Source organism: Dufourea novaeangliae, unplaced genomic scaffold (genome assembly GCF_001272555.1).
Source record: "Dufourea novaeangliae isolate 0120121106 unplaced genomic scaffold, ASM127255v1 scaffold19, whole genome shotgun sequence".
NCBI lineage: Eukaryota > Metazoa > Arthropoda > Insecta > Hymenoptera > Halictidae > Dufourea > Dufourea novaeangliae.
This window is the reverse complement of record NW_015373889.1, coordinates 183,328-327,506: the sequence shown is the minus strand read 5'-3', so window position 1 is coordinate 327,506 and position 144,179 is coordinate 183,328. Positions and strand designations below refer to the sequence as shown.

Genomic DNA, 144,179 nt, shown 5'->3' with positions numbered 1-144,179 from the left:
TCGCACTTCCAGCCACGGTTCTCCACCTCTCTTATCGATCGGCTTGGAACGTACGAATTCCAACCACCTTCCTTCCGCCATAACGTTCGCATGCCACTTGCGCTAACTCGGCTAATAAATTAATGCGAATCGATCCACAGATCCTTGCCCCCACCCCACCCTCTGTTGGTGAACCACCACGAGGAAACGACATCATGAAATCGTAACTGATATTGAGGACAGAAGCATGAAAGGGGAACACAGTGGCTTGGTCTTGTAGGACTGCGATTCCACCCTCCTCCCCTTTTGGTAATGGAGGTGTAAGTAGGAATAATTGAGGTGGTTATCGATTATTTGGAAATTGTATGTCAAGAAGTGTGTTAATTATTTTTTCATTTTTAACTTTTAGTTATATTGGGGATAATACTTAGGCATTAATAATTGCATATATGCACACCCCTTGGTTTAAGGATGGTGTAGGTAAGAATAACTGAAGGGGTTATCGATTATTTGGGAATTGTATGTCATGCAGTGTTTTTAATTATTTTTTAGTTTTTAACTTTTAGTTGTATTGGGGTTAATACTTGGGCATTAATAATTGCATATATGTACATCCCTTAGTTTAAGCGTGGTGTAAATAGGAATAATTGAGGGGTTATCAATTATTCACGAAGTGTGTTGAATTATTTTTTAGTTTTTAACTTTTAGTTATATTGGGGTTATTACTTGGGTGTTAATTCTACATATACACACCCCCTGGTAATGGGGGTGCAAGTGGGAGTAATTGAGAGGATTATTAATTATTGGGAAGTACATATATGCATGTGAGACAATGTAATGAATTTTTTTGTATTAGTTGAGATTCTTGGTTAACAATTACAGATAACTTTTATAAAAAAAGAAAAAATAATTTCTTGAACATTCTATCGATTCGATTTATGGAATTTTGCGTATGAATTTGTCGTACGATTTATTTGTTAAGTTGAATAAACGGTACCTATTGTTGTTACCGACGCGACGGGGCGCGTAGAGCTCGCCCCGCGGGCGAATATTTCACGCGGTTACGGATTAACGGATGATATAGAGGCGTCGAAGAGAGAAACGATCTCGCCGTGCGTTTCCCTCGCAGCATAAATGGGATGAAAATACTCGGTGAAGACGCAAACGAAGGGAATGACGTCATTGGTAACACCAATAAACAGGACCCAGATTTCCCTCGAATAATCTTGGTTTGAACGCCGACCAGAAAACCAGAAGGATTCTTTATCCCACCCCCCTCCAACCCCCTCGATTCAATCGGCGCGTGCCCAACCGATTTCGGGATTTTTTTAACTAAAAACTAGATCGTTGACGTTCTAACAAAATTCCAACAAAATCATGCAATTACTTCAATTTTTATTATTGCAATTTTATTCCACAATTTTTCATTTTTTTTTGTGAAATTTTACTATTAAGATATACTTCTTAAAATGATAATTTTATAATATAGAATATTAATTTCATGGTCTTTTTTTATACCACAAACTACTAATGGATCCAATTTTATAACGCAAAGTTATTATATTAATTACTAATAAAGACCTTACTAACCCACATTGTAATAAATAAAAAAATCATTTATTGAAAGTAATAATAATGTGGAACAAGAGACAGACATTGGAAGAATTATTAAAATAGACTTGAAAATATCAATTTGAATATTGTAAAATAATGGGAGCTTATTACAATTGCTGTTCTTTCACACGGAGATAATGTAATTGAAATTTTCCAGTGGCATGTCTACGATGATAACTATAACATAATTAAGATCCACTTCGTTAATTTCGAGTCACGATCGCAGTGTCGCTCACTCGCGAGTCATTAAAAACAAACAGTAACCTGAGCGAATGCTGTATTTGCAGCGAGAGTGGAACAATTATTGAACCTACTTCAATTCTAGCACCCTCGACGGCAATTCTTTACGCCTCCTGAACATTTTTAAAGCTCTATCTAATTTTGCATGTATTACATCCGAGTCTTCTTTCAAGCTTCGAAATTGCCAAGGTTCGATTAAATGGTTTTTAAACAATTTAATAGCTTCCATAATCATCGCGTTGAATTTTAATAATTTCTTTCTCAATCTCCAATGTGTGTTTGTTTTATCGTAAATCAGTTGGAAATATTTATGCTCGTGTAGAATGCAACACGTGCCACGAGAAAATAAGCATTTGTCTGTGGCGAAAGAAAACCAAGAGTCTCTGGTATATGAAACGAATTCGGGGAACAGAGTACATTCCTTCTATTTGATATTTCTAGCGCGTTATTTCAAACAATGTCCGTCTGATTATTTTCAATGATAAATTAATAAAACATATTACGTGTTAACAATAATTTACAAAAGTAGTTTATTTTATTTATATTACTTAGTATTTGTACAATTTTACCCGCGTGTTTTTTGATAAACAATTTAATCCGGGCACATGAAAAATAATCCGGCTTTATCGATGCTTTAAATAAACATTTTATTAATCAGAAATTCATTTTTTTTTAATCGTATCCTCTATTAGTTGATATTATTATGTCAAATTCTTAGCCTATTCAATTCTTATTTAATTAACTTCATAGGTTATTTCATTGTTCATTTAATCTAGTAAATAAATAAACGATAATTATTATTTGCAACGTGATATAGATTATTAGATTAGTTACATAAAGAAAGTATTATTATATTATTGTTTTATGCAACGATAAATTCATCAACACGACTTTTATGTGCCCAATTTTATAATAAACTAAAGAGGTACTGGAGCATGTACGTACAGGGGGAAAATTATACTTGAACACGAAAAAGTATCTGTTATGTAAGTAGGACGCAGAGGCTTAATAGGTTAGATTGATCAGAATATAAACAACGAATATAAAACCATTAAAGAGGCAAGTGTTTATTATGTAATGATCAACTGACCATTTGCACTTACTGAGAGAGCACGCGGTCGTGTTTCGAACAGATATTACACTAACAGTCTAATTGTTTAAGGAGAAAGTTAATTTTTTTTAAATAAATGATATTTCGAGGCGTTAAGAGAATAGTTATTCTGATAGAATAAATAATGAAACAAGAAACAATACTAAATAATAATAATAATTTAACTATATTAATTCAATAACAATACATACTTCCCGTCATTATTCCTTCGAATAATCATTACGATAACATGAAATTTCATGCAAATTCCAAATTTCATATAATAATTCATAAATACGGAAATTAAACATTTATTACCTCCGTTAAACATTTACTTGAGTTACAAACGAAAGAGAAATTTGTATTGAACTTAACTGACGATACTAATAACGTTTATAAGCACATAATTACAGAACAATATTGTTTCAGTTATTAACACCATCATTATTATTCTCCTAGTTATAGTTATTAATTTCCCATTATTTCCTTAACCACATGCAGGTTCGCTGTCAAAGAAAAATAAGATTAAGTATTCATTTCTACATATCACTCACCAAGCAACAACAGCTTGATGTCCTTGGCGGCCTGCATGCCATCCTCCTTCAGGTTCTTCTCGATCTGCTTGCTCTTCCGCCGACATGGCACAGCCCATCTTGCCACAGGTTGCCTTCACAAACGCCACCACCAAACTCTAAAACCTCCCCTCCGTTCACGTAGAACCGCCCGATTTATCTATATCCCCCTTTCTTTTTTTAATTCTACCACCCCCTTCCTAGGCCACGGCTACACCGCCGGAGCCGCGTCGCAGGAGTCGTCCTCGGGAGACTTTCACCACCCCACCACTACCACACCAACCCGCCACAACCTTCGAAACCGCCCCACCGCCTCCGCCGCCTCCCCCGTGCACCACCGCCACCACCTCCTCGGCGTCGTCGTCTTCGTCTTTGTCTGTCACCGGAACCGACCCCGCCTCGAGCGACTCAATCACCGCTGCCTCACTAGCTGCTCCGCCACGCTCCCCACTTCTCCAGGCTACTGACGGAGCCCGCCACCCTGGGACGTGTGTGCGTGTGTCGACCGCTCGGTAGCACTAGCTCTGCAACAAAAAAAATCCATCCACTCCATGTGATTCACTGTCCGATTCGTATTACAGACTCCTCTCGATTATTGTCCCGAACTTGGGTCCGCGTCGGGACAATAATCTTATAGAGGGAAATGCTTCAGACCCTCGCAAATTCGTTCTTTTTTTTGCCTGAAACCCGAGCCTCGGCAACAAAAACGGAGGGGCAACAATGTATGCGCTTGACAGTAATCGAGAGGATAACGACTGGACAATAATCGAGAGGAGTCTGTATTGCGTATAGGTTGGGAGGGATCGAATTATATGCATGATCCCCTGTCATGATATATAGTGGACTCTAACTATATTGACATGGTCGGGCCTGTAGGGGACTAAAATGGCAATGATTGTAGAGCCCCCTCTATGCTAAGTTTAGTCGTCGTAGCCTCGGCCTCAGCGCCTGTGCAAAAACTGGATCGTGCTGATGCGCCGGCGTACGCAACGTGGTGGGAGAACGAATTTGTGTCTGCGAAAGTACGTGTGAAGGGGAAGTGCCTCGCATGGCAATATGTTCAGTGGCAATATAGTTAGAGTCCACTGTAGTTATGCTACTATAAGGTCGCACTTTGTTGCCCTATCCATGTTTGGGCATTTGTACCCCTATCATTTTGTTGATTTGGCTGGTAGTAAGTAGACATTCTGGTTGGAAGAGATCATCTAAGTTCAACTGTCCTACTACTAGATCACACTTTATGACCTTTATCACCTCCCACTGTATGACAACATTGTTGATCCTATGACCCACCTAGTGGTAGCTACTAATAGGTAGACATACTGGTTGAAAGAAGTCGAGGTATATGTGTGACACAGTCAAACGTCCAAGTATAATGGTCCCAGTACAAGATCGTGCTATGAACCCTCCTACTATATGACACCATTGCTACCCCTATCATCTACCTAGTGGTAGAGCTATCAGTAGGCAGGTATATTGGTTGAAGGAGATCGAAGCAACTGTATAACTCAGTCAGTCACCTAGGTAGAGTCATCTCACTATAAGATCGTGCTTTCTCGCCAACCCCCTCCCCCAACTTGTGTCTCCAATGCTACCCTTATGACCTACCTAGTGTTAGCTACTGATAGATAGACTAATTCATAGAAAGCGATCGAACTAGACGTTTGCCCCAGTCATGACTGGGTCACATATCTAACTGCAGTTCTACTATAACGTTTTGTCACCCCCACTATACGACACCTATGCCTACCAATTCATGGCATAGCTACCAATCGGCAGGTTTTCAAGAGGGAGGAATAGCGTCAAGTGAGTGAACATTCCATAGTATCACTGTGTGCGTAGCAATTTGTACATTTTAACAAAGTTAATGTACAAAAATGTGTGACATTTTTTTTATAAACATTCATAGTCAATTGATCAATAAATGGGAAAATGGATGGACGATTAAATCGACAGAGATTGTGGAAGTCAAAAGTTGAGGCTTGAGACGGTCGGAGGTCAATTAACGAGCAACGAAATGGAGACGCGTGACCGCGGAGGCGCGTGAGGAATATTAATAAAGCTGTTTCACGATTATTTCCGACCGGTGGTGGAACGTGTTTCACGAGGCGCCGATAAGGAACGCCCTATCTCGCGGTGGGCTGTCGATGCTAAGTGTGCACTTATACTCTCGAATAAGAGGTCGTTCTGTAGCAAGACCAGGATACAGGGTCAATTCTGACCCGAAATAAGAATTTTACAATTACTTAACCACGTTTATCGCAGTCTATTCGGTTCATATTAATTGTGTTTTTTGACATTTGAATTTGTATTCAGTGACGGTCACCGGTGACCGACGTAGCGCGAAGTAATGTTCGACGACGCTCACCAGTGACCGACATGGTATGAACAGAAGATTCTGTGACGGTCACCGGTGAGATTACTACAAATTAGAAGAGAGTAAAATCATGTAAATGTTTATAATACGATTCAAGAAATTGTGAAATTAATTTAGAAAAATTTGTGTATGCAAATATTTAATTTTTATATCCAATATATACAGGGTGTTTCATTTATCTTGCCCTCCCATGACAATCTATAATCTATTTTCAGGATTTATTAGCTCACGTATTAAAATATGGAATTACAATTTACTAATTAATTATTTTCTCATTTATAAACCTTAATGAACATCTAACAAGATTTTTATTCCGTTAGTGGAGGAAATCGATTTCTGTTTAATTCCTATTATTATCAAAATAATAATTAGACACTATTAGGACACTACAGAAATAATAGTAACAAAAGGAAGGAACAATCGATTTTTCTAATCAAATCCTAATCCACAATCAATTTCAATTCGAAATGATCCAGAAAAATTTGAATTTCGAATTGATCTAAGAAAATTTATCAACTAAATCCACTCGCGAATCGCCAAGTTTCTCTTAATTGCTCGAACGGTCACGGTATATACGCCACGATGAAAATGTTCGGTTCACCGAGGCACTAAGTTTTTTTTTTAGAAGCACGGCTTGGGAAAAGAATTTTCTGCTCCGAAAAAAGACCGCCGCAGATACTACGGGGACGCTGTGGTGGTGGGAGTGAAGCGTTCAACAGAGTCACGAAATAATATTCGTCGGCGTAGGAAAGGTTCTCGGAGCCGCGAGACCAAACGAATTACTCATCCCGACGCTGAAAACTTATCGAGCGTGTAAACGAACTCTAAATTGATAAATGCCGTGGGGCAATTAACGGGGTCGTGTTGTTCGAGCGCCACGATGTTTTCAATGACTTCTTTCAATGATCCTTTCTTATTTCAGGAAATCGACCATTATGTTCTAATGGTTTATCCACTATACTGTTTACATGGCGACAAAGTGAATTATTGTCCCTTTTTTACCTGAAGGGGTCACCTATTGGGTTCTTACGGCTGGGTCTGTGGCGACCCATCGAATTATTTATGTATAAATCTATGTTTGTGAGATCTTCGTTTACTGCTCACAAAAAAAGGAAGAATTAATTGAAGAATAGAATAAAGAATTGATAACGAAGAATTAAATCTTAGTGGAGAAGAAGCAACAGTAATCAGTAGATTAAAAATTGGTCATACTAAGTTTACCTACTCCAATTTTGTAATTAGACATAATCCACCTTGCTGTGATGCTTGCGATAATAGTACTATCGCTAAGCATGACGTTCTTGACTGTCCTGAACATACAACTGACAAAACATTCCTCGAAGAAACGATGTCGATTAATAAAATAATGTCACTTACAGTAGTTTTGATCTAAAACTTTGTTCTATAGCAAGAAAATAATTTCTATAATCTCCACAAGTCTCTGATCCCTTAATTTCTGAACACCCTCAAATTCTTACTTTTTCGACACCCAGTACATGAACTAACCAACCAAAAAATTCTTAGGTCCAGTTGCTCCAGAGAGAAAATATTGTGTATAAACTCCACGAGTTTCTGATCCCTTAATTTCTGAACACCCTCGAATTCTTACTTTCTCGACACCTAGTACATGAACTTAACTACCAAAAAATTCTCAGGTCCAGTTTCTCCAGGAAGAAAATAATTTGTATAAACTCCACAAGTCTCTGATCCTTTAATTTCTGAACACCCTCGAATTCTTACTTTCTCAACACCCAGTATATGAAACGATCCGCCACGAACTTCTCACCTTCATTTTCCCCGGCGTGAAAATAATTTTCCTCCGCGGAAACGGAATCCTTGAATATAATCTAAAAAGCGTTCGCGGAATGGGATGAGATACGACGTTACCGGAGTTACAACTTTAAAGGCTGCCCTCGAGCCGAGGCCTCGTTCCCCTTTTTTTTTCGGACGTCCGTCGAAAGGACACGCTTTTGCTGGGGAAAAAATTGTCAGCCGGGATACGTGTTCCCCTCCCGTTGAAAGAAAATATCGCCTGGAGCGGTACGGCCCGGGAAGACACCGGTGATTTATTATTGATATCCAGGCTAAACACGTCGATCGTGGGTACCACTTCCAAGGGACCGACGGATATGTCCAAACTAAACTCCTCTGCCCACTCTCAGCTACTTATATACATTACTTGGTATACACTTTGTTCCAATAGGTACAGTAGTACGTGTGTCGGCCAAATAGCATACGACCGCGGAGAAGGGGACAGAAGCGTGTGAGTTGACGCCTCAAGGGTAGGGGAAGGGACGTCCAAGTCGACGCTCCTACGAGCTGGCTCTCCACGTGCTCTTGGTCGAAGAGCGACTCAGCCAGAAGAGTTACGACTCGAAAAGCAACAGTCATGTGGTAGGATCACCTGTGATTGTGCATACACCAGACAGGTCAAAACTACTGATCAGATAGGTCTAGCTTATGGACCAGAAAAGTTTAGTCTATGGATCAGACAAGTCCAATCAATGGACCAGACAAACTTAATCTATGGATCAGACAAGTCCAATCAATGAACCAGACAAGCTTAGTCTATGGATCAGAGAGGTCCAATCAATGGACCAGACAAGCTTAGTCTATGGATCAGACAAGTCCAATCAATAGACCAGACAAGCTTAGTCTATGGATCAGACAAGTCCAATCAATAGACCAGACAAGCTTAGTCGATGGATCAGACAAGTCCAATCAATAGACCAGACAAGCTTGGTCTATCGATCAGAGAGGTCCAATCAATGGACCAGACAAGCTTAGTCTATGGATCAGAGAGGTCCAATCAATGGACCAGACAAGCTTAATCTATGGATCAGACAAGTCCAATCAATGAACCAGACAAGCTTAGTCTATGGATCAGACAAGTCCAATCAATGAACTAGATCCAATCCACAAATATTACTGACTCCAGTGTAAGTCAAGGGACACCCAAGTCCATCAGTCCCACAGATTCTTGACCGAAGCATGACCAAGCTAGAACAATGAAGCCTGGAAGAGGAACAGTCATTTGGTAGGACTGCCTGTGATCATAAAAGCCGCCTATGGACCAGACTGGTTTGGCCTATGGATCAGACTAGTTTGGTCTATGGATCAAACAGGTCTAGTTCATGGACCAGACCCACTTCACAAGTCTTACTGACTTCTGTCTAGGTCAAGGAACGTCCAAGTTGTTGCTCGAACGTGCTCTTAGCGTGCTCTTGGCCGAAGAGCGCCCGAGCCGTGGCGAGTTGCCGCACAATGAGCAACAGTCTTGTGTTGAGGTTATGTTTGCATGTAGGGGTCGACTGTGGACCAGACCCGCTTCAACGAACCTTACTCACGCTAGACCACTATCAGCGGGGTCTCAAGTCAATTCCTCTGTCCCAGTGCCCGAGACATGAGTATGTACTATAGTTTCCGGTCTCATTTTATGAACATAGTACTCCTAACCTACAAATTATTATTTTTTTTTTTTAATTTTTTTTTAATTTATTTCTGAAACAATGGTGTAGTAAACAATTTAACGAAGAGGATTACGTAGCTTTTGGGCTAATTGCAGTTTAGGTGAACGAAAGTTGGATCTGATGGACACCTGTTTGTACAAGCTGTTTGGGGTTAATTTCTATTCAATAAAAAATGTCCATTTCTGTTTGTATGTTATAAAAATTGAAATTGATATAAACAATTATAGTAATCATTTGGCCATTACCATTATCATATTTCTTGCCCTAGTTTCATTTAGAGTGATAAAATTGAAGGATAGATTTAAACAAAAATAATTTTTAAAATTGAATAAAAAAGAACATCTTAAATAAAAAGAAAAATTAACTCATCGACCCTGTGTTAATAAGTGAGTTCAGTACGTTTCTAGTAAAATCAATAAATTCAAAATACAAAACTGACAAAATTTGGAAAATAATCCTGGCCACGAAAGTGGTTCGTTGTTACGGGTCAAGGGGGTTAATCGATAGTCAATAGTTCTGGAAGTATAGTGAAGACACCGGGACTCAAACTGTCACGGAAAGCATTTGTACCAACTTCTGTACACCCCGATAGGGTCGAACTATTTTCAAACTTCCGGCGTGTCTTCCGAAGTACATACGGCGAAAATAATTCTTGCCGGTCGGATCGTGTGTCGATCAAGCTGAACGGGGCAAGAATCATTTGGGCAGTAGAACCGCTTGACTCACGTTTACTAACACAATTCCTTAAAAAATTCAAATTAAATGCAAACTAGTTAACTAATTATCCGACGTAATTATTTATTGAAAGTAGCCTTATTAGGTTAATAAAGAGGGTTAAATGCCGATCATGTTTCACCCCCCAAGTAAACATAAATGTACAAAAATAAAGCAATGACAATTGAAAAATTCGAAAAATGAGCAAGGACGAGAACTTTTAAATAGAAAAGGATGTAAAAGAACAAAAATGAGTAACTGACCCATTACCCCCCCCCCCTCTCCTTAACGGGTTAACCCCCAGGATTCTTTGCGACTGCGTGCACTAGTGATTTTTCGAGTATTTGCAATTAATACGACAGAGTGACGTGTATAAGGGATAATATAAAAAATTATTAAACTTAAATAGCATTACCAATCACAAAGGTGACTATTTAAGGCTTAAGGCTATTTAAGATTATTTAGGGGATAACAACAATGAGCCCCATAAATCAGAAACTCCAAAAAATTACTGAATAGAATTTAAAGTGTTAAAAACTATTCCAATGTATGTACATATATACTGTCAACAGGGAGAAACTATTTCCAATAATACAACTTTTTATTATAAGTCTTAGAGAGGTAACTACAACCCCTGTGAATACCAATTCTTACATTAATAAATTATTAATTGAGCTAAAAATGCAACTTAATAAAATTTAAATAAAACCCATTCAGAATTAAGAATTTTTCAGTAAAAATACAGAAGAATAAAAATAGATACTTAATCGTACACTTTTATCTACTTCAAAAGATCGGTCTAAAAACGACAAAAATTATTAATCAAATCCAACCCTATATCATAGGTAGTAACAAAACTTAACCCCTTACAGTCTCAAGTATTCTTAAACTACCCCAACATTTGCCTAAATGTCACACAATTTACTAACACATGAATAATTCATTTTCCAACAAATTTCTAAAATATAAATAATGTTAGGTAGTACGAACGTAATTATAGGATAACAATTAAACACACCACACTGAAACAATTGCTATGAAAAAAGACAATCGACCGTCAAATCCACTTCGACGTAGACCAGGAACACGGTATAAAATCACGACGACGACCCACTAAACAATAACAATTAAATACAGCCGAACAAAAAGGGCAAGTTAACTCATCATCCCCCTGTTAACAGGTTAACCCCTTTGCCCACGGCCTCCTTCGCGTCTGCGTGTCACAGTCACTCTACCCATTCCGACAAACCTACGTATCTCTCGACCCCACACAGATTACAGATAAATACCGACATAGCATATTTAACGCAATCCATTGTCTTTTTAATTACCAGCGGCACAATCGTCACCAAAAAACTCGCCAGGGCAAAGGGATTAGCTCCCCAGGTTCATACATACGATCTCCATATACAACGTCACTGGTCGAAAATCACTAGGTAAAAATAAGATGATTGATGGCCAAGCAATCAAATAAAAAAAAAAATCGTGCGTAGAAACTCACTGTCGAAGAAGCCACCCCGCGTCGTCCGCTAGGTGCCAGGGTAGCTCTCCTCCCCGTGTCTCCGACCGCGCACATAGACGCCTCTCCACCCCCTTGGATTTGGACACGGCCGAAATACCCCTTTTTCCTACGTGCACACACGCACACAAACACACGCACGCACTCTAGTCCCAGAAATCCTCGTTTAGTGTATCCTCACTAAAGAGTCCTCACCACTTTGGTATACGTCGCGCGTGGTATCCTACGCGGGGGCCCACGTAAACGCCCGTGTGTATCACCACGTCGTCCCTCGAATCGATACGACCCGGCGTACGGTGGCCAGCACGGAACTGAGGACACGGAGCGGTCCGGTCCGATAAAGAGCTTGGAGCCCGGAGGAGCAGGCGGAGTTAACCGCGGCACAGTATACGTATATGTGTGTGTTTATATGAGTGTATGTCACTGTAGGATCGCCGGGTGTGCTCGAACCGAACCGACTGAAACTAGCCTACTATAATATGAAAATATCTGAGGGTAACAAAGTAGAAGGAAATCAATGATTTCGAGTGGAGGGGGATTTAAAGCACTTTGGTCACGTTTTCTTTCTATCCCCGATTTCTTCTTTTTTTTTTCTTTCTTTTATTTTGTACCCGTCTGTATACGGTGCGCCTTTCTTTCTCTCTCTCTCTTTCTCTCGATTTGTCGGCACGATAAAACTTTCCCCCGTTTCTTTCTGTTCCCACCTCGGTGCGGTGGTCGACGAAACAGAATCACGACTGTTCTGTGACGTTAAAAAAAAGATATCGCGCGGGGTCGTGAGAAAAGAGAGGAGGATCCGTCGAGCGAACGAGCAACCCGAACCGCGTTTCCGAGGAGCTGGACGCGTCCCTGCTGGGCTCCGGTGCACGACTGAAGCGCCCTCTCGCCCCGCCCCGGAGGCGCAGCGGCGCTCACGGCCGGCGATGCTACGACACGGGACGTCGATCGATCCGCCACACCGACTGGCCCCCCACCGGACCCTGGAGGGGGCGGGGAGGGGCGGGAGGGCGTAGAGCGCATGCGCGGGGATTCTGACCCGCTGCTCGAGAGGGATTCGAGGGATCGAGAGATTCTCGAGAATTTGAATTTTTCAGAAACCCGGCTCGGTGGCCACCGACGACGAGGTCCGAGGGATGCGATGATCGGTGGTGTCGATCCGGACCCGAACTAGGGTAAACGCACCAATGAATGAAGCGTTGAGAGATTTTGTAACTAATCAAGTTGAATTTTAAGTGGTCGTAATATTAACGAATATTTAGCATATGAAAATTAGATCGTTTAATATTTGTATCCTTTTCTATCGTATAGACTGCAATTTTAAAAACTGGACAAATGTATTTAATTGAATTAAAAAGAGAGATAAATGGGGAATGACAGTTTCCAGTATTTCTGGAGGTTAAGCCGAGGCGTACAATGAAAGTAAAACTGGGCCCAAAGTAGACTAGGTCTGAGTTAGTGGGTTCGAATATTCAAGGAAAACTAACTACCGAAATATTCGAGTAGCTTGAGAGGGCAGCTGGAGAGACTTAAAACATGATTTAGTTTGAGAATTTTCATTGGAGAAATTATAAACAATGAAAATTTCAAGTTAAAATATCGAATATTTAAATTGTCGATTTTTGGTGTAACAGGTTTTATGTCAAGTTTCCTGCTAAAGTCAAGTATCCAGGATTAAACTATTGTTCATCAGAGTACTAATGTCCCTGTAAAGTGCTACTCAGGATTATGTCGATATTCATAGCGGATCGACGCCATTAATGGCATTTACGTCCAACCAGAACTGATGGTCTCATATTAAGAACTTATGCCAGTATCTGATTGAAAGGGACAATAAGATAGAAGGTCTCATTCCTCCAACATCCAAGAAGATTAAGGGTCATATACGTTTTAAGTTAAAAGCTTGTAAGTGCATAAAAATAATTATGGTGGATTACGTTTAGGATTTTAGAAAAATTAAATTATAGTTAGTGGTCCAATCGAATATCTTTTCCAGCATTCATTTAACTTTTCATGAAATAGGTAAATAATTAATTTCATTCGTAAAACTTTTATTTTACTATATTCGGCACATTGTCATATGCGATAAGCGCATAAGCTTCAGAGCCTAGCCACCATTCATCCGTGAGCTTTAGTTGCAACGGTTTCCTTCCTCCTTTTTCTATTCTTGAAACCACCACCGGCTTATGGAGTTTCAAAGGCAGATTCAAGCCTTTTCCTTTTTAGTTGTCTCTTACGACAAGCAGGGATTACTGTAGGGTTATTCTTATCCACCCCTATATGAGATTATTATTACTACATGAGATGACATAACGCAACCTTATATTTTCTTAAGAAACTGAAAAACAATGAAATCACTTATTTTTTTTATCCACCATCAGTTATACAGTCCCTTGTAAAACAAAAGTACCGGAAGTAGATAATGTAACTACCTCTTATACACAACAGATGATAAAGCAGATTCAGAAAACAATTGTCGATAATATAAATATCTGTACAAGCATCCGAAGGTAATCACTAATTTGAAAAATCACGATGTAAATTTCAAAAGTGCAGACTGTATAACAATCTATAAGATAATTACTTTAAAAAATGGTGTACTTACAAGCACAAAATCAAAGTATAAAATATGTTAACATTTCTGAAAAACCAAAAGTTCCATACAATAGCTGGTTTTAATTGAGACATCTGTAAATAATAAAAAAACAGAGTACTACCTCGTTTCGAACTTCCCGAGAAACGGACAAAACTCGCAGGATCATTATCGAAATGAGTGACAGAAACGGTATTCAACCAACAATATCTCCAAATCATACTGTATTATTCGCAAGATACTCGTGGCTTTCTACTTATAGTACAGAAAAACGTTTTTTAACACTACGTCATCAAATTTCTCCATTGAATTCCATTCAGAATCAACGAATTCCATACTCTCACTCGTGCACACTTTACTCTTCGTCGATCATTCATTCACAGATTCGACATTATGTCTTGCATATAAGGATGACTCGCACAAAGTGTCACGTGCTATTGTCTCCCAAACTATTCACAATAGCACCAAACGTTTCTTTTTTTGTATTTTACAATTTTCTAGTAACTTCGTTTTCCATCAATGATACTGCAGTGATAAAATACCATATTCTACTGTACGATACCATACTACATGATATGGTACCAATGATACCACAGTGACACGGTACCATTCTAATATACAAGGTACTATTCTAACACATACATCCCAAGGGTACCACAGTGGTACCATTTCAGTACATGTATGTCAACGATACCATACAGTTGTTAAATACCATTAGGCTACGTAGAATATCACTGTTGTCACACACTATTACAATAACACTTTAACATACGGGGTACCAATTGTTCTATGTGGTACCACTGGTGAACAACGGGAACTGTACCAGAAAACTTTTAAATTTATAAAAAAAAAAAGAAAAAGAATTTGGTGCTACATCAAACAACTTCTGATCGATAGCACTTAACACTTGTTCGGACTCATCCTATATTGTGTATGAAAACGTACAACACACATACAGGCCTTACCGATATGTGTGCCCATATAGATGATTTTACATGCGTAAAATAATGAAACTTTGCTTATATCTCACGCGTACGCTAATCATATGATTACTTTTTTCGTTTTTTCATTTATACACATATACATGTTTAGGATTTTATATATATATACCTTTAGAGGTATATATATATATACCTCTACATAGATGCGTACGTATACACGCATACATATACACACATATAATATGTATATGTATACGCATGACGTATTATAATAATAATACACTATGTCGCATATAAAAAACAATTACTTATCATAGAATACAAGATTGTTACGTACATATACGTACGCATATGCATACACACATATATGTAAATACACATATACATATGAAACGTACATGCATTTATGTATATATGTGTATATATTCTTTTTATCATTAATTTGTTCACTTTAATTAAATTGAGTGTCAATTTTTTCATCGTCGTCGTATTGTTATTAGTACTGTTAGTTATTATTATAATTATCGTTAGTATTATTATACATATATCGCTGCTTCCTATGGTTTTGTTTCGTCCGATATTGTTCTCATCGTTCTCTCGTTCCGCAATCAAAATTTTTGCTTCTTTGATAAACAAAAAAATTTCAATAAAACAACCTTAAAGAAGTTTATAATCTACGACCACTGTTAATTTAAAAATTCTTTAAAGAGTCGATTAAAGTGTTTCTTTTTGTTAAAAAAATAAGGTTTTGGGTGTCACTTTTGCTATAAAAATTCGTATTCGTTTATACGTTTCTAATTTTGCACGCAGTCGAGAGAACGTGTTCTTTGATTATGGATTTTCGTACCACGTCAAGTATAAAAATTATTCAACTTTATTTAAACAAGAACATTTTGCACGAACTTATTCTAAATACGAAATTCAATTTTCCGAAAAATCTCGTTTCGTTTCAAAAACACGCTAGAAATTAATTAAAAAGACCTCGAAGACGAACAGGTGTAATCTTTAACGAAACAGAAGAAAACAGACAGAAATATAAAACACCGCTTATTTTACAACGTTCTTTTTAATTATGCAACTTTTATTATCATTGTATAACTGTCATAATATTCGATTTTTTTTTTACAATTATTCAGAATCATCAAGTTTGCATCGATATTTCATCACTCAATGTTTCTTTTTTTCTCTCTCGAAGTTCCTCGTAATCACACGATATTATCACTAACGCACGATATATATATATTTTTCTTCTTATTACGCAAAAATAAAAAATCGAACGGAAGAACATAACAATTGCTTGATGACGATCACGGTCGATTGGGTGGATCCAAAAGAGAAAAAAAATATAGAAAAAAAAAATGTCCAATCGATGAGAACTCGAAAGTGTTCTCGTAACAATAGAAAATAGTAAAAATTTACAATTAAAAAAAAAAAAGCAAGAAATACCAAAAATATATATAGTCGTTTAAAAATGGTCGTTATTGCTTCGTCGTTTATTTGTCGGTTATACGCGATCGAAGTTAGAACGAAATTCGTACGGTGTTTGCCTACCGAAACCGTTATTTAATTTCATTTTTTTTCCTTTTGTTATCTCTCCTAGCTTAATCACAATGACAAGTAATCGAAGAATAATTCTTTTATCTTTTATTTCACCGTGTTTTCGTTTTTGTTTTCTTCTCTTCACCTTTTACGCTTTAAGAGCTAACAATTGATACAAAAATCGACTCGTTGACGACACGATTAGAAAGGCTATCCAAGAATACTCGACGGGGATTAATAATACAATCGTTTTTAAGAATTTGTCAGACGAGACTTTTCTCGTTGGATCGTTACTTTTCTCTTTCGATAAAAAAGTGTCTCTTCTGATGACCTGGGGGACGATGTGACGCGACTTTAAATCCGCTTCTTAAAAGACGAATGAAAAAAAAAAATAAAAATAAAATCAAGCTACGACGAGGAAAGGTGGCAATGAGAAGGGGGGGGGGGGTTACGATTAAATAAAAACTAAAATTTCTTGTTATCAAGTAAATCAAACTTAACGAGATGACACGTACAATTAACATAAAAACTAAAATTTCACGAGCAAATATTAATGCCAAATGGGAGTTTGAGAAACAGAGACTGGCAATGATGCTGAACTTATTGTCATTGAAAAATTTCGAAAAGATTTGTGTACTGAAAATTATCAATTCAAACGGAATCAAATTTATCGGCATCGTTGTTGGAGTAGCGAAAAGGCAACAATGTCAGGAAACAAGAGAATAAGGTTATCGAATGATGTGTTTTAAGTATGCGATAAAACAGGTGAAAAACCTACCTGAAAGGTTATGATAATGACGATAGGTGTGTGATGAAGGGAGTGAGGAAACTAGCTCGAGACCGATGATGTAACGGTTGACAAGAGAAAACGAGAAAAGATTCGTCTCGATTGGCAGATGTTTGAAACATTATCTTCCATTTTTGTTTTATTTCGTATCTTCTTCCTCCATCGTCATCTTCGTCCTTGTTTTCCGTCTCTGAACGTCTCAGCCACAACTTCATTTTACATCTTCAAAAATGGGAGTCTTCTGCGGTGCTTTATCCATCTACAACTTCAATGAAAAATATCCCTTCTTTCAGACCTTGCCTTCTCTGCTACCATTCATCATTATGTTTCATTCTGTCAAGTGTTATCTATAGCTTCTCAACCTCCATCCGCTACATTTTGATCTTAACCTCTTTAGTCCGCTTTTAATCTGTGTTCTTCTTACATGGTTTCCTAAGTATGCTTTCACTGATCGTTATTAAAAACATGTCGATCTTCGCGTTTAGCCCAGACCTCTGCTGTGATCAATCGGGCTTGATATCTATATATATAAATATATATATATATATATATATAGGTTAAACGCCGGCAGTTTTGCCATCCTCGTCTCCTGTGTCCCCGTTGCCGTAAACGCTGTGTTTATAACATTTTTTGGTGGGTTTCGCGAGCGTGTGTAATATGTATTCGTTTTGTTTTTATGTGTTTAGGTATACGTGTGAGATCGAACCAGAGATCCAACTGCCGATCGGAGTGGACTCTAGCTGAAGAGGCACGCGATGTCGCGACGTTGTTGCTGCAAGAGTATTATCTGCTCCACGTTCCGTCTCCACATCCTGGAACAAACTTTGTTCGGTTATTCCAAATCGCTCGTAGTTCAGGCAGAATCAACCGGTCCACTTAACACTTTTCCACCTAGACCCCTGCTAGTAGGCTTTTTAATATACATAGCTGCAGGAGCCTATTGATTTTTCTTTACATAAGAACTAAAAAAGAAATTGTTATCGGTTCACTGTAGTTGTCCAATGTATAATGATAGGACATAGGATGGACATTTTTTTTTTTTTGTAAAATGTAAATACTGGTTTAAGTAAAAGGTCTCTGCGGAGTCCAGGGCTAATTGATACCTCAAGAGATATTAACATCTAATGATTAAAAAATTGTTATTCTTGAATCACTCACATTTACTTTGAAACAGCATTAAACAGTAGATAATAGCCTTGATATATTCTATTTTGTTGATAGTGTGAACTATAAAACAGTTACACGAGATAACCTTAAAAATTCACACGAAAAGTAAAGGGACCGTATGACCAACATGCAAAGAAATTGTTGAAATCAGACTCAAGACGACAGACGGATAACTAAACAAAAATTCCAATGCTTTATTCTTTTTACAAGAATGGATATACTTTATTCTTAGCGATGAACAAAATTAATAAATGTATTTCATTTAAATTACGTACGATATCTTTCTCTTTTTATCACAAAATATAGCTTAATTTAAAGGTACCGAGATGGTGTTCTCGTTAACAATCTTTCATTCATTTAACTTAATAACGAACCGCGCACACCATTAACTGTGCTCGCATCAACCTTCTTTCGTTTTGTCAATTGTACAATCGGGTATCAATTATCCCTAGTCAGTTGCGATCGGCGCGTAATGAACGCATTTAAGGGCAATTACTAACCAAACTCGAGCCGGCAGAAGAAGCAGACGTGGCAGCAGGTGTAGGCACCGTCAATATTGGATGATATTGTCTACATCCGCGAAGCCGCATGCCCCAAGACCAGCACGGGACATTAGCCGTACGAGTTCCCTTGCGTGTGACGCAGCGACTTCCAACGGTGGTCGTCGTGGCAAGTTACTCGATTCTGAAATCACATTTAAACGGTCAAGATTAAGTATCAGAATTCTTTCATTTCTTGCAAAACATTATATATAAGAGAAGCACCAGCACAATAATCTGTTTCTAACAAATATGAACCTGGCAAAAGTCATGACAAAGATATGATGGAATTACATTTTGACTGAAAACTTTTGGCAGTCATTGTATGTGTATGGGGCTACCAAAATCTTTTAAGTGTTTATGGCCTCTGAAGGTCTTAATTCGGCTTTCGACATACTAGCTTCTACCCAAATCCACAGTCATAGACGTTTATGTATAAAAACAAAAATCCGACAGAAACTTATTTCCTTCGTAAAGGGTATTGTTGGATTTTAGTTACTGGGTCTTATAAATGCATGAACACCAGCAGCTTAATTATCATGTATGTCACATCAGAGCAGAGAACATGTGCTTGCATGAATATATGTACATGTTGCTTGACTGATCTCTTCTTTATGCCTTCGACGCGACTCAAATTCTAATTTATACCCAGCGAATAGGACAAAAAATATCTTACCGAGTATGGCGGAATTAAGTCTTGCGCAAACTGTTTCTCTCTGTTGTGGATCTAGCTGCCATCCAACCGGCGAGGTCCACGGATTCGCGTAAGCGAGAAGACTGAACGCGTCTTGGAGCATTTTTTTATTGCTTTCATTTTTCCCGTGTTGTTGCCGCAGGTGTATCGACTGAGAGTATAGCTGTCTGCCGAATTCGAGCATTTTCTCGATCGCTTGCTTGTCACCGCCACACAGCTGTTTCTTGGTACCCTTATTCGATGTGTTTTCTGGATTGCAACTACCGTTTTGTTGCTGTTGAGTTTGATTAGTATTGTCGATCTCTGGAAGCAAGTGGAATTTCCGTTATGGAGTATCGTACGTTCATCGTGTTATCCAAAACTTGTAGAAAAAATAGGACAGTGTTAACAGTAGAGGTTATGTGTCTCAGGACAAGATAGTCTACATAGTGCTTTTAACAGATTTAGAAAGAAAAGAAGAACAGCTCACCCATGTCAACGTCCTCTCCATTCTGACACTTGTATCCGTTAGTGTTCAGATCGCCATTCTGGTAGCCGTTATTGTTTCTCATACCGTTTACAATATTCTCCTCCATATCTACATCGTCCTCGATCTGCCCGTTGACAAACTGTTGCTCGGTGGAACCGTTCAACGCGTTGGTAATGTTCATCTCCTCGACGTTGCCGTTCGTTGAGGACTTGGTGTAAGCCTTTGTAGACTGTATGACACTAGTTTGATTAACACTGGAATTTTGGCAGACCTCAGAGTCACTTCCGTTCACCATTTCGACGAACTGTCGGCACTTCAAGGCAAAAAGAAGATTGGAGTCTCTCTCGAGAAGGCCGGGGTACAGTCGACTGGTCAACTCGATGGCTTCACCCATTCTGCCTGCCAGTACTAACTTTAAAATTCCTGAAACAACGAAAGAAAATTAACCTACCTCTGTTTTTCAATCGTATCACGAGCAATGCTTACTTTGTCTATTTTTTATGGAGTTAAAATCTTCCACGAACACCTGACCGGTACTATTGGCGAATGCCTCGGCAGTGGCGCAGTAACCATGATGGACCAAATATGTTGATACCATTCTGTAAAAAATAAAAAAAAATAAAATTGTTTTATAACAGGGCAGAGACTGTTGTCAATATATGTATGTATATATTTTTGAATCTGAATAAAAAGTTACTTTCATAACATAAAACTTTCGCAATAAGAAACACGATACTCTGTTTTCAGATTGTATATTAACTACTGGACATGGGAATGGAAAAACTTGATGCATTTTTTAATCTTAAATCGTTCTAAAGGAACCATATTGTATGTTGATACTTAAATATATATATATATAAAAAAAAAGAAAAAAATATTTCAACTATTTTTAGTGATCTTACTAGTTCAGAAACATTCTGCTACTCCTGTATTTCGTACTTAAATCGCCTGACTGCTAAAAATGATGACAATTATAAAAATATAAAGTAATTCGTAAAGTTGCTTACGTTTCCTAATATTGGTATATCATCAAACAGACATTAAATAACGTCTACTTAAACAGAATATTAACGCACAGAGTACGAGACAGTGGGGCTTACTTGTGAAGAACTGCTTGCCACTGACCCTGTCCGTGATCTGGCGTTGGATAGTTTATAATCTGTAATCTTGTTTTGACACGGAGTTCGTTAAGCATGTCGTCGATATCAAAGACAAATGGTTCTTGCCCGAAATTTGCATCTACCACTTCTCCTGGCGTTTGAAGACCCACTGTTGGATACAAATTTGGCTGTAAAAAAAGAAGCAATAAGACCTATGAATGACTAATACTAATATATTTTGTAAAACAATGAAGAATTGGTCACGCACTGGAAGATCTGTGAATGCGATACCAAGATGGTGTCCATTTTTTGTGTAAAAGGCAGTGTTATTGACAAGATTTACACCACAGCCAATTACATCTCCAGTAGTGAAAGTTGGACCATAAGGTTGTCCTGTTCCCGAAGAACAAAAGCTGTGCCCATCATCACCATGATATCCGTATGAGTGCTTATCCCAGCCTGGCAGCCTGTTTACATTGACTCCATGTGCAGAGAGACCAATACCCATATACCCGTCTCTACCTTTACTGACAATCTTCACCTCAAAGTAATAAAGACCGCATGCTGCTGGTATTGAATGTGTTGTACGTACACTCGCTGCATCCTTGTGAGTCTTTCCATAGCCTGAAACAAAAGCATTATCACCTATCAGATTGATAATAGAAAAATCAATGAAGTTATCAGTGATACATACAGAGATCCATAGTAGAATAAATAACTATTATCTCTTTAAGTTATTAGTGTAACATTAACAAGCAGATGCTGCTTTTAAACGCTTGATGATTTAAATAAAACCCCTATTCGGAAAATTTGGTATATATTTTTTTATTATAAAATAATTATAGTTACTTTCTTACATATAAATATTAACATTCACTTGGTTTAGAAGAAATAGAAATTCGTTAATTTTATTTAACTATTTTATATAAAGATTCGTATGTAGAATGTTTAGAATGTAAATTTTAAGTAGTAAGAACAGAACCTGATGAATATTACCTTGTTATATTGTATCCAGACGTTTATTTTCACAAATTGCTCTGGTGAATTATTTATTCCTTTAGTGCCTCCAATAAAAGAATTGAAATTTTTACAATTAACGAAAAATACATATGACTTTACTGATAATAATTATTATAACTAATACAGCATCTAATACTTTATGTTGTTTGGATTGTTGATTCCACATATTAATCAAGAAAAAATAAAATAATTTGATTAACATGAAATATTAATATTTATTTTATCGACAATTAAATACCTTACGTGTTTTATAAAAATTTATTGAGTTTTTCGTGTATTTATTCCAATCATAACAGTATTTTTCGAATAATTATGTAAGTATTAATTGCATCAAGTATTACATATATCAATTGGACATCACTCACAGAGGGAATTAATTTATTACATACATTTTTTGATACTTTTAAAAAAATATAACAGTGGTAATATAAGTGGGAGAGGGAAGGAATATCAATTGTTATTAGATTTATTAATTGTCCTTGATGTTGTTTCTAAAAATTTTTCGATTTGTATTTTAAAAATAAGCATAAGAATGCAAAATACAAATAGTGTAAAAGATTAAACACAGAACAAAATTGTTGGATCAACTTTCCATATTTTTTTATTCATCATAGAAATTGTTAAACAATATAAATAGTCAAGCTGCAGCATTAATTATACTGTAGCCATGATAAATTTACTCTTATTTAAATCCTGAAAAAAAAATTAAAATGCACATATTAATTCATTATTTTAATATAAAACATTAAGTAATAAAGTATACCAATAGTTACAGTAAACATATCAACAATTTTTATCATAAATCTTTAACATTTTATCACCAATTTACACGAAGTTTAGTAGAAACAAATAATTAGATTGTGGATATTTGTACAGACACAGGTTCTTGTAGATTAGTTTATAGGAACTGAATTTAGAAATTACAAGATTTTGCACACAGTTCAAATAAAATCAGTTTTTCATTGGATTTGAGTAAATTGTTTACTGAACTATATTTTAGACAATTATGAGTATATGTATGTATACATGCACGAAATCTGTAGGACTAACAATGATAAACAGTGTATTTTAATGTTGTGTATCCTTTTAAAAAAATCTCAATTGTTTTTAATTTCATTAATAACAGTGCTGAGAATTGATTTATAAATTGTTCTCACCTACAGAACATAAAATGGATTTCTCTCGATAAATTCTGTTAAATAACAATAATAAAGAACATATACCGGACGAAAAGTTAATTGTAAACAATGTTAAAAACAATAAATCAACAAAATCAGAATTTGAGTTCTTTATATCAGACTGCAGATTTTATACATTTATGATACACACGAATGTGTACAGTGCTATGAAATAAAATAATAAACAAGCCATTCGTATTAATCCATGCGACATCTGTAATTCATTTTTCATCCAACGAATTACCATTTACCACCTCCCACATTCATGAATTAATCTACACGCACATCATTATGCGTAAACATCCGCAGTCTATTTACGCCTCGGCCCTAACGCATTATCAACCGTAAAACAATAGAAAAATAAAACACGTCTTCTATTAAATCTACGAAATCTCGTTTAAAAAAAAGGGGGGGAAAACAAACAATGTAAATCGACACGTTGCAATGCGGCAATACCAAAGGCCACCACGCGTGGGGGAACAACAATTTCGATTGTTTTAAAACACAAAATATGTAAACTTGGAAATTAATCTACGACGAAGATGGGACGCAAGGGAGGGAGGTCAACGGAGGGACCGAGAGGAAGGGAGAATCAAAGATAGAGGGAGCAAGAGACAGAGACAGAGAGAGAGAAAAGTAACTGTTCAAACATCGCAGCTGTCACTGTCATTGCGTCTTCCCTACGCAGATTCAATGTTTTTTCTCCCCATGAATTTCAAGTAAAAACGATCAGTTTCCAGGGTCGTAATCCTACGGTGATGATCCGCGAATAGGTGGATATATACTGACAGTATATCTAGAAACATAATGGTGAACACAAGACGATTCGGGGAGAAAGTTTGATCAGAGACCATGACCGATCAGCTGATTCCTTTGTTTAGGTCGCTGACACACGCGAAACGGAGCCCTGCCATTTTCAATCGATATCCCACGGACCCGTCAACGATTCGTCCGTGTCGGGGCTGACGATCGAATCCGATTGGCCGGGGTTCCGTTACATCTCGATCCTTTGCACGCGAGGAAATATCCCAGACGGGATCGAAACACAACACGAGAAACTGAACCCGTGAACACAGAAATGCAAACACAAACGATCGTAGAAGGGAAGTTGATCGAAACCCTCTTACCTTTGTAGTGAACACGAAGATTGTTTTGGGAGAGGCCGATGAAGGTGTACTTGTCCTTGGGGCTCCAGGATCTTGGCAACGGTGTCTCCTCCTCGTTAACCATCGGATAAAGTATCTTTAAGGGATCGACGGGCTGATTTTGCCCGGGATTCGACTGCGAAACCTCCATAACACTCCGTTCCTCGCTGGTGGCGGCCATCTTTCCTCTGAGCAGCCCCACTACTCTCGGCCCGTGGACTGTACTTCCTCTAACTGCGCAACACTCCTGCGCAACACAGCCTTACCCTTCCACTGCAGGGCTCGGCGGAAAATATCAAAGCGTAGATAACAGCACGTGTCGGTGATAATTTCAGATTGGTCTGTACCGCCGTCTGGCGATTGGATACGGTACTTTTCAGTGATTTTCCTTTAGTGACAATTATAATTGTTTTTGGAGCACTGTTACTAGACTTTGAAATATTACGAATGATCGATGTCAGAGCCATGTATAATAGACTGCGCGGTCTTATGGTAGGGACGAAGTTGACATAGGAGAGAGAGGACAATAACTAAAGTAGCTTCCCTCTCAGCTAAACTTCTGAAAACCGCCATGCTCCGAATTGGATGAAATTTTCAAAATAGGTTGTTTCTTGACAGAAATGATGATTGCGAGAAGGATTTTTGGCGACTCGAAAAGTTTTTATGTCGTTTGAGTATCATTCCCTACCTTACCGACATAATTTATTATAGTGAACGAACCTTTTCAAATAAATAATCACCGTGATTAGGCATACTTCGGACAGAGTAGAAAGTCGTCTGTTGTTTTGGGGGAGGGGCGGCAGTTCTATGGTAATCACTGATAAATGGCATATGGTGTTGAATATGGTCAAGAGACGTTACTGGAATCTAGAAGGCGCTCGTTGTATATTCTCGCGGGTAATTTGAAATATTCAACTTTCTATCAAATATTCTTGTTTAGAACATTCCCTTAGTTACTGTCAAAGAGTCTGTAGAAATTGTGTAAACTATAAATTGTAAATTATAAGAAGTAATGATTAAATAATAATTGTTATTCTGAAAGTTTAGTAATTTCTGGAAGATTTATAGAAATAAATTAAAAAATAAAATTACATTTCCGCTAAAATGGAGGATGTGGTAGCGTCATCTATAACAAAATGCTCAAACTTCTAACGAACTAATACTCACTTTTTTTCGTAAGGTGATGCAACGTTACTATTCTAGTATCCAGAATTAAAAAAGATGGATAGCGCTATCTAGTGAAAGGAATTAATATTAGTTGGCTAGTAGCTTGAGCATTTTGCCGTAGATCGCGCTGATAAGTCACTTTGGCCAATTTTCGGTTGTGTAAAAACAAATTAATTGATAATTAAAAACGTCATGAACGTTAATGTTTTATATACAATACCTATGTAACGGAAATAGCGGACAATGTGATACCATTGGATGCTAATTGATCATATCACACTAAAAAGTGAATTACAGGAACATTATTTAGGATTAAATAATCAAAAGCCTTAGTTAACCTAGAAAGATTACTGTTCAAAAAATCTACAAGTAATCATTAAAATATATAGACTAGCAGTAATTAGTAATAAAGTAATTCTCAAACTAATTCCAGTAATAATTTCCAAAACTATTGATTCCAAAGTTTCTAATAACTTAAAGGTTCCCTAAATCGCCAATTTTCATCAAATTTTACGGCCAGATTCCTCGACATCCTCGTAACATCGTACAAATGATGAGGAGGCCCGGTAATAATAGAATACCTTGAATACCACCTGCGCCAGCGAACGCATATTATGAAAATAATTAATCACGACGGGCGCAAAGATTTAATTTTGGACAATTCGTGTATGAATCGTGGGTGCAGGACGTGGTCGTGAGACTCGGAAAATCTTTGGAACTCGAAGAGCTGCGATCACGAGGAGTAGCGGAGGCAGCGAATTGGAGATACACAGGACGCAACGAATTATATTTAAACCTGACTCAGTAGTCCAACGATTCCGCCAATGAAATGATCTTTCTTATTCATTCCGTGCTTAATAGATCCGTTGATCGTTCGATCGTCCGTTATCACGACCATAGGCGAAATCTGGGGGCGACAGGGGGAGCCACGTGACACATGGCCGCCCTCTAAGTGGTGACTTTAGCCATAGGCCTTGGCCCTGTGTGTCTCGGATCCCGTGCTGTCCTCGGCTCCGCGTGAATTCAAAAAGTGGATCGTGTAATAATAACCTGGCCTATATAGCGGGGCCACTATTTACAGAAAAAACATGCGGCACTTTACGCAACCGAATTGCCTTTCCCATTCCATTTCTTTCTCTTAGGCCTCCAAACTGGCTGGAGCAAAACCAGGAAGGGTTTGATAAGTATCGTGGACTTTGGTACTCAATTCGGAGAGTTGGATGGTTATAGTGTGGTCTTGGTTGAATTTTCATCTTGGCATCTGGAAGACACTCCAATGGACTTGGAGAATCTTGGGAATATTCGAGGATTTTAATTGCAGACATTCTCACATAGTAGCTAACGTTATTCTCTAGAAAATAGATTGGAGAATTCGTCTGGTGTACACCTGGATTCCGTAATGTCTGTGGAATGATCGTAACCTCGATTTGAGTATTTAAAGATTAACAATAATAGAGAAATATTCATGTCTCACTGTAATTTCATGGAAACGTTTTTCATGGAAAATTCAGAACCAGAAAAAGCGATGGCAAATGGATGGTACCGAACGTGTTTACATCAAGTAGAAATAGTCAACAAGAGCCAGACTGGTACTACTGATCGGAACCAGCTGCTATACGTTCAAGGAACATTCCAATTCGATTCTTTCGAAAGCAAACAAAATTTATTCTACATTTCTCACTTATTTTTCTACGTACACTCACATTCTATACAGGGTGGGAATTTAATACACCGCGAAATGGGGTGATAGTTTACAGAATGGCGTTCTGAAAGTATGGATAATTATCGGAATAAAGTGTTTCTAAAATTGAAAATGGTAAAATTATTAACCACAACTACCCCATCATACTTTCGTTTTTATGGGGTGATAGTTTACAGAATGGCGTTCTGAAAGTATGGATAATTATCGGAATAAAGTGTTTCCAAAATTGAAAATGGTGAAATTATTAACCACAACTACCCCATCATACTTTCGTTCGACGAGCTTGGCAGCCGTGATTTTGGAAATCCTACGTGACGCCCCCCTGTCCAACTGAATAAGTCGCTAATATTAGATTCCCTGAAAACCGTGGAAATAACGTACACACAGACACGGTCGACCCACACGCCGCCGTGGTCGTCTTTTTTTGACGTATGCCACCAGGGTGGTGAAACACACACGAACACCACCCGTGTTGGACAGTCTACTTCGAAGCGTGGGCCGTATTCCCGCCATCCGTCGCCGGTATAAGAGGGGCCGGGGCTCGGCCCATGCACTTCAGTCCACTCAAAGAAACACTACAACGTGCAACGATGGCCCTCGAACGTCAAGTGCGCGCCAAGGTACGGCCCTAATCGCGACCATTTTGTGCATCGATCGTGTATAACTGTCACAGGATCGTGAGAGTGCTGAATTGCTGGAAGAGTTCATCTTTTTGGGAACATTCTCAGTGACTTGTGATCTTATTCGCCTGGACCCAAAGCTGGGCCTAACTGAGACCAGACCTGAACGGAACGTAGACCTAACTGTGACCAAATTTGGAACTGGAAATTTTCACTTGGAATTAACTGAGATGAGACTTGGATACGACGCAGACATGACAGAGACCAAACTTAAGTAGCATCTAGACTTAACGAAGACCAAACTTAGGAACTTTCTAGACCTAACCGAGATCAAACTTAAGCTTTTTCTAGACTTAACGAAGACCAATGTTAGGCAACATTTAGACCTAAGAAAGACCAAATTGAGGCAGGACCTAGACTTAACGAAGACCAATGTTAGAAAACGTCTCCTAACGAAGACCATACTTAGGCAATACAGAGACCTAATCAATGCCACGACTGGACACAGTTCAGACTGACTTTGAACCTAGACATAATCTAGGCCTAACAAAGGATATTGCTACATACTATTCAGACCTAATGACGATGAGACCTAGGTACAACCCAGACCTAATCAGGAGAAAATCAAGACAGAATCTAGATCAAATTAAGATGGAACTCAGACACAATCCAGATCTAACTATGATTTAATAGTTCCTACAGATTTTCTTTTCATCATTGCTATAGATCGCGGCGAAGCGTAATCCGGAACAGGAGAAGGAAGCCCAGGAATGGATCGAATCCATTCTGGGAAAGAAATTCCCTGCTGGTGAGACGTTCGAGGATGTGCTCAAGGACGGACAGGTGTTGTGCCACCTGATGAACAAGATCGCCCCTGGATCGGTCACGAAGATCAACTCCTCCGGCGGTCAGTTCAAAATGATGGAGAACATCAACACGTGAGTAAATTTTTCATGTGAATTATTGTTGAATCTTTGGAATTACACTGATGAATGCTATTTTGCGCTAGGTTCCAGAAAGCTTTGAAGGATTATGGCGTGGACGACGTCGACGTGTTCCAAACAGTTGACTTGTGGGAGAAGAAGGACATCGCCCAAGTGATCACCACTCTGTTCGCTCTTGGTCGCACGGTAAGCTCAATTAACAACAAAATTCATGTTCACTGCCATTTTCGATCCAATTTTTGTTTATAATTCATCTGTTCAGCTTCCATCTTTCCTTCATTACAATTTGTAATTAATCTTTAATGTTACATTAATTTTCCTTAAGTTCCTTTTTTCGTCCATGTACGAATTGAAATTTGTTTATTCCTATTTTGGTAAAATGTTTTTCCTTTTATTTTTATGATTTTGTGCAATTTTTTTTCTACAAAAATTGATTTCCTCCATATTCTCGAGTTTACTTTTCCCTTTTATATGGAATATTTATTGTCAAAAGTAATTGGTAATCGTCGAAATTGGCTTTAAACTTGACTCTGATGTCATCGCATCACGAACTGTCTGACTATAAGCGACCAAAATCACTAGATCGTGGGGAATTCATTTATGCAGACGCGTGACAGTGGAACATCTCAATATTAAATCAGACAAAAATTTCATATCCTTGTGTTATAGTCTGTCGACCTAAAAAAAGGGGTAATGATTTGAATTCTGAATCATCTATGCAAATAATAGATAATGATAAATCCACATTTAATTCTCGGAGCATGAACTGTCAAAGCCCATGGTTGGGTCAATCGTGACCCATAACAAGATCACACAGACACGTAAATATTTATAAATAGTACGATGACTGTTTTCACTGATGAGTCTCAGGTGACCCGGTCATAGGAATACGAGGGTTAATATGCTCAAACTATGAAACCTAAACCTATAATAGTATCTCCACTTTCTCGATATTCCCAGACATACGAACACTCATATACTCAAAGTACAGTATTGCCCCTTAATAAGATCGCTGAATAAAGAAACATCCCCTCTAATAAAATTCCTAAATGATGATCATGGTTTGTCGCCACCTTCCACGTCATGTGATCGCAAAAACGTGTGAATTGCCCTGTATACCTAACATCAGTGGGTTCATCCTCCTTTCCTATTTTTCCAGACATATAAAGATCCATACAAAGTATCGAACCTAACCTTAATATTTCAAAATTCTCCACTTTCTCCAGACGTATAACCACAGGGTTAAACGTAAACCTGGTATTTCCACAGTATCCATGCTTCTAGTCATAAAAGTACCCATATGGTCAAAGTATTAAACACAATCTTAATACCTCCATTTTCTCCATAATCTCATATACATAATCACCCATGTAGTCAAAGCGCAACGAACCTAACCCTACTATTTCCACATTCTCTACTTTCCCAGATATACAAACACCTACATAACAAAACTATTAAACGTAGTCTCGTGTCTCCACTTATTTGATATTTTTAGATATACCATATTGTCTAAGTGTTAAATACATTCCTAATGCCACCATTTCCTCCATGATCCCATACAGCCAAAGAGTATCTCACCTAACCCTACGATCTCCACATTGTCCATTATTCCAGACATGCAAACTTTCATATAACCAAACTACTAAACGTAGTTTTAACGTCGCCATTTTTTTCATACTTCTAGACATAAAAGTATCCATAAATGGCCGAAGTGTTAAATACAATCCTAATACCTCCATTTCCTCTATAATTTATTAAATATGGTCAAAGTATCGAACCTAACCTTACCATCTCGACATTCTCCATTCTTCCAGACGTACAAGCACCCAGAATGGAAGGGACCTTACCTAGGACCGAAACCATCAGAGGAATGCAAACGTGAGTTCACGGAGGAACAGCTCCGATCCGGCGAGTCGGTGATCGGTCTCCAGGCTGGATCGAACAAGGGTGCCACCCAAGCCGGCCAAAGTCTCGGCGCGACCCGCAAGATCCTCCTTGGAAAGTAGAGACTCCGAACAGCGAACCTCCTCCCCATCTCCCCCCTTTTAGATTTCCCCTCGAAAATTTGTATTTTTTATGTACATGTATATATATAATATCAATATACACACACACAGAGACGTTATGTATTTATTTTGTATTTTATAACTGAATAATAATGATTATATTTATTATTTACGCCGTGGACATATGTTTTTTGCCTGATCTGGCGCGATGGCGGCGATGATTCACCCGTGAAAATTCGAGATATTCCCGACGTGTATCGCTAAAAATATAATATTACTTCGACGCACACACGGCCCAGACAACTGCAACCACACTGAGTACATATTTACAATAGCTGGCAGTGTTAAATGGAAACACGATCGCTGAAATTCTTGTCTTTTTGATACGCGGCCACACTAGATGATTTATCAGATGGATCGCGGGCGTTAAATGACGTTAAACGAGACCGAAATTGCGAATTTGTGGAAAGATCGGTTCCTGTGGACTGTCGACGTCACTTGGTGATTCATTTTTGCATTGTGGCGTGGGATTTACAGTATTTATTATGGATATTTATACGAATATTCACTTGTATAAGTGGTTTCACGAAAATTAGGATCATTTAAAGGTTAATTATTGTATGAGTGCATTGATTCTACAGTCAATAAATAAATTTTAATGATCCTCTTATATTATTTGGAGTTTCATTGAATCCTTTAATAGAGTAAATCAATTTGTCTTAATGTAGAGTAGGTTGTAAACAAGAGTAATCGACTATGATTTTACCAAAGTGAAATCTAATTTGTTTACCATTATTAGCCAAATTTTGTTCACAATGGGTTTCAATAGATTTATTTTTATTTTTAATTTGAACAAAATAATAATGATTATAATTATTAACATTATTATTATTTTACCTTTCCTTACTTCCCACTTAATAAAATGCTTAATAATACTTTAATAATTAATTCTATTTTAAAGTCTATAAATAAGCGTTTAATTTATTGTTTTCCATCTACTATTCAGATTAAATCGTACTCATCTCCACTTTAAGACAAACATCTTACTAACAGATACATTTAGGGGCATCAAGAAGGTACAATGAAAGAAAATCAAATTGAAATCCAACTCCGGCATGATGCAATGCCAGAAGATTTCATAAATTGAATCATAAGTTTATTGTATCTCTTAATTTATTCTCGCGATCCTCTGCCAAAGTGTCTTCATTTATCGAATATTCCGCAAGTTCCTCTATCATCGACTATTTCTGTACGAACAAGTGATAAAATAAATCCTGAGAGCGCCATCTGTGTACCAAAATGGCGGTGAACCACCGATTGTTAAGTGAGACGTAAAGAAATCTATTGCAGTATTCTCACGAATAAATATATTTATCGGCAAATCAATTACCAACAGTGATTAACGACTTATTTTATTTAAATAAAGTTCATTTAGTAAAATTTGTATTCCTAAGAAACCCAATAATAATGAAGTCTGTAGGATCACTTGCTAATTCCTGCAGACCCTCATTTCCTTTGCCATCGATCCTACGAAGATTTTTAAACAATTTCTACAGTTCAGAATTCACTAACAATTATTACATTTTATTTAGTAATACTGAACGATAAATTAATCTTGTCTTTTGTAGGATCGTTTGGTAATTCCTCCAGATCCTTATTTTCTATTGCTATTGTTCCTACGAAGATTTTTAAACAATCTCTACGGTTCAATATTCAGTAACAATTTATTACATTTTATTTAGTAATACTGAACGATAAATTAATTTTGACTATTGTAGGATCGTTCTGTAATTCCTCCAGATCCTTATTTTCTATTGCTATTGTTCCTACGAAGATTTTTAAACAATCTCTACGGTTCAGAATTCAGTAACAATTATTTACATTTTATTTAGTAATACTGAACGATAAATTAATCTTGTCTTTTGTAGGATCATTTGGTAATTCCACCAGATCCTTATTTTCTATTGCTATTGCTCCTACGAAGATTTTTAAACAATTCTCACGGTTTAGAATTCAGTGATACCTTGTTAAATTTTATTTCATAATATTCAACGATAAATGTCGTTTAAACAACGCTGAAACGGAGGAACAAGGAAAGGATGGAATGGACCACAGGACTTTGGCTGTGTGCGTGAGGAGTCTGAGTATCGCGAACACGTCGAGCAAGACGGATTTAGACGTGAAGAAATGCGAATACACATAAAATGTTACGCGAAGGTTACTAAGAATCGTCGAGAATCGAAAGCATTCGTGGCGGAGACTGATGTTCCGTTGAAAATTGAATTGCTCGCACGGAACGCGTTCAGCTGATCCGTGTCCAAGAATATCCGAATAATCGTGATATTATGGTGAACAATGGGTCGTAAATTAACGAACATTCAGAACATTAATTACATTATTCACATACATCAATGTGCAAATAAATCCTTCTGCTATAATTTGTTGGATTATAATTGACTGTATTAACGCTCTTAACCCCTTGCCTTACAATTTGGCTAAAAAAAAAAATGGCTGACAGTCTGAAACAACTGTTGTTTATGGGATATTAAAGATCGATGGACTGGATAGAAGTGGTCTAAAATATACAGGGTGAAACAAAGCAAGGGTTCATAACGTTCAAAGTAGATGCCTGTGCAGATCCATATTTTTCATATAAATTTGAATCTTTTCATGTTCTGAATATTTTTAGTAGATCTAGTGAACGCAGAATTGAAGAACAAATCTTTTTAACCAAAATATTATCTAAACAGTCTACTGTGTTAAAATGTGTAATCGAATATTTTTTTTACTCTTAAAAGAAAATTCAGGTCTGAAAGGGTTATGAAGGAAACACATCAAGTTTTGTACTCGTTCAAAACGCTTTATGTATTCGAAGAGTTTTTTATTTGATACTCGACGTGATTGTGTATCGTGTTGTTAGACGGCGAGCGGAATAACAGGTGGAGGTAACAAGTGTTGCACGAAAATAGTGATATGTATTGTAATTAGGATTATGTAGCGTGTACGCATACGATTCACTTTGGCACGGCCTTCGTCGTAACAGATCGGTCTAAATTTATTTCTGGTCCTTCCAGACCCGTTGCGAATCTACGCGTCTGCCTAATGCGCGATTTTGGACAACGTTTCCACGGAAGACAATCCGTCGATCTCATCGATCATTTCCCCCTTTTTAATGAAAATTGAAATAAAAATTTCATTTTAATTGACTTAATTGAAATGACGGTAAAATAGAACGAGTAAACTATGGATGTTTATGCATTGTGGTAGAAAAATTACTTCGATCGGTATAATGCTTCAGAGTTGGTTAGACACAGTACGAAAAAGAAAAGTCATACAGAGTTGGTTGGAGACAATTCAAGAATAAAACCTAATTCAGAGGTGGTTAGAGACAATTCAAGAAAAAAAGAACCATTCAGAGTTGATTAGAGACAGTTCAAGGAAAAGGTATCATTGCTCTCTTAATAATTCTTAGTTAGATTAATAATTCTAAGTTTTATGTAATAAACATTTGATAACTGAAACTTTCTGACGGTCACTCAGAAGGGTGACCTTGACAACATATACCAAGGTCAAGGCCATCGGTCATTTTAAATTCCATCTAATATTGACTTTTAGACACTCTGTATTTGAAACTGTGAATTTTGCACGAACATAATCAGTCTAAGAATAAGTAAATGACCATTTGAATTGTTTATATGTGGTTTCAGGAAACATGTTTCCTTTCGTCTGTATTTAGGTCTTTAAATATTTATGAATTTATAAAAGAATGAAATTTTGAATGTTTCTATAAGAAACGCGATAGGAATGATTTCTTAAAATTATTGGTCGCGTGTGCAGGTTCAATCCATTTTCTCGCCAGTCGGCCATTTTGTAGTCGGCACGCTAAGGACTCGAGTTTGGACGCGAACATTCGACGTCTCGCGTTATTTGTAGAACGAAATATTATTGTTTACTGCCAACAGCAAAACATGCAACGGTTACAATTCAGCTTCACGGTCAGTTTGTTCTGGAATATATCAAATTCATCGTTTTTTCTGAAGGATCTTCGTGGCTCATGGCGAATTATAAAATTATTGAAGAACTTTGTGGGGAAAAATGCTAATAATATTTTTAGAAAAATGTTGAGAAAGTGTATTAGGATGAATGATTCATTATTTGAGATCCTTTGAATTTTGAAAAAGATTCTCGATGTGAATGTACGTCTGCAATTTCGATCTAAGATTAGTCTGATCGGTACCAGGTGGTGATGCGGACTGAATTGAAATTTGAAAATGAAAATAAAGTAATGTTTGGATAGTCTGACAGATTGAACGATAAAAATAGAAATTATTCGATGGTATTTGAAACTAGAATATAATTCCTACATTCGAAGAAAGTTTCCATGTTATCAAAATTATACTACGTAAATATACTCAGATATTTAAACAATGTCATGCAAATAAGCTACACATAAAATTGTTAAGAATAGTTAATCAAATCCTTGCTTGTATACATTTTATTTTTACTTCTATTATACTCGTATGCAGATTATTTATAATTATACGCCACGTGAGTATCTTTCCGCGAGTAAACGAGTGTGTCTCTGCAATTTTTTTATGGAGTAAAAAGATTAAAAGCGTTAATAAGATTTTGCAGTATTACGAGGAACGTATTTAGATGAATTTATTAACAGAATTTTTTAGTATATATGTCACGTAGAAGAATTGTAAATTATAAATTAAAAAAATGATTAAAAAATATAAATAAAAAACGAGAAAATACTTTCAAGTATGGAATTTATGTTGAAGTATTTAATCATCCTCTATTCTAGGTATCAAATAAAGATACATAAATGTTCCAATTTATTTGTTGTTGATTTCCAGCCTAAATAAAATTGTCACAAACATTATTACCGACTTACGATCATTGAGAATGTTCTTTGCACTTGGACCTACAAGATGGCGCCATTTACTTGAAAATTCGCTTAAAAAAATTACTCCAATGCAGTTGTCATCCATTATACTAGATAGCAGCACATGCACCTCATTTGTTTCAAGATTCCAGCGTACATAAACATTTTCAATTTTTCCGAATGCAAATTTCGAGTTTTCATTCAACATTCAATATTTATTTTCAGTGAATTGGGAAATTAATATTCTAGAGCCTCCTTTTCTCTTCTCATTTTTTTGATTCTACACTTTCTTTACTGTACTCTGTATTATAATTTTCACCATTATTATTACTAACCTCATCACTTCAATTATTAATAATACACTATGTTACAAATGGATAAATTTCAAGATCCTATTATTTTCCCCAAAAAATAAACCCAACCCTTTATTTTCACTCGCTTCAAAATACAAAGCATGGAGAGTTGTTTAATGATTTTAACCCTTTAACTCCCAATGTTGCACCGGTGTAATACACATTTTAAGTGCATTAAATCCAGTCAGCGGTTAATATCTAACTTTTGTCAGCAAGCATTCGTAGTTTCACTGATGTGAACTTCATATTCACGTTTTCAATTGAGAAATTCAAATATTCCACCAAAAAGAAATGAAAAAAAAAATAGGTTTGTTTAATATCGATATTTTCAATCTGAAAATAGCAAGGTATGTATATGCATATCAGTTTCAAAGTCTGGGCGTTAAAGGGTTCAAAATGGCGTCCCTCACCCATCGTTCCGCCATTGGTCTTATGCGGAGAGTTTCGTTCGGAAAGTAGCGTGAAAATAAAATAGTCAGCCGGCTAGGAAACACGGACTCAGGAATAGATCGAGTATCGAGGTAGTCGTTCTCATTTCGTGCATACTTGGCGTGAGAGGGAACTGTGCCTCTTGATATGGCGCCAGCCATAGTCGTAGCATCCGGCAGGCAACAGATTCTTCGATTCGAAACCCGCGGTCGGTTTTTCTGGAAACTGCGGGCGGTGTTTAATCCGGTCGATTTCGTCGTGTCGCGGATCGTGGGTCGTTAGAAAGCCACGAATTTACGATTCTCTTGGCAAACGGACCCGCGGGAATGATTTAAATATCGCAAGGGAGCTGGTGGGATCGTAAACAACTACGCGACGGAGTCATTGTGTACTTCCGGACACGGTTCGTGTCGCTGTTTTGTATTTTGCTTTCATGTTTTTCATAAAAATTGGACTTAAAACAAAGTGGAACTAATCAGGTTGAAAGTAAAATGAATTAGGGCTAAACGAAATTGAAACTAAAAAATTGGGAACTAAAGGAAATTGGAATTGAAAGAAATTGGGGTAAACAAATTTGGACTGATAAAAAAATATTGGAACTGAGTGAAAACTAAAAAAATTGTAACCAATAGAAATTGAAACTAAATGAAATTGGGATTAAACAAAATTTGGACTAAAAAAATTGTAACTACAAAGAATTGAAACTAAAAGCCAGTTATAACTAAAAACAAGATTACAAAATTTATACATAAAGAATTAGAACCAAGAAACATTGCAATAAAAAAAATTGGAACTAAAAAAATTAATTGGAAAGGGACTCACTAGATACGTATATATTTGGAATATGTATTAAAAGACTAATTGTTTTCTATATGCACTGTAATAGATAAATTGTACTGGAAATGGAATAATAATAATCATCTTCATTTTTTAAGTACTCCACGGAATACGGTATTAGCCGGTCAACGGGTTAATTAATGAGCCCGATTGTTCCGCTCGTTTTTCACGTCGAGAAGGCCCGTACATTATTTCTAGATTCGTGTTACATCGCGGATACAGCTGCTGGCATTCGCGGCTCGTTTGGAAATTGCATACGACGCTCGAATTTCCCGCGTGTCATATTTATATTTCACGGGACGCGATGGCAGGCCAAACGGCCCGTTTTATGAAAATCCCCCGGCGATTTTTCAATATTTCATCGAAATGCGGTAAAATTACCGGTAAATATACTAGTAATATAATAGTCGACGATAATAGCTACTGTACATTGAACAATAATAACCGAAATAGTAAAATTCTGTAAATAATACGAAACGATGATCACTAACAAACTCTAGAATTTCGAAAAGAATACTCAGCGATAATCGCTAGATTAAAGAATACGAAACAATAGTGGCAACAATAAAAATAGTAAAATTCGGTAAACAATAGGAAATGATCATTATAATTAACGGTTACTCAATTGTACTTAGAATAAATTTCAATGTTTGTAGATTTATGACTAGAATTGTACGTTTTATTACAAAATCCCCCCTCTCTTTCAACCAAAAGGGCCCTCAAAAGTTTGATAGTCCCGGGCCATAAAAAATCTTAAACCAAGCCTGCACAAAATTCAAAATATTATTCGATTGCATTCACAATCTGGATCTAACATTGGATAAATTTCTCCTCCAAAAGTTAACTAGCTGTACCCACCGCCCACATCACACTTGGTTTCCACCTCGAAGACCGAAGACCGTGTCCCATTGGATGGGTCACTGGTGACCCATAGAAGCACACTGTCACCAAATTGTATATCTTTCCTCAACTTCAAAAGAAGCATCGTTTAAGTTTCTCCGTGTTTGTGAGATCTGATCATATGGGTCACGAAAGACCCAGCCGCCGATTTTGTACAACCCCCCCAGCAGATTCTTGATCCCACGCTGGATGTGCCACCGCCCACATCAAGCTCGGTTCCCACCTCGACGGCCGAGGACCGTGCCCCGTTGGATGGGTCACTGGTGACCCATGGAAGCACCTGTCACCAAATTGTTTTCTTTTCTCAACGTCAAAAGAAGCATCGTTTAAGTTTCTCCGTGTTTGTGAGATTTGATCATATGGGTCACAAAAGACCCAGCCGCCGATTTTGTACAACCCCCCCCAGCAGATTCTTGATCCCACGCTGGATGTGCCACCGCCCACATCAAGCTCGTTTCCCACCGCGACGGCCGAGGACCGTGCCCCGTTGGATGGGTCACTGGTGACCCATGGAAGCACCTGTCACCAAATTGTTTTCTTTCCTCAACTTCAAAAGAAGCATCGTTTAAGTTTCTCCGTATTTGTGAGATCTGATCATATGGGTCACGAAAGACCCAGCCGCCGATTTTGTACAACCCCCCCCAGCAGATTCTTGATCCCACGCTGGATGTGCCACCGCCCACATCAAGCTCGGTTCCCACCTCGACGGCCGAGGACCGTGTCCCGTACCAAAAGGCACCCCAATTAAAATCCACACGGTTCGGTTTTGCGCAACGTTATCCCGCGCGCGGGTGTTCGTCCGGTCGCAGTGGGATTCGCGTGCCGGCTCCGGATCATTATGTCACGATAATGTAACAAGTCACCGTGCCGTAGCGCGCGGGCGCGGCCACGAATTGGCAGCCGTCAGCGAAATATTAAATCGGCTACGGCCGCGCGAGGATAAGCCGAACCGTTGGATATTTCGGCGGTTACCTTGAAAAATATTCGTCGATCGCGGTTAGGTAGGCTCCGGGGCTGGTGTTGCCCCTCTCATACGTTTCCCTCGGCCTTTCTATTATCGGATCGCTATCAGATATCATCATTATCGGAGGGCCAGAGAGGCCGGCTTTATTGCCACCCGAAATATCCGCAGGAATAAATTCTCGCACGTGCACGACAGGGCAGGCCGTCTCTCTCGCGGCCGGCACCGTCGTGCCCGCTTTATATCACGTTTAACGGATGCGTTAATGAGCGATTAATGTCGGGACAAAACGGCCACCCCGTGGCGACCAACCGCGCGACAGTCTCGAGACCCTAATTGCGCGAGACCGGTTGCCCGATAAAACAGTGACGGATCGATGTTTAAGCAGAATCGATTTGAGTTTTGGATCGTGGGTTCGGGACCAGGCACGAATTCGGGGAATCTTGGACAGGGTGGACGGAAGGCAGAAAATAGGTTTAGTCGTTTGGAAACTGGTCCTGAATTGGGGATGTCTATGCTATTACCTTGGACCTTCTAGATGTAGCTAGGTCCTTCTGGACCCTTATGACACCTTTTTCTTGGATATTGTTCTTTGTGACGTACTGTAAGTCCTATTGGACTTATTAGTTACTACTGGTTTAATCTTATAGAAATAGATATCGGTCGTTTGGAAGCTGATTCTAAATTGGGGATGCCTATGGTATTGCCTTGGACCTTCTAGATGTAGCTAGGTCCTTCTGGATCCTTATGGCACCTTTTTCTTGGATATTGTTCTTTGTGACGTACTGTAAGTGCTATTGGACTTATTAGTTAATACTGGTTTAATCTTATAGAGATAGATGTCGGTCGTTTGGAAGCTAATCCTGAATTAGGGTATTGCGGCTTTGAACCTTCTGGATACTTTGCTAGTGATGGCTGGATCCTGCTGGACCCTTATGAGGCTTTGCTCTTAAATATACTTCTTCTTGACTCACTGGAGGTGATATTATATCTATTATATTATAAGTTAGTACTGGTTTAACATTAGAGAAATAGAAGTTTGTCGTTTGGAAGCTGGTCTTAAATTGGGGATGTCCATGGTATTTCCTTGAGACCTTTAGACTTAGCTAGGTTATTCTAGACCCCCATGAGACTGTGTTCTAGGATATACTTCTTTATGATGTACTGGAAGTGATACTAGATCTGTTATAATTTAGCACTGGCTTAACTTTAGAGAGATAGATACTTGTTTGGAAATTGGTCCTGAATTGTAATGTCTGAGCCTTGGACCTTCTAGATGTATCTAGGTCCTTCTTATGGCACTTTGTTATTTGATATAATTCTTTGTGATGTACTGGAAGTGCTTATTATAAGTTAGCACTGGTTTAACCCAATAAAGATAGATGAGATAGATATTGGTCGCTTGGAAGCTGACACTGAATTGAGTATGTCCATGCTCTTGGATCCTCTTTAAAACCTAGCAGCTTTTAAGCTCCTGAAAACCCTCCCTTCTTACTTCGACAGATAAAATAACAAAAATTTTTCCTGGACTCTGACAACTAGTCTGACATCTGTTAACCCTCATCTGTCCCTCATTTTCCCAACTTAATTTGTCCCTCGGTGTCAAATACACCCAGTGGTAAAAATTAATACAATGAAGTGATAAATAATGAAATTTGCAAATTCTTTAATGTAAAAATCACAAAACCTCAGCTAAATATAACTTGACATGACAACATAACCTCATTTCTTATGAACAAACTGTGTCAAATTGACACAAGCGACGGATGAGGGTTAAATATGTTCAAAAAATGAGAATTCGTGCGAACATCCGTAAATCGGTGCCAGAACAATCAGAATCACTTTCAATGAATCAAAATTCCATTCGTACCGTCGAAAGTGTCAATTCCAATGGGACGAGTAGCAATGAACCGTTATCGCGAACACTTTCACGTCTGGATTGAATTAACAATTTACATTGTAAACCTGGGCTGATTAATTCCGTGAACGTCGACCGTTACATTGTTAAAAGCGAACGAGAGGGGGGGCCTAATTAAGCCAGCAACAAAGTGTGCGAAATTGTAGCAAAATTGGGATGCCGAATGTGCGATTGGGAAAGGGAATTTGAAGATTGTCCAAGTAATATTGGCGGAGCGGTTCGCTTGTGAATAACGACTCCCTATATTTAACTGGATTCGAATCGCGAAAATATAAGAACAAACCTTTCTTTGATGGTGAAACGTTTCCAAATTTTCTGGAAAATCCTGAACCAAGATGATGGAGCGACCGATTGATCCGTTCGAAATTTCACGCATAAATTCTCCAGGACGGTAAATTCGATTCGCTCAGTGGGTCGCGTACTTTATCAAGATCGATAGGTGACTGGGTAGTAGGACGAGCCGTAAATCTGGTAATAATTGCATTTGGTAAGCTTGATATTCGGATATTTAACAGCAGATGTTGGTTAGATCACCTTAAGACATTCAGGAACTGGTCTGATTTGGTTAAAGAAAAGGAAACATTTTGAATTTCGTTAAGATCAAGTGGATAAGAGGATAATGAATGAGTACCTTTTATTTTGGACAAAAGAAAGTTTTATCACTCTCAATTGACAGTCAAGATAAAGGACAGAAAGCAAGAGCTATTAGATCATTCAAGGACTTGTTTCTATAACAGTGAATAGAAAAGAGAATCTCAACGCCACCTGGACTTCAGAACATCCTCTAACAAGGGAAGGCACGGAAGTGTCCCCCTCTGATTTTGATGAAACTTCGTATGTCTGTTAAGCAGTCAAAAATAAGGGATACGTATTTTTTTTTATCGGCTGAGACGCGACTCTAAGGAGTGAAACCACCCCTCGAAGTTTCGATCCGAAATTTTTTTGTTATAAACAAATTATATTTTGGACAATTTCTTAGCACCATTTTATTTTACATAAAAAACCGCAAACCTTGTCCATTAGAAGTTTTCATGTATCTCCTCTGGTTTTCGAGATAGTACTTTCGGGTCGAAACTTCGAAGGGTAGTTTCACCCCTTAAAGTCGTGTCGCAGCCGATAAAAAAAAATACGTGTCCCTTATTTTTGACTGTTCAACAGACATACGAAGTTTCATCAAAAATCGGAGGGGGACACTTTCGTGCCTTCCCTTGTAAGAAGATGAATGTTATCAAGAATCCTAGCAAAATCTATTCACCTAGAACATTATGAAACATTTCAAGATCAACCTAACTAGTATCAAAGAATAAGAAACTAGAGTGCCCGTCACAACTCTGAAAATCTGATATCTAACCTACAATATCCTTGAATATTCCACGAATAAATTGACTTCAGTCCTGGAATATCCTTGGACTTCAATTGACTTCAGAACATTAAATAAGAAGAAATAACCTCAAAATCTTGACGTAACGTCATCTAACCGAAGCAAGAGACTTAGCTTTAGAGTATCCAACACAAACGCGAATGCAGTCAGTATCCCGATTCGTCTCGAACATGACATCATAGAATAACATTTTGCGCGATATAAGCGAACAAGTTAAATCATTTCAGTGGGTGGCCAGGAAGAAAGCTCGCGCACCGAGGTCAGTGTAAATTGTTTGGGGAGAAGACAAGCGCTGTCGCCAACCGCTACTCCGTTCCATCCGAGATGCGGCCGGTGAATCAGCTCCGTTTACGAAACTCGTAATTCGTCACCAGTCCATTGTCTCGGTTCTACTTTTAACAATCGTGGAATATAGCGATCCGCCACAGACTCTTGGGTGCCCGCGCACGCCTCGATTTTAATTAAACTCGGTAGCCAAACGTCATTCACAGAGACCGCCATTAACACTAGAACTACCATTGCAGTCAAAATGACTGGTCAGTATAGTCTTAAAGCGGCGATTAAAATCTTACGACAATGCGTTGTTTTCTCAGATGTTTCACAACTTTTATTGCAATATGAAAGTGAAAAAATTAGTTAATTTATAAATTTGTATATTTTTTAAAAATTTCTCATTTTTATCGAACCGATAGAAATAGTGTACGTTTATCATGGGTGGTTCTAGTGTTAATATTCAAGCAATGTATCCGTCAATTATTAATTCTAACATTTTTTTTTGTGAAATTCCACGATCGCTCCTGAGAAAATAAAGAGGCATGATCTTGATACAATTTTTTTCAAATATTGTTTATACGTATTAATCCTCATGTTTCAATGGTTGGGTCAATGATGACCCATAGAAGCACACTGTCACCGAATTGTTTTTTTTTTAACGACAAAGAACACTTCTGATCACGTGGATCACGAAGGACCCGTCGAATTTGTATACCGAAAATTAATGTAAGTTTCTCTGTATTTGGTACGTGAGTTATTTCATTAATGCATTGTCATCCATCTGATCTTAATTCCATAGGGGTTATAAAATATCTTGATAATTAAAATTTTCAATACATAAAAAAGGTAAGGATATTGGACTTATAATTAGATGCGTCTTAAGTACTTGGATACTTGGATCCCTCATACTCATTGTAGTTAAACAGCTCTGATCATCCATAAATTCATCGAAATTAAATTGCCTGGTTAAAGGCTACCTGAGAACATAGAACAACTGAAAAGTCTATGAACTTCGTTGAACAACTCACATAACTCACCTCTAACTCAACAAAAATCCACCAAACGACTAATCCAACTTAAGATTTGAGCAAAAATAAACTAGGATATTAGCATTGGATCCCTCATATTCACTGTATGTTTGCAGCATAGACCATCCATTAATTCATCGAAATTAAATTGCCAAGCTAAACGCTGCCTGAAAATACTGTGTTATTTAAGAATCATGAATCCACCAGTCTCCAGAAGGTCGATATATTGGCTCGCCGGGTATTCAAACGTTCAATTAATAACAGACAGAACCTGATGGCTGAAATGATTTTACCGTGTACGTCGTCCCAGGTGTTCCCGGGCCGGTCGTTGAATCATCGGATAGACGATTTCACAGGTTTTAGATAAATACGTCCCCGGCTAATAATAAAACGGTGACTAACGAGTGATCCGAGGGGTTTACGAATTTTTGCCCTGGGTGTACGAAAATAAACGTTGGTACCAGAAGGATAGCCGGCCCGCAAGGTTTCCCAGAGTGGTAAATCTTTAGCACTGCGTTCGAGATCCTCTTAATTAATCTCGCTCAATTGAGAGAGCCCGATAGAGCCATTGCGCTGGTGCCAAGCTGCCACATTTTATAAGTAGGTCGTTCACTTAAGTAAAACCATGACGTTAACGTCTAAGGGACCACCGAGAATCGTCAAATCGACGGATCACAGATCCCTTGATCTATAATCATTGAGATCGTAAAGGTGCTTTAGTGGGAGTTTATATTCACTTTGAATTTACCACACGTTTTGTATTACACTATATTACATGTAAGTGTAATTTTACAGGTTGGTGATTCTAGTGGTAATCATGGTATCGTTTATCAATGGTACTTAACGTCACGATGTGAATGCTTATTACGATCCAGACGTGACGATCGAAGGTCTCGAAGCCATCGAAATTTTCGATTGGGTGGTTGAATGAAATAGTTGATGGTGGATTCGTGACGCTGAAATTTAGAGTTTAATAATTTATCATTTTTAGGTGGAACTATCGATTAGGATATTTCTGGATCAATAAATCATGTGGAGTATGATTGGATTTAATTGACTAGAATTTTGGTGAACATAGAGGCGGTACTGATTGACGTTGGAGCTAACTTATCCTAAACTTGAACTTCATTGGTGTCTGAATAACATTAAATCTAACTAAATATAAACACCGCCAAGGACCATCGTAAAAACTTTGCCAGCGTTTGAACGGAACTTGCATGAAAGCTGAACTCAAGGAATACTCATGTAGGATTTTATTTATATCAAGTAGTAAACTGACCCTGACCTGACCAAGGACTATTACAAAACTTACCGTTGTGTAAGTGGGGTCCTGACTTAGATGGAATGGAAAATAAACATTAAATCAAAGAAGAATGAAGTATAAATTTGATGTAACTGATGACTAACCTTGATCGAACCGAGGCTGAGCCGAGGACTATTACAACACATACTCTGGTTCAAGTATAATTCTAGCTTAAACTGAATCCAGAAGTTTTCTTTAAGTAAATACACACTTGACTCAATTATTATACTAAGTTACTTAAGTCTCAAATATAAATTATATTTTACTGAGATTTAATTCTCTCTAACAGTTAATTGTCTCACTATATCTTAATCATAACTTAATTTAACTCAACCAAAGTCTACCAAACAACTCACTCAACTTAACATTTCAGTAAACATAGAATAAATGACAGGTGTAGGATTTTTGATAAACTCACTTAGCTCACTCCATAACTCATACTTGACTCAACTAAAACCCACCAAACAACTCACTTAACTTGACATTTCAGTAAACAGAATTACTAACAGGAGTAGGATCTTTGTTAAACAACTCACTTAGCTCACTCCATAATTCATACCTGACTCAACTAAAACCCACCAAACAACTCACTTAACTTAATATTTCAGTGCATATAGAATAACTGACAGGTGTAGGATTTTTGATAAACTCACTTAGCTCACTTCATAACTCATACTTGACTCAACTAAAACCCACGAAACAACTCACTCAACTTAACATTTCAGTAAACATAGAATAAATGACAGATGTAGGATTTTTGATAAACTCACTTAGCTCACTTCATAACTCATACTTGACTCAACTAAAACCCACGAAACAACTCACTCAACTTAACATTTCAGTAAACATAGAATAAATGACAGATGTAGGATTTTTTATAAACTCACTTAGCTCACCCCATAACTCATACCTGACTCAACTAAAACCCACCAAATAACTCACTCAACTTAACATTTCAGTAAACATAGAATTACTAACAGGAGTAGGATCTTTGTTAAACAACTCACTTAGCTCACCTGACCCAACTAAAACCCACCAAACAACTCACTTAACTTACGGTTTGAGTAGAGATATACTAAGTCATTGACAAAGTAAGTGTAACAGATCTAGAAACTTTGTTGAAGAACAAATGGGTTACTATCACTAATTCTCTTCTCCCCTCCCCCCACAACCCTCGGCTATTCACCCTCTTCATCTTTTTCTTACGAATTCCCGTTCTCTATTCGGGCTGAGTCACCGTGCGTGCAAGTGTCTCGAGGGCGTCTGCTAAGTCACATGCTAAATTTGGTTACCTTACCATCGGGATTGTATTACGCGCGTGGGCTTATTCTAATATTTCGGACGGCCGCGATGGCAACTAGGCCGCCCTCTTGCTATACTTATATCTGCCTTCCCTGAGCACCGACACGCTGCACTGCCGCGATAAAGGAGAAGGAAGTATTAGAATCGAACCGACCGAAATTCCCCGTTAGAAAAAGTTATCCTCTCGAATTACTTGTGGAAACTTAACATCCCCATAGAGGGTAGCTAAAAAAGGTTCTATGGTGTTACCTTCGATCAAGTTACTATGAATTTGTCTGTTTGCTTTGGTAAAAGTAATCAGAAATTTTCTTTTGAATTATCTTATTCAAAAATTTTTTAATAGAAAAATTTTCGTTCAAAAAGTGATCCCCTCCAATTACCTTGAGTATCGAAGGGTGTTATATGGTGTTGCCCTAGGCCACAATTAGAATTTTTATCTAATAAACGCAGGCTCACTTTTCCAAATTTTCTTAATGGAAAAATTGATCATGTTGGATACTTGGTTGTGATATGATCTAGGTGGAATTTTGATAAAGGAGTTCTTGAGTGAAGTAGACCAGATAGACAGCTGAGGTCTTTGGACTAATAAAATAAGATCTAAGTGTTAAAGCTCCTTATCTTGTCTTAGACATTTTCTAATGAAGGTTAAGATCACATTATATCCATAATTAATACATCCATGAAAAAAAAGATTTAAAAAAAAAGTGGAAAACAAAGTGTCCTTCTGTCTACAGACATTCTGGCGCCATTTAAAAACCACCCTGCACAACCATCAAAATTAATCTCTTATTTATATCGATCGTGTTTGTAAACAGATCCCGGTGCGAATTATTTTTACACTTTTCATTGTTGACAAATCGTCTCTCTAGATTCTAGTGGATTTGTTATCGCGATCTTTGCCAGAGATTGTGATAGTGACAAATCATTTTGCGACACATTTTTGATTGCACGAAAATTATTCTCGAATAAAGGAAGAAAATAAAAATGGCGATATCTGAGGGGTTGGGTCCGATGAACAATGGGTAAATGGATGTTGGAGAATTATTTAAAGATGGCTGGAATTTCTGGCGAGGGAGGATCAGATTTGGTGTTCAAGGGATTACCCGAAAGAGGGTAGATCCGTTTCTTCCGCGATCATGTAACACCCGCAGGCGGGACGGAAATAATTTCAGGCCGTGAAGAGGGGTGAAGGAGAGAGACGGTCAAGTGGAACAAGTCAAGAATTTCTGCATTATGCGCTGCGCACAAACTCAATCTAATGGCTACTAATAGCCCTCCGTTGCTTTCAGACGGTGTGTGTGTGTGTGTGTAGAACGACCGAAAGCTATCGGCTTAATTTCAACGCCCCGTTAGGGCACCGATAAAGCCCAAAGTGTCGTGGATTTTATGGTCCCGTCGTTAAACTCAAACGGAATTGCCGAAAATGAAATATCTACTGAACCTGTTTTTGACAATAAAATGTTATTCACTTGTAGATACAAAGATATTTCGTTTGGAAATTTTTTTTTAAGGGAACCAGTGTCAGTTTTTGAGGTTATGTAATCCAAAATGGCGACTACTTTAAATTGGAGAAATTACACGATTATGTTTAAAAATTGTTCATTTTGTGAACTGATTAGCACAGTTTCCACGACTTTTGCGTTTCAGTGAACTTTATACTATTAACCTTTTAACTTCTAGTGTTGCACCGGTGTAACAATCATTTTAAAAATACAAAAAATTCTGTCGTCGGTTGTTATCTAACTTTTGTTCTCCGAAAATAAATAAAAAAAGAAAAAAAAAACGTGTCTGCTTAATATCGATATTTTTGACATAAAAATAACAGAATACACTATATAAATCAGTCCCATAATTTTGAAATAACGATTCTAGGGCCTGAGCGTTAAAGGGTCGAATAAGCAAAAATATTTCTTGTATCGTTTATATTTTTCTGACTTATGTCCATTATTTTAATGAGCTTGTTTTTTATGGTATGTTTTTAACTTGTACGTGAATAGTGTAACAATGTTAGTTTAGTTGAATATTTTTCGACAGGAATCGAGTCTCGCGGTGATTTGTTAATGGTAATTAAATATTACAGTCAGTTTCGGAGGCGAAGTTGGAAGTCACGTGGTGCAGGGAGAATTATCCGTGTGATTGACAAGGGAATTTAATTATGCCGCTGAGAATGGGCTGTTCCTTCGATCCCCGTCCGAAATATTCGTGCCCAAAGTAGCGGAAGACCGCGCGCGAAGAGGAAGTGGTTAAAAATTCATTCAACGGGGAAAAGCAGTCGCTTTATTTATATTTAACCCGTTGGTGCAACGATCCCGACCGCGGTTCCGGTATGCAACGGCGAATTCCCCCACTTTTCCTTCCCGTGCATCGTTTCGTTACCAACCAGAGAATCTTCGGGATTCGTTCGGAAAATTATTAAACGATATTTTCGTGAATAGTTAACATTTATTAATACTGAAAAAAAAAACGTTATAAGAAATATACGTTATATGGGACAGATGAAACATTTTACAATCAGTCCTTCCTGGTTTTTTAAAAAAAATTATTTAAGCCCATGTGAATACATTAAATTAATTTCATTAGATAAAAACCGAACTGGGGGTTCGATTTTGGTGCTTCCCATTTAATGGCACTGAAATCGGTGTAAGAATCCAGTGAAAGATGAATAGACCTTACGTGTGACTATATTTATCGACAAAATGGCCGTCACAGGGAACAAAAAGCTACATATCTGAGAACGAATTCTGCCACAATGGGTCACCGTTTCGACTCGAAGTGGCCGTTTCCCGTGCAGCGTGAACCGTTAAGCGTGGGTGTGCACAATCATATGTAGACTCGGGGGCCTTTTTACATAAAGCCACGTGCACGCGTGGTAAGCCCGTCTAAAAATAGAAATTTGAGCAAGATTCTATTAATAGCGAATGAATGTGTGTGTGTGTGTTCTCACAACCGCTGTTCTCACTACGTGTATATCTGACTAGTAAACTCAGCTTCCTCTAGGGGAAAAAATAACGCAGGGAAAAGGCCTCCTACCATTTGGTATTTGGAATTACTGAAATTTATGCCAAATTAACGTTCGATTTAACATTTATTTCATTACTTGAAATAAATTTATCAAGTTGTAGGATACCTTTTTTCTTACGCCACTTTTTCCCCTAGTGGAAGCCGAGTTTGCTCGTGGATGTACCTAGCAAGGCTTTTGGGAAGACTCGTAGGAACGGAACGAGCGGTTCGTCTCCTACAAACGGGCGCATAACGAAAGAAAAACGGAATTCGATCCTTGCCCGATCTTTACTCCACCTCGATTACGGTTCGAAATAAACTGGAGTAGCCGAGAGCTGGTCCTGTTCGCGGTTTCGATTTGGACCTCGCTCGATTCACCAGTTGGCTCGCGTGGTCTTTTCCATTCGTACATTACATATGTATGTACGAACTTCTTCGGTCGGTTTTGACAGGAGGTGATACATAAAATGGCTACTGACTTCCGGCGAGAGGATTTGTTATTGATGGACCGATGCTTCTTTCAGATCGGTGTAATCTTGGTTAATTTCGTTTAATATTCCAATTATACTATTATTATTGATAGTAATTGATAGTAATTTATAATAATTACTAATTATTATTATTAATAATTATAAATCAATATTAGCATTATCGTTAGTTAATTTTGTCATTGCTAATATTATTAATATTAACAATAGCCTTCCGATGAAGCGTGATCCATCCTCTCCTCTTAAAAAAAAATAATTGATATTAATTTATAATAATTAATGATTATTATTAATAATTATGAAATAATGTTAGTATTATCATTTGTTAATATTATTATGAATTAATATTAATAGTAATAATGATAATTGATATTAAATTATAATGATTACTAATTATCATTGATAATTATAAATTAAAATTAGTATTGTTGTTAGTTAATGTTACTATTACGGTTCAATATACTACTGGTAATGAAGATTAAGGTATTTTTTTCTGCTTACTTGTAATTGTGGATTTGAGGAAACGGACTAAGGAAGTTTGGTAGGGCTGAAACAAAATGGCCTCTTTCACCGTAATTGCAAATGATCCACAAAGAGATTTCCAGCCAGGACGAATGTCGACCGGCCGACAGTAGACAGAAAGGTGTAAATCTAAAAATTATTATGGTATCGCGTTGCCGTTGTTCGCGGTTAAGCCCCGGGAGTGAGTCCAAATCGTATGAGTAATAAATTTATTTCGGTGTTGTCTCTTCGGTGGTTCATCGCTCAGAAAACACATTCCCCTCTGTAGTACAATGTAAACGAATACCGCGGACTGTGCCTTAACTACGAACATGATTCACTGAAAATATCAAATTTTCGTACCGGGGTCACGTGGTCAATTAATATTATTATTATTAGTAATTATAATATTATAATAACATTACGTGTATAAGTAAGTAATGCACCATTTGTTCACCAATATTCTAGCAGTTCCACTTTTGGATTAGGAATATTTATCGAATATTTATTGATTAGTGAAAATCGGAGAGGATTATGGGAACAAATAATATTAAATGTTTAAAATAGTTTAAAATAAATACGAAGTTTTGTAAGAAATAGTGGACTATCTATTGATAGACATGATATAATGTAACGAGTATAAAATATAATTATAATAAAATAATAATTATTTATATTTGTTGATGTTATTAACATTGGTTCTGTTAACCATAGAGCGTTCCCACGGGTTAGTTAGTGGTAACTCGAACATTGGAAATCAAAATGTTCATGCACGTGTCTGTAGGAGCTTAGTGTGGGTCACGACTGACCCACGCTACGAAGATTAATACGCAAACCAATGATTTCGTAGAAAATTTCGAGGATCATCGAAACGACTTGTATTAAAACCGGAAGCATAATATTTCGGTTACTTGCCAAATTCTGCACCTATTTTCCAGCTTACATAATTTATTCGGTTGAAATATGAGATGAAAATGTAGTTTTAAAAACGCACAGCTGGAATTTTAATTATTTCACCGTGTTATTAGTGATGAAATGTAATAAATCGGTTTTATGACGAGCAATAGAGTATATACCGATTTATAAATAATGATGATCGATATATAAAGCAATAAAAGAACTGAAGGAAAAGAAGAAAAAAATAAAAACTGAGATGAAGTTCGGTCTAGCATTTATCTGATCGTTAAAGTTCCTTTTGGTTTATCGTAATTTTATTTCGAATCAACATCTCCGGTTCCATATTCCTCTACCTCTTTCATCTCGACGAAATGTCTTCCGAGTCTTAATATTCGTTTTCCCTTTCGAAAAACTATTTTGCCCATAGTCTACTGAAATATATGTACCGTATATCTTAGAAAGTATAAAATTTCATTGAATGTATTTTCTTAACGTAAAAATGATTATTATTTTCATAATTTTCATGTGTAAAAATGCAAAATGCATTACATTTTTCAAAATGGATTGTAAAATGAAATACGTTCCCTTTCCTTGCAATTTTTTCAAACCGTTATTGGGTATGTACGGTATTCTCTCTCTATAAGCGCGTTCCGCCGACTTTTATAATTTTGTAGAAATAGTTAATAATACATTGAGGTTCATCAACGAAAACAGCAATGACTTTGCCAATGAAACAGTCTGAAAAACACGTCCACTTCTCTCTATAAACGCGTCGTCAATCTCGAGCAGTGTTACTATAGAGAGAGCAGCATACTATATGACAGGATTACTGTGACTTCGGATTTTATACCACCTGAAAATATCTGTACACATATTCCCGTCCATAAATATTAGGATACCTGTCAAATTTCATATGAATTTAAGAAATTATTAAATAAATAAAGGTTTTGCAAGAATATTCTTCAGGGACTATCAAAACTGAATGATCCACATGCAGTCTACAGTCTTCAATCGTTTTCATTGCAAAGTATATACTTTTCATGAAATATCACGTATTTATAACATACACTGGGTGTCCCAATAATTACGACCCGCATATACAGGATGTGATAGAATTCATGGAACAACCGAGAGAGACATAGTTCTATTAAAAAAAAATAAATCGAGAATATACAATAAAACGTTTTCACATGAATATTTGTTTCCATTAAAATCCACCTTACCATTTCAGACCTGGTTGTCACATCTGTGTAAATAAAGTTTCTTACAAATTCACACAAAACCTTAGGTACAGTGTATGTTTCTTATTTAGAATCTATCTTAGATATATCTATCTTTATTTAGAATTGAATAACAAACCTTTGTTTAAAACCAAATTTTTTAAATAAAAAAAAAATACAGTCTACCGAGTTAAAATATGCAATCAATGTTTTTTACTCCCAAAAACAAATTCAGTTCCGAGAGAATTGAAACTCACGCCTGCGATAAGTAGAAACAACACGTACTGATCAGACACATTATCAGGCACCTTCGTATCCTCAACTTTGGATTTTCTCCCAAACAACGTCCCCTTTCAAAAAACTCCATATTACATTATCGATCCGTTTTTACACGTAGAATCATCCCCATACGATCGTTTCACGAATTTTACCGCACCACGTGCACAAATCCAAATTTCCAATAACCCTATAAGCCCCTAGCCAGAATAGCGGAGGACCTTTCGGTGAATCCGTGGATTAAAATGATGATCTCGTGGTCGGATCGACCGGTTCGCCGCTCTGGATCGGCCGTCCCGACGTCCCGATAGAGTATAGTGTAACACCCCCGCCGATGGAAGGCGGCTGAGAGGCGCTCCCTCTGCCACCGCGACGCTCTGTCGTCAACAGCACTGACGTTCCGATGCACACGTGCCGTGTGCAAACCCCTGGCTATGACTAGGACGGTCACGACGCGAGACCAGCCATTCGAATCCAGTATTAGTGCGGTGTAGAGTGCTTGCTCGGTGTTTTTAATCGGACGCCTGCCACATACCCCCGAGTTCCCATTCGATTGTGACTTCGAGAGATACCGGTGGTGAGTACCAGCCAGATTACGAAAGGTGCACGCGATTTTCGACGGGGAGGACACTTTCTTTTCGGTACCAGGGATCGTTGGAGGAGTTTTTCAGGTGACTAAATTCTATTGGAACGAAAATTCTAGCGAAAGAGGATCTTACGGAAGATTAGAGATTTAAAAGAAAAAGATTTGGATTTTTTTGAAGATGGTCTTTAAGTTTAGCCCCTTGATGATCGCTACTCCAAAGTTTTATTTTGTGACCGAAACCCCGGCGGAGAGTCAAGTTGAAATAGTCTTTAAGCTCCGATTCTGTCAAAGATTAGATATTTCGTACGATAAATGATCAATTTCGAATTTTTTTTGGTGATGTTTTGGGCAAGAGCTTAGCCCCTGGATGACTCGATGATCACTATTTCAATTTCGAATTTGTGACTGAAATCGGTGAGACAGTCGTCGGACAGGTTGGAATAGCTTTCAAATTCTAGTACTTTGGAAGAATAGAAATTTTAAGTTGGACATTGGAAATTTTGAATTTATTGAAGAAATAAGGAGATAAGGCTTTAGCCCTTCAGTTACTAGATGATAATTCTTTTGATTTCTGGACTGCGATGGAAACCGGCGAGATAGTCATGATCTAAGCTTCAAATTTTAATAATTCTGAGGATTAGAGACCTCAAATATAAAATTGATGAAATTCGAAGTTATCTCGAGCATCAATACTGGGTAGGATTGAGGGTTCTTAAACTTTTTGGGGGATTTATCGAGTCGAGTAGTGAACATTCAGCCACGTGTAGCGAGAACTGTTGAAATTTGAGACGGAACGAATTTAGTATACACGAGGGTGACGCGTTCTTGTAATGTTATGACGTAATACGCGGCGGAATATGTATAAACAAAGACGTTAAAAATACGGATGTTGCTCGGAGAATACTTTCTTTCTTCTCGTTACGATCCATACTCTACATCTCCGGATTTTCTAAACTAATTTCTGAATTAAACTATGTAGAAAAATTCTTCTCATGCAGGAAAAAGTAACACGATTCTATCATGACGGAATTACAAAAATTGCCGATATTATGCCTTATTTGATGAAAGAGTAGTAAACATTTCAAATTTTCATATTACTGTTCGGATTCAAGGTTTTTCACCACTTTGACGAAATTTTTGTTTTAACAATATTTGTAACTATTTTCCGACATGAATTGAAACTAATTATTGATTTTTGTGTGTAAAGAGAGTATAAAAATTATCTCATAACTTTTTAAATTATTTTTTTAATAATATATTAAGTTAGAATGATCGGAGAGTAAAAGTTAGGTTAGGTTTAACTATAGTGGAGCTGCTTCGACTGAATTCAATTTTACACTAGCCTTGGTTTATGCATGTACTTCTTCATCAATCGATGAATAATTGTATTAATACACTCACTGACAGTGTAGGTAATAGATTCGTGCAATAATAATAAACTGGGTGAATTCTGAAATTGATGAAATATGTATCTCCAACTTCCTGTAGGATGCCAAGCATTGAAATCATTCACCGTAATGCCGATCAAATATGTATAGGCAACTTCCTCCTCAAGCACCAATAGATAGAAAACATTTGAATATTCCATGATCCTTATCAGTCTCTCTGGATGTTAAGGAAAATGGTGAGAAAATATTTTGAACGAATTATAGACAAAAATGGAAAATTAGGGCAAATATTTTTTAAACCAAATTTGGCTGTTAGTGGAATCATATATTATTATAAATTAATTATTTATACAATAATAAGAATGTATTAAATAATGATATTTACTTTTTTCGATAAACAAGAAATGTATTCTTGAATTATTATATAAATTGAAGTAATATATAATTTTTTGAATTTTTTATTTGCTTATTAAAATTCGTAATTTGGACCAGAATATTAAATTATATTGCAAAATGTAGATTTTTTATACGTATTTTTTGAATACGAATAACGCTATTATTAACCAGAAACACGTGATTTTAATGATTGGCACACTTGGTTGTATGTTCATGAATGAAAATCATTGACAAGGGACACAATTTTATGTTCAATTACAATACACTGATTATTCATAAAACTACTTAAAAATAGCCAAAACATTAATAAAATGTAAATCGATCTGAGACTTAGGTGTGAATTTTAATTCAAACTTATAAAAATTCTATATATCATATTTAACCCTCGCGCTTGTTTATTGTCGGGTCACCGGCGACACGTCCACCCTAACACAGCCACCAAATTTTTTCTGCAACGAAACTAAAATCTTGTTATGGGTCACGGGTGACCCAGCATCCAGCTCCAACAGTCCGTACTGTAGACTACAATCAATGCATTCTTAACGGGTACTTATCGCGAGTCCACTGCATTTACTAAATGTTAAGTCTATCAATTAATAATCCACTATGTTTTTTTTAATTATGACGCGATATATTTTAAACTAAAAATTTTTCTTGTTTCCATTTAAAACTTAAAATATTATTCAGTTTTCTTCTATTTTAAACTTAAAATATTATTTAGTAAAAATGGTACAGAATGTTGGAAAAGTAGAAATAAAAGTGAAACAATACAGACCATTGAATACTGTTTCCATCAAGAAAATGCGGATCACTTATTAGTACCATAAAATTTACATCGAACCTATCGCTGAGAGGAAGTACTTTACTGATGTTTAATATTTTCAACGAAGATAATTGATGGCCAGGTACCCCGTTCTGACGGTAAGGGTAATGGCGACCGCGTTGTGAAGAATCTAGCACCTTCCCTAATACGGCCTCGCGGACCGGCTCCCGTCTGCACGGATATAGAATCCTCCGTCTCTCTTTGCTGCTCCCTCGTGGTGTCTACCGTCTCCACTAATGCTACTGCCGTCGCCACGCGTGCCGCTATACGTGCCCGACGGTCACGCGACTTCGACTTTGACTTTCCATCGAATATTGTTTCTGGATTTCCTTCAACAATTTGTTTATGCTACCGTTCGAATCCATGTGGCCATTTTCAAATCCACGTGTCCATTCTCAGATTTATGGAACCATGATTCATGTGACCATTTTTTCGACCTATGGGACCATTTGGCCATTTTCACCATTTTTACCCTTTTTACCATTTTTGCTATTTTTACCATTTTTATTCAAAATTTTCCTAACAGTTCCTAAACCTTGTGCAATATTTATAGGATGAAACCATTGTTATATAACTGTTAGAGATAAATATTTGGAATGGTATGTCGGTTTCACCGTTTCTGTTCAAAATATGGAAGCAGTTCGTCGTGATATCTTCAACCTCCGGTGAACTTCCGCTACCGGTTATCCCATTCATTCGCGCAGGAACCCCCGAACAGTCTAAAATTACATCTTATGTGACATTTATGAGGAGTAAATTCAATTTTAAAGCCATGCTTTTCGAAATACTCTACGTCCTTACTAACATTATCGCGGCTAATATTAACATTTTCCGCTCTGATTACTATTAATGGAGATTTTAGAACCCTGTGGTTAATGTATGATTTGGCAGAATGTTCCACGATTCCCTTGTCGTTTTATAATTTCGTGTTTCTGATATAACTGTCACGAGTGGACCACTTTAATTCGATGACTGACGAGTTGTTTCGCTAAATGATCCAGAAAATTGATCAAGAAAACATTCAACCTCTTACAATTTGTTAGAAAAATATTCTGAAGGTTGTGTTTAAACAATTTGTTACTGAAAATGGTGTGAATCAAGTTCCATATACAAAGTGTTCCATTTATTAGAGGACAACAAAAATTTCTCATTGACCTTAGACTATAAAAAAAGAGACTTTTTGTTTACAAGATTCCCTTCTATTCACATGTCACAATCATTGATCAAATGAAACGAAACTATTTGTATCATAGAAAAATAAGAAGCTAACAAAAATGGTTGCAATTTAGGATGTTCATTCTAAAAAAAATATTTTCTCTTCTCTTTCTGATATAATTGCCGAGTAATGTGTGTGTACAATCAATTTTCTGGTTAAAAGCCACGGTTCCAAGAGACCGTCGAAAATTGGGCGCAGAAGCGCTTCCGAGTTCCCCTATCCTCATAAATCTCCCAGATTCTCGCGAGTCCCTCGCGATGGCCGACTGCGAAAATAGTCGCGGTTGTCGACGGAGGGCGTGACGGAAACCACGGATTCTTCGTGTTTTAGTCAGCGGCCGGTTAAGTAACCAAACCGTTGCGTTCTGGTTAGCTTTAACACTAGAACTGCCAGCAACACCGAACTAAATTATAGAATACTTAAATCAAAAATATATATAAAAGAATAATATAAATAATATATGACACATTTTAAAATGATACAGTATAATTAAAGGTCAACATAAATTTCGATGAATGTCATCTTTAGGATTCCAGCAGCAGTACAATAGGAAATGTGAAATCCGCCATTTTGATGGGTTTGGTAGTCCTGACGTCGACTGTCAAAAAGAATATGAAACTATTATTTTTTAAACTTGAGGAAACTACAAAGGTTAGGTTAGGTTTAACTGAGCTCTACCGAAAATATATCTAGCAATCTGGAATTACGTTTCTAACGCCATCTTCTGGGAATTGTGGTAACTTGTTGGCGAATAAAAGTATAGTTTAGAGGATGTGCTATGGATAAATAATGGGGAATAATAATCGATCCACCTGTCTAATCATTAGGTAATACGTTGTGAAAACGGTGAATGTCCCATTCAGCTGCCGACGTGTTTATAGACAGAGAAATGTTATGGTCGTATAGCTTCTATAATTTTTAAATAATTATTCACTATATCAAATATTTAGAGGTCTCTCGATAGTAATTTTACGTGAATTTTTGAAATTTTATAATTGAAAAAGTAAGAAATTTGGCAAGAAAATATTGTGAATATCCGTGGAAGATTTCAAGAATCACTGTGTACCGAAAGGAATTGTTCCCAAGAAAGTGAACAGAAGTTTGTTTATTCGCTGACAAAATCTTGACTGTTATGCTAATGTAGATTTTGTCTGTTGTTTCAGGACAAACAAAATGCCTTTCAAACCAGTAGAGCACCCCAAGTGTCCCAAATGCGGCAAATCCGTGTACGCCGCGGAAGAACGAGTCGCCGGAGGCCTCAAATGGCACAAGATGTGCTTTAAATGCGGTAAGTCGTCACACGTATACCGGAAGTTGCACGTTACACTTATAGCTGGTCCGTATACACGGTGTTTCCAAACTATGAAATAGAATAATAAAAGCAAAGAAGACTTAATCCCATAATTGTATTATTTTTCTATCGAAAATTTATAATTCTTCAGACATTTAAACCTTTTTTCTTTTTTTATTACTAATAAATAACTTTTCCAGTAAACAAATTATTGGTACCCTATTTAGATCTCATGATACTATTTTCGCCAATTTTCTCTTTGTGAACAAAAAAAAAAACGGTTCTCATAAGTGTTGTCCAATTAAATATCAGACTTCAATCACCAACAGGTGATAAATAACATTTACGCGTACCCATTTAGTCCCAGTAGTATCAATTTCTTCTAATTTCTCTTTCGACAAAACGATTCCCATGAACGTGGTCAAGCAAAATAATCGTAATCAAGATTCCATCATGGCGGACGGATCGTCCGTCAGGTCGCCATTGCGCGCCCAACAGCGCTTCCCCGTTGCGCAAACAACACCATCGGTCCTTTTTAAATTTAGCCGCCTCTATAAATAAGTTTTACGCCAGTCCCGGATGGCTCGTCTTGGCCCTAATTAGTTCTGTATGCCAGCCAAAAATCAATCGGAACCACCCAGCGGGTAGAGGCCCGCCGTCAGGTGCAACGACCCCGAAACCGCGGCGTTCATCCGCAAAAATCCCCCGTGTTCTGTGTTCCGTGGAGCCACGGGATAAAACCCATCGAATATTCAGCCGACGTATCGAAATAACCCGGTGCAGGGAATTCGCGGCGCGATAATTACCCGGTTTATTCGGTTATACTTTCGACTTATACCGTCACTCGGCCGGCGTTACCAAACTCAGTTGAATAGAGAATTAACGCTATCCCCGTATTCGACGTCAGAAACGCATCAATTTCGGGAGATTCTACATGAAAACCGAATTTGTGTTATTCGGAGTTAATCCACAAGGCTGTTATTCCTGTCCAAATGATTTAATTGAGCGCCGTTTTATTGTCGGTATCGGCGAACATGGAGGAAGTATTTAGGTTAGATTGCCCGAGCGCGAAATAGCGATCACCTTGGATTGGAATAACGGAACATCCTTTTGGTTGGTGGAAATTATTAACGGAAGTCATTATTTTTACTTTACTGTAGAATATAAGTGATATTATTCAAGACATGTTATTTTGTTGGCAGTAAAATTATTTGAAGAATACGATACATGGTAGCTAGGGTATATAATGCTTGGGATATATGTATATCCAGAAGTTAGGTTGTACAATACTTGGGTACATACACAGATGTTAGAGTATACTATACTTAGGATACATACCCAGAAATTAGGGTATGTATCTAGATGTTAGGGTGTACTATAGTTAGTACATATAAAAAAAGTTATGTACTATAGTACTTAGGGTGTATACCCAGCAGTTATGGTATCCAATCCTTACAGTATATACCCAGAAATTAGGGTATATAATACTTAGGGTACGTACCAAGATATTGGGGTAATCTATAATTAGGGAATATACCCAGAAGTTAGGGTATCCTCTTCTTAGAGTAGGTACGTACCCAGAAATTAGGATATAAAATACTTAGGTTACGTACCAAGATATTGGGGTAATCTATACTTAGGGAATATACCCAGAGGTTAGGGTATCCAATCTTTAGAATAGGTACGTACCCAGAAATTAGTGTATAAAATACTTAGGGTACGTACCAAGATATTGGGCTAAACTACACTTAGGGAATATACCTAGAAATTAGGGTATCCAATCTTTAGAATAGATACGTACCCAAAAATTAAGGTATAAAATACTTAGGGTACGTACCAAGATGTTGGGCTAAACTACACTTAGGGAATATACCTAGAAATTAGGGTATCCAATCTTTAGAATAGATACGTACCCAAAAATTAGGGTATAAAATACTTAGGGTACATACCAAGATATTTGGGGTAATCTATACTTAGGGAATATACCCAGAGGTTAGGGTATCCAATCTTTAGAATAGGTACGTACCTAGAAATTACTGTATAAAATACTTAGGGTACGTATCTAAAAGTTGGGGTACCCAATCGTTGTGATACGTAACTATGAAGAAGTTAGGGGTATATTATACTTAAGGTATCATCTAAAAGTCGTAGAGAACTGTCCCAATGAAATGAATCAAATTCCACCATATTCAAATTTGAACCACTTGGATAGCCTATCGACTACCTGCCCACATTCTTTATTCACCTGCTAGCGATCTTTATCTCATCACAAATAGGCCGCAGCCAAAGCACGTGTGTCCTCTGTTCCAGGTCTCTGCGGCAAATTGCTCGACTCGACAAACTGCAGCGAGCACGAGGGCGAACTATTTTGCAAAGTCTGCCACGGTCGCAAGTTCGGTCCTAAGGGATACGGCTTCGGTGGAGGCGCTGGTTGTCTGTCCATGGATCAGGGCGAACACTTGAAGAGTAGCGAGTGAGTGCACCTGCCGTCGTCCGACATCCCCTCCACGTACTCAACCCTACCACCCCCCGACCACACACCCCTTGTCCTAAAACCCAAAACTCAAAAAGAAACAAAAAACCAAGAAAAGAACAAATTCTCCGAGTCGTTTTGCGATCGCCTGTGTTCCCGTGTTGAACCGTTCATACATGGCGTTAAACAGAAAAAAAAAAAAAAATTACGTACCATCGACCGATCGAGCCGGCCTATTGATCGCCACCTGGCATGACCCTCCTCTCTTGGTACGATAAAAACCGTGTTATGGAAGATCGAATTGGAGGAAGCAGCAGCCTGCCCAAAAAGAACCCAAGGACCGAGAGCATGCGTCTCCAGCATTACGACTGTGCAAAACCGTGGTTTTCCACACCCTCTACCGAACCCCCCAAAAACGAATTATAATAACTGATTTTCGTTTATCTTTTCATTTGTATATTTGGAGATACTTTTTTTTCTGGAATTCGTAGCATTTTCTGGACCCCTCTTGGTCTTTTCTATTTCTTTTTTTCTCGTTTTTAACTGTTCCAACCCCCTGGCTACCTAGATCCCAATTGTCCCTTGAATCCTCTCGTCATCCATCGACACCGATAGCGATCATGGGGATGGTGATGATACAGTATATATATACGTAAACGACGACGATAATCAATAATAATGATAATTAACTGTGTTTTTTTAATCTAGCCGAGTATCTCTTTTGTTGTCACTGTAACAACTCGTATTCTCCCCCCCCCCCCCTTTTTTCACCCCCACCCACCCACCACGCAAATGATTAATAACGTATTATAATGTTTACTTGTTTCTTCGTTTCTTTTATGCGATTACTACAGTTACGCCTAGTTTATAGAATCATTTGTACCATCTGTAATAAGTTGCCATTAAAAGACGAAAAAAAGGGAATTTGAAAAAAAAAAACAGATAAAACAGAAGAATTTGGTTGTTCTTCATTGAAAAAAAAAAAAAAAATAACATTACGCAAAATGAACGTTGAATACGGTCGGACAAAAATGTTCTTGCCATTTTGGATTTGATTTGATTAATAGCTGGATTTTTATCTAGAAATTACCATGGTACAGATGAATATTATCTATCGAGCTAGAAGGCTCTCGGTACTGCCAAAAACATTTTTGACCCACTGTATGTGCACAGAAAAAAACACCTAATTAGTTGTATATAGTGATAAAAAAAAAAGCAAACGTGTACGAGAACGTTCCGTCGGCCTGGCGTCGAGGAGAAGTGGAGGGAACCCGACACGGTCGTTCCATGGAGACACCAAGAACGAACGAAATGGACGCCAGGCCTTCCGTTAATCCTCGAAATGGCGAGATGGATCCTTCGAGATCCTATTAATCTACACATTGTCACAAACATTGCATACACCAACGAACAATTTACCGTCCTTTTCCAAATTTGAATATCTAGTTCCATGAAAATTAACTCTTAGAGACTGTGGCGCCATCTTGAAGCAAAAAGGCGGGAAATTGCATAAAATTCAAACTGCATAAATTGCAACAGGACGAATGGTGGATTATTTCCTTCCGTGCCTAATCAAAATTATTTTCAATCTGTTTTTCAATGTTTATGAAAGTCTGGTTAAATGAACAAACAAAAATATATAGTTGAGGTTAGGATCCACCTCGCCTACAAAAATTGTCCGACTCATCATTTAAGGGTTAACGTTTAAACCAGCCTCACCCAACCTCTAGCCCCCTTTTGCAAGACAGAAACGAGAGTCACCCCCCCCCCCGCCAGCCCCGCCGAGTGCGAGCCAACCGGAGGCCCACTGAACAATGTATATGTTGTCGCTTTATCACGAGCCTGCGCGTGCCCCCTCGTGATAAAGGGAAATACCAAGTAACGAAAAGAAAAAATGGTGAGCACCGAGTCAAATTCCGCCTCTCTCTCTCTCTCTCTCTCTCTCTCTCTCTGCCTCTCTCTCTTCTGCCATACACTCTCCGCGTGTTCAACAAAGTAGAGGAAACTTGGCTTCTTTCTTTTTAATTTTTTTTTCTGTATTTTTCTTGACTTTTTTTTGTTTAAATTATTTTTCTTCCTCTCTCTCTCTATATATATATCTATCTCTATCTTTACGAATTTATCGATCCGCACACCTGCACGGCCTCTCGTACCTTTTTTTTTTTTTTCTTCGAGACACGTAACCCCGTAACCTTGCTAACAACGTTAACTCGATGGGTGCTTTCAATAGACGCGAACACGCCTCGCTTACAGACCACACACACGCCGACGAGAAAAATACGTAGACGTGCTTCAGCAGACCCCCTCGATTGTTGTACTGAAATGGCGTCTCTAGATGGTTCGAGGTTGTTGTGACAGGAGTTTGTTCCGATTGGGGATAGGTCGTGGAATTTGTCAGCCTCGAGAATTGATTTTGACGGGTGTACAGGAAATCCTCGATGAGTGTTCGAAGACTCCTCGACATTGACAAGGAAAGGGCCCCAGATGTAATACTGAATTTTTAATTAGGTTTAGCGCTGTGATAGATCTTCGAATTCTGAAGCCAATGATATTTGTTCCAAAAATATTTAATATTTAGTGACGAGGAGCCTTCGAACATTCATCTTACATTTATTGTAACTCTTGAAAACGTTTGGTGGAAACTATGTTTTTTTTTTTTTGTGAATAGAGTCGTTTCTTGATGATTATGATCGCTTTTAAAAAATTACATTATGTACTTTTTTTTATGTAAATGAACTGAGTTATGAATAACTTCCATTTTTCTTTTTTAAGTCTGTTTCAGGTTAAGACAGTTAACAATTATCGTTAAATTTGGGAATTTTTATTGTAACTATTGATTGTAAATCCACCTAGTATCGATTTTAGTGAAAACTGTCTAAAAAGTATGTAATTGTATTTTTTTTTAAGGGTCTAGAATCTTTTTTTAACATTGTTAAAGATATTATTATTCTAGGAATAATGCTGAAATTTCGAAATTCTTATCTAAAATTTTTAAAAATTGTCACCGGTAACATCAGGAATCATCGAGAGGCCATTAGAACAACCCCCACTGTTATGGCCGCTATTCTCACTCCCCCACCCCTTTTCTGTTTTCATCACGACTATCTTTCTCTCACTCGATTCTGTTTTCTGTCCCAGTTTATCACCCCGTTCCCATTTCCAAAATCTTATTCATCTCTGTCCTCACTTTTTCTTTTTCTGAGTAAACCGTTATTTTATTGTTTATTTATTTTATTTATTGTTACACACGATCCGCTTCTTGGCTCTCCTCTCTCGGGGCTCGGCGGAAGCCACTTGCGTGGTTGCAAAGGGGAAAAGAGATACTAACCCATCGCTAACATGTGCCTAACATTCTAACACGAGATTGTTATTCTGTGACCAATTTCTGGTAATCAGTTTTGCCTTTTCCTATGTTTCTGTTTTTTCCGTTTCTTTTTTTTTTTTCATATCTTGCGTCGATCGAGTTGTGAACGATTGTCGAGAAAATCGAAAATCCTTTTTAGAAACCGTACTGATCAACTCCACTCATTGTACAGTCAACAGTCGTTCCACGTAAAGACGGATCACGTAAATTACTAAAAATTACGCAATAGTTTTTTTCATTTTTTTTTTCAATCAATGGAACAATAGTCCTAGAAACTTGTAAAGGGTCGATTTTTAGTGAGAAATTATTAGATAAATAATTTAGCCACGTGGTTTTCTTGTCAGGTGCTCTGTCTTCATGTGAAACAGACAATAATTCTCTAAAAAGATAAACTTCTAACCTTTTTAATGTAATTGAATTTATCACCAGGAGATGATGGATGTATATGGCTTCTGAAGCATACGTTAGGAGTAGCAGTGAATAATTCATTATTTTGTTTTTACAATACAGTTCAAATTTAACGTGTCTTCCTGCTATTTTTGTCGGTAAAAAAGACTCAGGAAGTTACACAGGAACATTTTCTATTATTTGAAATAAATACTGAATTTAATAAAAAAAAAAAAATTGTGGATTAATCATTGCTGCACCTGGGATTTAACACCCTCGAATATAAAACTTACATTTTTCACTAATTCAATGTATAATATTATTACTTTGCTAATTATATTTCGAGGGTAAAATTTGAAAAATAATATGTATAGTTTGTTCCCTGTTTTGTTTTTTATAAATTTTGTTTTATGGAGTCGATCAGCTCCTGAGTTCAGTTTCGAGATCATTTTGCATGTCGTGAAAACGAAGATCGTTAGTAAAATTTCGACTTCGAAAGCACATCTACACACGTTCACCGCTCGACGTCACCCCTTCTCTTTTTGCGGTGGTGTTTTTTTTGGTACTATTTGCTTGCCCGTTGTGCCCGACACCCTTGTAATAATTTTGTATTTTCTTCAGGTTTTTTTTTAGACATTGTAGAATATTAAATGGTGCACGTGGTTTATTACTGTCCAATGCGATTCAACAAAATGTACGAATCATTGTCATTAATTTTAAATTGAAAAAATTACACAAGATTCGCTTAAAAAATTATGGTTCACAATTACGATTAAAAAAATTCTGAATATAAATTTTAAAAAACTTGAATGATTCATTTCAATGTAGAAGAATTAATATTTACACTCGAATGAATAATATTTCTCCTAATATTGTCCTTTGTATGGACAACTTACGTGGGTCGTATCTTCAAACAGTTAATTCACTGCGCACTGATTCATTACTCACTCATCCACTAGTCAAAACTAAACTGAGGCCTTGTATCGTCTTCGACCCTGTAAAAGTCTCCCCACCAAGGACCTTTCACGAGGACCGTTGCCTCGTCGTTGGAATATTGTAAACACAGAAATGACCCGTGTGTGCCATCACGATCAATTCGAAACGTTCGTCACCAGAATGTTTGCCATAAATCACGATTCATAAACACTCTTCCAAAATGATAATATACACAACTGTTTCAGTTACCCTGAAACAAGATATTTAGTCGAAGTTCTTAGAAACTTGGTTTAACCTTTAAGTACCGAAGCGTGGTCTCATAGATTAACTTTTAGATAACATTTTTTCGAATAAGTTTTTTGCTGAGTTATAGACCGTAAAAATCTCCGTGTGATCTGCGAAGCCACGGATTGAAACGGCACCTCGTTACTTAAAGGTTAAAATAGAACTGAAAATAGAGAATGTCGACGCATCCAGTGCCCCATATGTAATCGATGTGTTACGGTAGCGGACGTGTCGAATTTGATAATTTTGCAAGCGTGTGTCGGTGCGCAATACGGTAGTTAGGCTTTGTGTAACGTAAGTCCAGAAAAATGGTATTATAACGGCGCAATTTTTAGGGAGCTCTCGCGGGGATCGAACGCCATATTGGAACCGCGAGCGATCGCGAAGGCACCGGAAGGAGAGGGATGCCCACGATGCGGAGGATACGTGTACGCCGCCGAGCAGATGCTGGCCCGCGGAAGGGTGAGTGTTCCAGGCCTGCCCCCCTCTCCGTTTTGAAACGGACACCCAGTGTCGCCTTGGTGCCGCGACTTAAAAGACCAGAAATAATCCGGGGATCGAGAACAATTCCGCGTTATATCACGACGCTGGGACGAGAGCCTAGCTATTCCTGGCCCGATGGTGATCTTATTTTTACCAACGGAAACCCGATCCCCCCCGAGACGAGAAGTAGTACGGGGTTGTAAACAGCCCGTGAAATACTCGGGTTATTAATCGCTTGATACCAAGGTGGAAATCTCGATCGTGCGAGAGATCTTTCGATTACTCACCGCTAATCTTGAGCCTCGAACGTTCTGGAGTAATGTGTCGGTGGTACGCTTGGGATCTCATTTATTTAGACAGTGTAGGAATGGCTAGAAGACTCGAGAGGTGAACCATTTTTTGGAAAGGAATCAATTCTTGTGGATTAGGGAAAATGTCGGCTTAATTATGGGAGAGAGTTTCTTGTAGATTAATTAATTACGTTCATGCAAAATTAGAATTTACGAAATTTTTCAGGGGAATAATTAATGAATAATAAACTTACAATTCGTATTCTCGAGATTCGTCTTCCGTTCACATTAAATATAGCGACTGCGAAAATTTTGCAATTGTAAAATTTAAAAATTTTCTTGTCCACTGTCACGTTTAATTAACAAATTCAATTTTTAGATTTCAAGTTTTTATCTCAATAAATCCTAGATAAAAAGGATATTCAATAAATATCCGTCAGTTCCTGATTTCCAAAAATGTTCAATTTTTAAACAAATTGTATATCCAAGTGAAAATAATTAATTACCCTGAAGTTGCACAATTTTATATACATCGAGAATTTTCAATTTTTAAACACCAATATCTTTCAAATGATTTTTCCTCGGTTCGGATAATGGAGGTTCCGCGATAATTTTTCTACGGAAAAAAAATCTGCCATTCGATCCCGACGAAGTCCTCGACGAGATTCCGAATAAGCTAATAAAACGACGATGATCCGATGCGTGGCCTCGCGTTATCCGATGCTAAAATTGACCGCAACTACGGCTGACACGGTGCCAGGGGGCTCATGGGCCGTGACGCGGCTCCGTAATCTTGCCCGTATGACGAAACGCGTAATTTCATAACAATGAGGGAAAAAAAAAGTACGCGCAGCAACGGCGACGACGGCGAGGAATCCGTGGGATGAGTCGTCGGCACCGTGTGCGCTTGTTGCCGTTGGTGCCCGCCCAAAAGCTTTTCCTATCTTCGTCGTTGCTTGGCAGACCACCAATTGGTCCACTCGACGCGTTGGAAAATAACTTGGAACAGCCGACTCGGTGGATTAAACCGATGCAGGCTAATTGCCTTTTCTAGATTATTGCCAATCCGTCGTTGCGAACTTAGAACCTCTTTACAGGAGACACCAAACATACTATCCATCTTTTGATCTTTGGTTTCGAGGATGCAGCTACGTCTCCACTTGATGATTTTATATAAAGTCTTACAAGATGCGCTTACTGTTACGTTTTTGCTCTAGGAAATAAAATTTGTAAGTGTATTTCCAAGTGGACACAGGGTTAGGGGGAGCCTCGATAATTGATCTCCAGTGGAGACGTAGCTTTAGAACATTTGAATCGCTGGAGACCTTAGGATTCTAAAAAGTTGTAAGGTCTTGGATGAAAGTGTTATTGTATTATTGATTTTCGGGGCAGTTTTATGTACTTTCTGTCTTTATGCTAACTATCCACTTGAGAGAAATTATCAAGACTTACTCTCAAGCTTGTATCCGAGTGTTTTACTCAAAACTATTGACTCGAACACTGACAACAGAATTCGGGAAACTCTATTTTCAATTGGATACAGGTTTAAGTGTAAACCTCGAAAGTTGTTCTCAAGTGGAGACGAAGCATAAGTATGGAAATTAGTCCTCCAATGCTGAACAAGTCTCGTGCACAAAGATTCCTGGTGTCTCTCGTCTGTTTTTTCAAGATCAGAATGATTTAGTAAATTCTGTACAAAGGAACTGTCTTTCATTAGCTAACAGAGAGTTAACTGACCGATCAACAAATGAACCTCTGTGCACCCGTGTCTGTCCAATGACGGAGTATTCTACTGTCTGTGCGACGAGCCAACTTCCACTGCAATAGTGCGATGAAATACAATGAATTCAGTTATTTTCGGTTCGAATACAATAGACCGGTCCCGTTGCCCAAAATCTGTCTTCTATCTCGTTAGCCTCCGATCTGAAATCGTCCAAATTATTTAACGATTCCGATTAGTCACTTAGAGCGCCGAACAGATTGTTAGACCGACTACGAAAAGGCAATATATTTATGAATGTAATTGCACTCACGATTTTCAAATAGCGTTTTAGGATTGATTCATTTATTAACAAAAGACTTCAATAATTTTTTCATTACATATTACGTTAATTTAATAATTTTAAACTACAGTTAGCGTTAGTATTATTTTTTAGATTGTTTGTAATTGTAAATTCTGGTAGTGTGGGAAGTTCTTAAATTTCTTGGGAATTATTTTTTTTCGGATGATTTATATAGGGTGTTCATAAATTACGTGATCGAACTTACTTACCATAAATATTAATATAACTTATCATGTCCCCATGATAATTCTTCTTTGTGGAAATAAATAATACGAACATTTGGCATTAAAAAAGTCAAATAAACATTCAGAGCAATTGATATTTTACTAAATATTCACCAGATTACTACGTTCCACTATTTTACGAATAGAAATGTTTACAACCCCCTGATCAATGATCTACATGAAAAATCATTAAAATCACAAGATTAAATTATCGATTATCCAAGAATAGAGAAAATGTTCGCGGCACCAAGACGCCACCCATCGAATCGACAGCCAGTGAAAACTCGCCTGTCGCCCGGGCGCATCATGGTTATTCCTGCTTCTTGTGATTAGGCTTACCATAAGCAATGCTACAAGTGCAAAGTCTGTCAACGGTCTCTGGACTCCACGCTTCATTGCGATGGTCCTGATCGCGAGATATATTGTCGAGGTATCTTATCGAAATCCAACGAATGTGAATCGTCCTCGTGTACTGAAGCACTGCCACCCCCACACTCGTTGTCTCCCCTCGTTTCTTTTCTTCTTTTTATTTTGATAACGACCCCTTGAATTAATCGCTCTTGCACCCACGTGAACCTCGTTCGTCCATAGTTTATATTCTTTTTTTTTTCTTTCACACACACTGGCGCAAAGTGTTCCGTGGATTGTTACACAGGAACCTGAGGAATCTTCTCCCTTGGCCCCGAGTTACTATTCGCCGCCATTATGGTACCGAGTGACTTCTAGTACAGTAATTGATAAAAAAGAATGTTTTTTTATGCATATTGAGGAATTAATTTATTAGGATAATTATAATAGGAAATAATGAGTAGTAATGAAAGTAGTAATGTCCAGTATTGATCAGACATGTCAGCTGATAGCATAAGTTAAATTTCAAAATAGATTTTTTACTGATCATTTTTACACGTACATCATATAATGAAAATTGTGCCTCAATCTGTACAGATCATCGATTTTTTTGTGTACAATACGAAGGATATGGAATAGGATTTGGCAGACGTGTCTGCACATTATCGATTATTTCTACTTAGTCGAAGCAATTCGTATCAGATAAATTTTAAGAGTCAGTTTTTTAAAGACGAATAATTGTATATTGAATAAAAATCTTCGTACCTTGTTCTCGATTAATTTTTGGACAAGAAGTCATTCCATGCTTGGTAGTACCATCATGGAGGCCATAACCTATATTCGTTTGCCACTTTTGTGACCGTCAGTTCTATTACCAGCGAATTGTTTGGGATAAACGAGGGAATTTAATCATAATTCTGTTAAAGTAAATCAAACGAGTGGATTTTTGTGATCAAATTGAACATTTATGGAGGGAATAATATAAGAGATATCTCAGTATTTAGGAACATTTAAATTATTTCTGGTATTATTGAAGATGCGGAAAAGAAACCCTCTTCTAAGTCACTCCATATTTTTAATAAATATCTGTTGATTATGTCTTCGGCAAAGGAAATAATTTAAATGTTCATAAATAATTAGACACCCGGTATGTTAGTATAATTTGGGAATAACCGTGAGTAATAGAACATAAGATTCGTCGACCCCTTCCAGAGTACTTTTCGTGACTAACACGTGTCCCTTTGTGTTCCCCGCAGCAATGGCACAGGGAATGCTTTAAATGTGCCAACTGTGCCAAGAGATTAGATTCCGTCAATTGCTGCGAAGGTCCTGACAAGGACATCTACTGCAAAGGTGAGGAAACCAAGCCACGATTATACGAGGTGGGACATAATCTACTAGGCATATTTTCAATCTGATGAATAAGTCTCCTTAAAATGGAATTCAAATAAGAAGGAAAAGTCTAGATTCTATCCTCAGGATCTCTAGATCCCAAAGTCTCATCAAGATCTATAAAATGAGAATAATGCACAAATGATACTCATAGATCTCCTTCATCTGACAATTAGCTTCGGCAAAAAAGGCTAACTTAAGTCCCCAAGATCATCAGAGTCTTAGAATCCTCAGCTCATCAAGCCTCTAGGACCTAAGTCCTTGGACTAATCAAAACCCAGGACCTAAAGATAACGAGAGTCTTAGAATCCTCAGCTCCTCAAGCCTCTAGGACTTGAGTCCTTGGACTCATCAAAACCCAAGACCTAAAGATAATCTGAGTCATAGAATCCTCAGCTCCTCAAGCCTCTCGGACCTAAGTCCATGGACTAATCAAAACATAGGACCTAAAGATAATGAGAGTCTTAGAATCCTCAGCTCCTCCAGCCCCTAGGACCTAAGTCCTTGGACTAATCAAAACCCATGACCTAAAGATAACGAGAGTCTTAGAATCCTCAGCTCCTCAAGCCTCTAGGACCTGTGTCCTTGGACTAATCAAAACCCAAGAAATAATGACCTCAGAGTCTTAGAATCCTCAGCTCATCAAGCCTCTAAAAAATTAGTCCTTGGACTAATCAAAACCCAATAACTAAAGACCTCAGAGTCTTAGAATCCTCAGATCCTCAAGCTTCTAGGATCTGAGTCCTTAGACTAATCAAAACCCAGGACCTAAAGATAATCAGAGTCTTAGAATCCTCAGCTCCTCAAGCCTCTAGGACCTAAGTCTATGGACTAATCAAAACCCAGGACCTAAAGATAATGAGAGTCTTAGAATCCTCAGCTCCTCAAGCCTCTAGGACCTAAGTCCTTGGACTAATCAAAACCCAGGACCTAAAGATAATCAGAGTCTTAGAATCCTCAGATCCTCAATCCTGTAGGACCTGAGTCCTTGGACTAATCAAAACCCAAGAAATAATGACCTCAGAGTCTTAGAATCCTCAGCTCATCAAGCCTCTAAAAAATTAGTCCTTGGACTAATCAAAACCCAATAACTAAAGACCTCAGAGTCTTAGAATCCTCAGATCCTCAAGCTTCTAGGATCTGAGTCCTTAGACTAATCAAAACCCAGGACCTAAAGATAATCAGAGTCTTAGAATCCTCAGCTCCTCAAGCCTCTAGGACCTAAGTCTATGGACTAATCAAAACCCAGGACCTAAAGATAATGAGAGTCTTAGAATCCTCAGCTCCTCAAGCCTCTAGGACCTAAGTCCTTGGACTAATCAAAACCCAGGACCTAAAGATAATCAGAGTCTTAGAATCCTCAGATCCTCAATCCTGTAGGACCTGAGTCCTTGGACTAATCAAAACCCAGGACCTAAAGATAATGAGAGTCTTAGAATCCTCAGCTCCTCAAGCCTCTAGGACCTAAGTCCTTGGACTAATCAAAACCCAGGACCTAAAGATAATGAGAGTCTTAGAATCCTCAGCTCCTCAAGCCTCTAGGACCTAAGTCCTTGGACTAATCAAAACCCAGGACCTAAAGACCTGGTAACAATACTCTCTATTTTACAAAAAATATTTTCGACCCAAAACACGCCCAAAGTAGGTTATGTTCCACCGAAGTAGCAACAACTACACAACCGACCAGATACCTTTAACCGATGTTCTCTGCAGTATGCTACGGAAAGAGATTCGGACCCAAGGGTTATGGCTACGGCCAGGGTGGTGGCGCCCTACAAAGCGACTGCTACGCCAATGGGTGGGTTTACAGAGCCGAGACTGAGACGGGAACACACAAGAAAAATCCCGCCTCGGCTTCTACACTCTCATTATATATGATGCGCTTGTCTGCTTAACAGCTTGCTATCCGAAGAAATTCGGTCCGCGCGGTATTGGCCACGCTGGGATTATGTGGATCGGGCTGCAGTGCGATATTCAGGACGAGGGGTACGCGCACCCCCCCTAATTATGCCATTCCAGTTTCGCCAATCCATATGTGCGTGTGTGTGTGTGTGTGTGTATCCATCAGTCTTAACACTTGATCGATGAAAATCTTCGATCCTCAAAGTTGAATGCATCTCTGAAGACCCAATTGGGAAGATAAGTGTTAAGACATCCCCCATTTTTTCCAACTAATTTTCAATCAAAATGGCGTCTCTGAGTCTTTGATAGAATCATTTTTTAAATTATTTTCTACCATTCGAAACTGTTCCAGGAGGATCGTGAAGATTCAAAAATTATCAAGGGATGTCATTAAGCTCCATTTAGATTAATGTTGGATGAACCTGGCCCCTGAGTGAAAGAGCGAACGAGAGAAAGTTTGCATGTGCCTTTATACACAGATACACACGAGTCGACGCTTTAACGCTTTGCGCTATTACTCACCGTCACTCTTACTGAATTTCTATTCTCGAGGCCACTCGATCCTTCCAGACTGTCGAGACCACTTCCTTTCGAAGTACTGTCATGTATATACACTTTCTAGATATTCGGTATTCGGCAGATCTGTCATCGAGTGGCTGCCGTAATTTTCGAATAAATAGTGAATAACGTTCATCTCGTCTCTAATGGCACCTGTCTCCTTTCTGAAGTTGATTACACCGAGTACGTCTGTCCCCCGGAAAATCAATTGTTAAACAAACCGGGGATCGGGGAATACATTATTTATGACTGGAATAATCAACTTTCATTGCAAGTTCTTTCACCGGTAGAATCACCAGACGATCCGTGGCTTTCATCGAGGACCCTACCCCCCAGCATGCTAATTGCCCAATCAATATCAATCGATTTCTCATTTGCATGGAGTTCTTTGTGAATGTACAATTAGTCGGAATCGCACGACTGAGGACGAGAAATATTTCTGACTTTACAAAGACGTATAGAAATGAAAAATTTAAGTTAGAATCCTCATTTTTGCGACTCCATGTTGAACACACTACCAGCCAACAGTATGATGACATCTGAACTATAGATTAAGGTACCATATTAGGTGCCATTGTTATTATATAATATATCAGAAATCCTGGAAGTTTCAGAACTGCAATACATTCTCTGTCAAATAAGTATAATTTAATCACCAATAATTTTGTAAACCTTGTTATTATACCTTTGGCCGGTAGCACGTTTGATAGTTGAAAATTAGGAGGATCGATGGTAACAATGACCAATATGTGAAATGTAGCGATGCTGCACCTCGTACCACCGTAGTCGACACCGCCGCGATCATGGCCCCACCCGGCAAGGGTTGTCCGCGTTGCGGCGGCGTGGTGTTCGCCGCTGAACAGGTGCTCGCAAAGGGTCGCGAATGGCACAGGAAGTGCTACAAGTGTCACGACTGCACCAAAACTCTGGACTCCATCATCGCCTGCGACGGGCCCGATAAAGATGTGTACTGCAAGACCTGCTACGGAAAGAAATGGGGACCGCACGGATACGGATTCGCATGCGGATCAGGATTCTTACAGACCGATGGCCTAACGTGAGTACTATCTTCCTCGAGCCACACAATTTCAATTATAGAAGCTGTTTTCTGGGGTCCACTGACCAGTCTAACAAGGGAAGGCACGGAAGTGTCCACCTCCGATTTTAATGAAACTTCGTATGTCTGTTAAGCAGCCAAAAATAAGGGATACGTATTTTTTTTTATCGGCTGAGACGCGACTTTAAGGGGTGATACCACCCCTCGAAGTTTCGATCCGAAGGTACTATCTCGAAAACTAGAGGAGATACACGAAAACTTCTAATGGACGAGGTTTGCGGTTTTTGATGTAGAATAATATGGTGCTAACAAATTGTCCAAAATATAATTTGTTTATAACAAAAAAATTTCGAATCGAGACTTCGAGGGGTGGTTTCACCCCTTAAAGTCGTGTCTCAGCCGATAAAAAAAAATACGTATCGCTTATTTTTGACTGCTTAACGGACATACGAAGTTTCATCAAAATCGGAGGGTGACACTTCCGTGCCTTCCCTCGTAAGTCCAGATTTAGCTCCTCTCTGATCGCCTAGAGACATAGTTCACGACTTCAAAAATAAGGTGTAGTCTTTTACGAACTTCAAGTAGTACTGGCCTGTGCTACACGTGCTTAAATTGTAAATAAAGTAGTCTGAATTGGGTATGGAAGAGTAGCCTACCTAGGCTATAGAGTAGCCTAATTAGGCTAAGGCTGATAGCCCAAAATTTCAAGATTCTTTAGACATTTGACACCTTAATGAGTCAGTAAGATACGAGGTTCAAAGCTATTCTGTCTTTCAGGGAGGATGAAATTTCGGCCAGTCGACCATTCTACAACCCAGATACGACCTCCATCAAGGCACCAGCTGGACAGGGTTGCCCGCGTTGCGGTGGCATGGTGTTCGCTGCTGAACAACAGCTCGCGAAAGGCACCATGTGGCACAAGAAATGCTTCAACTGTGCCGAGTGCCACCGACCGCTGGACTCTATGCTAGCCTGCGATGGACCCGACAAGGAAATCCACTGCCGATCCTGCTATAGCAAACTCTTTGGACCCAAAGGATTTGGATTCGGACACACCCCGACTCTCGTTTCGACGAACGGAGATCACGCTCCTTCCTAGTAAGTTACACTTCACATATTCTTTGGAATTTTTATGAAGATAGCCACATCTGATAATGTGTCCTAGTACAGTAGACTCTAACTTTAATGCCACTGAACACATTGCCACATGAGTCACTTCCCCTTCACACGTACTTTCGCGCACACCCATTCGCTCTCTCATCACGTTGCGTACATCGACGCACCAGCGCGATCAAGCTTTTGCGCAGGCGCTGAGGCCGAGGCCATGGCGGCAGAACTTAGCATGGAGGGGGCTCTCAACACATTGCCATTTTACTCCTACAGCCCCGAAAATGGCATTATAGTTAGAGTATACTGTAATGGAACTACTAAAGGGTTTATCAAGTAGCATGTTCTCTAACTTCTACTCCAATCCGTGCACCTTCTGATATTATCCATTAATGCAATTTCTGCTGAATCCCATCAGCTGGATTTATCAAGTAGTACCCTTTCTTCTCTTCGAATCCCATCAACCTAACGTCTGCTATCAGCAGAATTACCCGACGTGTCTATCAAAGAGTATACCTGCTGCCTTCTTCAGAATCTTGTAAACCTTCTATTCCATTACTCCCCAAAAAATCAATCAAGGGGTATACTTTCTTCCAGTGGAGCTACCATTTCCAGCCTCATATAGCTTAGCTGCCATTTGCTACAGTTTAGTCCCTGAAAGGGTCTTCGTGTTAGGTGACTACCCAAATTGGTCATTGAATCCTCTGTCCTGACTCCAATGTTCCATCAACAATCATCAGCTGTAATTAATCCTGATTTCCTCTGCAGCATCGACTCCAAGCCCCAGGTCGGCCAGAAGCGAAATGACGGTCACGGATGCGCGCGCTGCGGCTACCCGGTGTACGCGGCAGAGCAGATGATCTCGAAGAACCGCGTGTGGCACAAGCGTTGCTTCAGCTGCGGCGAGTGCCATCGTTCGTTAGACTCGACGAACCTGAACGATGGCCCTGACGGCGACATCTATTGTCGCGGCTGTTACAATAGAAATTTCGGTCCCAAGGGCGTGGGCTTCGGTATGGGCGCGGGCACCCTGACGATGGCCTAAATTCACTCTCGACAACCATAACGAGATGCTCGAATCAGTCTTATATATATATATATAAATATAATATAAATATAATTATATTCACGGTGTATACGCGCTAATGAATGAACCTGGACGACGGGCCACGGCCCACGTTCATTCGTTCATTCGCGCGTGTAAGTAATGTATATGTATAGACGCCTGACTCCTCGACTAACTCCGACAAATGACGAAGAAATAACGCTGCTCCGGAATTAAACAAAAAAAAAACAAAGAAAAAAGAAAAAAATAGAAACGTTTCACCTTTTTTTGTCGCTATCGACGATTATTTTTACGACGATACGATCGGGACACGCACCGAGACGTGTAGGTTCGATCGGCAATCGCCAATCGGACTTTGGGGGTTGCCCACACGATCCCTTCGACGACGTAGCACACGAACGACCAACACAAACACACACCGATCACGATTATCGAATATATATATATTATACCGACGAACACGCAAACTTTTATTACTTTTGTATGGCGAAAAATTCGGCCCGCCGGGTACCTCGCGCGGGACAGACGTCGGGTCCGATCTCCTTTCCAGGCGAGACTGATCTCACGTGGGCAGTTAGTTCGAAGACGGCCCGCTAAGCGGCGCAGGATAGTTGTAACGGGTAGAGGGAGCCTCTTGGTGGGAGAAAGATGGCGGATAGGTAGAGACACTTCACCCGGAAAGGAGACCTTGAACGTCGTCGCGAGATTGATCACGAGTAGCGGATGGGACCAAGCCCAGGTACTAATGACGATCAGCTAACTTAGTACTCACGGTACATTGCCAAATATGTGATATTGCTCAGCTTGATTACAATCCTGCAATGAGTATGAAGATACAGGTCTGAGTATTCTAACCTGTACAACCATCGAATCTTCTTTAACCAATATTCCATTTGTATCGAAGACTTGGATGAACCCTGGGATAAGAAGGTTCTATTGTACTCTGGGTTCGACTACACTTGCAAGTGTCTTCTTCATAGGTTAATCATTCAGGTTCGAATATACGATTCGTTGAAGTTTGGTCCCATCCCCAACGACGAGCATGCGAGCAACATAGTACAAAGGAGAACCCGTATACCTGGACCGCAATCAGGAGCAACGATGTAATCAAACGACGACTAAAGACGAGAGAGAGAGAAAGATATATATATATGAGAAGCACAGATGAGTAAAAAAAAAAAAAAAACAGATACAAGAATGATTATTTTCAATAAATGTATATTTCGAAATAAAAGTGGGAGAAAACTGTTTTTGTTTTTCGTGAGAAGGGAAAGGCGGCACAACATCGTATCGACAACGGCAACTCGACATTCCATTGTCAGATCAAAGGACGCGTCGAAGGAAAAGTCATCGTGTTGAACGAAGCCTCGGAATATGAGCTACGCCCGAAGCATTTACTATAAAAATAGTTCGAATATCGATAAGGAGAGAGAGGAAGAGAGAGAGAGAGACTGTGTGTGTGAGAGAGTGAGAGAGAATAGAGAGAATGAAATAGGACACGATGATAGAGAGGTTTGTTTACAGCCATATCGATTCGTTCGACAATCCGAAAACCCTTAAACCAGAAAGCTTTGATGGTCTCCTCCTCTATGCGTCTGGAACGGTACTCGTTAATCTTTAAGTAAGCCGCGTTAAGGAATGCCGTTGACAGTTGGATATACAAACGAGATAGCGATTAATCATAGCGATCTACTGTGTAAAATAAATATTTTTTCGATTTATAAAGACTGCAAGGTCTGTTCTATTCGTAACCCCGAGGCGCGATTACTTAAAGATTACTGCGACCCGTACGGTCTCCATCGGTTTAAGGATTTCCCGTCAGCGATCAGTTTTCCTTCGACGATCACGCGTCCAATTTCGTACAATTACCCCCTTTGTCGATTTCACTGTTCTTTCCCCCTCCTTTTCGGTCATCGGCGTCGTCGGGGGACATAGACTAACATTATTTTCTATGTTACGAATGGACCTTAGTAAACCTTACACGCTAACGCATAGTTCTGTGAATGTATACTTGGTGGAACAAATGTATAGGGACTTCTTGAAAGCGTGTCAGACTGTTGTGATCCAAGAGTGGACATCTGGACACTGCTTGATCGGTAACCCTTGATCTTGGGTTGCAGGTCACGCAAATCCATTAACTAGGGACCTGCTGGCAAGATACTGTCCTCCACGTATTCGACGTGTTGTATGGTTTGACCGAGTGATACTGAGGTCTGGGTTAAAAAGTACTGTTCCCTAACACTTTAGAGTGGTAGCAATGCTCCCCACAAGTCTGGAGGGAGTGCAGTGGTTCCCACCAGTTGGAAGGGGCTATATTATAGTAGTAGGTATACCACTTTAAAGATAGTCTATTGCTCCCTACAACTCTGGAGAGACCACAGTAGTCCCCAACAAATAGAAGAGGTAGCATTGCTCCTTATCACTCTAAAGATGCCCTATTGCTCTCCACAACTCTGCATGGAGCACAATGGTCCCCAACAAATAGAAGAGGTAGCATTGCTGCTTATCACTCTGAAGGTGTCCTATTTTTCCCCACAACTCTGGAGGGACCACAGTGGTCCTCGATAAATAGAAGAAATAGCATTGCTGCTTAACACTCTGAAGGTGCCCTATTGCTCCCTACAAATTTTGAGGTACCACAGACTTCAGCGGCAGTCAGTAGCTTCCCAAGACTCTAACAGAATAATCCCCAAAGTGTCTACGACTCCCAGCGTCAGCTACATAGCTGTGTAACTGACTGGTGACAACAGAAGACCTTATCTCCGACTGAATCCTCTTAGATCCTCAGCACCACTCGGTACAGTTATGCATAATTAGGGTATCACTCGACAAGACAGTTGAATGGGTCTCAAGAGAGTTATTATATTTGTTCCACCCACTATATATCGAAACGCCAATGATACAGACGGAGCTACAATTTGTTCGTTCCTCGCGAGACACGATTTTTCCCTCAGTCCAGGTTGGTTGTTCTAGGACAGTGATGGGAACACACATTTCGCTCCTGTTCGATGGATAGTGGAGTACGAGTTTACGGTGTAAAACACTAATTCTCCTATATTTATAGCAACAACTGTACAAGTGCCGACCACATCGATATCCTCGATATTATCGTCTATATTCACCTTAACAAAGAGCGACACGGTGAGAAACGAGGCTGTTCAGAGTCCCGTAAACGATCTTTTCTGCCGGTTGTCATCCTCATTGCTCGCGTTTTTCTTTTCTTTTATGGAAAATATCATCGATCGAGACGTCTAGACTATTTCGTTGGATCATAGTTGGATATACTTTCCACCTTTCTTCAAGGATTTTAGGATTCTACTTTCCTGATCAGATCCCTCTTTTTTTGAAAACGTCTTCGCGGCTACTTCTGATGCAGGCGATCATCATTGCTACCGACTTATCAGCTAGGTTCTCTGGCAATGATCAATGAGAAGTGTAGGACGGTACGTGAATATCAGTAACTTTGGGTTTCATATAGGAAACCGCTTCTATTATATCGGACGTTACGCCCTGAGATCGTTTCCAATCCAACTTAGGGAATTTAATAAAGAAACAAAAATCCTTCAGTATTAAAATAAATAGGAGGAGAAACTTACGTATGACGATGAAAGTAAATATAAGAGTATGTTCGGTACTTTAGGATCATAGTATACGTAAAATATAATAACGTATAAATCAAGCTGGATTTGAACCAAATTTTCATCTTTTCTTCCTAGTTGAAGTAAAGGTTCTTCGTCACAAATCCTATTAGCTGATTCTCAACAATAATTCAGAGACACCCTGCGTATCTTCAGGCCAAGAAACATTTCTTCTACATAAAATAAAAAAATAAACAAATTATTTGTAAGTTCATCAGGTTAAAAACAAAATAATGGACTGCAGCTCAAAGGTAAGTCCAATAAGGGGACTGCAGGCTAGCTCAAAGACTAATACCGATATTACGACTCCTGAATTATCTAGCCAGTATTAATACCTCAGAAACACCCTGTACATCTCCAGTCTAAGTGAATAAATAAAGAAAGCAATAAAAGCACCCAGTCAAAGGATCAAAGTTATCGACACAACGAAGGGACATAGAGAAACGACCCCGCGGGTAGCTAAATGTCCTCTGAACAGCGACCCGTTTCCGGTTCCAAGTACGCGTTACTCCCTATATTTACACGATTCAGCCGGGATGGAGTAGTTTCGTCGGGACGATTAGTAAAGATTCGCGGTTTTCAGGGGCAGCGGGTCCAGTAGGTAGGGCGGTAATGCGGCCGAAAAGGGCCTTGGGCTACAGGAGCCCCATGCGCCCCCGGTGCTGTTGCTTCCCCGTGTGTTCGTCGAGCTTCCGTCTGTCGTGTGGTCCGTCACGTGTTTCACGCTGACCAGGTTGGGATTCGTGATCGGTTTCACCTCGTTCGAGGACAGGACACTGTTCGAACCACCTGGCGGCGTTGCTGGACTTCTCGGCGAGCGACCCTCCGCCTTCACGTTGCTGGCCACTGGACTGGATGCACCACTGTCCACGCCCATTCCGCCCTGGGACGTAGATTTCTGTTGGGCAAGTCGTTCCTGCTTCCGGAATTTGGCCCGTCGGTTCTGGAACCACACCTGGAATCATAGATAGGACCGTTAATCTGATGAGCGTGAAGGTATCCTCTATGTCAGAGGTGGCCAACGTATGGCTCATGCGTTACGTTAGAAGATTACAGGTGGCGCCTTTCATCATATTTCTCGAGTACCCAAAGCCCATATTGTAGGTTGTCGAGCGGGGAAAAAATCGAACACGTCTTACGTATTGAAGTTGTTTATTCTAACTGTTCGACGGCTCGAGACTGACTGCCTCGTGTCCTCGCATTCATGCCTATAATCACGCTCTCATAGCACACACATGCACACACACACACACACACGCTGCCGCCGAACTCGCCCGGCGACAATCAACCATCGCGTTTAGGGCGGCATCGGTCCTCAATCGACGCCGGAACGCAGGATTCCTCGAAGCCGGCGGCTCGACAAAGCCACGCGCCGAGCCGCTCCTCGGCGACACCCGATCTGATAGCGACACGCGCGGCTCCTGCGACCGTCGGTCCGACGCGGAACGCGTAGATTCCTTACAATATTACCGATTCTTTGGTTCTGTTTCCTTTCATTTCAGGTCCTTCCGCATATGGCTTAAGACACTCACCACCTTGTCTCTACTAACACGCACATAAATGTGTCAATTCCCTCAATTTAGCTCAATTAACCTCAATGAACGTAAGAAGGTAGAAAAGGTGATTGATTTGTATGGCGGATCTGGACTTATTGGGTTCAGAATAAAACAGGCAATCGTCACCAGCAGAACCGAAAACTTCCCAGATATCGAAGTCCCCTACAAACGTCCAGAGTTTAATAATAATCGTGGGTACCACGGTTCCATCCTAAGTGTCCTAGCCGATTCTCTTATCCCTGAGCCCACCAAAAGTCCCTCATCACACCACTCACTTCCCAACAATCCTTGAGCTATCCTAGCCAAACCATTCCAATACTGGTCAAAGAGCCCCACGAACAGTCTCCATCATCGATCCCCGTAAGGGTCGGGGGGACACACGATGGAGGAGAGGTGGGGAGGACAGGAGACGCGTCAGGTCCCTCTGCTCGTCAGGCCAGCGCTCGTAATTGGCTCTAGTTGGCCAAATGAAATATTTAACGAATAAAATAAACGGAAAGCGGCGCGGTGACCTGCATGTTAAAGTAGCGGGATTTATTTGCTTTACCGTTTATCTGACCAGCGAAGCCACCCTTTCTCCTCCTCCCACCCCCACCCAACCCTCTCCGTCCCCCGTGTATCCGTGCGTCGAGCTCGGTCCACGTTTGTCCTCGTCTATTCCCCTGTTCGTACGTACCCTCGACGTGTGTGCACGTGGTTATCCCACCCCCAGGAACATTCCATGGGCGGCTACGTTCTGGCCGCCCGCTAGGACGGGGCTGAGTGGCAGTCGGACGGCAGGGAGGGGGTAAAGGGGGTGGATTCGTTGGGAGTCAGAGGGGCGGGAGGAGGGGAACGGGACACCATGATGAACGTGATTGCCCTTTCCGGACGGCAAACACTGCTATTGGATTTTTATCAGTTGCCGGGGCTGCTGAACGCCGACGCGTCGCGCGAGGAATTCACAGACGGAAAATCCACCGACCTGTGCACCGTTTTGTCCCTCGATTCCGATGTGGCCGAGAGTTGATTTTCATTTATATATGGATATATATACATCGACTTGTGCTCGATGGGATGATTATTATATAGGAAATTCGATGTTCCGGGAATGAGATTAGGTCCATTTACTGGGTGTTTTGTTGTGTTGAGAATGCCTGGGTTTTTTGAGGTTATGTGATATGCGCTGGGTACACTCCTGCCCATAAGTATTGAAAGAGGTATCGAATATGCAATAAATAGAAGGCATTACGAAATTGTTGAAAGTCTGGAAGAAATATTGCTGGCGGGAGAATTTTTGTATTTGCAACTATGCAACTTCGAGTGTTTTTAAAATATTTAGAATATTAGAACTTACGTTTTATTTGTCAAACTTTACGTATAGGAAAAGCGATTTTTCCTTATTTTTTTTTTTACTATTCTAGTTCTTATTCAAGATAGATGTGCTACTTACTTTTTGTTTTTGAAAAAACGTACTATTAGGACATCAAAGTGTTAAGGGGATATTATAGCTCGACGGAGAAGCTTTATGCTACTATGATTTTTTTTAGAATTAAAATGAAATTATTCTTTAACATGAAATACTAAAATTTTATTTGAAAATTAGAAGAAGAAAAATATTATTTCAAATCTCACTTAAATAAATATTCCAACCACTAAATAATTATTAAGTATATAACATATTACTTGAATTAATATTTCCAATACACCTACTCTAAAGAATATTCGAAGAACGTGAATATTCAGTAAAATAACGCACTCTTCAAACATCACCGGAGAAATGTAAATATCGTAATGGAATAATTTATTTCTTCACAAACGGGAAACTATTGGTTAAATTCAAGACGGGCAAAATTTTGACCGACGATAAACGATTCAATAAAATAACAATTGAAATTAATATTATCCCAGATCTTACGTATAAAGGTGTATATTTGTTGAACAAATTCGTGGTTTTAGTCGAACAACAAGGTACAGTATGTTGCAGTATTTAAAACAACTGAAAGAAAACTTTTTTAAACAAAATATCACCTAAACAGTCTACTGAGTTAAAATGTGTAAATAAATACATTTTTTTACTCTTAAAAGAAAATTCAGTACTGAAACGGTTAATAAGGATCCCTAAATTATCAAATAAATGTTTTCAGTTTTCATTTTTTTTTTTCTTTAAATATACCTGTGTCTTAAAAAATTATACTTTCGACATTATGCTTTTACTAAGGTGCTGTAGGAAATATACATTATCTACATAGTAAATGTTATCATTTATCAAAGAGTATAGATTTTTATATTCATATGCCAAAATCGTACGTAAATGCATGCATTGACGAGTAAGTATGTAGATTTACTATACTTCACGCTTTTACTGTGACATATACATACACGGGGCTGGTTAGAGAAGGGAAGATGGCGGAGGAGGCAACGGAGCGTATGAAGCGAGGCTTAAATATTTATCCAAAACGAGGTGGACATCTGTCGACGCGGCTCGTTGCATTTTATTTAGCCGAACCGTATTTATTTAACATTAACGCCGGCACGTAGCCACCCTAATTCACGCCGCCGTCGTCGTCGTCGTCGTCCGTTCGGCAAACAACGGCACACATGCTACGGTCTCTTCGGGGCTTGGTCCGTGGCCAAACACGAATTATTAGTGTTGTCACTGGGCACCCGTACCCGCGAGTTTCTGCGTGTGTGTTAGTGTAGTTTTCGGTCGACGATGACGTAATGAAATTACGCCACGTTTCGTCCTCGACGACGACGTTTCCGTCAATTTCTCGTCTCGTTCCCCATTTCGAACAGTTTCTGATTTTATAATTCTGGTTAGTCCATGGACACGTCGGCCTTTTTAACCGGAATTTTTCTTGAAATACCAATCACTCAGTGGTTTTTTGGAAGTTTAGTTATTCGATGATCACTTGGAATTTCAATAATTCGACTGTCACTTGGAATTTTAATCATTCGATAATCACTTGGAATTCAATAAAACGGTCCTGGAATTTCGGCTGAATAAATTCTTAGTATTTGAACAGATTTTTTTGAATTTCTGTAATTCAATAATTCCTTAAAATTTGAATAGATGTTTTTGGAGTTTGAATAATTCGATAATAATTTGAAATTTCAATACTTCGATAAAAATTTAGAATTTCAATAATTCGATGATCACTTGGAATTTCAATAATTCAATACGTTCTTACAATTTCAATGGACTTCTTGGAATTTTGATAATTCAATACTATCTCCATATTTCACAAAGTTCCTTGAAAGTTTAGTAATTGTGTTGTCCTTACGTTTAACTTTCTCAACCCCAGTGTAGTATTCGAGTACATTTACTTCGAATGTAATTCCTGTATTGGGAAATTTTTTCAAAGCTTTGTGTGCTTCTAAAATTAATTATTAAGAGGTTCTTCTTCACGTTCAATTGAAATCCACCTTCGATTCTGACTTTTATAAAATGGTTATACTATCGGTAAATGAAATATTTTTCAATGTTACATGGTTTTCGAATGAAGATCAAACGATTATTCTGAGAATAAGGAACGTTAACGTTGAATGTAATCACTGGACGCATTGAAATGAATATTATACGAGGAAACGAGAGTAAAAGTAATCCGAACACCCACGGATCCGACCCGTTAACTTTCCCTAGCGATTAGAACTTCGTGCTCGACGCTGATGGAAATTACTCCCTGGGATAATTTTTATGGGAATTATACCTTGTAACCGGATCAACTGAGCCAACACGTTGAAGACGATACAAAATTATAGCATACTTTATAGTAATACAGTATTAGTGTTATATTAGGTGTACCAATGAGTAATCCACTATGTTTTGTCAAATTCAATACTTATTTTCGACGAAGTCTGAAACTTATGCTGTGTCATTGATATTTTTTATATTTGTCTAAAAGCAAAAAAAAACATATAATCAAAACAAATTGTATCCATTCAATGCGTTCTTTAAAATACTATATAATTCATTAAAACCATTTTTGATACAACTAATAGGTAATGAGTTATTTTAGACAGCAGTTCTTATTCACTCACCCTGTATATTTAACTACAGCACACTATAGTTAACACCACATTGACCGTATAATGATTGATTCATTCCTGTCAATCGATTATTTATTCTTGATCAACCTCTGGACTCTTCCAATTAATATAAATTAACTATTGTTGATTTATAATGAGATAAAAAATGGTTTAAAAAACGAAATGCCCGATTCAGCCACGGTTTCTATAAGAAATAAAATGAAATCGTAAATGATATTTGATTCTGTACAGTGGCGAGAGAGGGGATTCTTTTCGGTGTTGGTGTAAACATTTTGACAAGGGAAACACCAGGAGCTTATGGACCGAACATTAGGAATTCCGGCGCGGTAGGGACACATCGGGGTTCAGAGCGTATTTGCTCGTACGATTAACCCCCGACGATTCCGAGTCGCCGTGATTTCCACCTTCTGGGCTGGTTAGCCGAAGGATTTCGCGCAGTTGCTGGCCCACCCTTCAGGGCTTACGACTTCTGGCAATGTTTAAGCTTTGGACAACAGAAATATTCTATTCAGGACCGGAAACGAGCAGTACCCATAATGTTGGATATTGGAGGAATAATAAATGAAACGTATTTGACGCAAAACTTGTGTCAAACATAGGATTTATGTGATGAAGAAAATTCAAATAATAAATGACATTAAAGTAACGAAGGAAAATTGGCTATAACGGAAATGTAAATTACAGAGAAAAATGAGCAACGAAGGACCCTTAAATAAGAAACAAAGTTATTTAAAATTGTTTTAAAATCAGCCCGTAGATCGAAAACTCGAGCTTTCAACGGCCGTCGGATGTCAGAGAATCGACATAGCTTTAAATTTCAAAGTTTCCCAACAACCAAGCAAAATAACGTCGAATTTTCATCGAAAGTATTGCATTTGTTTTCTTTATATAATAAATGGAGTAATTTCTTACATACTTGCATCTGAATAACAAGTTTAGGTGCTGAATTTTCAGTAAAACAAGGAAAATACTGAAATAAACAATTTGCAATGATTTATAAATAATCTGTAGTGGTATGTTGCTGAATAAGTATTGTCTATCGATATTTTGGATTTAATTAAGTATTTAAATGTGCAATAACTATAACCAGTTGTTTTACTGAAACATCTTAAATACTGTATTCAAACAATTTCAAAATCTCATGGATACTTCTAAGAATTCTAAAAACAATTCAGTCTTCCTGAGCAGCTACTTAACTAATTAATTTCCCCGGTCGTTTCGTCCATTCGAGTAACCGGCCACGTCCCAACTAACGCCTAGCTGCCAAAGTGAAATAGAGACTCATTGACAGTGAATCGTCACGGTTGTGGTCAGACAACGAAAATGGATACACGGTTAATGAGATCCTGTCCGAACGATTTATTCATCAGGCTGGATGGTTCGACCGACCGATGCATCTCTTAATCAAGATTTCGACTGCAGAGCCATGCATTCCCACCCCCTTCCACCCTAGAACTTATTTGGCTAATTGAAGAAGGCGATTCCGTGATGGCTCAGAGTGTCGTCATCGATTTTAATCCCATTACACAGCATCTGATTTGATTGTCTTAATGAATCCTTGATCGCTACCAGTTTCCTTTCTTTTACCACATCGAAGGTTCAAACAGCTTCAAACTATTTCAAATAACGTCCAACTAACTTGAATGACTTTGGATAACTGCAAAACAATAATTCTGAAAAACTTTCAACCACTTCAGATAACCTCAAACTACTTCCAACAGCTCCCAGTAATTTTAAGCAGCTTCAAACAGCTTCAAAGTACTTCAAATAACGTCGAACTAACTTGAATGACTTTGGATAACTGCAAAACAATAATTCTGAAAAACTTTCAACCACTTCAGATAACCTCAAACTACTTCCAACAGCTCCCAGTAATTTTAAGCAGCTTCAAACAGCTTCAAAGTACTTCAAATAACGTCGAACTAACTTCAATGACTTCGGATAACTGCAAAACAATAATTCTGAAAAACTTTCAACCACTTCAGATAACCTCAAACTACTTCCAACAGCTCCCAGTAACTTTAAGCAGCTTCAAACTGCTTCAAACTACTTCAAATAATTTGCAACTAATTTTGATGACTTCGGAAAACTTGGAAATAATAATTCTGAAACACATTCAACCATATCGGATAATTTCAAACTAGTTCCTAGGATTCTGCTCATTTTAAGCCGCTTCAAACAGCTTTAAACCAGAGTTCGATGGAATTTTATTCGGGTAATACATAATGAAAAGCAGCAGTATGTAATTGTAAGATCGTCATCCTGATGTTTAGGCCTTTAACGGTGTTTGACGAGTGTACTCGTCATGACAAAACAACCAATTTTGGGTAATAGCGAGTATACTCGTCATGTGAAGAAATAAAATAACTTTTGCATTAAAATTACCGAGCCTAAATAACTGATTGCCAAGAAAAAACAATATTTTATTACAACAATTAGAATATCCTCGTTTAATCAACTGAAAATGACGAGGCACTTGTTCATCCTTAATTCGTCATCCAAAACTCCTTATCTGGACAATGAATTTGCCCATCTCTGCTTCAAACAATCTCAAACAACTTCAAGCAACACGAAGCAGCTTCAAACGCCTTCAAACCAATGGACACGTGTTTAAAATCGTAAAAGTTGTTTGCATTAAAATCACCAGAAAAAAATGACGGAACTCTGTCCCAGGAAAAGTAGAACAATACGACCTAACAGCGGCATTAGTATCGCCCTGGTATGAACAGTTAAAGAAGTTCCAGGGCGTGAACGCGGAATTGCTTCCTCGCGGCGGTGCTTCCCGATGTTTGGTAGCTACGGGCGGGCGGCGCTGGTTCCCCCGCCGGATGATACCCAGCAGGACAGTTTTTAATCACCGTAAGTGGATCTACATAGAGTTCGCAATTACCAGGGCACACTCCGGGCATGGGCCCCTTGTGTATCAGCCCACCCTCATCGGCCAGAGCAGCGACCGGCACTGCCAGAACACGAATGTTTTCTCCCCTCACCCCCCAAACCCCCACCCCTCGCCGCCCCATTTCATCCCTATGCGCGTGGAAACCAGCCAGCCCCCTTCTTACGACAGACACTCTGCGATCTTTCTCTCTTTCCATCCCTCTATCCCTCTCTTTACCTTCACTGGAAGTGTTATTGCCCATTCTACCGCCCCTGTTTCCGAACTCTTCTTTATTTATCATTTATCTTTAACCGTCGGATGTATTTCCTTCCGCCAACATCTGACACGGGTCTTCTACTTTTCTGAAGTTTCTTGGGAAATTTAGTGCTCTTTGGGATGTATGTGGGTGTTGGTGGATCTTGCAAGTGGTTTTGGAGAATAAAATATTGTTTGTGATCCATGGGTGATAGTTTCTTGGACTTGGATTTGACGAAGGTTCTCTTGTTTTCTTGGGTTTCTTGGGAAATTTAGTACTCTTTGGGATGTATGTGGGTGTTGGTGGATCTTGCAAGTGGTTTTTGAGAATAAAATATTGTTTGTGATCCATAGGTGATAGTTTCTTGGACTTGGATTTGACGAAATTTAGTGCTCTTTGGGGTCTATGTGTGTGGTCATTGTTCTTGCAGGTGTTCCTTCTGACTTTCTTGGGAGATTTAGTGTTTCTGAGATTTGCGTGTATTGGATGACTTGCAGGATTTTTGGGGTAGACTATATTATTTGTGGTCGAATGTGGATAGTATTTCCTTAAGCTTGAATTTGATGAAAACTTTCTTCTTTTCTGGGGTGCCCTTGGGAGACATAGTACTTTCTGGGATCTTTGTGAGTGTCTTTTGTAGTTACTTCTGTACTTTTGATAAACATTGGGGTAGTCCATCCGTTAGACTATTTTTCTAAAATATGCAGAATTTGAAGAAATTGAACCAAAATACATTAGATCCACCCAGATAAACCTCTACCTATAAGTACCCACTAGTTTTTTAAATCACGACCCAATTTATTTCAAGTGAAAAACATTTTCCTAACATTTCATCCTGCAACAATGATGCAAAATGTTGCGAAATCATGAACATAAATAAAACAGCAGAAATAATCCTTGCTTTTTACAGAAACGAACACAAATTTTGTCAAGAAATAGTGGATCACTTATTTAAATTACACCCAACAGAAAGTAATAATTAATTGGAATGTAAAATCATTGCCTGATGAATCCAGTATTACATATTTTTTTGTCAACATCCTCGCGTTATTTAGGGGAGAGACAGATGTGTCTTTTCATCCCTCCCTGTCTGGAGACACTTTTCCCCCTTGGTCTCCGTAGCATCTTTTCACCTTCAATTTCCGTATTCTTTCAATTTGTCCGTTTTTCCTCGGTCTGTTTTTCTTGCCTACCCATGTTCCCTATTTCTCTCTCACCGTCGGGCACCCTTCATCAGAAGCGTCTCCTCGGGATCGCCCTCTCTCAAATTGACCTTCCGTTTCTCATGGCGGTACACGCGGACCGTGTCCCGTCGGGAGATAGCAGCTCCTCGTGTGTTGATTCTCCAGGCACTACGGCGAAAGGCTCTCTGTTCCCAAATTGCTCGATTGAAGCGTGTTCCCCGTGTGTCCCCGCGCCCTTTGTTGCGCAATTGAGCAGTTCGCAGGTGTCCCCCCTCGACGAAAACGAAAAATATCATCCCGGGTTCTACGGTCCGCAAAAAGTCAGGGTATAAAAGTAAGTCTTTTTTTTTTAAATTCGTGCAATTTTCTTTAAAATACTGTGGAATTGATAGGCGTAGAAATTGTACGATGTTTGGGAAAATTGAAAGGTGTTCTATTACTATATCGCTCAATTACTACTCAATTACTATATGAGTAAATTCTTACTCAATTATTACATCACTCAATCATTACTCAATTACTATTCATGTATTGTATTACTGAATTCTTATTCAATTACTATATTACTGAATTTTCACTGAATTACTGTATCACTCAATCATTACTCAAGTGCTATATTACTGAATTCTTATTCAATTACTATATTATTGAATTCTCACTGAATTACTATATCACTCAATCATTACTCAAGTGATATATTACTGAATACTTACTCAAGTACTACTCAATTACTATATTAGTAAATTCTTACTCAATTATTATATCACTCAATCATTACTCAATTACTATTCATGTGTTGTATTACTGAATTCTTATTCAATTACTATATTACTGAATTCTCACTGAATTACTATATCACTCAATCATTACTCAAGTGCTATATTACTGAATTCTTACTCAATTACTACATCACTCAATCATTACTCGAGTGCTATATTACTGAATTCTCACTCAATTACTACTCAATAACTAAATGACTCATGACTTACTCTAACGATTACACATACATTAGAATAATATTACTATATTAATCAATAACTATAGCAACCTCAATTACCCCTAAAGCCTCAATGAACGATATCCCTAACATCCCAAAGATATCAAAGATTACAAGAATTACAATGAGTACCATCGTCACATCCCAAAGTCTCAAGTAGCAGTCAATGATCCCACTATCCAATTAAGCAACGCTCAGATCGTTCCACTTCTTTCAATTGGATCGGGACCCCAGCGACCCAAACCGCCGAGTGTCGGGTCCACCGTGGTCGAGCAACCCTGTCTGTTGCCCCCCCCCCTCCCTCTGACATTTATCCCCGACGAAACATCCCATTGAAGGCACCCGGGGTGCAGTCTGTCGCGTGGCGACACGTTTCGCTTGTACTGAGTCACATGTCATTCGGTATGAATTACAACTCCATTAACGTTCGAAGCAACCTGCGAGCATGCATAATGCTAGTGGATCGAGCGGATGATACTCCAACAGCGAAGATGTTGATTTATGGGGGGCAGAAAAAAAAAGAGCTGCTGGTGATAGTAACGTCTTTCGTCGAAGGGAGGCACACCGCAACAAATTGATTAAGTTTTTGGCCCTTGAACCAAGACCGTCGGTTACTTCTAGTTTGTGATCAAATAATAATGGTTCTTTCGTTTCTACTGGAGGTGGTTGGGGACATGTTTCTCTGTTCTTGGATCTAGAGAGTTGGATCTGGAGAGAAGAAGGTCCAGGTGAAAGGATGTAGTAGGAGGCAAAGGTAGGAGGAAATTTGCAAATTGAGAGATTTATTTGAAGAGTTGGAAGAACCAGGAAATGAGGACAGATGGGAGAATATGGAAGCTGGAAGACATTTGAGTAGAGATTTAGATGCGTGTGCAGTAAAATGTACTGTGAAATTCCTTTTGCTTTGTGTTGCTCTGAAGAGTTGGAAAAATGGGATAATGTGGACAGGTGAATCAGTGATATATCCATGTAGGCCCTAGACCTGACTTAGGGGATGTAAAAGACTAAGGTAGTAGAAAGCTTAAGACATTAAATATTTAGGCGAGCATTCCATAGGGATAAAGTAAAACTCCTTTATTCCGATTCTTTGGAGTTGGAAGAATGAGGATGTGGACAGGTGAGAGAGTTAAATGTGTAGAAATGGAGTAGGGTATCTAGGTTAGGGTATGTGGAATAAGAACGGAAATATGTAGATGAGTGTATGTAATGGAGGCCAATGAAGACTGAGTTTCATTTTGACTTTATAGACTTTGAAGAATGAAGAGTTACACAGGCGAAAGAGTTAATTATTTAGAGACTGGATAGGAGGTTTAGGTTAGGGTATGTGGAACAAGAACTGAAGGATGTAGACGAGTGTTCAGTCGAGATGAGAATTACTTTTCTTAGATTTTTGTTACTTGGAATAATCAGAATATAGACAAGTGAAAGACAGAGTAGAAGATCTAAAAATAATTGAGAGATTCCTAAGTTATTCATTACCACTTAAATAATATATTGACCTGGGCAGGTGTCATAGAATATATTTTTAATGAATGAAAAATGGTATCAATAAGTAAAATACTGGTATGCATTAGGGTACTTTTCATGTGCCCAGGGATACGAATTAGCGAAAATTCGATCTGACAAAGGACTACCCTCCTCCGTCATCAGGGCGAACCTCCTTGGAAATGGCGGTCGTCCCGTGACGCCACAAACTACTAGAAAATTGATAGTAACTTCGTGCTTGATTATCATACCCGTGTACGTCTCACATTTACGGTTTCACTATAATCTACGCAGACTATCGAACGAAGAATTACTAATCTTTTCATTCGAAAATTGTTATTAACATATTATTGTAAATATTTCCTATTAACCATTGAATTGTTCATTAATTTCACGTACTGTACCGCTTGGAACGCAATGGAAGTTTCAATATTATCGCCATCGGATGGTAATTAAGCCAGTTTATTTCGGACACATTTTTCACCGAAGCTATCAACGAAATTACACACGCCCGATGTAATGCAATTTCCGTGCGTTTTCAGAATATGTTACTGGGACATCCATAATCACTGTAGCCGGCGATAAAGCTCACAGCGGATTGTGTTCACTGGTAGGTAATAAGTGTCAAAAGTGGACTGGCTATTTTGCAATTAGGGAAATACAGATTAAGACCGTAGATGAGCTGTAATTTTCGATCTGAAAATATCGTGTACTGTCTTATCCATCTGTAGAAAATTACTTTCATTGACTATTTATTACTCAATTTGAAAAATCATGTATTCTGTCAAATTCAAGGTTTTATATTCCAAAATAATTACCTACTTAGAAAAGTAATTGTCTACTCAAGAGAATAATTATCTACTCAGAAAAGTTGACTATTCAGCGAAATTTGACAGAGGTAGATGAATAGATATCTAGTGATTTGGATATTTAACGATCAGGAGATCCAGTGATTTACAGATCCAGTAATCAAGAAATCTAGTGATCAGAAGATTTAGTGATAAGATCTAATGAATAGAAGATCTAGTGATTAGAAGATCTAGTGATCAGAAGATCTAGTGATCAGGAGACCTAATGATTAGAAGATTCAGTGATCAAGAGATCCAGACTAAAAGAACACCCATTCTTCTGTCAACTTCACACCTCCATGTTCTGAAAATCACAAAAATTGGCTGAATAGTCACATGAAGGACAATTTTTAAGCATAGATAATCACTCAGATTTAACTGGGATAAACAGTCCCAGCTACAAGATAAGTCAAATAGGACTCCAGGGTTCTAAAGAGTTGGGAGTCCAATTAAAAATGGAGTCCCCAGAAAAATAATCTGAGGTGTACCCTAGAGACACACGTGTAAAGTAAGAATTTACTCTCGGAGGATACGTTCCCAGGAATATCGATCCTCGTAAGAATTTCATTCACGTTGTCAACGTAATAATCGTACCGGTTAAATCCAAATCGCAATAAATTAAATCACACGTAGGTACTATGTATACCGTCGGGGGCGCCGCCATTTTCACCGGAGGATTAATATAACACCTGTGATTGGCAATTATTATTATACGAGATCAGGATCGAGAAACGCGGCTGACACATTCCCTCATCTATCGGAACCAACTATTTTTGGTCCCAGACAAGGGGTATATCTGTCTGCGGTGTGCGTCGCCGTATTCATGACCCATGCATGAAGTGTGATGGAGAAACAGGTGAGAGGGGTGGTGGGAGTCATTCACCTCCAATTCATTTATCTTGCAGGAGACGAAGACTTTTCTTTCCGTTCGTTGAAGCAGAAATAATTAAACAGTAATGGAAGCTGTCATGGCGTCTTTATAATGAACAAAATCGTGTCAATAAAATATCCTTTTTCTTTTGTTCAATTATCTAAACATGTTCAAAGAATTATTATAGCTTTCTTCAGCCATATGTCACCTAATTTTAATCGAATAAAACTAATCGAAAATTATCCTAAATTTTTATCCTTAAACTAGAATACAGCTTTAGCGACATTGTAGAGCTTAAATTATATCTCTATACGATATATATTATATTTTTATATACACATTTTCCCAACTGAATTTTTTCCTCGGTATCAAATTGACACAGTGGTAAGAGATTCCTACAACGAAGAGGTAAACAGTTAAAAATGGAAAATTCTTTAAAATAAAGTCACGGAGCCTGAGCCTAACTGACCTAACATCATTTCTTACAATGGAAGGACCCCAACTGTCCGACTTTGATTTTAACAAGGTATTGTAAGTTGATTGTATACAATTTTCTAATTATATACGTGGAATATTAGGTGTAAACACTTCATGCTTTGAAGAATATAAACAATTAACCACTTCTGAGGAGAAAAATCTGTCAAATTGACACACAAGGGACGGACCACGATTAATAACTACAGTTAGTTATATTAACATTATGAATTATAAGAATAATATTTTTTTCTCTTGAAAATATACTTAATTTAAATTTATGTAAAAATATTTCTGGAACAAAAATAATGAAATAAAAATTGCGACGTACCAAACGCAGCGTCATCATAAAAAAGAATGACGTTCGATTCCATAGAAAGTCAGAATCACTGAACGCTCATGTAAATCGAAAATGCAAAGGGCCCACCCCGGTTGGATCATAAATTCGGCGTGGTTCGATTCCGTCCCGCGGCAAGACCATCCCTAAATCTCTCGCGCTTCTCTACGCAAGAAGTTCAAGTTAATCCGTCGGATGCATTAGACGGCGTAATCCATCAACCGGCCGACTTGCAGGTAACCGTGAAAACGAAAATGGGGCCTGTAATGCAATTACGTACGGAACGCGCGCGTTCCCTCTATCCGCCATCGCCCTTGTCCCTCCGACCCACCATTTTGTGCGACGAGGGAGGACCTTCCAGCGAAGAACCGGACGGAAGAAAAAGACCAGTGTCGGAGCAACGTTTCTACAGCGATTCTTTCCGAGATCTTGTATACAGGGTGAACCACGAATCGTGATCAGCAGAGATTACTCTGTTATTAGCAGTCCGATCGAAAATGTTTTTATCGGGTATAGCATGGTTTCAAGAGAGTTTTAACGTGATTGTAGGAAATTTTTTGTCAACTCTTTTTTTTTTCATAATTTTTCAAGGTCACCTTCAATTTTTTGTAAATATATCTATAATTTTTTTACGCCTATCTGTTAGAGGATTTCAAGACGAATTCGGTAAGTATCATGACATAACATGTGTTACTTTTGCTTTTCATCTGGGTCGAGAAAAGATTAAAGAAGTATTCGAACTGTAATATTATAAAGAGTATCGTATGCTACGCCATTGTACGCGTTCCGATGTTGAGCTCTTGCCTACTGTTTGTAAACATTTCCTTCTGTAAATTGGAACCCATCTGATGATGAATATTGAATACTTCTAAGTACTGAATTCTTCTGAATACTGAATACTTTTAAGTACTGAATTCTTCCGAGTACTGAATACTTCTAACTACTGAATTCTTCTGAATACTGAATACTTCTAAGTAGGTACTGAATACTTTTAAATATGCAATACTTCCAACCAGCGAATACTTGTGTCTACTGAATTCTTCTGAATATTGAATACATCTGAGTACTTGAGTGTCAGTGAATGAGTATTTAATTCATGAGTCATAGAAAGTGGAAAATTCCCTTGGATACTTAAAATATTCTAATTTCTGCACGTACTGTCCCAATTCTTCCAATCATTTAGTGTTTTATTTATGTAGATACTTTTTCTGAAGTTTCTGTTTGAGAATAATTTATTATTGTATACCAATCAACACGCGTTTCTAGGTGATACTATTTTTGGGTAAAAGTACTTACAAGACATCATATGTTTAACAAAATGTTGTATTTTAACTCAATACGAATAACGGTGAAGAAATAATTGAGTACTCACTTGGACTCTGGCTTCCGTTAAGTCGATCTTCATAGCGATCTCTTCTCTGGTGTAGATATCCGGATAATGAGTCTCCTGGAAGGCGCGCTCTAGCTCCTTAAGCTGAGCCGAGGTGAAGGTGGTTCGTATCCGACGCTGTTTCCTCTTTTCCGCTAGACCGTCGTGCCCGGAATATGCTTTGTACCCTAATCCACCTGAAAATTGAAACGACAGAATTTTTCGTTAGACTGCCACATCATTATAGCATAGAATGAATATTACATTTTGCTTCAGTAACAACTAACGGCATTCGTAGTTATGAGTTACATTTCTAAATACTTCAGGATACTTGAAAATTCTTTAGAAACGTAATGATAGTTCAGAAATACTTCCGACACTTCAGAATATTTTAGAATACTTAGGGATACTTACAGATACTTCAGAATACGTGAGGATACTTAAAGATATTCTAGAATACTTAAGGATACTTCAGAATACGTGAGGATACTTAAAGCTATTCTAGAATACGTGAGGATACTTAAAGATATTCTAGAATACTTAAGAATATTTAAAGATACTTCAGAATACGTGAGGATACTTGAGAGTACTTCAAAGTAACTTGAAGGTACGTAAGAGTACTTGAGAGGGTACACAAGAGTACTTAAGTATACCTGAGGGTACATAAGAGTACTTAAGAATACGTGATGGTACTCTAGAGTACACGAAGATACTCAAGGGAACTTGATGGTACCAGCGGATACTTGAGAATTCGAAGAGTAAATAGATTCATTTGGTAATAAATTACAAAGAACATCATCCCCACACCAAACATCAAAATCATAACAACTCCTCGGTCGGTAAAAAATTCAGTCTTGTATCAGCTCCAAGTACAAACTATACACATACAGCTTAAGTAAAGACCTCTATTAACGGTACTTCAAAAACCTCGGAACATGCAAATTTTCACCCATCACACATCCACTATCCGAACCCAGTTGGACCCACCCAGAGCTCCAAAACCGTAATCCTTCGCAATACCTCCTAAAATTTCCCAAACGAAATCCATACACGCGTACTTCGTTGCTCCAGACGCTTGATGCTGATAAAACATGAAGAAAATCTCTGTCGGATTACATGATCCAGCATCACACGGTTGCCGTGAGTTGCTTCCTGTGTGGATACCGTCGGGAGGCTTATAGATTATAGAATATAGGTGAGGATGGTCGGGATACACCGAGGATCGTAACCATAGCAATGAGTGACTGAAAGAGGGGGGGTTGGGGGTGGAGAGGGTAGAGAAAGAGTGGTGCACGGTTTAGAACAGATAAAGAGAATAGAAACGATCGTTGAGGAGTTGGAGGGAGAGGGGGGAGGGAGATGGGACGAGGGGAGCAAATGAGCGAGGGAAAGAGTGACAAAGAGGGGCAGAGGAACGTGATATAGTCCGTGGGTGAGGGCGAAGAGGAGAGGGACGAGACACATCCATTGATTTTCAGTGCCATCTTGTCGTCGTTCCTCGAGGAAACACTGTGGCGGGCTGCTTGGAGACGACGACTCGTGGGCCATGCGACCAGCCATCGCAGTAACTTTCCCTTGGGAAAAGGAAAAGACCAACCCTCTTTTTTTTCCGGCCAAGACGACGATCTCCTTCGACCCGCCCTTCCCTTCCTACCTTCCCCTTTTTAGCCTCTGGCTACACCGTTCCTCGAATTGATTGTCCTTTCATAAATTCCGTCGTTTTAACGATGCAGGACGCTTGTTTGCGCCCGTGGAGCGGGAATTCGTTGGATTTATCGAGATCTCAGAGGGGGTAGATGATTCGATTGTTCGGTTTTGGGCTTGGAGACGTGTTGGTTGGTTGACTGAGGGGTAAGAGGATGAGGTAGTAGGTTTTGCGGTAGTGATAGGTGATGGGATGATTGATTGGAGAATTTTCGTGGCAGAAGCGGAGGATTTTCTTGGGATCGTAAGGGGTTGCAGAGAGAGAGAGATGGAGTATCTGAGATTGATAATTAAGAAATTATAATTTAAGAGGATTGAGTATAGATGTACATGTTGTATTCATCAGGTGTGAATTGGGTGGTAATAATAGTTACTTGAGGAGACTCGGAATTAATTCAGAATACGCTGAAAGGTTTCAGAATACTTCAGAATACTTCAGAAGAATTCAGGAGAATTCAGAAGAGTTCAAAAAATTTCAACAGATTTCAAAAGAATTCAGAATACTTCAGAAGAATTCAGAAGAGTTCAAAAGATTTCAACAGACTTCAAAAGAATTCAGAATACTTCAGAATACTTCAGAAGAATTCAGGAGAATTCAGAAGAGTTCAAAAGATTTCAACAGATTTCAAAAGAATTCAGAATACTTCAGAAGAATTCAGAAGAGTTCAAAAGATTTCAACAGATTTCAAAAGAATTCAGAATACTTCAGAAGAATTCAGAAGAGTTCAAAAGATTTCAACAGACTTCAAAAGAATTCAGAATAATTCAAAAGAATTCAAAACAATTCAGAAGAATTCAAAAGACTTCAGAAGGATTCAGAAGAATTCAGAAGGATTCAGAAGAATTTAGGAGACTTTATAGGACTACAGAAGACTTCAAAGAATTCAGAATTCTTCCGAATACTTCCGAATACTTCCGAATACTTAATTATCAATGAGTAATAGGCTTGATGTAATTTAAGGATACTTGAAGACACTTGAGAATGCTTGCAATACATGATGACAAGTAATGCTAATTCATTAATACAGAATTGATAAATAATCGATTTAACTAAGGGATAACAAGTTGTTTAGGAGATCAGGAATAAGTTATCCTTGTGAAATTTCTTGACAAAAAAATAAAAAAAAACACTTTAGTATGTTAATCTATTTACATATTTCTATTGGTTTAAGAAAACATTTATGTGTTCTGTATTGGAAAAGATTTAGCATTGAAGACATTGTAAGTTGAGCCGGCAGTTTTTCAATGTGAAATACTTAATTGAGAATTTAATACATCAACAAGATAAATTGGGAGTTGCTGAATTATATTGTAAGTACATTGATCATTTCATATATTCATTACGTATGCAATTGTATACAATACAATCAGACAAGAATTGCAGACACAATTAACAAAATTTTAATTCTATCTTTAAATGTGTTTTCCTAATTCCTCCTGTTATCATGAATTACTAAGCAAAACTGAGAATGTACAATGTATTCACAAAAAACAGATACTCTGGAAATTATTAGTTTAAAGATGAATGGTAAGCAGACCAAAAAAAACAAACAAATAACATTGCAACCCACCTAATGGTACCGTGAATCTATCGTATATTTACAATGGATAGATCTACATGATCGTAAGATAAAACATAGGTATTTGGACGTTAATTACTAGAATGTGCTGCACATTCATGATAATTCATATTTTTATAAACTATTATTCATTTTAAACTCGAATAAAAACGTTATCCCTATTTTTTAAGATTTTCACATTATTCCCTCCTAAACTTTTACTTCTGTTATAAGTTGCATACAAAATTTTGCAATCTGCAATAAAGAATCACTATACACATTTTCATTTTCACAACGAAAATAGTTGAAAATTTCGACACCAGAACCCAAAGAATTTACTGTAAACTCAAATAATTATTTCTGAAAACGTCTATCCTATCAATAATAGTACAATTATTAAACGGTGGATGTTTACGAAGACTTTAATTCTCCCATTAGTAAGCCCACTAAAAGTACGTCGAATAATAAAATAAAATTCTATTTCGTCATGAAGATTTTTGTAAGCAAAAAATATATAAAATCCACAGTTCAACCATATATAAGAAAAGTAAAATTAACAATATGTTTTCATTATATGTACTAACCACAGCAACATTCAACACAAATAAAAGAAACAGTGAAATTAGACTTACGTGATTCATTACACTTACTACAGCTACACTGGGCACAATAACAAAACCGAAAATAAAAATAGAAAAGAAACAGTATTCCAAAGACTACAATACACTGCACCACGTCCAACTGGTCAGAGTCACTATACAGTAACACGGCTGTTACCACACTAAACCTTGAATACAAATGCGATTTTACGTAGCATACCAGCCTACAAGTACCTACCAAAAAAAAACAAACTATCGGTAGCACAGACTAAGCACAACTGACGAAACTCAACCCACAGCAAAACCGTTATTATATCCAACTCTGCCTATGGTCATGACCCGACCCAACATACCTACTCAATGAGAAATCTCACAAAACCAAAACAAAAGACATAAATATTGTACATTATACACTTCTTATACACAAGTTACAGGAATGGTCCAAATTTGGCTACCTTCCTTTTTAGAAAGCTGTCGAAGAAGTCATATTCCATAGTTCCTAACCGTCATTCGTTTCATGTGTCAATTTGACAAATTTTCGTTCTAAGAAATGATTGTTTATATCTTTAAAATTACCGAGCGTCTACACATGTATCATTAGGAACTTATACACAGTGGGTGATCCGTTAAAGAACAGTTCGGAGAGCGAACAAATCGGACACATCTGCTATTAAGGATCTTTTGAAAAAGTAGGAGGATGTCAGAATAACGGTCTTAGAATGGCACTCAAACCATGTTGAGGTCAATAGGCTTGGGGATCTTTACAACGACTATGCTATTAATCACTTTCGAAGAATCCTGAAGAACAGACGGAAGCAATCGACATTAGACACATTCTTTAATTTCCCACAAACGAAAAAAAAAAAACAAGATAAATAAACGTAGTATTAACAATAATTTTTATTTATTTTTTGAATTTCCCGAACGAATTAATGAAACTCCCATAAAAATCTATGGTAAATCGATGATAGGATAAGGAACAATTCGGATAACGAACATTTTCTTTCAACGGATTATGTTCGTTCCACTGTACAATCATCTTACAAACCCCGTTAACCCCTTGCCCTACGATTTTCTTGATGTCTGCAGACTCCAGAATTACATCATTGTCGATAGTTTCACAGAAACGAAAGGAATTCTGTAGTCATCACAACTGTATTTTTATTGTAAAAGTAATATATTAATGCATTTCGGTTCGACTCAAAGAAAACTGAATAATATTCTTCTTTCTTGAATTGATTTTAAAATCAAAGTCGTGGAATTGGGGTCCTTCCCCTGTCGAGAGCAAAATGCGTGAAATCGACACGAGGAACTGACGGGTGTTAAAAAAAATAAGACAACCACTCACTTTGCAGATTAATGGCCGACGGGAAGATCGCGTGTCGATGGACCTCCTGGGACCTGGCGGCCATCACGGAGCACGGTGTAGAATGGGCCCCATGGTGCGTGTGGGCATGAGAGTGGCCGGTGTGATGGGCCCCGAGCGGTGCCGCGCTTCCACTGCCAGCAGCGCCCGTGTTCCCCGGATAACCAGCAGCCCTGGCCGCAGTGTACCGATAAGCAGCCTGGCTCATCTGCGAGCAAGAGCTCAGGTCCCCATATCCGCATTGCATCTCGCTGGCAGCCAGAGCGCAGCTGGACGCCTCGAAGCCAGCAGCGGCGGCAGCAGCCGCTTGGTTCAGGTACGAATAATCCATGGTTGCACTTGTCGCACTGGTAAACTGTCTATCAATGAAGAGCCTGCTTAGTCTCGAAGGTCAGACGAGGGTAACACAAGGAGAACGACCGCGGATCACCTGGACAATTCATCGAAGCCTATCGTTCCATTGACGAGGTACAAGACTCTAAAAGGTCCAATGTCTTCCTCCGCTCGTAAATCCTTGGATCCAAAGTCGATACGCGACAGGATGGGTCTAGATAGCTCCAGGACGCAGTGATTTCTCCGTTGGTTCGATTAATACCAAGCGATCGCCAGAATGACGAAGATTCGATTACCCATTTAGGGTATATCCCAATGGGGTCTGGAGCGCCAGGGGCACCTAGGGGGAGGGCCCCCGCGGCCTTTACTCCAGGCCCAACCGGCCCGTCCCGTAGCGATTCGGTTACTCTTCCGCGGGTGAATCCCTCGGATAATCGGCGTGCCAGGACCGTGAGGCGCAACACCGCGCGTTGCAACGCGAACGGGCGTCACGTATACTTCCACACACACCGCGCTGCGGCCCGTTCCCCGCGGTAACACCGAGCGCCGAGATACCGTGTATTAAAGGGAGAAGACCCCGGGGTGGACGGGCCGCCGCCTACCTCCTCGATACCGGCTTATGACGACGCGCGCTGGGTAATCGGATCAAACGGGATATCAAATTATTGCGATTATACCGGTCGGGGATAGAAAGAAGTTTTTCGGCCCGGTTAAGAGAGCCCGAGACGACCGACTGGTGGGTCTCCTCAAAATCAAATGATAAGCTTAATTCAATAACAGAACGGAGAAGGGTGCAACGGCGGGAGGCGTGGCCAACGGCGGCTGTTGCCGTGAAACGGGTATGGTCGGGTGGTCGAGGCTGAACTGGACTCTGATTCGTCGATTGATATCCAGCCCAGCCCCACCTGCGTTCAGCTGGAGCACAGTCAACGCCCCTCTACCGAGGTTCCTTCGCGTTCACCCACCCCATACACCCGTCTTTGCCATCCTACCACGACGACTACGACCTACCCACCCATCCCCCACCCCAAACAGCCATCAGCTGGAATGAACGCTATCATTCGATGATGCCAACCCCTCTACCCGGACGCGATTTTACGATCGATTCCGGGGCAGGACCGCTTCCGCTGGACAACTGAAACAAGGTTTCTAACGGACTCGAGCTACCTACCCCCTCCCCCCTCACAAACCATAGATGTGTTTATCGGTTGTGTCTTATGCGGACGGAGTTCGGTGCGACGCGACTGCTTCGAGGATGTTGGATATCATTAATATGGTTATTAACCTCTTGGAGGTTTTAGTGTGTCTAGGGGAAGGATAGTTACATTGTTTGGGTGCGGCAGACCGATTTTGGTTCTATGGGTTTGTAGGTGCTAGGGGTCAAAGAGGGTGGAAACGGGAGTCGGATGGTTTGAGGCAATTTGGTAATTAACTGTTCAATAGTTAGTGTGATTAGAAAATTATATTTTCAGGAGTTTTTAATGTATAGGACCACTTTTGTGTTAACCAGAGTTCGGCAGAATTTTATTCGAATAATACACAGTGAAAAGCAGCAGTATCTAAGGGTGTCGTTCTGAGCTTTAAACACTTAATGAGATTAAATAATTGTTCGACATATGTCGATTCATTCATAAAGAAGTATTATTTTTTTATAAAAATAGAAATGTCCGTGTTTAAACAATTACAAATGACAAAATATTTTTTTTATCTTTTATTCGTTATTCGAAACTTTTTATCTAGATAATGAGTTTACCCATTTCTGGTGTTAACTAAGAGAAATAATTTTTTTTCTGTGTAGTGATGTTTGGGCATTAAAGGACCAAAAGTTAAATAAAAAGGGGACAAAATAGGTCGGCTTAAAATCGTCAAAATAACAAGATTCAACGTAGATATCAATCTCATAAATTTGAAATAACGATTTAGGGGTCTGGGTGTGAAAGGGTTAAGGTCACCAACAAGGGAACACCGCGGACGCTGCTTCTCCTGCTGAATCATCCTTTAATGATGTGAAAACTAACCTCAAAGTCAAATAAGCCTTCCACTTCTTCGCGTGGAACTCTCAAACTACAAAACAGAAAAAAATGTTTCGAACTCAAGTTTAATGGTACAATAAACTCTATAAGCTTGCATTAACAAAATTTTTAGTAGTGTCTTAAAATATTTTCTTTAATTTTAGTTAAATCGATGTTTGTTAAAATAGTAAATTTTCATATACATCCGTCGTCTAATAATTCCTAGTAACGTCTAAACGCAATAACAACAAATATTCATTTCGTCGAGGAATCAGAGTCGTAGATTCGCATATTTCTCAGGTTGCCGTGAATTGTCCCATCGCGAGAAAGGCGTTAAAACACCGATAAACTGAGGCAGTTTCGTTCCTCGGTGCGGAATAATTCATCGATTCGACGGTAGGAGAATGAAGGATCAAAACGGAATATAAAGGACGAAGCATGATTTATCCCCTGGATTTCACGAAATTACATGACTAAAACTGACACGGGGCTTGTGCTTAGATATAGGTGGTAGTAACCTGTGCGACACTTGTTTCGCACTTGTTCTCACGAAAGGGCCACGATGAGAGCAGTCCTGGTGCCACGACCCTCTTTTCCCCATCTCCACCCCCAACCCCCACGGTGTCTCGTCCCAGGAGGATTCTCTTCTAGGGTACACGGGGAGCGTAGTGTGCCACCAAACCGTCCACGGTGTGTATACTGTGAATACACAGGAACAAGTGCCCCCCCTATCCTCCCCAATGGCGTAGCCTCGTCAATAATTCCTCGACATTGTAACGAAGGGGACTCGAACAGCTTGGAACACGTTGAAACGGTTCAACGTCCAGGGTAAATATACAACTAGTTCCAAGCGATACTAAGAAATTGGGTGATCTCTCTACCTGTGTTGGGTCTAGTGATTTCTAGTGAAATTGAGGGTTGAACATCCTGGAACTTCGTTTTGGGGCCTCCGATAGAGGATTCTGTTCAAGGAGGCAGAAGCAGGTGAAGAGCTAGGGTCTGCGTTAGGATGAAAAGTAGAATGATTCGTCTAGAGGTTGAACATCCTAGACCCTCGTTTCTGGGCCTCTGATAGAGGATTTTTTTCAAGGAGGTAGAAGGTGAAGCAAATAAAGAGCTGGCGTCAGTTAAGGTATAACGAGGAATCCTAAGGTCTAAACAGGACCTTAAGCACTTACGTTCTTTAAAAAGATAAACTCAATTTTGTAGGATTGTTTATAAAATTTTACTTTTTTTGTAATTGCTCGATAGATATTATTTAGTTTTACTGGTAAATTGTACTTTGAACTTGGTTTTGTAAAAATTCAGTAACATTTGGTGTAACACCAAATATAGCTTCTAGATTAAAGTTATCATAGACCTGATACAATTTTATATTAAATTGTTCACTATAAAATTATATAAATATAATTTTCGAGTGTATAATTGGATTACATAAATATGATTCTTATCGTTGTATACCTTCTGTAATAATTCTCTTGTAAATAATACTCGAAATTTATAAATAATTTAATACTCAACAATTTGAATGTAAAATTATAATTCATATTTTATAATCAATTACCAAAGAATCATTTCAATCCCCGGTAAATACGCCACTGTGAACGAGCACAAACACATTCGTGCGCGCGCGTTCATACGTACACGAGCGTGTAAACGGAGTTCCGTCTTTTATATCAATACCGAGAGAACGTCAACCCCCCTTAGCGGTCTGATACATATGTCCTTGATTTGTCGGGAGAATAATATTCTCCTGGAAAGTTGATTAAATATTGGTTAGCGATCTCGAAACACCCCTGCTCTTGGCCCCGCTGGGCGATTCCACCCCATCGGGTCACAGGACCCACAGGAATACAATTTAATATTTCCACGTGTGTCCGGGGCGAAAACTGATAATTTTTCCTGCCGATTTACCCCGGCTGTGTCATATGCTCGTCGATTACTATATTGTCAAGAGGATCCGCGGTTTTTTTTTCTCTCTTCACACGCGTGTATGTTGGGATTGTCACGCGTGAGGTTGCGGATTCCGAGGATCGAAAAATTGGAGTTAATTTTCGTAAATGGAAATGATTGATAAAAATCATAGCTGGTGTATTAACCCTTTCAGACCTGGTGGACATTTTTGTGTACATTTCACACAAAGCCTTAGGTACAATGTATTGCAGATCCATATTATTCTTATAAATTTGAATTTTTTTATGTTCTGAATGTTTTTAACAGGTCTTGTGAATTTAGAATTGAATACCAAAACCTTTTTTAGAAATGAAAAAAATTTTATTTAAATAAAATATCTAAACAGACCACTGACTTGAAATGTCTAATCGAATATTTCTTTATCCTTAAAAGAAAATTCAGGTCTGAAAGGGTTAAAATAGTAACTGTAAACAAAATCAGAAAAAGTGATGTATATAATGTCCAATTCTACTAAAAATTATCGGGCATTTTCTGTTTGACAACGTAATATGAAGGACAGATAGGAATGTCATATATTAAACAGTATACAGGATGCTTCAATTATCTTGATTTCCACAAAAGTTACGTAAAATTATATTTATAATAATATACACATTGTGAGTTAATTTCCATATTGGATAATAGGAAAACCATAAATATTTGATATTAATGCGAAGACTCATTTTTTTAAACACTTTTGTGTATACTCAAGTTGAATGAAACAGCCTTATAATAAAAAAAAAATTAAATTACTTACAAGTATAAAGAGGCCCCACTGTTATCTTCAGTGAATGAAACGATGGTAAAGAAAAGAATTTGTCACAATATTTAATCCTTTTATACTCGAAACATTTTCTGTATTGTCTCACTGTCACTAGAGAAACTCGAGCAATTTGTTTTCCGTGGAATAAATATCATAGAATATTTCAAAAAATATTCGAAATCGACAATGTGCGTTCATAAGTATAATGTAGACATACAATTATCGTAAACTGGTATAATGAAACATAAAATCCATTAACGTAGTACAATTTCCGTCGTCGCCCTGTAAAATTGTTGTTGGGGCTTGATTAAACATGGCCAGTTCTTATTATTTATTTGCTTTCCATGGGGCGTTACTGCGTCGTAATCCTATTGGTCACGTATCGCCAGCCTAATTATTCCTTCGCTGTAATTATTTCAATCTTTCCGCACCGAAAACCACTTTGTTTAATTTATAACCTAACCTAACACACGTACACGACTTCATTGAATTACAAACGTTTACACAAAATACAAACTTTTACGATTTAATTTAAGTAAATTGAAACTAAGCTGAAATTATTTTATGTACTATATTGGAATTTAGATAATTGTTTGTATTATAAATTTATGAAATTCTATCCCGTTCACTGCACTTTAAATTTACCGTAATACGAAGATGTAATGCGGGACATTTGAAAAAACCGCAGTGGTGGCGCCACCGTATGCATTGCGCCTCCACTTTTGGCGGGAATCCTGCAATGAGAGGGCGGCGATGGATGGTGAAAGCGTGCTAGTGTTTAACAAGTGATTAATTGGTGTAAATTTGTGGATGTAACATTGGATTCTGTAAAATATTGCCAACATGGGGTCCATCCACGTTTCTGAGGTGAATTTAACAATTATTTGTCGTTTTATTCTTTTAGATATTTACGATCCTTTCTTTTCTACATCTAACCGTTATATCGACTGTCGTGGAATGTTTTCTAACGGTGTAAAATTACTAATTTTGGAAATCTATGGAAAAAGCCAGTACTCAAAGTTTCAATTTTAATACTGAAAATTGTACAACGGATACGTTGATATCAAATGTTCGTATCGTTCGTAAATATAACGGAAAATATCGGTTCAATTTGATTGCGTTCAACGTACAAACATTAAATTACTATTCTTTCAAACATATATTTTTGTTTATCAGCATTGCTTTTTCAGCTATATTTTTTATTATATTCATATCAAAACGAAATTCAATTTGTTAAATAAATTTTTTCGATGACGATCCACGCCACTAGGATTAAATCTTACATTTCTATAAATGTACAAACTCAAAGAAAATATTTCACGATAATTTCCCATTTTTGAGTATGTTTGCTTTGCTAGTTCTTCCTTGAACAGAAAGTCGAAAAGTATTCGAAAATTTATTACAGGAAAAATGTAATAAATATTGTATATCCTTACTGAACTAAAATAGAAAAAAAATAATACGTGACATACTATACATTTTCTGGAATTTTGGATATTATTTTTGGTAATAGACCGGTTGACTCCTAGCGCAAGCATCATTCACAATCGTATGTTCTGGAACAGAACCAGCGAAACATATTTCATTTAAATTTCTATCAATTGCACAAAGAAATATTTCGAAATTTTAAAACAGAATTTGAAACGTTACCCTGACCCGGTCGATAATGAAGGCCTTCACAGTTAACGAAACTTTTCCTCGACCTCTTTCCATTGTCGAGCTGTTGCAAATTGGCGATGGTCTCGTAATCAGTGCTTCGGATTTCCACCAGATTCTGTTTCGGGGCGTGAACCTCGCACACGTTCCCAGAATCTTTGACGCGCTGTATACTCGACTGATCCTCTGATCGATAGAAGAACATTTTTCTGGGATGAGACATACGTTCGAAAGCGACGTTCGAGTGGTTCAAACTGTTCTCCTTCACGTAGACCACGTTGTTCTGCTCGCGAGTAGGCACCAGTAGAATTTGCTGGGTAGATTCTTCGGGGCAGGAGACGAGTCGATAATTTACCCTCGAACTGACAAGATCTACGTTGTCGACTGAAGTGAATTGGGGCTGCTTCTTGTTCTGCATGTATATAGGGATCTTTTGAGCTTTGGAGTCGTTTTCAAAGGCCAAATACTTAATCGGTTGCTCTTCTACCACCACGGTGTTTCCAGTACATCGATTGCTGGTAAAATTTATTCGGGGTTCGCGTTTCTCCACAGGTAATATCTGTAGATTCTGAACACCTTTCAGTATACCAATGTCAGCCACATCCTCCTGACAAAAGACGCCATTTTCCAGCATCCTCTTCTTCATCTGTGGGGCCACGTTGTCATTGCTACGATCTTGACTCCCATTCAAATCTTTGCACTGGTCCACGACCACAAAACAGACTCTCTGATTATTGCCGTGACAATGCTGATCATTTTCACAGCTCGGATGCTGTTGGACTTTTCTAAGCAACACTTTGTCGCACACAACCGACTCCTGCTGCACCTGCACAGGTTGCACCTGAGACAAACTGACTTCTTTAAATTCTTGACTACCGTAGCTCGATTCGTCAGACTTCTGAGAGCAATGGAACGATCGATGACAATTGGCTGATACTCGCTGACAGTTTCTGTGAGCTGTACAGACATTCTTTAGACACTTATCTTGCTGCTGAGGGATATTCTTTCTCATCGAACAGACAACGGAGTTCTCTACCTGTCTGTCAGCTGTCAGACTGTTCGGATGCTGAGAGTGACTTGTATTATGGGTGACTTTCTTGGTGAACATTACAGTCTTCTGTACCGGACCATTTTTCTTGTTTTTCTTCGAGAAAATGTTGTCGATATTAATCCGTACTTGCTGGTCAGTCTGCATCTGCGAGTTCCTCGCGAAGCGCAGCTCATCGTTGCGCAGGCTCGGTGACGCTATTACACAGGTGTGCACATCCAGGTCTCCTGGGTCGGTGTCCAACACTGTATCCCCCAAATTTTCACTTTCCGTCACCACGGACTGCGGCGTGAACAGGACCTTCCGTTTCGACGGACCGAATAAAATTTCTTTTGGTTTATTAACTAACATGGATTCGTCGAATAAATTGACCATGTCGTTATTACTGACAACGTGGTTATGGCATCTTCGAAGTATAGCAGGTATGTGCTTCAGATTCTTCATTTTGATCTGTTGGGAGGTTTTCACCTTGTACTTCCCTGGATGCCTCTTGACCCCACTGTTCAAGATATGAACAGTCTGTGTACGCTGGTTCTTACGTTTCGTCAGGTGTTTCTTGTTATCCAAATCCTTCGGTGTTTGTCCATCAGATGCCACAAAAAGCATCGATCTGTTTCCACCCTTTGGTCTGTCAGCGTTATTCGTCTGGCTAGGTAGAATGGTCTCGAAGTATTTAATGTTCCTCTTGTGACACAAAGGAGGATCTACTTCCAGCAAAGACCTGTCCTGTTTACTGGAATCACTGAAATCATCAGTATCCAAGTCGACGTTCTGTACATTACTCTCAAGCTCCGATTCCACACGCTCCATCCCCGAGCGGCTGTCCAACAAGGACTGGTCGAACAGCAGACTCGACCTGGGAAAATCTTTCTTTTTTTCCTTCGAATGGAAATTCGACTGGGGCAACAAGAACAGATTTTTAGTCCCCTGGGAGCTGGATTCTTTGGCTTTTCTGCAACGAACCTGACTGTCCGAGTACTCAGTAGTCACTGTCGCGAGATCTGTGTCCCGTCCGTAACTGGAAGGACAGAAAATCGCTTCCGGGAGGTTTTCCCTAACGAAAGAACTTGTTGTACTGCGTTCGTTCAGAATTTTCCCGCGTTTTATCAGGTCCCTCAAAAACTGGCTACGGAAAGACTCCGCGTAGATGCTTCTCAGCTTTTCCTTCACGGTTACCAAGGGATCTAGACACCGCAAGACAACAAATTAAGGAATTCTGATGCAATTTAAGGTAGTTGGGTTAAATACCTTTCGTGAACATGTTTGGAAAGTTTGGTCCTTCGAAATTCTCTTTAGAAATCATGGCGCAGAATTCCTCGTATCGTTTCACGGCGGAATATTGCGGAGATTCGGTGTTGATCGGCTTCTTCTTCTCTGGGACCGGTTGAGAAACGCCGAGATATTGCAAAGGACCATCGTTTCTCTGACATTCGTTGGTAGGATGTCGTTTCTTTCTGTGGGAAAGGATAAAATTTTGTAATTGTGGATAATGACGGTTTTAATTGCGTCCTTTTTCACGTAATTCAACGAAAATTACCTGAGACTTACCCATCCACTTTACCCAACACTGGACTCAAGTCAGCTGGAGTTGGGTATAGAATATTCCTCGCGGTGGAATCGAGCAGTGGGTGCGTCGATTGCTCCTCGTTGTTATTGTCGATTACAACTCCTCTGGAAAATTTCAAGGCGTTTTATTTAAAATTTAAAATTTAATTTTTAAATAAACTCGAAACTCACTTCGAATTCGGATTGTAGCCTTGGAGGAGTTTCATAACATTTCCCTCCAGTCGAGCGTTATTTATATCGTCCGAAGGCGGTCCCACTTGTGCTACAAACGATATCGATTATTTAATAAAGTTTACAACAAAAAAAGTATTGGTGAAAATCAGGTATACGTACATCTTCGTATTTCTTTACTCACTGCGCCATTTCTGTATATTCCAGACAACTAAAATTGATTTATAAAAATTGAAAATGATTTTTTTCGTCATCGTTTTGCAATATTTCTACCTTTTTAAATGGTAATTTGTAGCACTTACTGGTCCCGGAAGAATTCGATTCGCTATCCTTTTTGAATTTCGCACCTTGACCAATTTGCCATCGGTTTTCGTATCCTTGCCCTACAAGAGATTATTTTTTGTTTTTAAATCAATGATCAGAGATGTAAAGATAAATAGGCGAATGAAAATGTTCCAAAACTATACATATTCCTCTCGTAAATCCGCGAAACGATGCAAAACCTTTATAAAATTACTCTGCCAGTATTTGGACGGCTTCCTGTTTCGCTGAAAAATTACATTTTCAAAAAATAAATAAAAATGTAATGCTTCGATCAGAAATTTTGAATTCGTTACAAAATAATTATTCTCTATTAATAACATCTCTACAGTATTTTCAATAATCCTGGAAAACGAGCCATAAAAATGTATCACGCTGTATCGTGATCTATCCCTTCGATCTATCGGCAGACTTCATGAGACGCGCAAACGGTTTGCTTACCCGATACCGTGACATTGACTATCAATCCCAAAACCGCTCCAACAAATACAAATATCACTCACTTCTGTCATAATTAACAAACAAATGTTCATAAAAGTAATACAATACATATTAATTAAAGTGTTTCTGTAGGAAACACTGGTGGACAGTGACAAACGATCAAACATAACCAAAACAAAACCTGACGTAACATCAACACCATTACATCTTCGACTCGTTTAACATTTTGTACATTTACACCAGAAATTAATTAAAAATCGCCAAGCTTCTTTACTGAAGAATCGTCACGTTTCACATACTGTTCTTGATTTGTGCAGCCTTTGATGCAGGTCGTCCAAGCTCCTTTTACGTTTCTTCCTCTTCGCCCGTGACTTCTGCTCGTTTCCCATTGTTTCCTTTCGCTCGTTGTCCGAGCTGTCACTGGCCGCACTGTCGCCCGCCGGTTTTCCCATATCGCGACACAGGACGAGTGGAATTACATGTATATATATACGGGTACGCGAATTCACGAGCCGACGGACGGTTGTTTACATTTGACGTGTCGAGTGTGTGTTCCCGATATACGTGGTTAGGTTATTTCACGTTCGACCGTGCGGCTCGACGGATGTTATCAACCCTGTGAACGCGACCTTTTTTTCGCGCATTTCGGAACCCATTGACGCGAGCGGAGACGTCGCGACGAGTGGCTGCCGTCCCGTGAACATAAACAAACAGTGTTTCACACGATGAAAATAAAACGTTTTATCGCATAATATGGATTCGTTAAATACGCGGACGTGAGTGATAGGACGGAAGGAGTAATTTGTGGATTGGGTACGTAATAGGACATGAAGTATGAGATACAAGATAGAAAAGTCGATTTATTATCGGACGAAGTGAAGATTTTTGTGTCTGTTTAGTCAAAATTTTTGTATTCGGACGTTTTCGGTGAGATACTTGTGGCGGCACGGGGTGTGTAATATGTTTGGATTTCAACCAGTGTCGAAGTCAAATGAGGATTTATGGTGGTACTGACAGGATATATTAAGAATTATAATTCGCAGATTAAAGTGTGGTGCTGGATTAAATATATCGAAGAAATGGTGTTACATAACCTTTTGGAGAGACATTCGTAAAGAACGAATTGTTTTGTTTGTATTTAGACGCACGCTTGACTCGTTCCTCCGCCGCCATCTTGTCCGCCATGTTGGACACGTTCGAGTTCAATTCGGGAACAGACGCGGCGACGATCAGTGCATTATTTTACGTTGTCACGGTGTTTGTGTGCGTTGTAATTTAATAATAGTGTATAATAGTGTTGAAACTAATGAATTTGACGTTAATTGGAGCTGGAAGCAGGTGCTGATGACGTATATTGTGGAAGAATTTGCATTTTGTGTGTATGTAAGAGGATACGGCTGTCAAAGTGAGTACATTTTTCACAATTTTTAAGAGGTCTACATTTAGAGTAATTAAACTTGTTTAATCTGTGTTTATATGTACTTGAATCATGATACACACATCTGTGAATCAGCACATATACTTACATGCAATAAAAGGAAGTTACATTTTCAACAACTTCCATCTAACAATTCAGCAAATAATACTCATAATATATAAATCTTGCAATAGTATATTAGAGACATTACAATAATGAATAATTAAATAAGTATATAGAATACTAGTTACGTGTGTATACATAAATATAGTAACAATTATAATATAAAACACTTATTTGTTATCCTGGAGGATTCCTTCATAAGAAATGATATTTATTCTCTAGAATAAATAATTAGTAGACTGCAGATTTAATGTATTACACATATATGTAGATTCATTAAGTAGAAGGTAAATAGAGCTTAAGTGAACAGTATCATCAATATTAAAAACAGGGTAAACATCGTTTTCGTAGTGTAGTGGTTATCACGTGTGCTTCACACGCACAAGGTCCCCGGTTCGATCCCGGGCGGAAACAATTTTCTTTTGCATCTTATGCTTTTTTATTTAATTTATCGTATTTATTAGTATTATTAAAAGATTTATGATATGAATTTCATACTGATATTAATCTAGGAAAAAAAAATATTAAATTTCCTGCTGTATTATTGATCAATTGCGCCATCTGGTTGCGAAAACAGTGCAAACAATGAAGATACCTGTATTATCGACAGAAGATTATTCATTTTACTTATAGACAGTAGGTAATTTAGATAACAATATTCACAAGATAAACTCCCAAAGAACTGCAATTTAATAACGATTAAACGAATGAAACTGAAATTATGAAGATAAGGGCAAACGTCTGAATTTTGAAAATAAATTACCATTAAAAATTGTAAGCTACTCATCTCGATTTACCATAATTTATTAATGGTCGTATAAGACGTAGTGGATGATTGAATTTGCTAAATTGTACTCGATCAAAGAATGGAAATTTTCGACTGCCACTGCTCCTTTCAATCCATCAAAATTAATTTCCCAAATAATTATTACTTCCAAGGACTTAATATTCGTGTCAATAGTTTATGTAACAGGTATTGCTGATGTAAATTTCAGCAACTGCCTCTTGAAAATTATTTTATACTGTAATTAATAGAACATAAGATTTCAAAAATTCGTGCAAATTCAATTTTTCGAGGGATTTTTAATCACGATAAATTACTGTTTTTATCAACCTTCATTATAGACATTCAAATTAGTTAACCCTCGCGATCCTATGACCGGGTCACCGGTGACCCGTCGAAGAACACAGTCACTAAACTGACTACGTGAAAACTGATTCTGATTAAATTTTATATTACGTATTCTATTAACTATGCGAAAAGTCTTCGATCCAACGAATACGTATATTCGATTCCTATCGCTTGCACCTAGTTCGTGCCGCGCAACGGTTTGTCATGGTCCATCGTATATTTTAAGTCCTGCTTTATCGCTCTCCTGCGTAATTACGGAGCAAGTTTACGAGGCCTGTGAGCCAGCCTGAAATCGTGGCTCGAATGAACGTAAAATGACTGGAGAACGTAACATGCAACCTTCTTCGCTGGAAACACCTCTTTTTCCTTCATTTTTCTAAATACACAAATTACAACGTCAAAATTTCGCACAATAAAAATTGTCCTCAATATCTTTCTAAAACTTACCAGAAACTCAACGAGACAAGAAAAATTAATGTTTCCACCTTCTACCGCTGCTTCTTCATCCGATCAGCAAAAGATACTGTTTATTTCCTTAATTAACAACACATTACCTAACGACAACCTACGTCAAAATGAATCTTAACATAACAAATAATTCACAATTTTTTATAAACTTTAGAATATTATTAATATGGATACATGAGCGCGAAATACCCAACGATAAATATCGCGAAAGGAACTACAGTAGGACCTCCATTATTGTCACACCACTTATCCGAACGTCGTTTAATTCGTTGTTCGATTATCCGAACTTCTATACAAGTCAGAAATACGTTTCAAATAAACTTTTGTTAAAACTCGCTATATTGCATAATACATATTAATTTTTTTGTTTTTATATCTTTGCTTCGTCGAGGTTTTACTGTAATTCTGGTCGCTATTTTCATCTTTAATTCCATAGGCGGCATTGTCCCTCGAACCTTGCGAATTTGTTAGAACCAACATCTGTATATCTAATTAGGGAATAAGAGTACACGCCTATAAGACAGTTCCTCGTCAGGTAAGAGGCCTGAAGGAGCCTCGAGGAAGGACACGGGTTTCACCCTAATGAATGAGAATGTCGTATAGCCACGACAAGAGCACGTTGTCGACCGGTGCTTGAAGCGAGAAAGTGTACGTATATCTTGAAGCTGGAACCACAGAGGTGATGTTCCGTGCAGCCTGGAAAGGCTATCTTTATTGGGCGAATCGCGAGCCTATTTTCACGGACATTGCAATGGCCCTAAACCTAGCGAATCGGTTTTCCTGGTCGTAAATGTCCATGATCCATTGAAATTTATGACGTCCTTTGCCGGTAGGAAAGAGTCGATTAAGGTATTGATAGCGTCGCAATTATACCACTTGGCTCGTAGGAAAAGTATCGTTGAAAATATATCAATGGGGTATTAAAGTTTCACCAATCGTCGTAGTAATGAATAGACCCTGGTATACGTTAAATTAGTATCTTTATTGAAATAGTTCTAGCTTACTTGGATGAAGGTCTTGAAAACATGTGTTAAAGTAGACCCATGTTCTCGTCAACCAAGGGTTAAATCACACGAACTTCTCTCTACTATGTTTTCTCTTCTCAGATTCTCACTTATCCCAACTTCACAGACCACCCTGTAGATACTTTAAAAAAGTCATTAGTTTTCTTGTAAACTGAATAATTAAGGACTTTCAAGTAGTAACAGAATTTAACCAAACACTAATAATCAGCTCTATAATTAGTGTCTACAATTTAAAGGTTATGTACAGGTTAGTATCTCTCGATATGTACTTGGTGGCTAAAATGATGGCCTGAAGTGAAACGCAAGAAGGCTAGAAAATAACGTCTCTTAGTGGATGAGAACACGTAGAAGATGAGAGAGACCAGAACGGAACGCAATGGGGGTTTATGTAACTCGGGCATTAGTGACCGTGACGTCACAACGACGCGACACGGTGCAACGGTAGCAGACGGTCGATAGTGCAGTCAACTACTGCATTACACGTAGTTTACCTGTAGGGGTCTATGAAGTCTCCATTCGCGGCCAAGATAACCACGTGGTGGTCGCATGAGGACGCTATCTGTGATCTTACAAATGTGTCTATATATATAGACTCGATTAGTTTGTAGATGCTTGTAGTACTTTTCAGACAGGCTCTCAAAAATTCCGAATTTACTGAACAATCCTCTGAAACCCACCGAACAATTACCTTGAAGCGTGAAAAGAAAAGAAACTCGAAGCATCCGAATAGCTAGATCAGGGACTAGTTAAGCACACAATTGATGAATCCCTCATCAATTAGGCGGCAGAAACAAAACGAGCCAGCGGGAGGAGGTAAGACGGAGGGGATTCTGAAACGATGAGAATGTATCAATCAGCACAATTTAATGCGTGAGAGGCTACGGAAGGGGAGTGGGGTAGGAAGAAGATAGAATCGAAGGGAGCGAGTAGGATAGTGCAAGTAGGAAATGGTGGCAGAAGGCAATAGAAAGCGGGAGCGAGTTGGAGGATAGCGAAATGAATGCAACGACAAGGAGGCCAGCAGATCAAGAGATGAACGCAGCGAAGAGGGGAGTAGGAGACGCGGGAGCCGTGAGGAGGACAGTGGCGGACTCTGGAATCCGTGAGATCGGAAGGGGGGACGACGGAGTAGAGGCAGTGTTGCTAGGAGAGACACAGTGAGCTGGGGAACGCATTAACGGAATGAGACGGAGATCAGTGAGAGTAGGGTCTGGCCGATGCAGAATCTGTGCGACCAAGTAAAGAGAACAGACAGGGACAGATCTAACGCTGACGAACACGAGGGGAACGAGAAGCACAAACTGTTCGAGCGAGACAACGTTACCCAGGCTGACGATGTACACACGCGAAATTCGGGGAATCAAGACGTAGGGATATTGGAAAAACGAGTGGGTTACGAGGAGAACGGAACGGAGAGAATCGAATGGAATATAGGAAAGAAACAGGGACGGAGGAAAGTTGGGAGAGGGGAGAAACGCGGGAGGCCTTGAACTGCCGCGGCCGGTCGGCATCGCAACTTTCCGCTCTGTGGATCACATCGCTCCTTCCATTTCTCCCGTCGTTGCCCGCGCTCTCGACTCTGGCCATCTTTCCTCGATCGACCAGGCGTATCCCCGCTAGCTGATCTCTCTGATCGTCTATTGACGTCGTCCTTCCGAAGGTTTCCGCGATTATAATGATCCCTGGAATTGAAAGGACTTACTGGGTTCCCGCTTGGGTATGAGATTAAACGCAACTCCCTCGATACTACCTCTTTGGGGGCTATATACTGATACCAAATTCAGTGCAGGATCAGTTCAGTATTCTATCATAATACGTAGATAGGGGCTCAAATAGCTATATTCGAGATAGAATCATAGTTAGACATATGTAGAGGTCTATCTTCAATCCTAGTATTCAGATTTAAATCTTCCTCTGATCCTGTTACGATTTCCAGGTCTTTTACGACCTAACAGGATCTTCCTTCTGTACTTATCTGTATCTTCAGCGTTAAAAGGATATCCACTGGTGAACGATCCTATCCTCCCTCTTCCTTTTTCCCAATCGAAGGACGGTCAAAGACATTTCATTCAGTAATGAGATCAACGCCCACAAAAAGTAGCCTTGGGTCCAACAAGTCGAGTAGGTAATAAAGCATCGACCTGTACAGGCTTCAAGCCGTGTTGCGACGGTTGCACGTGTGTGCGAGGGGCACGCGTGAACGCGCGCGCGCACGCGCTCCGTCAGAGATCCGACACCTTGAACTTTTATCACGTGCACGAATAGCCGCGATAATAACACGCTGGGATTGTTTGCATAAGCCAGCGCGTAACCGAATACCAGGAAACAATGCCTTCGACCAAGCGAAAATCGTGTTTCTGAGTCAACGATCCGGACGTTGAGTTTCTTGCACTCGATTTTACGTTTCTCAGCCCGAATCCCGCGGACCGAAATAATCTTCCCCTGACACCAGATACTTTTTCCCTGGCCTCCCGTGCCCCCCCCCCCTAGCCGCTTTGCAAAACATTCACGAGAACCGATTTGCAAACCAACACACACTGTTCGATTTAAACACCCGTTTATAATTCCTGTTATTGCTTCTCTTGATGTACGTACAATGTACAGCGTGCAGGGAGCAATGGTCTGCGGTAATGCGCTTCGGAGGAGACTAGGTCTGTCGTTTTAAAAAGTCACTTTCTAGAGGAATTTGGGGTTCTAGCTATCTAAATTGTTTATTAAACGTCTGAGACAACTTTGGGGATAAATAAGAACAATTGAATCGTATCAATTGTCACCTGGATTCATGATCCCACATGAGTAGACTGCTAATATTAACTCTTCAGTGAAAGTTGACGAGAAACCCTGAATATACTAAATCTAGTTTACAGAATACACTAAATTTAAATATCATAGTCTTCTCTACGTCAATTAAAGCTGATGATGAACGTAATGTCCAAGTAGCACGCCACCTTAGACCTAGTAGCAACCAGACTAGTCAGATAAATTTGTCCAATGCATTTTACTCTGTTTCAACTAGACCTGATGAGTTGCAGTCTAATCACTACAATATCTAAATCTTTTCATCCAATTTCCATTCCCTAAGACCTGATGATTTGGGACTCTGACCACCAGTCCACCTTACCCTGGTCAATGTCTTCTCTGCCTAGAGTGATGGCCAAGACCTGATGACTTGGGACCTTAATGAATCAGTCAAGGACACCCTAGTCAATGTCCCCTCTACCTAGACTTGTGAATAGGGCATTCACAACTAGACTGTTTCAACTAGACCTTATGAGTTGCAGTCTAATCACTACAATATCTAAATCTTTTCATCCAATTTCCATTCCCTAAGACCTGATGATTTGGGACTCTGACCACCAGTCCACCTTACCCTGATCAATGTCTTCTCTGCCTAGAGTGATGGCTAAGACCTGATGACTTGGGACCTTAATGAATCAGTCTAGGACACCCTAGTCAATATCCCCTTTGCCTAGACTGATGGCTAGGACCGGATGACTTGGGACCCTGACCACCAGTCTAGGTCACTGTGGCCTCTATCTAGACTTGTGAATAGAGTATTTACAAGTCAAAGTTCGTCCATGTTAACTCACAGCAAGAACTGTGAATTTTGCAAGCGTCATGGACGTTGCCCGTGGAAGAAAGAGTCAGTGTATGACTAGAAAGGCAAACATTTGCTTGCTAAAACTCTTTTTTAGTTTGTTATTACCAAGACCGTGGCTCGGTTCTGTATCGTAGTTCCACGTGCCGCATAGATTGCCGCGATCCTTTCTATTGTTGGCTTATTATCAAAAGCATTCGCCAAAGACTAAGTCGTAATACGCGGCCTTTCTCTTCCTCGATAGGGATAATCGTTCGCAAGTCAGATAGCCTTTGCCTACGACGGAATATTTCAAGTTCAACAACAGGACGGGATTAGGGTATCTGCCACCCGAGTAGTTCGTCCGATAACGTTGATCGGCCCTGCTCGCGTTTCGTAAGAGGTGAAATAAAGGGGTTCGAGGAAGAATTGTTTACCGTTCAAGCCTCTCGATACATCTGGAACGAAAGATAATTATTGCAGAGTACAGAAACCATGAATAACCTTGTGACCTTGAAATGACCTTGATTACCAATCTTCTTTTATGATGCTGGAATGTCCTTCTCTGACCTTTTTGGGTATCTTAAACCGAATTCTTGATGTACGAAGGAATATAAAAGTAGTTTAGGATATTTACACATGATTCGTTTTTATTGTTCACGTGAATGGGTTAATACTGGGCTCTATATTTAGGAACTGGTCTTCCACGTCAGCCGTGATCTACGATACGTCAAGTAATTCTATATCGGTTTTGTATTGACGTAAATTGCATCGAACATTCAGCGTCGGTCTTTTAATAGTCACACGGATCGACAAGTTTGCCGGTGATTACGTGTAAACGATCCTTTTATAGACATGGTTACCGGTGACTCGACCAAAAACAAAAAAAACTCACCAAAGTGTGTAGTACAAGTGGCAGAAAATCGATTTTCTTTGCGTCAACATCCGTGTAATTAATTTGACACGTGAAACATGGATGAATGAAAGAATCAGCGTCGTGAATTATCCTCGAACCGTGGGTATCGAGTAACCCAGCCATCGTGGGGATAGGGTTTAGAGTGTTGAAAAGTTTAGAAAATTCTGCCTGGCTGTGCATTCGGTGTATTCATCGGGGTCAAAGTGCACAGAAGCTCTTTATCCCAGGGAAGTACGCGGAGGCAAGGTCTCTATCATCGACCCAATCCCCATGTCGGTGTCCTTAGCGACGTTTCTCACGGTATAGTCGCCGGGGCTATTCACGTTTCTCGCGGTCGAGCATCGAACGTCGGCCTGGGGATCGATACGCTTTTCCCCACCTTCCTGGCCCTCGCATCAGATCGTAAGACGTCGAAGCCGACGTCTACGTGGTCGTTAACGACGTCGATAACAGGGTCGCCCCGTGTCCGCGTATGTACATGCCTCGTGAATCTGCATAGTAGCACGGTTAAAGAACCGGGTTATTACCAAGCGATTCAACCCTGACATTTCGTACGATGACGCCGATGCCTTACACGTATACAGGCCGCTCAGCGCGCCTTTCCTCCGTGGGCTCGGAAACCCACCAACAGGGGAAACCTCCCCCTCCAGAAGGGAACAGTCGGAGGTCGGACGAAAATAAACGGAAAAACAGCGGAAGGTTGCCCGATTGCGTGCGGACAACTGACCAATTAAGGGCGATACGATGATCGTTCACCTTCAATTTCTCGAACGATCACGACTAAACCTCCTTGAACATTCTGGCACCACGGTGCGCCGGAGAACTTGTACTCCGAGACGAAACAGGGTCCAATTGTGTGCATACTTTGGTAACTCGAAAATTCCACTTTTCTTTTAACTACGCAAGTTCTAGGTCTGGGTTAGTTAGATATTAATTTGTAACCCAAGAAGAAACAGGGTCCACTTGCATGCACACTTTGGTAACCCCAAAATTCCAATATTTGTTCCACTACACAAGTTTTAGGGGTTCTATAGAAGTCTGAACTAGGTCCTTGCTTAGTTAAATTTTAACTTTTACTCCTAGAAGAAACAGAGTCCACTTGCATGCACACTTTGGTAATCCGAAAATTCCAATGTTTGTTCAATTACTTAAATTCTAAGGGTGCTACGAAAGTCTGAACTAAGTCTGGCTTAATTAGGTTTTAACTTGCACTCTTGGAAGAAATTGGGTCCACTTGCATGCACACTTTAGTAACCTCAAAATTCCAGTATTTATTCCACTACACAAATTTTAGGGGTTCTATAGAAGTCCAAACTTAGTCTAGGTTAGTTAGATTTTAGAAAGTAAACCAAGATGAATCTTTTGGTAGCACCAAAATTTCAATTTTTCGTGGACTATATAGTATCTGGGGCACATCAATCCAGGTATATGGTAAGTCTTGCTAGATCAACATCCTAACAGGAACCAATATGAGTAACAGGAGTCCTAACTCCTAAAACATCCCTTAAAACATTCATTACATCACCTCGTAGGGATCTTAAATACCAACATTCAAAAGTGTTATTCCAATTAATTCCATGCATTGCCAGAGTCATTATATCCACGCCTGCATCAACCATCAAGTCCTCAAAAATGGTGAATTCAGTATTTTCACAGAAAGGTCAACTCTTGGTACAGGAACGTTGAAAAACTTGTTATAGTCACGAAACGTATTATGGAATCGTTTCGAGTGAGTACGAGGGAAAAAAAGAACAGTGCAAGTGTACCGAGCGATCGACCCACCAGGGGATTATGATTGACGCATTCGCTATTCGACTAATGCAGGACATTGTGATGTCCGTGCGGCGACGTTTTCGTTTCTTTTTCTATGCCGTCGTTCCATTATCATCGGCCGTCTATCTGCCGCTCGGACTCCACCTTCCTCCTCTAACTCTCTTTCTCTCTCCTCCTAATCAGACATCGCGGCTATATTTATACCCACGAAGCATGAAAGGTTCATGGAGGTTACGATCCAACGGAGACGCAACAGATTACATATTCAATGATCCCCCTCTCTTTCCTCGTGCATCGGACAAACTGTGTTGGTTCAGGTGATTAAGTGCAACGCGTATCGACCCCGCGGAATTTTACACTCGTTTTTTTTCTGTCCCCCTCTCTCTCTCTCTCTCTCTCTGTCTGCTTTTTTCCACCGCCTGACGTCTTATCGGAACGTTTCTCGATTCATCGTGTGCTGTCCTGGCGACGTACGAACAGGTTTCTAGGAAGCTGTTCTGCAATTTCCATCCGTCGATGTTTCTTCCCGCTTTTTATCGCGAAACAATTCGGAGAATTTTAGGAAAGTTGTTTTTTTTCTGTAAGATTTTTTTCGTATTTCTGAATTCAATTTTTGTATAATTTTTTATTGCCTTCGCAATGGGTACTAGCTATTTATTAGTTAATGATAAAAATTGGATAATTTCTGATAAAAATGAGAAAAATTGAGAATTTACACACTGTCAAAATCGGCGACTGGGTCAATCGTGACCCATAGCAACATCTCGAAATATTCGTTTCATCGATGTATGAGAAGTTTAATCACTGTGCTTACCGATGGGACCCCGTGACCCGGCCATCGGAATTTCCTAACTTCATTTTGCAATAATGTATATAGAATGATAGAATAGATCGTGATCCATTTTACAAGCAAAATTATATTTTATCGAATTTACTTAGTTAAATGGAAATTACTTTTTTCTCTTACAGAATTTATAGAGTCCAAAATATATATAAGAACTTCAATTTAGTTATTGTTGTAGTGTTTAGTCAATTATATTTACAGTTTTGTATTTTCTTTTTTAATAAGGAAGCTTAATGAATATAAAAATTAGGACAGATGGTAGGCAAGTCTCTCTTCATAGGTTCGATTTAAAATACTTCTCAATGTATCTATAGAGGCAATGAAACAGTTTCCAATAAATACAAAAAGGTGAGCTTCAATGAGAAAGTTTTCTAGTATTATAGACTGTTGCCGTCTGACCGCGCGGCCAGTGCTACTCCATAGTTCGAAATCCATTGTGAAGTAGAAAATCCTCGTCTGTGGCAGACTGGGCGTGAAAAGTGGACGTCTGACTCTGGTTGACCAGTTCCCCTTATAAGCTTCCATATACAAATCAAACAATTACAATCCCAACTTCTGCAACAGTTTTATAAGATATTTCAAAATCAAAAATGTTTAGTCAAACCCAATTTTTTACAAATAAATGGTTAATAAATATTTACAAGTGTGTTCAGACACTTTCAAAGTAATAATTAGATGTAAAAATATTCATATTGCCTTTATTTATTTTTACCTCCCTTCTGTGATTTTGATTTACCTTTAAAATTGAAACTTGCCACTTTATACATAATTTCGTCACATAAATTTGGCAGCTTCTTGTAAACAAATTTATGAAACACCGTGTACATAAAAAACATGGGGCAACACAAAATTAAATTCAATTGCAATAAGAAAGAGTTTTATTTAAATGTTAACATAATTTTGATTAATTATGTGTAAAGAAATGAAACGTTATTTAAAGAAGTGAGGGATTATTGTATGTTTAGAAGAATGAACGTTTGAATAATTCTCCGAGCTTCAGCTTTAAAATACACAGAGACGTGTGCTTTGCAAGCACGTCGACAGTCGTACGTATTGATTCGGTCGGATCTGTATGCGTACGAGGAGAGCTTTGTGCGGAGACACCGCTCGATAACCACCCCTTTACACTGTCCTTTGCCAGCCGACTTACATTTCCCTCGTCGTTGTCGACGTCGTTAAACGATCGTCCCGAACTCCGTAAAACTGTCTTCCCTGTCACGCCTCGTGAGCAATTAGAAATTCCGCGATGATCATGGTAAAATCCCGTCTTCGTCAAAGAGACGCCGTAACTTCCTAGAATATCATCTGACTTCATCATTATTAATAACATGTTCTTTAAATAAGCATTATATTCCAAATAAAATTAAATCCATTACGCAAAAATTAATCCGAGTTGCATCCACTAGTTCAAAAAATTGTCGTCTTTGGTGATACTAGAGGTGATTCTTGAGGTACCTGATTACCATAAACTATCGGGTACTTAAGTAGAGAGACACTACATAGATAATAATAAATTCCATACATGTGTATCTAGGTCCCACTGAAATAATCGTCTGGTGCCCAACTGAATATGTGTCAGATTGAATATTGCTCATGTATCCGGGTATTAGCCACATAATTTGGGTACTACTCTGGTACTATCCAGTTACTCAGTTAATGCTTCTGTTCTTGAACATTACACAGATAACCAGGCGCTGCCTTAGTCGTCAGGGTACTTGCCAGTTAATCAGGTATTGCATGGTTACTCAGGTACTAGTCATTTCATCAGGTACTGTTCGAGTGCCTGAATATTATACAGATAATCAGGTACTGCCTTAAGTATTGAGGTACTATCTACTCGGATATAGTAATTACTCGGCTACTAGACATTTCATCAGGTACTGTTTGAGTACCTGAATATTACACAGAAAATCATGTATTGTCTTAGGTGTTCCGATGCTACTTAATTAATCGGATACTGAACGGTTCCTACGGTATTGCTTCAGTACCTGAATATTATACAGATAATCAGGTACTGCCTTAAATTTTCGGGTGCTAACCATCTAATCTGGCACTGCATGGTCATTCAGGTATGAGCAAGTCCATCAGGAACTGCCTGTGTACCTGAATGTTGTACAGCTAATCAAGTACTATCTTACATGTTCAGGTCCTAGTCACTGACTTGGCCGTTCCGGTATAGCCCAAGACACAGAATATTTCCGCGCATTAAAGTACCAGAAATGACGTAAAAACTTTCCGCAGTTCTAATTGCCGCCAGGAAGGAATCGATCAGCTCGGGTTCCGGGAGCCTCGCGTCAGACACCCAGCGCACCATTGCTCTCGTTCGATCCGGTCGTATTCGGCGATGGTCGTCGGTGTGTGGGACGCAAGTCGAAAATAGGTCTCGCATCGAAGGATGGGGTTGTAAACAGACTACGCCGCCGGGGCGGGGAGCTTTCCGACGATGGAAACACGTAGAATCAAACAAGCCGGTGCAAAAGGGGGCGAACTTGCAACGAGGTTGGCAAAAGCCCCGGCCCCAGCTGTGGCCCAGCTTGCCTTGCATCGGGTCGATCAATAAACGTGTGGCCGACGGTAGAGCAGTTGGCCGCGTCCTGGGCGTCGCGACGTTCCCTGGTGCCCGGTCTAAATTTCGGCCGCTGCACCGGTGCCACTGTGTCGCCGGCCAGCAGCCTTGCTACTCTTGCTTTGCCCTCCCTCTTTCCCTTTCTTGCAAACGATGAGCGCCATCCCACCCTGAACCCGGACGACGCGCTCTCGGCTACCGTACGCGACGCCACGCTCGACCGACTTTGCTCCCCCCCGCCCCTGCGATCCTGGAATCCTTCCGCCGGGACATGAAACGTCACCGAGTGTCCCAGACCCGGCGTCCATTTAATTGGATCACTTAGTTCGCATGAGAAATGTGGCGTATACAATTTTTTTTTTTTTTACAATCCTCTTTTTCCAGTTGCATCAAACGATCAGGGAAAGGGGGATCTGAATTTTAAACAGGGATACAATTTTTATGATTCAGTGTTAGGTACTTGTTCTGGAGTCTTCTGCCAGGGCTTTATTGAATATTTCAGGAAGAGAGGCGGATTATGAGCGACAGGTGTGCAGTTGTTCAGAAACCCCTGGGACGTGTTACCTGTTATAGTGTTCGGTTTTCCAGGGAACGTTAATGATACGCATATGCGACGTTGACGAGGCGACCGTCCGAGTTTGTGAATGTAACTACGCCGCACAGCTGCGACGTTCCCGACCTAGGTCCTAATTTCCCAGGGGGCCAAAGGTCTGGGACGCTCAAGGACAAAACCCCCTAAGTCTGAGCATTGTGTCGCTGCGCGTCCAGACTTCGTGTGGTCTCCTAGAATATCGTGTATACGAGGCTTCTCTGTGCAAGGATACGAAATTTTTGTTTCCCATCACCTGATACCTCTTTCCAAGTGGTTCTGCTCCTACCTGTCAAGAGGGTATAGTAGACAAAGCAGTGACTCAACACGCTAATCACAATATTTCGAACAACTCTGAAGCAATAGATACACAGTGCAAGCTTACAAAAATTACAAGACATTCAGATCGATTTTGGTGGGTCTAATTTCACGTGGACACTGAAGCGTAAAGGGTTAGCGTAGCCCCAAGGTCCTCTAAACTGAACGTCGACGCCACTGGCAAGAGGGTCCGCGGTGCGTGGAGGGTAGCAGCGTTGGCCTGGCGCTGAGCGATTGGCCGAGAGGGAGAGTAGACGCGTGGGGTGGGGGGAGGGAAACCAGGGTGGGGGGGCAGGGGGGTCACACCACGGAGAGGGAATAGCCAGGCGATACCCCAGAGAGGGAACGAGGAAAGCTCTATCGATCGTTAAGTCTGTAGACCGTCTGCCTCTGGACAAGATCATAATGTATGACTGGGGCGGAGAAAGACGGGGGAGAAAGAGGGGATGCCGCGGTTCACCTCGGCCAGGGGAGAACATGAGGGGGGGGGTGAACCATGAACTCGTTCATTCGCTGGCGAGTTGAAGGACGATACCGCGGCAGGGTGGTTGTTTAGGCGACACTCAGCACTGCCTCCCGTACGAAGACGTCTTCGACTAATAGGAAGACCCTCGAACTTTCCGTCCTAATGCCATTCTTACTGGAAAGGTCAGCACTCGCCGCTTGTTTTCGCCTTGGTTGGAAGATTGATGACCGAACTTCTTGGGGGGAGTTTATGGGCACAGGAACTGGACTGAAGGTGATAGTCATAGTTGTAGATTTGTAGCGACTCTTTTCAGTATGATTCATTTGGTCCAATCCAATTCACGGTTAATCCAGAAGTAGATCAGATTCAATCGTATCTTCAATATGCACGAACTAAGTTGAATCTTGCTGATCTTTTACAGGGAGGTTAAAATGTCTATCACGACGAATGTGTGTGGGAGTACATAGAGTCTGAGGATTAGGATCAGTTTGCTGCAGAAACTTTTGAAGAGCTGCGACAAAATCTTAATAAGAGATCGAAAAAGCAAAGGCACGTAATGGTGCTCGAGGCATGAAAACGTGATTGGGTCGAAATGGACTCGAGGACCGTAATACAGGTTTAACACGTTCATTGTGCAGGCTATTTCGGTTGATGTTTGAAATTGTACTATATAGTGGTCACCGGTGACCGCTACGGAATGTGTTAAGAATTATATGAATTTCTGATGAGGATGTTCTGAATAATTTCGGTTAACTAAATATGCATTTACTGGTGTGTCTTCGATGGATACATAATGTGCATGACAATAGACTTAAAATGGATGACGGTGTACCAAGGCCTTCGCTAGAAGTTTTTTTTGTTTAAGAAAATGTTTTCTTCTGTGCAATCGGTTCGTCGAGCGTTCCAGCCTGAGGTGATTGATGATACCTATCGTGGACATTGACAAAATGAAAGTTTTTAAGACCCCCACGGATAGACGAGATATCAAGCGAAAGGTCAAGAACCGCGACCGATTGCATATTTTTAAGAAGTTCGTTTCGTATCTTTCGAAAAAGCTCGACGTAAATACGCTTACGTCAGACTCCGATGATACAATCGTACGAATTGTTCAGCGGGCCGTGAACGGGATTTGTTCTCCTTTTTTTTTTTATTTTTGACTTGTGAAGGGATAAGCGACCGTGCGTATTAGCGGGGTATGACGTCAACCGTGATTATACACCGGTTTTACGCTCGAGAGCGGACTTATTTTTATAAGCAGGTGTAACCAATTAGAACGTGCCTTCAGCGAATTTTTGGATAACAGAGCATTTTCGGTTTTTATAGCCATCTCCATGTATTCGAAAGGAAAGAACATATATCTTCAGTAGAACCTCCTGTATCCGAACTAATATAGGAAAACATAAGTGTTCGGATAATAGAAAAAAATAAAACTTCATTTATTTAAATGCTTATGGATTACTATTAGATATTAAATATTATGGATCCCATATGAAGATATATATCTACTGAAGAGTAGAACCTTCTGTATCCGAACTAATATAGGAAGACATAAGTGTTCGGATAATAGAAAAAAATAAAACTTTATTCATTTGAATCGAGATTAAGAAACTTGATAATCTGAAGAAATTTCACAGAAATCTATTTTTATGTATAGTTTTATGCATGACAACAAACAACATTTCCGTGTGTGTTCTTTTTGTTTACGTTTCTGTTTACGGTTGCGTTAGAAGGCACGACAGTTCACGCCCGTTTCAAGAGTATATAGACGAAAAATTCACGTTTCGTCGTAATTCGACGAGATTTTACGAGAACGTTCGGTCGTTATGCGTGTTATCGACCGAACGATAAGAGCAGCCGCAGCACGATAAGGTGTCAATGTCACGGTTCTGCGAATTCATCGGAGCGTTCCCACCGTAACTGTGCACGCAGCTGCCACAGTGTCGAGATTTCCCACTCGAATGTTAATTATTTATACATTCCTCGTTCTCAAATACACTTGTTTCATGATTCGAAAAATTCAAAACATCAGTAACAATTATTACCATAAATCTATGTTTGACGTTAACTTTTTCTATTTGAATAGCTGGATCATCAACGACCCAGAATAATTAGAATTTTACGAGGTTAAGTGTTTAATGGAAAATATGTTGGACAGTTGATGTGTATCACAAAGACAGATAACGCTCACGCCTAAGACATAACAAGATAAGAGGAGGGGACAAGTAATATTACATATTTCATATCGTTTAAAGAAATGCGGCGGGTCGATGGCTTTGTGCAAGTGGAACGCAAGCTAATCCTGTTTACCAATTTATCGAACCTCTCTCGACGCCGGTTCCGAGGGAACATTTATTTTAGGCTCTCCCTGGTTCTTCGTTCATTATTTTTTAAATCTCATTCGCGAAGGTTTGTGCAGATGAATAAGAAGATTACTTCCACTGTAACTCTTAGATTAATATTTCTGTAAATTAGTATTTTCTTTTAGCTTTGGTTCTCAAAAATAGAAAGTAACAAAACCCATTCACTTCCTATATTTTACTAGATTGCAAATAACCAATTAGAATATTGCAGAAAACATTATGCACATTAATAATTACTTTTACCTGATAACTCTTTTTGTACGTTACAAAAATAAAATTACTTGCGGAATGACGACAGAATGACCGTAAACTATTTATCATCAATTATTTATATTTTTTCTGGGACATCCTAATAAGCAAAACAAGTTAGCGCTTCTTAATCTAGCAATTTAATAATTGACACCTTTCGCAGTCATGATACTGGGACAAGTGTGACGTTACATTGTGAAGAAGTTTCAACTCCACGTCAACCGAGGTTAGTTCCAAAGTTCAGATCCAGTCTAAAAGCGAATCTTAAAACAACTCCCCACAAGCTAGGCAAGGGTAGCAGGAATCCGCGAAGGGCTTCGTTCGTCTAAACCTAATTACTGTCCTCCTCACCTCTTGCCCTTTGCGTAACTGCCACAGATATAAAATCCCCCAAATCCTCCAATCTTAGTGGAAGAGTCCGTTACATCACGATAAGTGAACCTACGTTAAACTAACATTAATTCCAGCACAACATTCACCTAAACGCACCTTTCATCCAAGCCACATTTATCTTCTTCATTGACATCCATCAGAATATATTCATCTCCCTATATCAGTTCGGATAACAGAGGCTCCACTGTCCTCCACAGTGAACCAATTCGCCCACTTCACGATTTCAAACCGTTCCAAACATAATGCCTTACGAAATGATCAAAGACGGTAATATATACAACAGAATAAAGCTTCCATCAGACCAGGGTGTCACAGGAAGCTCAAAATTTTAGCGTAGGCCTCCAGGCGGATCCTGGTCTGGCTGTTGCCTGGCGCGCAGGGTGTCAGAAATCCCTGAAGAGGGGCTTCTCGTTCGGTACGAAACCTAGCGACCCAGCCACGGCGCACACACCATATCTATCTCTCTCTCTCCTCGCAGCCCGTGACATTGACCCTGGCATTGATCTCTCGCGACACCGCAGTGGAGCCTCCTACGTATATATGTACACACAGGCCGTGCGTACGCAGTTACGGTCCCGTTTCAACCGTAGGCCCGACGATCGGGTGTCGAGGGAAGAGAGCCACGTCTCGGGAGGCGGAGTGACTGAGAGAGACAGAGAGGGGGGAGGTACACGGGGTAGGAGGCACTACCGGCGACCTTGAAGCGACCCCAACCAAGGTCGCAGACGCAGACGCCCCTTCCTCCTCGCGTTCCGTCGATTTCCCTCCACTGCCCTCTCTAGAAGACCGCGCCCTCTCGCCCCTTCCCCCTCTACCCCCTCCCTCTGCCATCGTGCAGTCCTCCCGATGTTTCCTCCGGTCCCTGGCATGGAGTTCGGCTCTTCCTTATCGTCTTCATTCTCTCCCCCACCCCTCTCCTTCAACCATTCCGCGTTTTTCTTCCAACTTTGCTCTTGTTTGGGCTGTGCCTGGCTACCCTGGATTCTTGGCGTAGATTCAGCAACGGAGGTGAACGTGTCGTTAGAGGATCGATGTTGTTGGATCAACGTCGCTGGGAAATTCAAGGGTGAAAGCAAAAGTTTAGCGACTGATATAGGTTTGTTTTAATTACGGTCGATTGGGCTGAAAGGTGGCTTAGAGGTTGGGTCGATCCAGTCGGAAGTGGTCATTATTTTGTAAGTGTAGGTCTACCAATTAATAAACCATTACCTTCTTTTGTCTAGTATCTAGGCTAGATCTTGTTTTTGTAACCTGGACCAAGGAAAATCTAAACGGTACTGCCATATTGTACGCAACATGAGGGATCAAGAGTTGTGTTCTGTAATAGAAAGGAAATGTTATTTCATTTTTAAGAGTATACGGCTTTGTATCTTACGTTTGTCATCTGAAACTCTTGCCCTTGAATTGCCAGGTCGTCCAGAGCCCCGAACACTGACCGACCGCAAGTAGGTCGTCTGGCATTGGCTCCAATTGCGTTTAAGGTATACGGATGACGAGACCGTTAATCAAGGAAGCCTCTCGCGAGCCCTCGGTGCCCGCGATTGGAGCCACGTTGCTCTCCGACGCGGAATATTCGCGGGCAAAAATAACACACCCCCGTGCGTTACGGGTGTATTTTTAGGCGTCGTTCTTACAAAAAATTCGATTATTTGTGTGTTCCGTCGGACTGTCGAGGGAGAAAAATAGATAGAGTTCGTCTTCGAGCTGTTTGCAAAGCGTACACAAACGGCGTCCCGTCTCGTTCCAGCGCAATGATAGCGGCCCTATTCGTTTCCTCGCCGTTCTTTCGTTGCTTTTCGTTTCTCATTCTCCTCTGTTCGGGCGGGTTCACTGTCACGCCCCGCATCCTACCCCCACCAACATGGCGTTTTTTGCGTCGCGGCACGTTTCAGCTTCGGCCCCGGAGGGCTGCATACTTGGAACACTTCGCATCGCGAATAATATTTCAACGCGACCAAAAAGAAAAAAATGGTCACAGTGTTACTGGCGCATGAGTTGTGTGTCTCCCCGGCACTCTGTGCACTCTGATTTCGCCGAGAGGATGTCGTTTAGCGTTATGGCGTAGCAGAGACATATTTCGGGAATATCTTCGGAGATCGTTAGAGGCGGACATCTTTGATGATTTCCTATGTTGTAGGGATCGTTCCAACATATTTACTGGTTGCACAGAGTCTTCTAATTCGGGACAACGCCTGAGATAGGATACCTTTAATAGGATAAGTTCTTCTAATTCGAGGTGACAAGGGGATTTTCGATGGGTAAATAGCTTTGACAGGACGCTTTTGTGCACAGGCAATGCCTTTGACAGGACCTCTCGTAGATAGAGGTAGCACCTTTAATAGAACACTTCTAGGTAGATAATAGATCATACCTAAAGGTAGTACTTGTAAAAGGACATGGCTAGATGATCTTCCTTAGCTAGAGCTAACACTTTCGATAGGTACATACCTTCCACACAATACCTCTAATTTGATAATCAGATCAAGTTAGAGGATACCTCCAACAGGACATGATCAATATAATATCACCCAACCAGGATCGCATCTACAACAGGGTATCTCTTGCTAGGTACATTCTCCACTATTTCCCTATTTTCCCTATTTCCACCCTGAGGGCTCGATAGCGGCGTAGAAAATATGATTCCCTAAAACCGTGGATGCACAAGAGCCTCCATGTGTCTTTAGATCTCCAAACGCTAAATACTTCGACAAAGTAAAAAATCTGGATTTAAAGGTATTTGACAAGGCACTTGTATCCAACTTCTTTTATCTATAGCTTTTACAAAAATCAGTTCTATAGGCAGTCCAATCATAGCTGCCCCCATCCCCTAAGTCATGCCCCATCGCAGGAACCTTCTATAATCTCGTCCACCAGGATGACGAACACGACGGTTTCGGTTTCATATTTTATTGGCAGCATTACCCGGCCAGTCTGGCCGAAACTCTGCGCGTTCGTCGCCCCGGCACGAACGTGTCCTTAACAGTGTAAGCAGCGGCGTGTCGGCACGCTTTATTCACAGTCGCGTTTATTTGAGGCGGGGTCGTTGGATCGGCCGAAGGACGGCCGAACCCGAGGCGGGCAGTGGCTCGCGGTGAAAACGGCACGCCGAACCAGGCCGTTTCTGATGATTTATGTAAACAAGGTTGAGAACCTCGCGGGAGGTCTGACGCGTGGGCCGCCACGGACGAACCGTCGGCTAACAACCCCGTCTCCTCTTAAGGACTTCAACCCTCTCCATCCCCCCTGTTCCCCTCCACCTACACCTGCTACGCTGTTCGCTTTCTTACGGTACTCGGCCTGGAATTTTATTGGTCTTCCGTCGGTGACGCAAGAACGGTGCCTTCAAGTGGGGAGGATGTTTTGGTTGCTCCTTGAGAGTCCCGGATGGTGTTCCAGCCGAAGTCCACTCCCTTTTATCCTGGACTTTCAGGACTTCGTGGTAGAAAGAGAGAGAGTCTCCATGATGTACGAATTTAAATTAACGAGTGCTGTCAAAATATTTGACGGTGTGCAACGGGAGTAACCAATTTCTAAATGTGTTTGGCTCGTTGGTTGGATAAATTGAACCTGCCTCGTGATCGATCGAACGCGTTCTCGATGATAATGGTTCCCGAGTACAGCCCAAGAGGATTATTTGCATGAGCTCTTTCGCTCGGGGCTGGGAGTTGCGGAACGACGCAATAGGGTTGCTTCCCGTGACTACGGGGTATGCGCGTAACGAGGCCCTCGCTGAATGGTGGGAAGCTTACCGAAACCATTTAACAGCGGCGAGGAGGGAACCGAAAACTGCGTCGTTTCTTCGCGTGAAATGTAGAACTGCGTGTCCATGGGAACGTTCTGTAATTACGAAGACTGTTAGCCTGGATCCTGGATACGTGAATAGAGGGTTTCTTGTATACAGAACGTTTGTCCTTGCAATAAAGCAATTCTACACCTATTAATCTGATTCAACCGTCGGATGCCGAGTCATTTCTGACCCATAGCAAAGTCTCGTGTAAACGTTTGATCAGAAGTTTTAGCTTGTGTTTTAGTGTAGGCTTGCGTCTGAGGCGAACCACGTTCGTCATCTGAGGGTATATAATAGACATATCGACGACGACTTGAAGTGGGGATGAATACTGTTTTTTCTAACAAGAGTGACTTTCGAGAGAAAAGGATTCTTGTAGATGCTACATCAGACTTTTAGCACTTAGGGTACCATAAGTCTATCGTATTACAAGAATTCAATGACGTCGTTTCTAATGGTTGTACTTAAGTCCCTAATTCTATCAGATCCCAAGATGATCAATATTTCCACAACTTCGTTAAAAAACACCTGCTGTTTATTCACATTTAGTCACGACAACTTGCCAGTGACCCTGAATCATCTACATACTTTAATGCAACAAATAATGGTATATTTGAGGATAATGAACTTTAGGTGCAAAATAAATAGGTCCTCCTTGCTAAAATCACGTGGTCTTGCGTACGATTTGATCGTTACTCATAACAGCCGGCAGTCCAATTGGGATTCCCATCCTCTAAAAAAAACTGCTGGCTAACACTTCGGTCTTCGGATACTCACAGGTCTCCTAGGGAAACGGATCCTCGTCGTCATGGAGGTAGATCGGAGTACCCAAGAATCGTTGCGTTCAGTTTCATGGATGTATTTTTCTGGGTAGGGGGTAACGTATGTGCGTAAGGAACGGGCAAGTTTCCTGCCCGTACATCCCGTATCAATGGGGTTTTTGCGCGTCTGTTGTCATAGAAACGGGCGTGCCTACCCTGTCGTGCGGCTCGAACCATCCCCGAATACCGTCTCAGTTGCCACGTGGACGACAAAAGGGGAAATCCTCGTGCGTACATCAGCGACGGAGTCCTATACACGGAGAGCTTTTCATCATTCTTCATCGATTGGACGGCCGGGACTGCAGGGCCCTCTATGGACATCAAACCTGAATGATTAACCGCGTAATCGGGAATGACGACTTAACTCGTCAGTCTTATCGTACTGTATCTTCCTCTAATTTTTCGTTCTCTGAACATTCCCAGAGAGATATTCACATAGTTTGCTGTTAAAATGATCTATTCTGTGTAAAATCATATGTGGTATAACAAATCTTCTCCAGATTCCATGGTAAAAATTAGAATTTTCAACTTTTCCTCCAATAAATACGAAACTCTACAAACATACAATGCAAGACAATTCAATAAAATGAGAAGATCAAGGCTAATGAATCCATGGGTCACCATTGACCCACCCTTCGGTTCATAGCTCCATACGCCCAGAGTTAACAAGGCGACAAGTGAATTAAATTAAGTCGATCATCCACAGTTGATGAACTTGATACAATAGTTGTGAATTCACGAACACCCTGTACGTGACCGTTATGCAGTTCGAACCAAAACGAAACGACGGACCGGGCTGGGACGTACGGTTTCGCGGGGCCAATTGAAGCCGAACGAAAGGGTCTCAGGAACACAACACACGTCCCCCTGGATGTGGCGAAGTCCTTTTCCAGAAGGTTAAATCCATTACCGGTCGAGCACAATTTGCTTCTTCTGCGTCGCCGTCGGAATTAAGAGGACAGACGTCCCCCCCCCCCCCCCCCAATCCCATCTTGAGAAATAGATCGCGTTCCTTTACGAGCAGTGGAAACGATCTCGTTCCCCGTCGATCTAGGAGAGCAAGGACACCGACTTCGCCACGGTACACATCAAGAATCGTCGTCTTTGTACCAGGCGGCCACTCTCGATTATTCTCTCGTCGGCTCAGCCGGGAGACACGCTAACACAATTGCGCGACGGCCGAGTCGCGTTCCGCGGACATACCAAGTGATTCCGTGTAAGAAACGACTCGTCGAGAACAGCGCGGGAATTTTAATCGATCTATTCGAGAACGTATCGCGGTCGATCTCTCGATCCTAATGAAATACTAAAAGCGACGTGAACATTAAGTCAGCCGAATAAGGGTCCATTTTAATTTTTAGCTTCAGATCGTAAACATGTCACCCTATATGTGGTTAATTTTCTAACCTAACCCAAACCTAACCCTGTATGTGGTTAATTTTCGGGATACGGGCGTCAACCCCGGTGGCTGAGTCAACCGTGACCCATAAGAAAATTTTACAGATGGTACGTAATTTACTTGCTACGTAAACAGATTGGTAGCTGTACCTATCAATAGGTCATCAGTGATTCATCTGTAGATATTCAAAGGTTGAGTGATTTCAGTAGCGTTTTGGTAACAGTGAATTGCACGCATTAATAAAATATGAAAAAAATCATCATTTTTCGTGATTTTCGTTCATGAAAGTATAGTCGATCGTGTTTTCAGCTAAGGTCCTATAAATTCCTCTAGGTAAACTTTCAATTCTCATCGGCTATACTTACTCTAGAGTTCAATTCTTCGAGGATATATAATAGTACGTAGTATCCTGTCCCAAGTATCGCGGCACAAATAACATCGTCTAATTATATTAAGATCTCCGTCGAGATACATGATCGGGGCAATGGAGATCGGTAAGAGGATAAATTCAATGAGAATCACTTGGTGGATCGATGAAAATTGATTGCATCGTGGGGAACTGGCAATTTCTTGCGCAATTTTCTCTGGAGCGCTAGGTCGAGCGCGATCGACTGCCGGCATTTCTAACGCAATTCCGCGGCGGCTTTACCCTCGGATAGTAAACTCGGTCGGTGCGATAAACCGTAGCGCCCGCTCCGGATGTCTTCCAGCGCTTTTTCTTCCTCTTATCTTGCTCCCCTAAATCGTGTCTTCCGTCTCCCCTATCACCTTTTGATACTTCTCTGGCCTCGTATACGTATCCGCGCTAATGTCCTCCCTTCCTTCTACATTTTTTGCAATTCCTAATATCCCACTCTCCTTTTTTCATTGTGTCATTTCTGCTGCCAGACTATCTTGGACCATCGGGAGACTTCTGGCCATGATTTTCCGGCTGTTTCTTTAACTGGAACTCCTTAATCCTCGTCGGTGATGGTCTGTAACTGGTGATGTCTGGATCCCTTTGTACCCCAACCAAGTATAGCTTGGAATGATCTTTCTGTTTTAGTCAGACTTTGATCAGGAGGTTAATCACTTTTAGAATGGCTGATATTTACACAAGATTCGGTAATTTTGAATCACCTTGTATATAATGTAGGCTTTTACCCCTACTAAGTATAGCTTGGAATGATCTTCCTCGAGACACCAGTTTCTTAATCAGATCTAACTGAACAAATTAGCACTTTGAAGATGGCTGGTACTTATATAAGGTTTGGTAATTTTGAATCGCCCTGTATACAAGCAATTTTCCCTAAAATTACACAGCTTGGAGATACAGCAATAGCTGCTCATTTAATGTTTTATTACCACGCCGCACAACGCAGCGTTAGGATGATATTGCGTCAGGCGTAAATGTGCGATGGAATGCATTCTGAGAGAAGCGTCTCTAAGTGCTGTTATTTGCCGAAGCGAGCGAGCAAAATACCGATTTCTAATCTTTGTTGACTTTACTCTTGAGCCCCACAACGACACTCGCCGTGATAAGGCTCGCGCTTCTTCGCGATTTCGATTGTTCCAATAAACCACCTCGTGAAACAGGTCAGGGGTGCATAGCAAAGAAAAAAAAAATGAAAATAGGAAAATAAAAATATAAGGGCTCAGCGCTGTTCCATCCCTTTTCTTGAGGCTGTATTTCATATTATTGTCACATATTGACATATGTTCCCAACACTGTAAAGTTGACGGCTGGGTCAATCGTGAACCGTAACGAAATCTAACATATTCCTCATACCAAAATAAAACGAAAATGAAGAGTAACGAAATTGCAGTAAACGCTTCGTCTCTGAGTTGTTAATTGTCGAAGATACGAGTAAAGTACGTCTGACGCAATTCTACTTAAAAGGTGCGCGAGTCAGCTGATTCTCGAGTTGGTTCGCCGTTTCAGTAGAATAACTTTCGCGGCAGACGCATTGCACCCGTATTTCCAACAATTAGCAAACTCACAACTCACACTTTAAAGTAATTCCGTTATTCTTGATTTTCTAATTATTCAAGCCTATAAAATAATCCCCTAAAGGCGTGTATTCACTTGTTGCGTATCCTCGTATCGTATCACCGTTGCATCTTTGCGTATGAAACTGTATAATATGACGATACGATACAATGATACGCAATAGTGATACGATTCACGGATACGCAACAAATGGATACACACCTTAAGACGATGACTGCCACAGTGAAAGCGGCCGTACGTAACCAAACACGCTTTACTTAAAAAATCATAAATCGTCGAAAATACATACGTTTAGTTAACAGACGCTTCTGGCCTTGTTTTAAACCACACTCTTATATTAATTTCACGTAAAAATTTTCCAATGGTATTTAAACAATCGAGCCAATCTCTTTGCAATGTAGTCACCCATATTTGGGTGACGTGGCAGTTAAACTGTTAAAAATTTCTGACACCAGTACCCATACACTATGAACAAGAACAATATTTATACCGTCGTTACGTGAACGGTTCACTGACAATTCTCGCGGGTCACCCGTGACTCGGCCATAGGAAAACGTCTGTCCTAAGGTGTTAGAAGTTCGTTGAAAGTTGGATACCCGGCGACAATCGTTCCCGCCAGCCTGCGTAAACTTGACTTTCGGTTCGTATTTTTAGTGCGACCGATTTCCGCGAATGGCGTGTGCATCACCTGCCGCGTATTTTCGCGCGACGCGGTGACATTGCCGTCGTTTTTAGCACGAGGACGTTATACCCTGACCGTGCCGCTGCGATGTGGCCCGGGATCCAGCGCTACGATATCGATAACAGCGCCACAGACGAGATATAAGGATAGACCTAACGTGCAATGTAATTTTCTGTCCAATACTTCGGAGGCGTCAGAAGCCCCCTTAACATTTCAGTATTCTATTCCGTGCTAGCTAAACCGAGGCAATAATGTATGTAGGGAAGAGTTGCCTATATTGGAACATTTGTGTATCTCGATAAACAAATATATTTACAGGTTTTCCGTTGGGTATATTGATTTAAAGAGCGGAAATAAAATGTGCGAGACCAGTGAAATATTTTTTGTTGGTCGTTTCACGTCGTCGAGATATAGAAATACGTGCTGCGTGATCATTATTTTTCGTGCTATTTCAAATGAATTTCATTATACACCTTGTAAGTACCATAATTTTAAATAATACTAGTATACTGTCTTAGCTACAATTTCATCTTCATACTTTCCCATTTTCGTTTAAATATAACAATGAAAATATATTTTTCTGGTGCAACCTACAAGTTGCCTAATATTGGACCACCGTTAGTTGCCTAAATTGGACTGGTGTATTCTAGGATACAATATCTTATATAAAAATAGTTCCAGTCCCATAAGATGTTAGGTCAATTCTTATATCTCGTTTGTGACAGCGCCCACGATATTTAAAGGTCGCCATTAAATCCCCGAGAAAATGCCCCCCTGGGGTGGAGGGGGTATCGTTTAATGGCGACGTTCTCGCGCCATGGAAAACATTGTTCACGTCACGGGGATCGCGGCCGGCTGATCCAGGATGAAGCTGTATTACGTTAAGTGGCCCTATCGCGGTATTCCCCTAAGTGAACCCTCAATCAACCGGTACCTTGACTTAACCCCTTCGCTTGGAGGGGGGTGGTGGGGTGGGGGAATTATCGAAGACTACACGTTGCGTGTCTGGTGGACGGGGATTTTTCACGGGTGGACCCTGATTATCGGCCTCCGCTTTTCTTTTCGTGCTCCGGGGGATATAGGGTGTTATTATGAAACCGAGTATCCGGAGTCGGCCAGGCGATTGAATTGTTACGATTTTTTTGTTTCTTGTTTTTTTTTCTTTTCGATTGATACCTCGTTATTCCGCAGTTTAAACACGTGTGTACCACTCGGTCGTCGATTTTTAGTTAATTGCCCCGGTGTCCTTAACTGGTACGTTCACTCTTCGAGGTTGCTTGTTGACCCTCGGACAGTCGATTCTCTAACAGTGGCGCAGGGGGGATGAATAGTGACCCGGTATCGACTGGTAAAATACTATAATTATTTAACTTCCTTGTATTTTAATAATGTTTGCTAGAATACTGTTGTGCCTTCTAATTGGAGTAGGATTAGACGATGGACCCGTTATACTCGTCGATACTAAACGTTGACTGTACCCCTTACCCGCACCAGTCCAATTAAAATCGTCGACTTTTCAGCTGGTTATTGATTGAACAAACAGCACGCCCGCGAAACGACGTTCATCTGTGGAGGTCCATGTGCACGCCACGCTAAAAGCATTTACAAACGACCGAACGGTCATGCGTGACCTTGCCGAGACATTGCACCGGCATAAACAGGCTGAGCGCATGCACACGTAGGCGTATTTTATAAATCCGCTCTATTGGGTACCCTTTAAACCAGCCCGGAGCTCGTTAAATCAACGTGACACGACGGGAACGTAACGAACGTGCGGGAACAATGTGCATTCATGATTAAAAATACCAGCCCGACCGCTACGTTCGTTTTTTTTTTTTCTGGACGAGGGGAGATTTATTTATGTGCGACAACATTGTGGCGGGACCTCGTGACCTATGGGTATACACGTGAAAGGGTAGAAAGGTAGCAACTTCGTTGGATTTATAATCACCAAAGAAGTATTCAATGTTTGCCTACCGATGCATTGGAATGGATCCAGTTGGATCTAACTTATAGCACCCAGTGTTCGCACCTGTCAGCTAATTACAAATGGTAACCATTTGATTACACGTAATTAAAACTTTCCAGACTCTGTAAGCTTCCTACCAGCAAAACTACGCTGTACCCTCTACTCTGTAGCCTCCACAATATATCCTGTACCCTCTACCTTGTACCTTCTACCCTGTACCCTCTATCCAGTACAATCTATCCTGCATCCTCTACCTTGTACACTTGTGCTCAATATCCTGTATACTCTAAACTCTATACTATATACCCTATACCCCATATCCTCTACACCCTCTAACCTGCACCTTCTACACTCTATCATATAACCCTTGCATTCCTATGGCCGGATCACCAGCGACTCGTCGCAGAATTGTTTACGGAACGATCAAGCGAATCTAGTCTTCCATGTGAGTCCTGTATGTGAGATAATTTCACAGTCATTATGGGCCCACCCATCGACTCAGCAGTCCCAATCCCAAGGATTAATTAAAATTTGTTCCATAAGCGTAGAATACCACAGCATAAAGTGCCTTTTATCCACAGTTGGTATCCTGGTGGAAGGCATCGAATAAGTCTATTCTGGGCTGATAAAGAAGGGGTTGGGGTGGGAGGTTAGCACGGACGCGTTTCATGTCCATTTGTCGTCTTCCATTCGGATAAACCACGCTACACGTATCTGCTGGCCGTAGGTGTACGGTACACACGGTCGTCGTTTGTGTACAGGTAATGGCCGAGTGCGGTGCTTCGGCGAGCAATCGTAAAGTGGGAGCAAGAGCACCAGGGTTCAAGAACACCCGCTACCACTCCTTGATCAATACCAGCGGGATGTTCTACGTCCTACCGCGAGTTCGGAACGCAGTGCGGGTACAAGCACGCAGAGCAGACCGACGACGCTCGACGTCGAGGAGCGACAGGCCCGAGTGTGTACGAAGGCGATCTCGAGAGCGTGGCCATGAAAGACGACCGTGTAACGAGCCACCTTGTTCGCAAATTAATTCGTACGTTGGGAAACGATGCGTGCACGTTGCACGCACCCTGCACTTTTAATATATTCACCGTCGAGGATCTTAAACGGTTCCCCCGATGCAGATTGCTAAGATCCCTCCTAGGATTATTTCACCGTCGGAATAGGTTTCTTAATTGGCGGCTGAGTCCCCTCGATTCCTATCGATACCCGAGATACTATCTTCGATGGATATCGTAGATTCCAAGGGTCCTAGCTACGATGTCTCCGCTTCGTAGATTCTCAGGATACTTACTGGGTTATTGAATACCTTACTGCCTCTCCGTGGAGGATCGTCAAAACTATTTTTCCTGGTGTCCTGCTGTTTACTGGTTATACATTTCTTGTACTCTTGTCAAAGTAGGTTTAACAAGAATGAAGACACGGAGAGGTTAGGAGAAATAGGAGACCTATACTAGTTTTGTAGACAGAAGGACGCTACTGGGTCAACAAAGACTCTGAAGCAATAAGAGGGTTAGATACTGTCACCCAGATCTTTAACAGGGTTCTATCTTCAGTTAAATTCAGAGAGTCCTATAAATTGGGGACACATTGAGGTTATTAAAAGCAGGTAATCTATACTAGGGTTGTAGAGATGAGGACGCTACTGGGACTACAAAAACCCTGTGACGGTAAGAGGATTAGTTGGAGTCAACAAGATCTCCTTTAGGGTTCTATCTTCAGTTAAAACCAGGAATTCCGATAGACTAAGGACACACTGAGCTTAGAAAAAATAGGAGATCTAGGGTTGTAGAGATAAGGACACTTCTGAGTGAACAAAAACCCTGTGGCGATAAGTTGGAGTCACCCAGATCTTTGACAGGGTTCTATCTTCAGTTAAATTCAGAGAGTCCTATAAATTAGGGACATATCGATGTTATTAAAAACAGGTAATCTATACTAGGGTTGTAGAGATGAGGACGCTACTGGGACTACAAAAACCCTGTGACGGTAAGAGGATTAGTTGGAGTCAACAAGATCTCCTTTAGGGTTCTATCTTCAGTTAAAACCAGGAATTCCGATAGACTAAGGACACACTGAGCTTAGAAAAAATAGGAGATCTAGGGTTGTAGAGATAAGGACACTTCTGAGTGAACAAAAACCCTGTGGCGATAAGTTGGAGTCACCAAGATCTCTGACAGGGTTCTATCTTCAGTTAAGACTAGGAATTCCGATAGACTAAGGACACACTGAGCTTAGAAAGAATAGGGGATCTAGGGTTGTAGAGATAAGGACACTTCTGAGTGAACAAAAACCCTGTGGCGATAAGTTGGAGTCACCAAGATCTCTGACAGGGTTCTATCTTCAGTTAAAACCAGAGATTCCGACAGGTTAGCGTTCAAAAGGATCTTCCATGCCATCAGGTGAAAACGATTCAGCGGAGACACACCTTTTTCTCTCGAGTGTTCGCTTCACCGATCAACGAAGCGAGTAATAAAGTATCTGGCCCACCAGGGTACACGGGCGCAACGATGAAACTCTTTGACGGTCGCGGATTTGCATTGCAAATGCCCCGTTTAATCCTTTTTTAATCCGGAAAAAGGACGACCACCGAGATCCCGGTTCGCTGATTGCGCCGCGCTCCCCGAGACGATAGGAAGGTTCGCAGAAACGGCCAACAGTTCGCGTGCAGTTCGGCAAAAGAGAAACAGGAATAACGTATCGCCGTGCCGTAGAATTCTAAGCAGCCCGAGACCCGCCTTTGGACACGGAAACAGGTTCCTTTTTGCGAATTTCGGCCCGCTGGTTCTTCACCGGATGACGCTCACAGCGATTCCAAGACCTTTCAGACGGGGTTAACGCCTTATTACTGCTCTTGGTCGGAATTTCCTGACCATTTATCGTGGTGTATTAACGGCGTAGCGCTGTATTTGAAAGTTTGTTGCTCCCTTATCAAGTAGACGACTGATAAATGTTCGCCTTTGCAAAGGTGGGTCCGTAAACCTAGGGAGGCAGTCTGACACGATAGTTAGCTTTAGGGTATTCTACTTAATTCTTAGATACTACATGCACTTCACTACACTGCCTCTGGGGTCTCTAGAAGGTGAGCTAAAGCCTAGACAGACAGTCTGACAAGATAG

The 144,179-nt window shown here is 39.7% G+C and overlaps 6 protein-coding genes, 1 non-coding gene and 1 pseudogene across 9 annotated transcripts in view; 3 read left to right on the top strand and 5 right to left on the bottom strand.

The window, feature by feature from the left end:
* The window catches only part of LOC107185670 (guanine nucleotide-binding protein G(o) subunit alpha), a 17,918-nt gene extending 14,343 nt beyond the window's left edge, over window positions 1-3,575 (bottom strand). The window contains 2 exon segments of the mRNA XM_015573408.1: window positions 3,478-3,548; window positions 3,550-3,575. Coding sequence (XP_015428894.1) covers window positions 3,478-3,548; window positions 3,550-3,575 — 97 coding nt within the window.
* Window positions 3,576-17,533: 13,958 nt separating this feature from the next.
* Window positions 17,534-24,931, bottom strand: LOC107185679 (ran-binding protein 9). 2 transcript variants are annotated; one of them, XM_015573420.1, is made up of 8 exons: window positions 24,727-24,931; window positions 21,670-22,025; window positions 21,402-21,589; window positions 20,788-20,900; window positions 20,302-20,724; window positions 19,815-20,135; window positions 19,100-19,283; window positions 17,534-18,244 (listed from the first exon to the last, which is right to left on the bottom strand). In XM_015573420.1, the coding sequence occupies exons 1-7, from the start codon at window positions 24,923-24,925 to the stop codon at window positions 19,150-19,152; spliced, it is 1,734 nt and encodes a 577-aa protein (XP_015428906.1). In that variant the 5' UTR covers window positions 24,926-24,931; the 3' UTR covers window positions 17,534-18,244; window positions 19,100-19,149. The 2 variants fall into 2 exon arrangements, with proteins under 2 accessions (XP_015428906.1, XP_015428914.1); XM_015573428.1 differs by having other exon boundaries at window positions 18,231-18,254.
* A 3,211-nt stretch (window positions 24,932-28,142) lies between these two features.
* On the top strand, window positions 28,143-31,297 carry LOC107185694 (muscle-specific protein 20). The gene is made up of 4 exons (XM_015573441.1): window positions 28,143-28,233; window positions 28,960-29,171; window positions 29,243-29,363; window positions 30,992-31,297. The coding sequence occupies exons 1-4, from the start codon at window positions 28,162-28,164 to the stop codon at window positions 31,181-31,183; spliced, it is 597 nt and encodes a 198-aa protein (XP_015428927.1). The 5' UTR covers window positions 28,143-28,161; the 3' UTR covers window positions 31,184-31,297.
* Window positions 31,298-53,559: 22,262 nt separating this feature from the next.
* LOC107185751 (muscle LIM protein 1) lies at window positions 53,560-77,962 on the top strand. Of its 2 annotated transcripts, XM_015573518.1 has the most exons (10): window positions 53,560-53,718; window positions 58,714-58,838; window positions 61,152-61,314; window positions 66,540-66,542; window positions 66,622-66,748; window positions 70,951-71,047; window positions 72,800-72,884; window positions 74,307-74,603; window positions 75,381-75,701; window positions 76,479-77,962. In XM_015573518.1, exons 2-10 carry the CDS (start codon window positions 58,724-58,726, stop codon window positions 76,753-76,755), a joined length of 1,485 nt encoding a protein of 494 aa, XP_015429004.1. In that variant the 5' UTR covers window positions 53,560-53,718; window positions 58,714-58,723; the 3' UTR covers window positions 76,756-77,962. The 2 variants fall into 2 exon arrangements, with proteins under 2 accessions (XP_015429004.1, XP_015428997.1); XM_015573511.1 differs by lacking the exons at window positions 53,560-53,718; window positions 66,540-66,542; window positions 66,622-66,748; ... (3 more) ...; window positions 75,381-75,701; window positions 76,479-77,962 and adding an exon at window positions 53,794-53,812 and having other exon boundaries at window positions 61,152-62,054.
* A 2,988-nt stretch (window positions 77,963-80,950) lies between these two features.
* LOC107185723 (paired mesoderm homeobox protein 2A-like) lies at window positions 80,951-102,260 on the bottom strand. The gene is made up of 3 exons (XM_015573481.1): window positions 101,912-102,260; window positions 96,705-96,898; window positions 80,951-81,369 (listed from the first exon to the last, which is right to left on the bottom strand). The coding sequence occupies exons 1-3, from the start codon at window positions 102,258-102,260 to the stop codon at window positions 80,974-80,976; spliced, it is 939 nt and encodes a 312-aa protein (XP_015428967.1). The 3' UTR covers window positions 80,951-80,973.
* Window positions 102,261-103,300: 1,040 nt separating this feature from the next.
* LOC107185658 lies at window positions 103,301-104,875 on the bottom strand (annotated as a pseudogene).
* A 3,612-nt stretch (window positions 104,876-108,487) lies between these two features.
* LOC107185649 lies at window positions 108,488-112,735 on the bottom strand. The gene is made up of 8 exons (XM_015573386.1): window positions 112,493-112,735; window positions 111,734-111,814; window positions 111,594-111,642; window positions 111,432-111,522; window positions 111,243-111,365; window positions 110,943-111,148; window positions 108,641-110,878; window positions 108,488-108,546 (listed from the first exon to the last, which is right to left on the bottom strand). The coding sequence occupies exons 1-8, from the start codon at window positions 112,643-112,645 to the stop codon at window positions 108,488-108,490; spliced, it is 3,000 nt and encodes a 999-aa protein (XP_015428872.1). The 5' UTR covers window positions 112,646-112,735.
* A 1,339-nt stretch (window positions 112,736-114,074) lies between these two features.
* Window positions 114,075-114,147, top strand: Trnav-cac. The gene has a single exon. It is a non-coding gene; the product is annotated as a tRNA-Val (tRNA).
* The last annotated feature ends 30,032 nt before the right edge of the window (window positions 114,148-144,179 follow it).

Coding starts and splice junctions, on each gene's coding strand:
- LOC107185679 (XM_015573420.1), bottom strand. CDS start 24,925: ATGGCCGCCACCAGCGAGGAACGGAGTGTTATGGAGGTTTCGCAGTCG. Junction 22,026..24,726: donor TCTTCGTGTTCACTACAAAG/GTAAGAGGGTTT, acceptor CTTTTGTTTCAG/GCTATGGAAAGACTCACAAG. Junction 20,725..20,787: donor CTCCATAAAAAATAGACAAA/GTAAGCATTGCT, acceptor TCGTTGTTTCAG/GAATTTTAAAGTTAGTACTG.
- LOC107185694 (XM_015573441.1), top strand. CDS start 28,162: ATGCACTTCAGTCCACTCAAAGAAACACTACAACGTGCAACGATGGCC. Junction 29,172..29,242: donor ATGATGGAGAACATCAACAC/GTGAGTAAATTT, acceptor ATTTTGCGCTAG/GTTCCAGAAAGCTTTGAAGG. Junction 29,364..30,991: donor TGTTCGCTCTTGGTCGCACG/GTAAGCTCAATT, acceptor CCATTCTTCCAG/ACGTACAAGCACCCAGAATG.
- LOC107185751 (XM_015573518.1), top strand. CDS start 58,724: ATGCCTTTCAAACCAGTAGAGCACCCCAAGTGTCCCAAATGCGGCAAA. Junction 58,839..61,151: donor CAAGATGTGCTTTAAATGCG/GTAAGTCGTCAC, acceptor CCTCTGTTCCAG/GTCTCTGCGGCAAATTGCTC. Junction 66,749..70,950: donor AGATGCTGGCCCGCGGAAGG/GTGAGTGTTCCA, acceptor TGTTCCCCGCAG/CAATGGCACAGGGAATGCTT.
- LOC107185723 (XM_015573481.1), bottom strand. CDS start 102,260: ATGGATTATTCGTACCTGAACCAAGCGGCTGCTGCCGCCGCTGCTGGC. Junction 96,899..101,911: donor GTCGGCCATTAATCTGCAAA/GTGAGTGGTTGT, acceptor TTCAATTTTCAG/GTGGATTAGGGTACAAAGCA. Junction 81,370..96,704: donor TAACGGAAGCCAGAGTCCAA/GTGAGTACTCAA, acceptor CTATGATTCCAG/GTGTGGTTCCAGAACCGACG.
- LOC107185649 (XM_015573386.1), bottom strand. CDS start 112,645: ATGGGAAAACCGGCGGGCGACAGTGCGGCCAGTGACAGCTCGGACAAC. Junction 111,523..111,593: donor GAGTAAAGAAATACGAAGAT/GTACGTATACCT, acceptor TATCGTTTGTAG/CACAAGTGGGACCGCCTTCG. Junction 110,879..110,942: donor TCCAAACATGTTCACGAAAG/GTATTTAACCCA, acceptor TGCGGTGTCTAG/ATCCCTTGGTAACCGTGAAG.